The sequence below is a fragment of the Labeo rohita genome, chromosome 3 (assembly GCF_022985175.1).
Source record: "Labeo rohita strain BAU-BD-2019 chromosome 3, IGBB_LRoh.1.0, whole genome shotgun sequence".
Taxonomy (NCBI): Eukaryota; Metazoa; Chordata; class Actinopteri; order Cypriniformes; family Cyprinidae; genus Labeo; species Labeo rohita.
Genome location: NC_066871.1, coordinates 10,760,497 through 10,904,675, shown reverse-complemented (window position 1 = coordinate 10,904,675; position 144,179 = coordinate 10,760,497). Strand labels below are relative to the sequence as shown.

The window sequence follows — 144,179 nt, the reverse complement described above, 5'->3', positions numbered from 1 at the left end:
TGTGACACTGGACCACAAAACCACGGTAGCACGTTGCAATATGGGTCAAAATGATAAATGTTTCTTTTATGCCAAAAATCATTAGGATATTAAGATCGTGTTCCATGAAGATATTCCTACCGCAAATATATCAAAACTTAATTTTTAATCAGTAATATGCATTGCTAAGAACTTCATTTGGAAAACTTCAAAGGCGATTTTCTTAATATTTAGATTTTTTTGCACCCTCAGATTCCAGATTTTTAAATAGTTGTATCGCAGTCAAATATTGTCCTAACAAACCATACATCAATGGAAAGCTTATTTATTCAGCTTTCAGATTATGTATGAATCTCAATTTAAAAAAAAAACAAAACTGACCCTCATGACTGGTCTTGTGGTCCAGGGTTGCATTTGTCATTTTGTAAAACAGATTAAAAAAGATTTAAACTTTTTTACCGTGCCAGTGCTAATTTCTGAGATAGATCAGCCAAAATACCTACTTCGCACTTCATCATCATAAAACACTTTTTTAAATACAAAAAACATTTTCAGTTGATTTGATATTGATGTTTACGATTAGAATTTTCAAAAATGCTGAAAAATGCATTTTGAAAAACAATAAAGTTTTTCCATAAAGCTTTATATTTGGTTATGATGGTGTTAATGCAAATTGACAGGGAAGGTGTTTCTCCCAGTCCAGAAAGAAAGAAAGAAACTGTCATTACCAACCTAGTTCATTTTTAACAATTAATTTCTTTTTAACAGTAAACCTTCACAATTGACGGCTAGCTAGATAACTTGTGCTAGCATGTTCAAGGCTTATCCAACTTTCTCTCTAAAAAACGAGCGAAAACAATTACAATCACACATAACATCAAAACATCACCCCATACATCACATTACACCAAAATTCGCTTGAAATCTGATTAAGGCCATGAACAGATATATATTCCAGCCAGGGAAGCTTGCACACTTTGTCAGATCAAGTAGTCAAAAGTGCCTCTAAACAAAGACTCACCCATATATCAGAATACATAAGTGTCTATATGAAGCTGCTGTGTCACATTCAAAGCCCATCAGGTGCAAATACGGTTTTCTTACCTTGTGTGACCGCTCTCAACACGTGGACTTGCATGCAGAAAAACGCCCACCAACTCCAAGTGCACAATGCAAACTTTCTCTTTCCATTCCCGCTGACGGAACAACGCGTAAAAATCTTGGAAGAAGTGCTCTTAGGATCACACATAATGGCATTCTCGTCCACACACGCGACAAGAAGTGCTGTTGAGTAAGTACGCGCCGTGGCTTTACGGGAACCGTCGCCTCCTGAGTAAACACTGTCCTCCTCCACTGCCGTGTTGTGTCTCCCAGGTCTGTGTGCTTTAGGTTGTCTCACTGTGGGATCAGATCCACCGGCGTCCATTGCGCGCTCCGTTCCGCAAGTTTAACTCTTATTACCGAGAACTGACAGTTAGAACACGTACATTCCGTCCAGTCGAAAGTTCCCGGTGATGTCGGCAAATAATGTGCTTTTCATTAACAGTTAAATGCAGCTACTGCGAGTGATGCCCGTGAAAGTGCGCGATCACTGCGCACACGTCATTATGGGTTTATGAATATACTGAGTCTGGCGGTAATTACATTTATGCATTACACTGATGACACCCCACTGATTCACTTTACGGAATCCAGTCAGCCTTTTTTTTATTTCTCCTCCCTTAAATAGTATTTAGCCCACTTTAAACGCACACTCACTTAATGTATCCCCAAAGTGCGTGAAGATCCGCTCTTACTTTGCAGGTCCAGTGTTGCGATCCTGCTGTTATTTCAACATGTTGCAAACCACATCTGACTGATGTGCACTAACTATCGGTAAGAATCCAGACGGTTGCATGCAGCCACGTAAACCAAGTCAAACTGTAATAAGCCCCTCTCTTAAATTCACCGGCAGCGCCTGATGAAACGTCGCAGCGACTATGATTATAAACGCGAATCAGTAAATAGGTGTCGCAAGGTATCCCAGGTGCTCCGGCGCACTTTGGAGCAGCTAAAGCAACAAGCGGCTGTTCGTTGTGTACGTGCGAGCAGAGCTCCGGCTCACAGCGAACTGAAGCGAGTGAAATGTAGTGTACAGGTCCAGCGCACTTACAGCAACTTCCATTGAGAGCTGCAGCCGCTCTCTCTCTCACTCACTCACCTCCGCCCCGCTAAAGACTCATTGGCTGCTGCTGCTGGAAGCAATACTTTATACAGTCCTTCAGAGACATTCAAGTATTGCAGCACTGCTGTATGTTTGTTTATATATTACGGGTGCTAATTATACAAGGGTCTTATCGCCCTAAATGTAGCTTAGAGGATATCAAAACAAATTGTTGTAAGTGGGAGGCGTTACAAGTATACATTTAATTATGAGCATTACAAAATGAACATTTCTGTAGCGTTTTAAACATAGCATATCAGCATATCGGACCTGATGCTAGTCAGAACTATAGCCAGAATTATAGTCAAAACATAATTGTTGTCATTATTTATAAAGAAAGGAAAACTGAAATTAACTTGTAAAAAGTCGTAGCCTAGATATGGCAACGTTATGGCTGGCAAGAGACAAAACTGAACAGATTGAGGCTGAGGAAATATCTTTAAAAAATCAGTTGACCACCTGCTTGTCACTGCATATCAAAAACCTGGGTTACATATAAAAACATACTCATATTAAAACAAACGAGAAGACAAAATATAACTACAAATACAGTATAGGCTATATAGCTGGATAATAACACAATTAGCCTGTTACAGTAGGTTACACAATCATTTTTTTAAGTATCGTTTCTGGTCTAGAAATCACTCTGGAAAGTAATAACTGAGTTTTGACATTTTATAACTTGTAGTAATCATTGTGACTTCACAAAGTGAAATTAAATATAAATATTATGAATGCTTGCTGTCTTGACTAAAGTTATTATATTAATATATTATTGTTCTAAAGTAGCTTCTTATTACACAGTGATTCAAATTTTTAAGGACTTTATTGTAAAGTGTCGCTTAAAGGGATAGTGCACTCAAAAATGAAAATTGCTGTCAATTATTCACCCTTGTGTCGTTCCAATCCTGTAAGACCTTTGTTCATCTTTGTAACACAAATTAAGATATTTTTTCATGAAATCCGTGAGCTTTCTGATCCTGCATAGACAGTAACGCAACTGATACGTTCAAAGCCCAGAAAGGTAGGAGAATACTTTTTGTGCGCGAAGAAAACTAGAATAACAACTTTTATTCAACAGTTTCTTCTCTTTCGTTAGTCTTTGACACTCGCCCACAAGAGTACCAAGACACATGCGTGTATGTCGTGAATGCACATTGAAGATGAAAGAGTAGAAACTGTTGACTAAAGTCGTTATTTATTTATTTATTTTACTACCACTGTCCTTACTTCCTTTGTGGGCCTTGAACGTGGTAGTTGCATTCCTTTCTATGCAGGGTCAGAAAACTGTCGGATTTCATCAAAAATATCTTCATTTGTTTTCCTGAAAATGAACAAAGGTCGTACAGGTTTGGAACAACATGAGGGTGAATAATTCATAACAGAATTTTGGGTGAACTATCACTTTAATCTTGATATTGCTCATTAAGACAGTAAAACGAAAGCTCCTAGTATATGAAATAGGATGAGTTTTTTGTTGTTCTGTCCTCTATCATCAGATCAAGTCATCTCACACATTTCCTGGTTGTTTATGTTAATTAGCATAACTCAGGCTATTTAAATATGTGTGAATCAGCTTTCTGTTCTACAGAGATAAATAGCTTGGCTTAGCCTTGATGTCAGAAACAAGAAAATTGACCCGAAAGGGCACAAAGTTGCATGTCTTTCCAAGTGAATGATTCCATTAAATAGTTTGAGCTCTTAGAGTTCATATGTTCCACTTTATGAACAGTAGGATATTGCAGGGATTTTATCAAACTTCTAACCCTGTAAGTGTAAAACGTTCGGTGTATAACTTGTGTTCTCTTAAAAATAAAGGCTCTTTTGCTTCAGCGAAGAGCCTTTTCATTGAACAAAAGGTTCTTTATAGCAAAAGGTTCTTTAAATTACTAAAATGTTCTTCAAACTAAGAAAAAATGGTTCTTTTAAGAACTGCAAAAGGTTCTTTGGAGAACCCAAAAATGGTTCTTTCATGACATGAACTATTTTAGAGAACACAGTGCACTCGATGCATCAATGGTTCCATGAAGAACCTTGAACATCCATGGAACCTTTCAAATGCAGAAAAGGTTCTTTATAGTTGAAAAAGGTTCTTTAGATTTTTAAAATGTTCTTCAAAATGGTTCTTTTAAGAACTGTTCACTGAAAAGCTCTTTGGGGAACCAACAATGGTCCTACTATGGCATCACTGCAAAAACACCCTTTTGAAACCTTTATTTTTAAGAGTGTAATAGCGTAATGCTTACATTTTCACCAAACCCTTTAGCATTAGAAACCCAAACCTTCAGCTTGACGCTTTGTAATTAAGACTTTAAATGCCACATATAATCCACCTGAATGTCTCATTGAGTCTAGACGCTACCTGCGGTCTTTAATTGCTCAGGCCAGTGTAATAATTCATTCAGCGACTGATATTTATAAGACAAAGAAAGAAAAAGAGAAACAAATAGCTAAGAAAATGCCTTTGTCATCACAGCAGGAAACAGTCGGCTTCATGAATGCAGATTTTGTTCTATTAAATAATCAGCGCCGACTTCATCATACCAAACAAGCAGTCCTTTCATCTCGTCTATGTTAACAAATTTGAGCGGGAATGTTTATGTCAGTGTATTCTTGTAAATGAAGTACTTAGTGTTTACCTGAGTTGTAACCGTCAAAGCCGAGAGGATGTTTGATAAGGCTGCTGAGTCACATGACGTCTAGGTTATTTATCACCTCATCGGCGTGATCCATGCGATTCATCAGCCTGAGAGATTTTTCATAATCAAAGAGGCCCGTGATGGTTTTTAGACAGCCGACACGATTATTGCGTGTTAGTCGCCTCGCCTGACTGAAGGTACGTGTTGTTTTCGCGCTCAGCTGTTTCGTGTTTCTGATAAGAGATGATGCATATGGCGAGCCGCTCGGCGTAAATGCCTCTGCATCTGTTTATTTCAGAGCCCTGTCTGCGTGGCAAACAGCGCTGAGACAAAGCCAGCAACAGCAGGGCCTGTTTATTTCATGCCTTTCAGATCCAGGTCCTGTTTCCTGTCAATAAATAGTTAGTGTAAACTGTTTGTCTGAAAACGGCCCGTCTCATATGCTGAAAATGGGTTATTTCTGCGCTTGTGTGGCCTCGAGATCACTCCAATCCCACGTTTCCTCAAGCCTGTCACAGCCCATCCCCTGCTGGCCACGTTCATGGTTATATCTCAATGAGCAGGGCTTTGACTCAAAGCAAACTGGGCTACCTTTCTTCACTGGCGTCCAATAAATCATTTCTTCCTCTTATCTAAGGCAGGACCACAAGGACCGTGCAATCGGATGAAAAGGAGACGTTAACCCTGTAGTGCAAGTGTGGCCGTGGGGTTTGTTGTCGCCATGCTGGGGGGGTCGAGGTGCTGGATGTCAGAGAGATGAGATAATACGTGGCTTAAGAAGTCATGCTCCTTAAGTGAAGTACCTCAGCCCCCTGTCAGATACAGATCAATGCCCCTACCGAATATCTGTGCAAATGTATCTTCTTGGGATGATAAATGACTTATCGTCATGGCAATAAATGTTCTCCTCTGCTGGAAGAAAGATAGGCTCTCTGGATAGATTCCAGAGCATATTTATCTATTTCTGCTTAAAATGTGCAAGTGACATTTATGATTGGTTCTTCAAGTGCCTGAGGGTTCAATGGAGAGTTCACCAAAAAAAGGAAAATTCAGTCTTCATTTACTCTTCCTCATGTCGTTCCAAACACGTATGACTGACTTTCTTCTGTGGATCATCAAAGGCGATGTTTTGAAGAAAGTTCATGCTGCCTTTTTCCAATGAAAGTGAATGGTGACCATAAGGCCCAAGTACACTTCGTTTGCAGACTTTCAAACAACAATGAACTGGCTTATATTATCAACACACTATATTTCTGTTTCACACTGTAAAGCTGCTTTGACACAATCTGTATAGAGTGTTTTCATGACACGTCATCAGTCGGCCATGTTGACGGCCGGACGGAAATTGCATATTTTGCTGATTATTGCTGCTGTAAATGGTCAATTATTGTCATGTTTTGGGTTGTATGAATCATCAGACCAGGAAAAACAAGTGAAGTGACACATAAGCACTAGAAAGCCTCATCTTTGTCTAGTTTCTTGTGTATTTTTCTCCAAAAGTCAAGACTGATAAAAATCTCTTGTACTCTTTTAAACTAAAATAGCGGATCTCTCATAACCTCCTCACAAACGCGCTTGTGAATGTGGGCGTCTGTTGTTGTTGCAGTCTCCGTTATCTTGTTGTTGTTGTTCCGTCTCTTTAGTTTCATTTTGTATTATGAAATAATGGCCTGGACCACTGTTGCCAGGGTTGCCAGGTTTTTACAACAAAATTCACCCAACTGCTACTCAAAACTAGTCCAAAAGGCTAGTAAAAATCGCTTTCCGGGGGGGTAAAACACACTTTTTCTGGCGTGGTTCCCTCGGTAAAATTTGTATTCCACCACGGACATGAAAAAAAACCCTGCGTCAACAGTGTTAAAGTATCAAAGTTCCACTGGAAAATTTGCGGACCGTGTGGAACAACTGATTAATGCAAAACCGATGTGCATGTGCGATCTGCACAATCGAATGGTGTGCGTACAGTACGCACATACTATTCTGGTGACACTGTACGCGGACCTTCGGGTACCTGGAAAAACCATCTTAAGACATAATTTAGTTTGTCAGTATTACTAATCTGAAATATTTAGATTTATGTTTTTTTCACTTTCATTCCATGGAAAAGGGCAGCATGAACTTTTTTTAGACAAGTTTTTGATAGATAAATGTGACACAGCTTGGACATTCTGCTGAACTTTTCATGTAGGCCATAAGAAATAAATGTTATACAGGTTTGGAACGATTTGGAATTTGTATTTGGGAATAAATCATGACATAATCATGTTGTGGAAATGAGAGATGCTGATTTTTCCATTCATGTAAAATCTGTCAATATAACTGACATAATAACTGACATAATACTGGTTTCGAAGCCATTTTAAAGCAATAGCTTTCTCTGAATAACTTATGTGACCCTGGACCACAAAACCTTACGTCTTAAGTAGCACAGGTATATTTGTAGCAACAGCCAAAAATACATTGTATGGGTCAAAATGATTAATTTTTCTTTTATGAAAAAAATCATTAGGATATTAAGTAAAGGTCAAGTTCCATGAAGATATTTTACACATTTCCTAGTGTAAATATATCAAAACTTAATTTTTGATTAGTAATATGCATTGCTAAGAACTTAATTTGGAAAACTTTACAGGCGATTTTTCAATATTTTGATTTTTTAGTACCCTCAGATTCAGTGGCGGCTACTGGTCTGTCAAATAGGGGGAAGCTCATTTTCGGCCTACATCATAAAATTGTCTATTTATTTATTCACAAGAATGTGCCTTATTGTCATAAGTAAGTCACAATGCAAACAATCGTAAAAAAAAAAAAAAAAAAGCTTTAGTTTTATTATGCAAAATATGATGTATTTTTTCTTTTAGTCAGATGCTACTATATAGTATAAATATTTTGCAATTTAAATAAGGTTATTATGGAGATTTATTTATTTATTTATTTATTTATTTATTTATAAAGTATTTTAATAGAAATATAAGGTTTCATTATGTTATGTTAAAATTTTTCAAGATTACTATATATATATATATATATATATATATATATATTAATTTATAGTCATCCTCCATGTTAATATTTAATGTAGCAATCTATATATATATATATATATATATATATATATTGATTACTACATTAAATATTAACATGAATGAACGATCTAAAAAAAATATTAAACTCTGTAAAAGTGAAACAAGGAATGTGTTGTATAATTGTGTGAAATGTATGATGAAAATCAAGCAATTTCGCCAAGCAAATATAAAGAAATAGGTTGCAGCAGTTTTTATTTCGACTGAACTTGAGAAATCCGCGATGGGACTGAGCGCGAATAGCTTCAGTGATTCCTTATAGTACAAAATCGCTGTCAGTCAAAAGGAGATGCAATCTTTCGACAGACCCTCCAATCATCACGCAGAAGCTCGGCGTCCAGGCCAGCCCACTCCTCATTTGCTCCTCATTCACCCCCAGAGACGCTGAGCGTCCGTGGGCGGGACATAATCGCAGCGTTTATCCAATGACCGTCTAGTTTCAAAGCACTGAAAAAAACGTTCAAAGCAGCCGCATTGAAGTCAATGGACGCTGGGCTTCAACGGGGAAATGCACTGTGACGCTACGGGAATGTATGAAAAGAAAATCAAGTCAGCCGACCTGCTATATCTAACTGATTCTGAACGAACTCGTCTTTGAGATGAACGTTTTCTAACGCATTTTAGTCAATAAAATGTTAATACAATAGTACATAATTTGACCATTAATTTTGTGACATTATAGGGGAAGCTGAGCTTCCCTTGCAGTCTTTAAGAAATCGCCACTGCTCAGATTCCAGAATTTCAAATAGTTGTATCTTGGCCAAATATCCTATCCTAACAAACCATGGAACGCTTATTTATTCAGCTATCAGATGATGTATAAATCTCGATTTAAAAAAATTAGGTCACATATACTGTATAATTATATATGTATATGTAATGAAATACATGTATGTACATACATACACTTTAAAAGAGTCATATTGTCACACTTAAATTATTATTAGTATTTTTTTCTTTCTTGGTCACCATTTACTTCCTTCAAAACATCTCCTTTTGTATTCCACAGAAAAGAGTAAATCGTATGGATTTGGAACAGCATGAATATATATATATATATGTCTTTGTGTGTTTGACATAAAAAATACAACCACACAGGTTTAGAACGACATGAGGTGGAATAAATGATGACAGATTTGTCATTTTTAGGTGAGCTATCCCTTTAAGAGGAAAAGTATCACTTTTTAAGTAAATGATGTGCCTTGCACTGCCTTAAGCTAAAAGGGTTTGCGCATATTTTCTTATTTTGTCACACAATCATCATGCAAGAATGATGTCCTATGGGAGCAATCTTTCAGGCAACCAAAAATTGCAATGCTTTGTTGTATCGGCTTTGTTTGAAGCACACTAGGAACTCTAAACAAGTCTTGCATTCGTCTGTTGCTTTGATAACCAGCTTCTATTACTCATTACGAGGCCTGACTGACTGTCTCCTTGCCAACACTCAGTGTGGCTCATAACAGACCAAGCAGATGCAGAGAATCCTTCATCCTGCAAGAGGAAGACACTGCTGCGAGCTACAGCATCTGGATGGTAGTACAAACTTCTGCATAGCGTGGCTAACACATATTGGTTATTGAATAATTACTTTATGCAAATGTGTGTGGGTGCATCTGACACCTTATATGAATGACCCTGAAAGACTGAGGCGATTATAACCATCTGACTGAGCCTAGATGCCACTGAACATACAGTGAGGTTAAAACGTGTGGGTGCTGTTTGGTGTGTTATCATTAAGTCGGAGTGTACAGCATGTACTGTATGTGTGGGAGTGAGTACAGCAGACTGTCATGCCATAAAATGCTATATCAATAAAAGCTTGTGCTGACGGTGAACCAGATGCAGAAACTAATGAGTCTTTAAGCATGTTCAACAAGATTAAGCATAAGCAGATACAAAAAGTGAAAAATACCATCCGTGAGATTCAATACTCTACATTTAAGCACAAATGCAACATGGAGACACTTTATATGCAACGTCTGCTATCAAATGTGATCTTCACATAAATCTTGGCACCCTTAGCTAACCTGCGATAGTGCCCTAACGAGCCACTGCGGTGTCGTGCGGACTGAAGCACGGCACCACACTGCCCCCTTTGGCACAGCGAAGGAACTGCATGTATATTCATGTGAACGGAGAGCCTTGCGGCGAACAGCGTGTTCTCTGATGGAGGTCTCTTATTTCTTAAACTACAGTCTTTTGAAGTGTTTATGTACCTGGGCTAATCAGTTTTTTAATGAACAGATCTGAATGGCTTTTTTCCCCCTTTTTTGTTATATGAAAGCAACATTACTACATTTGGACACTTACTATTCTTCATTATTTTTTATTTTACTTCTTTTCAAATGCTTTTTATAGATTTTTTTGCACTGTGACAACACTATTACATTTAAACTATGATTATCTATACAAAGAATGAAATAAACTATTTAATATTCATATATAAACTTTTTTGTGCATAAATTTCATATCTTTTTCAAGAATGATAACTTTATTACACACAAAAATAAATACGAAATGTGAATTTTCTTGTCTTTTGACACTTTTGTCTTCTTAAACACAATAACAAATGCATAAAGGAGATTTTCATTTACACATAAGCTGTGAGTTTGTCGAACTATATTATTTAATTATCTTTATCGATACTGTAAAAAATCCGTTATTATAATTAAATAAAACAAAGATATTTACAATATCGGTAACACTTTACAATAATGTGTCATTTTTTAACATTAATGTATTAACTAATATGAATGAACAATAAGCAATACATTTATTGCATTATTTATTAATCTTCATTAATGTTACTTAATGAAAATACAGTCATTTATTGTAGTACTGTTCATTCTTAGTTCATGTTAACTAATGTACCTTACTGTAAAGTGTTACCAAAATATTAATTTTATTTCAGTTTTGCTTCAAAAAGTCATGTTTAACTTACTGTGTTACTTGCTGTTATTTGTAATTGTTTGTGGAGATGTACTTGCAATTTCTGAATGAGTTGTTTCTATGATATTAATTAATTAATTAATTAAATTATTTATTTACTTTTATTGTACGTGAGCTGGGTCATTCTACAGAAATGTCCATTTTTGGTATGGCAAGATGTCTTAAAATTAATTTCTTTTTCTAACATTTAAACTTAGACCACAGTATTAGATTACCTTTTGACTTTATGAATGCATATAAATAACAGCTTAATTATTTTTTTGGGGTGCAATTATTTAAACACCACATTTATTTACCTTTATTTATTTATTTATTTTGTCACTGGTGTTACCTTCTTTGGCAATTTTAAAGGTTTTTATGAAATATTATTTCTCAATTTTTTTCAGCACGTCACCAGAGTTACAGAAAAATAACAAAACATGCCAGAAATAAGGAGATTATGGTTTATTTAATCTGACAGGGGAAAAAAACACACTAACACCAGTGACATACATAGGACCTGATATCCTGATCTTCACTGTTGTTACACATAGGGAAGGTAACACCAGTGACAGTTACACCGGTGACAATTTCAATGAAAAATGCGTTTTACAAAATGACTGCTGCAAGGTATCAAACCACATGTTGTCGATCATAGTATACTCACTAAATTAAGTAGTTAATCCATTTGGATTCTAGTTTTTACAATTCGCTAACAATAAAGTAGGTCACACCAATGACTTCAACTCAAAAAGCTTCATATGAAATCATAAGATAAATGAGAACATTTCTGATAACTGAAAAGAGACTGGATTTAACATGGGCCTTTTTTCATGGATCTTCAGGAAATAGGAAGGAGGAAGTCAAGTGATGTTATCAGTGTGATTTTTATTTCAAAATAAACGATTTTTGTTAAACGGTAACACCAGTGACACAACTTCAGGGGACCACTACTTTTATTTTATAACATTTATTCAGCATTTAATTTTTTAATGCCATTTACAGCATATATTTGATAGTTATGAATACATTATTGTATTTTAAATGGTAGAAAAACCTGTTTTTGACCTCAAAAAAAAAAAAAAAAAAAAAAAAAAAAAAAAGCACTTTCCCTCTGTACGTGGCTGTGGGCACGAGCAGTTTTGTGCTGCTTGGAATTGTATATAATTAATTTAAATGCCACATTAATGGCTCAAGAAGTGTAATTGTTCAAATAACATATTGTTTCATTTTAAAATATAAAGAAATTGTAACCCTAAAGTGTTTTTCAAGTGTAATATTTCTGTAAAGGCTAGGGACAGAAAATTGGACATTTCCATAGAATGACCCAGCTATGAAGTTGCTTGTAGCATGAAAAAAGATGTTTATTCGAAACATGTCAAATTTAATTTCTACCTCAAAATGCCATAGCACTCAATACATAAAGCAGGATGTGATGGAAATGACACTTTTCATGACGTTAGTTTAAGAAATACTCAAATATATAATGTTATGCACTAGTCTGTAAGATCTGTAAGAGAAGTGTTAGTTAGCAATGCTAGTCAGGTAGTTCTCATACGTGTTTTCTTCATTTCTTTGTATATTTATTAACTCTCTCCTCTGATAAAGTTGCAGTCTGTTAGTGTTTACGATTGCATGGCTTTTCCTTTTATCTGCTGGTCCCTTATGAATACGTTCAGAAAAAGTGTACATTTAAATTCAACTTCATTCACTGAAGGCTCCTAGGGACCCCTCTGAACTCATTTTCAGTTCCGAATAAGTGAACAAGCACTGGAAAAAAATTCTTGTTGGTTTACTCGGCTGTGGAGTCTTGTTATGCCTCACCGACCTAACGGAGGTCACACAGGATGTCTCGCTATGATAAAATGAATCTGCCCATTCCAATCCATGCACAATCTCCCTGTATGATTAGACATGAACTGTTGCTTCAACAAAGGCCATGAACCAAATCACAGGGGGCAACAGGCTGGCGGCCCACTTTGCAAGCTCCGTGGAAGCTTGTGCACGTTTGATGAGCGCAAGTCTGAGTGACCTGAATGTTGCCGCCGGGACACACAAAAGTCACCCTGATAGTTTAATTTACCTCTGATAAAATTTATCAGCTCCACATTTCAGTTAGCTGTCCTGGGGTTTAGGAGTTATCAGGGAAGGCACTTGAAAATGTAATTAATTCAGCAAAGCATGCCCCCAAATAACATTTGACCTGAAACCGCAGCAGGAAATATGTGTCCCCTGCTGTCACTTCACCGTGCCTGTCTTCGTTGTGTTATTGTGTACAAGTTCAGTCCTTCAAACATGAAATGCATGAACAATGAATCTGTCACGCTGTCCTGTTTCTTCCAGCACACAAAACAGATGGCAGACTAGATCTAATATGTTTTTGATGATCAAAATTTATGTGTTGTAATCACAGGTTAACTGTTTAACTCTAGGGGGAGTTGAAAAATGAGCCTATTTTCAAAAAGTGGAGTGTTCCTTTAAGCAGTATTGCTAGCCATGATGTCCTGCTTCAAAATAGTGCTAACCCAAAAATGAGGAGTGAAACACTACAGTACTGAATGTTACTGCTGGTTGTTGAGCATCAGACAATCAATCATAAACTAAAAAATGCTGCCTTCATTAAATATTCATACACGTTGTACAGGCACAGACATTTTCAGAGGCTGTTTTTAGTTTCAGTGGCGTAGAGAAGCAGTTAAATATGTCAGAAGGGATGGCGATTGCATTAACTTGAGTGATGAAGAATATTACTTTAATTGTAAGATAATAAGAGCAGATTTACATTGCACAGATAGACAGCTAAAAAAAATAATGCTTGTGTTGCATGCTGTATTTGTCCAAGGAGGCCTGGAAAAAGCTACCCTTGTGACAATGGCATACGTTTTAAAAAAAAGTAGGCTAGTTATTATGGAAATAATATACTTTAAAAGAATATACTTAAGTGTGAAATGAACGTGATGTTTTTGGACACTTAATTGCCTGTTAAAGGAATTATTCAACCAAAAATAAAAATTTGCTGAAAATGTACTCACCCTCAGGCTTTCCAAGATGTAGATGAGTTTGTTTCATCATAAACAGATGTGGAGCAATTTAGCATTACATTTGCTCACCAATGCAGCGAATGGGTGCCATCAGAATGAGGGTCAAAACAGCTGATAAAAACATTACAGTAATTCACAAGTAATCCACACGACTCCAGTCCATCAATTAATGTCTTGTAAAAGTAAAAAGCTGCATCTTTGTAACAAATCAAGCATGATGACATCACTTCAGATTAAAATACATTGCTTTCTCCAGAGAAGTAGTCTTGTCTGAACCAGAAGGGAAATATGCAAAAATCGAGCACTTATAAGTGAAAACAGTTCATAACGGTTCTGAACAAATATATTGGTGGATTTTGATGCGAGAGAACTTTTTCACTGGAGGAAGCATTATTATTGATTAGGAGAAATTACAGAAAGTTAAAACGCCTTAATGATGAATTTGTTACATCTTTTATATACCATATTATCTCCAAGTACAGCTTTATAAATATATATATATATATCCATCTGACGTCTTTCTTTAAAAAAAGCATTTTTATTAGGCTCAGATGTATAGGTTTCTATGTAAGTACCGGTACTTCTGATTGGGCTGAGGCTGGTATTTTAGCGAGTTTGAAGAAAAAGTATTTGATGGACGTATAATATGTGTCGAGAGCATTCACTCAGTATCATTATCTCATTTTTGACCGAGATGGCTTTTAGCTGGTTTTGCATCTGAACTCTTCATATATACATATATATATATATATATATATATATATATATATAAAGTTGTCCAAATGAAGTTTAAAGTTGTCCTTTAAAGTTGTCCAAATGAAGTTCTTAGCAATCTTTATTTAATATCCTAATGATTTTTGGCATAAAAGAAAAAATTGATGTTAAATATATACATTTAACATCTAATTTTGTGCACATTCAATACAACTAACCACACTTATTTTCCACAAGGACATGCATTTGTATTCCATAAACTGCAGGAAAATATGCAATCTGAAATCTCTTTGAAAACCTTTTACTCAGGGTTACTCATTTCTGTATGGAGAATTACTATATTTGATCCAATTACCTGAGCCTTAAATGACAACTTTATGGCTAGAAGCACAAGAACACATCTTCAAATAGTTATAGATGCTGTTCACGAAAAAAGTGTACATAAAAGTAATATGCTATCTGTACTAAAGGTAAAGTGAATGGGATACTTCAGCCATCTATGAAAATGCTGTCATTAATTACTCACCTTTGTGCCGTCCCAAACCCGTAAGACCTTCGTTCATCTTTAGAACACAAATTAAGATATTTTTTGAATCTGAGAGCTTTCTTACCCTGTGTAGACAGCAAAGCAACTGACACGTTCAAGGCCCAGAAAGGTCTTGAAACCACATCAGTGGTTCAGCTGTAATTTTATGAAGCTATGAGAATACTGGTTGGCTCTTTGCACAAATTACATTATTTCAACCATTTCAGCTGGCATGGGGCAGGATGGTTAATATTTGGCAGTAATGATCTAGTCATGGTGACTGGGCTCTGTACCAAATGTTGAAGTCCATTTCAAAACTGTTGTAGTCGTTCTCCACATTAATTAATTAATGCTATAAATACAGGTCTTACGGGGATTATCGTTTATTAGTATTGATCATTAGGAATCAAACGTGAGTTCATATCATGTAAACGTACGAGGTTAAGACACCCACAAGAAGCAGAAACTGCTTTTAGGTCATCCTACCCAAAATCAGTTTTCAAAATATAAAGTTGAAACATTTTGAAAAGACAATCAAAGTTATAACTTATTGAATAAACATTGCATAAATATTCCTGATAATGGATTGTGTTCTTTGGCGCATGAGAAACGAGGCACACACAAGAATATAATTAGATCATAACATATTCACTTTGATTCAAATTAAATATGTTTACATGGGGAAAACACGCTTGATTTCAGTCCAAATTGGAAAATGATGCACTGTTTGGCTGCACAAATAATTTCTCATGCCAAGAAAAAGTTCCTTTGTGGGAGCTGTTTTCCCTGCTGAAATTACAGTGCACACTCCTACTGGGTTCAGTTGTGAGGAAAAAAAAAGAGAGAGAGAGAAAGAGAGAGATATGATAGACCATCAGTGAAGTCTTTCTGATGCAGGGTGAAGATAGCTTTTAAAATGAGGGGAAATGAACGCAAAGAACCCCTGTAGAGTTCAGCGTGTGTGGCTGATGGCTTTGTTACGGTGCAGATTCCTTTTCCTGGGGTGAAATTAAAGGTCGAGTCGGAGTGTCGTGGATCAGTGTTTACTGTGGCAAGCACAGAATTTTGCGTAAGGTTGGAAGCATATCCTGCCTTCTTCACTGACAATTGTTTATTTGAAACATGCCACTTCATTCACAAGTGTTTGCTTTGCGGAGTGAAAGAGATAGTTCACCGAAAAATGAACATTTTGTCATCATATACTTACTCTTGTGTCTTTACAAACCTCTATGACTTACTTACTTCTATGGAAAAAGTCTTTTCAAAATCTAGTGACAGCACGTGGTGACCAGGGCTTGTCCAAAAGGACACTTAAATGGACTATATTAAGTTTTCTGAGGTCATACGAAAGCTTTGTTTGAGAAACAGGTCTAATTTAATTCCCTATTCACTTCTAAGTTTTCCCTTCCTCAAAGCTCTCAAATTTCATATGTGTATCTTTAGCACCAAGTGAATTTTTTGAATTTATATGCGCAAATGAGATTTATGGAGTTATAGATCATATGAAAGTTTAAATAGCTTCGGCTAATAATTTTAATCCTTTGTATAGCATTATTTTTAACTTTGAGATTTGGAAACTTGAGAGCAATATGCTTTCATCTGCTGTTGCTGAATGCAGATATTGGCTATTCATAAACGCTCTCATTGTTATACATTTCACCGTGTGAATAATAAACGCGAACGGCTCTTGTCCACGTTTTAGTGCAGTTGTAAAATTATCTGTTCCTTTTCACTAGGCGATAAAGTTCTTGACAATGCCATCTGATCTTGTTACAGGTGTGGGAGGTTTTTGCCATCCGAAGTGTGCTCAATTTTCACTGGCCTGCTTCTGAGCGATGAATTTGCTGACCCATGTTGCACAGTGTAGTGGTTCCACTGCATTCATCAGCACTGGGTCTATTAAAGCAGGGCTCCTTCTTACTCAAGGGACACGCTTTGAGCCACAATTGATCACAGAAACACAACACTGAGCCTTGATAGCATCTCAAGGCACTTTGGTTTGCTTTCTCTACTTTTACAGTGATTTTGACTGCTTTAGTTTTAAGTTTTATTACAGTTAAATGGAAACAATTGTATACATAATATGTTAAATACATATATGATTGCTGTACTAGTGTGGACATTGTAATTATTATCAAATTTAAAGCCATGTGTACTTTGTCCATGTAATACAATGAAAACAGTTGAGGTTTTGCACTTACATCACAATTTGGTCAGTTGCCCGAATGTATATTGGCGATACTAGGATGTAAACAACAGCAAGAATTGCTGGGTTGATGTACTACTGACTACATTGTTCTGCTCTTTTGTGCTGTCTAAACCACAGCGAAAAAAACATGTGGAAGCTGCTAAATCATATAGAGAAGGACTTAATAAGCAAGAAAGGCCTCAATATTTTGACAAACTGAAGTTAATAGGTGGTAAAGATACATACAAGCAGTATTAATTAATTAATTAATTAATTAATAAAGATTTCAGCCTAATATTTCACCTACCTGACTGGAAATGATAAGAAATCCAGGTTCAGTTTAGCCAAATACAAACGCCTTTTACGCCTCAGACAGTTTAAAAAAAAAAAAAAAAAATTCATTGCATTCTTCTTGATTTGTTATAACTTTTAGGCAGTCTAGAGTCCGACCAGTTAGTACAGCCCAAAACATGACAATAATTAAACATTTTCAGCAGCAATAATCAACAAAATTGGCGAGTTTTGTTAGATTCAGTGGCATTGTTTACGTTCTGTGGTGTCAATATGGACGATTGATGACGCGTCGTGAAAACACTCCAGTAAAATATTACAATTTCTATACTACTGTAGTGTTAGAAAAGAAAAGCAAATGGATCGCTGCAATTCAAAGAAACGAATGGACTCCAGGTGGTGAAACACGGATTTGCAGTTATGTCATTTTATGTTAATATGTTGAATATTGCGGTAAAATCACACCCTATATATTGTATTGTCATATATCATATTGACAACTCATCAATTCAATACTTTAAACTGGAGTTTTTTAAATAAACACTGACAAAAACTACATAAGATTTTGGGCTGGACCATATGACCATATATATAACACTGATATAAGTGATCACCGGGGTTAAGACCAGCCTATTTTGTATTTACAAAATGTGTTCACGGGCAAATCTGCTTTGTTTATATCCCTGATGTTGAAATTAGGCACATATAAATGTCAGGAAACACGATTCCTGGCTGCATATCAAAATCTATGGACCACTGGATATTTGGTAAGTTGTAAGGAACATTATACTGAGTCCAGCAAAATGATTATCGTTTTGTTTCACTCAAGTTTTCGCAGCTTCCCTATTAAATCCATTCACGCAGCTGCTTCTTTTGCGACACAGTCCAGCTGAGGGGGCGTGTTCCGGTGGGAAAGTGACGTCAGTGCATACTCTCTATGGATACAATGCTCTTTACTATAATACAAAAACAGTTTTATTGTTGTACAGTGTGACAAAAATAACGTTAGATTGATTTGCGCATGCCCAGTAGCTAGAGCTGTATTCCTTCTAGCCTTAACCCTGGCACAACGCCAACAGGTAACCTTACTAACAGGGTTGCCAGGTTTTCACAACCACACCAGCCCAACTGCTAACGTTACTCAAAACCAGTCCAATACTAGCCGAATCGTGTTTCGAGGGTGTCCCCGTTAAAAATCAAGTTCAGGGGGAGAAAATACAAGTTTTTTGTCAGGGTACCCCCATGGCCGTCACCAGAAAAGCTTCAATGGGGGGGCATTTCGTCTTCATAGGGGGGCACAATTATGAGCAGCTATAAAATTAGAGTACAAATTTATACATACAAATTATAAAATAAATCTTATACAAACCCTTATACAAACAACTTACTATGTCATTTTTGGTCGTGTAGATAAGAATAAGACATTATTCCGAATTGTAAAAGGTTTAGAGCGCGCAGATGAAACCTGGTCATTTTAGCTTATTGTCGGAGCCTGCTGTTTGGGAACGCAGATCTGGGAGTCAATAACAAAGCACTTCGACGAGACTTTGATCAAGCATTTTAGAATGACCTGTCAAGTCATTTGAGGGGGCCCTGCCAATTTGTCCACAGCGAGTGCGAAAACGGGGCGTGGCATGGCGTGGCACAAACCATTACAAGATACAGCCAATCAGAACAGCTCTCTCTGTTTCAAGCGATCTTTCATGCTTGCAAAATCTACTTTAGCAGGACCCTTTTCCACAAGCCTGTGATGACGCGTTTCAACGGTCATCATCATCATAAATCCTTTAAAGTTTTTTATATTTTGATTTTTAAAAATATGTATGTACATTTATAACACTATACTTTGTATTATATCACATTTTCATAAAGTTACAAAAAAACTAGTTAACGCTATGTGAGGGTGTTTCTAATGCCGCGCCTATGGGAGGGGCGGTAAATTTGACATTGTTCTCTCTTCTGACTGCCGATATCGGTCTCTCTCAATTTTTTTTCTTTGATTTAAAGTCGTGAAAACAGTATTGTGTATTTTTTTCTTTTGCTATTTGAGCAAATGGGAATGCAAAAAAATATTTGTGGTACTCTCCCATTCACTGCTCTCGGATTTTACCCACCTATGATGACTTCCGCTATGAGAAACCTGAAAATGTGAGAAAGGTCAATATCCTGAAATTCCAGGAGGAACACATACCTTGTATTTTTGTGACTTCCGTAATGTTTCATGGAATTTTTCGCTGAATTTGCCAGATTTGTCATGTAATTTTCCATAATGTCTGATTCCATAAACTTCCTCATAAAAAAAAAAAGATCACAGTGTCTTCCATGTTTGATGTTTAATTTGGATTGTTTGGTTTGTTAGAATAGGACAATATTTGGCTGAGATGTAACTATTTAAAAATCTGGAATCAGAAGGTGCAAAAAAAAAAAAAAAAAATTGAGAAAATATCTTCATGGAACATGATCTTTATTTAATATCTGAATGGTTTTTGGCATAAAATAAAAATCAGTAATTTTGACCCATACAATGTATTTTTGGCTATTGCTATATACCCGTGCTACTTAAGACTGGTTTTGTGCTCCAGGGTCACATATTTACATTAACTGGTTGTTGTATTTGATCAGTACAGAAAAATATAAATCATTTTTTACAATGGTTTGAATGATGAAAAACTAGGCCTGTTTAGGTTTAGCATTCCATCATATCAGCCACATGGAGCGTAAAATGCACAATGACAGTTTGTCACATTCTCTCGGTTTACTTTAGAGTCTTTAGAGACTGTATGCGTATGTGCTCTCATCTTAAATTGATGTATTAATATTAATTTCACTGATAATCAGCCATGTCTTTGATTCAAATAATAGTGGGCCGGCTTGTATGGATACAAATGAGCGGCTTAAACATGAGTGAATGGCTTCAAAAGAGAAGATTATGATTCATCTTTCCTCTGTTCTTCAGAATAACATCCCGCTTAAGTTTCACATGCCCTCGTTAGATAAATCAATTGTATTTAAGTAATGTGATAATAGAGAACGGGCTGCCTTTACCCGCACATGGTGTGAGTAGATTATAACAATGAATGGGATGAGGACATGTCTGCCTTTTGTGAGACTAAAATCACATTAGGAATGAAGGACATGACCTTCTCATAGCTCTTTCAATCTGGTCTAATGCACTAAAATACCAGTAGATGTATAAGAGGGCTCACTTTGATTAAAATGCACTCAAATCAAAAGATTATCCTTAATGAAAAATATTTCTACTAATAACCTCACATTTCTGAATTTTGCACATTGATTACATTTAACTGTGATGGTATTTTACCGCTTAAAGGGTCATTTAGTCATTAAGCTGTGCTTTCTTGGGTCTATAATCTGTACGCTTTTTATTTGATTGTTTTTCAATGCCAACTATAGCAGTAAATGGATGTCTTTAACCACATATATAAGAAATATTGTAAAATATTGTAAAACAATTGTTTTCTATCTGTATATATTTAAAAATATATTTTCCACCTGTGGTGGCAAAGCTGAATCTCAAAGCATCATTACTCCAGTCCTCAATGTCACATGATCCTTCAGAAATCATTTGATATGCTGATTTGCTGCTCAAGAATAATTTCTTATTATCAATGTTGAAGACAGTTAAACCTTAAACTGATTAAAAGTGACAGTAAAGACATTTACAATGCTGCAACATATTTGCATTTTAAATAAATTCTGTTTTTTTGAGCTTTCTGTTCTTCAAAGTATTCTGAAAAAATAAATCTGTTATGGTGTCCTTGAAGAATAAAACTATTTTATATACCTATTGTATGTGAGTTATGTTGTCTTGACAACACTTTGGTCATCAGGCAATTGCTTCAACACAATAGCATTGTCACATCCACCACAACTATCCAGCAATGGACAAATTTAAAGGAGAAGTCCACTTCCAAAACAGCAATTTACAGATAATGTAGTCACCCCCTTGTCGTCCAAGATGTTCATGTCCTTCTTTTTTCAGTCGTAAAGAAATTATGTTTTTTGAGGAAAACATTTCAGGATTTTTCTCCATATAATGGACTGATATGGTGCCCCGATTTTGAACTTCCAAATTGCAGTTTAAATGCGGCTTCAAACGATCCCAAATGTGATTGTAAATCTGTTCGTATCTAGCGAAACGATCGGTTATTTTCATTTAAAAGTTAGGTTATGTCGAAAAACTTCCATCTCATGTTCTCCCTTAACTTCGAAATCATCCTATATTGATGTTTTACATTTTTTGTTAAGTGTTTGATCTTCTTTGCATGTTCACATTGCAAAGACCGGGTCGGAACAGAGTGCATGGAGAGAAAGGCAAGGCAAGCATTTGGATTAAAAAGTATTTAAATTGTATTTTCTTAATGAAAATAACCAATCGTTTCGCTAGATAAGACCCTTCTTCCTCGGCTGGGATCGTTTACAACCACATTTGGGATCGTTTGAAGCCGCATTTAAAGTGCAATTTGAAAGTTCAAAATCGGGGCACCATATCAGTCCATTATATGGAGAAAAATGAAGAAAAATCTTTTTTCCCTCAAAAAACATTATTTCTTTTTATGACTGAAAAAAGAAAGACATGAACATCTTGGGTGACAAGGGGGTGAGTACATTATATGTGATTTTTTGTTTTGGAAGTGGACTTCTCCTTTAAAGAAAAGGCAAGTCAGTGACAAATTTGACAATGCCAATGTCTGCGTTCAGGTCACGTTTCTGTGAGTCTTTCCTATATGACTCTAATGAGCAGACAGCGCATACTGCATCTCTTTCTTTCACTCAGGCAGTCTCATTTTTGCACAAGAAGGCAAACACAATGCTTTCCACTACTGTCAATAACTAGACCATTTGTTACCATTTTCAAGTTCATTGTTGCTTTTGCTCAGCAGTTGGGCACGGAAATGGATTCCTGGTCAAACCGCTGTTATTAATAGACTTGACTGAAATGAAAATGAGAGCCTGAACACTGCTTTCAGAAACTTCATAAGACCTCCCTATTGATAGGCACCTTTTTTCAGCTCTGTGATTAGCATTACCTCAATTTGCATTGGGCCTAATCAGATATTCACTGAGCACAGAGACATGCCAGGGTATACACACATTTATTTTGCCTGCATTTTTTGTCCAAATTAACCATTAGATAAGATGAGACGTTAGCTTTGATTACATTTATAATTTATATTTGACCAACAGGGCTTGAGAATGTCCACTTCAACCATGAAAGAGGCTAATAAGAGATGTTGAATCAAGGCTGATGTTCATCGATTTACCCACTTTTAAGGAAACTGATGGACTCGTTTAGAGCCAGGGTCCATTATGGCTCTTAGTAATGGAGAATTTTTGAAAACAATTTATTATTTTTAAGTTACGACCAGAGCAAATATGATTATCGTATAATCCCTTGATTTTTGGAAAGCTGTAATGGTTTGGCCTCCTGAATGTGCTTTCAGCATTCACCATTCGGTTTCACCAATCATTGGTTTAAGGAGAAAGCAAAAAATATCACATCATCTAATGCTTTAAAGGCAAAACTTTATTAATAGCTATGAAAATATTAAAGGAGAAGTCCACTTCCAGAACAACAATTTACAAATAATTTACTCACTCCCTTGTCATCCAAGATGTTCATGTCTTTCTTTCTTCAGTCATAAAGAAATTATGTTTTTTGAGGGAAACATTTTAGCATTTTTCTTCATATAATGGACTGATACAGTGCCCCGATTTTGAACTTCCAAAATGCAGTTTAAATGCAGCTTTAAATGATCCCAAATGTGGTTGTAAACGATCCCAGCCGAGGAAGAAGGGTCTTATCTAGCGAAATGATCGGTTATTTTCATTTAAAAAAATACAATTGATATACTTTTAAATGCCAAACGCTTGTTGTGTCTTACTCTGCTTGGACTGTTTTTGTTCTGGTTTGTGACAGTTAGGGTATGTCGAAAAACTCCAATCTCATGTTCTCCCTCAACTTTGAAATAGTCCTATATCGCTGTTTTACCTTTTTTAAGGGTGTTTGATCTTCTTTGCATGTTCACGTTGCAAAGACTGGGTCGGTACTTCTGCAGCGATGTAGGATGATTTTAAAATGATTTTTGAAATTGAGGGAGGAAATACGACTGGAGTTTTTCGACACACCCTAACTGTCTTGTGTCAGATTAAAAAGTATTTAAATTTTATTTTTTTAATGAAAATTACCTATTGTTTTGCTAGATAAGAACCTTCTTCCTCGGCTGGAATCTTTTACAACCGCATTTGGGATCGTTTGAAGCCGCATTTAAACTGCTTTTTGGAAGTTCAAAATCGGGGCACCATATCAGTCCATTATATGGAGAAAAATGCAGAAATGTTTTCCTCAAATACAACTTCTTTACAACTGAAGAAAGAAAGACATGAACGTTTTGTATGACAAGGGGGTGAGTACATTATATGTGAATCTTTGTTTTGTGAGTGGACTTGTCCTTTAACATCGACCTGTCAATACATGGTATCTACACACAGGCTTTTAACCATTCAGTGTGATGTTCACTGAGCTTTGCTGTTCAACTCTACTGTGACTATTTAATTTTTTTTTAAAAATAAACCCAATAGAACCATCACAGAAAATTCTAAGGTTTTCCACTACAAATACCATACAAACATTACAAACCATCAACTGTTAACCATTAAAACCATTACAAAACAGTTTTCTGTAGTGTGTTTTGAGACATATTCCATTAGGATTTATTGGTTTTAACAAGCCACCAATAGAAGGTGACCAATTACATTTAAATTAAAACCAATACAAGTCCCATTATAACCCATTGCACATTTTGTGATGGTGTCTATTGTTTTTTTTCCTTTTAAGCAGGGAAATAATGACTCTGCTTCCACAAGGATATTTTAATTATAAGGCCTAATGCAAACGTCAATGATCAGTGGTTCTAGGAACAGTAAGTAAACCAAAATGCTTCAATAGTCAAGTAAATTTCTTTCCAGGAGTAATTTTGCAGTGTGTAGAGCTGTGTGATTGTTGGCTAAAGGCAAGCATCTGCTTCAGAGCTTGTTTACAATCACTCAGCGTTTTGTACAGTATTGCACGTCTAATCTGTGTGGAACGCCCATCTCTTGTAAACATCTCCTGTAAAAGATCTACTAAACATTTCATTTCACCTGACATAGAGCAGATTAACAGGTAGAAGCAGTATGCTAAGAATGCTGCTCAACAAACAAACTGCAGTCTTCGATGTAAACAGCCAGTCAACAATAACAGCGTGAGAGTCAAGAAACTAGAAGAAGTTATTTACATTTTTTTACTGAAACGTAGTGAATTAGTATTAATATAATATACGTACACTACAGCCAAACATTTAATTTACCAGTTGCTTTGTATTTTGCCACTAGATGGCACACTCTTTAGCTAATTGATTGACTTTGTTTATATGGTAGGCGCTTGTGACACTCTGAAGCGTCTAACAGTTTTTTTACGGTTGTTTAGACACAATTTTAAAAACAAGGCTCATTTTGTCACTACACACAGTTTACACATCTACACACACGAGTCGCAGAATATCTCAGATCTTTTGCGAAATGAAACACTTAATTCAAAACTACAATAATTTAACAAAATCCAGCTTTAGTACCGTATGGCACACATGGTTCATACAGTCGGATTCTGTTTGAACCACTTACACACTGCTGTGCTCAATATTAACACTTGTAACATTTATACCTTTCTAATGATACAGTCTGGTTTTGATTTCCCCCCTCTTTTTTTGACGTATTGTTAAAGAACATAAATATATTGACCAAACACAACACACGAGACAACTGCACCCTGATGAAAGTATTTCTTTCTATCCACATTGTAAAATTCTAAAGTACATCATTGCATTTAGGCTGCATTTTGCACTGAAAATCAGAACAAATTATAAATACAATATAGTACATAAACTTTTGTGGAGACAATAAATAAATAATAAACCTTAGCATCATCTCTTTGTGTAGTTGGTTATGACCACTTCATCCACATTATAGGCAATGTCCTAACATAGGGTCGAAGATCATAAACTTGCATGCGGAAGGGAAAAAGGAACGGAAAGTAGAGTTTTGTGGAAGGTACTAAAATAGTAGCAGTTTCTCATTGCATTAGTCCAATACATAGTCTGTCCAATAGTCTGTCTAAAAATGTGAGTATATGACCTGTGTTGTAAGCACCTGTTTTGGCATGCCAGGGGAGGACCCCATTCTGCATGATTGCAGCATATATTGTAATGTTACGATCATGTTGGCCTGGGACATTCAAAATAGCTCTGTCCCTATTCCTCTTCCTCTTACTGCAACACTGCCTTTCAGCTTGGTTGAAGACAAAAATTCACCTGTTGCCTTTTTGTAGTGCTTACACCGTGATTGTTGAGTTTACAGTTAAGCACCTAAGCGTTTGCACACCAGATGGCCATGATTAATTGGTTCACATGTGTAGTATTTTGGAAAGCAGTACCTTAAAATGGCAAAGAAGTGACGTAGTGTTCGATTTCTGAGTAGTGTATTGCAAAACAATACGTGTAGTGAGAGGCTGAGAATGTGCTTATCTTGTGAAGTATTGTCTTTATTATAATGCTTGTTGTACATAACCGTAACATTAATAATTTTCTATGCTTATTAGGCTAAGTATGATTAGCAAAGTCTACACAAAATGTGCTATTTTAAGCCTCAGACATCTTATTAGCATTTTCAAGCTATTATTAGCTCATTCATTTACTTTGGTAAAGTTTCTCCCTACAGCATGACTATTCCAACATGTCAATTTTTTTTCTAAATCAAAAACCACAGTGTTTACACAACACTTAAAATAAAAGTTTCCAACTTATCTCATGCAAGCACTGAGTCAAGATAAATTCGAGTTAAATTAGGTTTATTTTTGTTCTCTTTATTTTAGTCTAGTGTGAAAAAAGAATGAAACAGTTCCTCTGGTGACATTTGTGTAACTGTTGCCATAAACAAATGTTTTGGGGGATGCATTTGCATGTTCTGTACCGCAGACTTCAGGATGGAACTATCTGTCAAAGGCTGGAGAGAGGAACAAATCCCATATAAACCAACAAATGAGCACATAAATAAAGACTTCAGACAGTATATTCCAAAATCTGTCAGGTAGCTAATATTTTCATGGCGCTCCAACATTATTCATGGAACTTTGTACACCTTTCAGGTCTGATCTATTGAAATTCGCTCTGGATGAGGCAGGTCATTTCACAGCTTTTGTGTTAATATTAGTGATTTAAGGTGAACCACGATAGGAGGCTTTCAGAATTGTGTCAATGACTCATAAAGATAATTGTTTGAATAATTAAGATTGCATTTGCAACCTTTTGGATTGTAGTGTTACACAAGCAAATTAGACTATTCATCCAGTACAAAAAAAAAAATAACACACCAATGAATGACTAGACTAGATGACGATGAAATATGAACAATGAATTAAGAATACTGAATTGCAATTTGTATAAAAATTCATTGCTATGCTCAATAGAAACAAATACGTGAAAATGAACAATAAAAACATTATTTTAACAAGTAGGCTTGTTAAAAAAAAGCTCCACTTCATTTTTATCAAACCTTTTGAAAATAAATGCGAGCTGCTTATATTTTATAGTCAGAAAGTACTGTTATTCGCTTTGTTGTTGCACTTCAAACAAAAAAAAAAAAAAAAAAAAAAAAAAAAAAAAAAACTGCTGTAAGTTTATACAGTGATGATCTCCATTAGCTCCGCCCACTCGCCCAGCGCTTTGAGTGACATTTACTATGAGGCTGCAGGTGAAATTCTCCAGCTCGTCTTGTGAGTTCTTGCGACGGAGTTCAGTTGTTTGAAACGCTGTCGTCTTCAAGTAACTATAATGGAACGCTCAAATTAGACCCGGGAAGTTATCTTCAACAGGTAAACCACTTTACTGACTATTTAAAGAAGACGACTATGTATGTAACTTAGTGTTTAGCATGTAAACACTTCAGAGACGAACTTCTTGACGAAATTTGGCGTCCGGTGAACCGTCATACGTAGGAAACTAAGCCGTATCAGGGTTGTTGATATGCATAATACGTTCAAAACAAGTTAAAGTTGTTTCGTTTTTCGACTTGGAGAACAGTATGTACACTACTTGACTTTTAATCAGTGTAGAAGTAGGTTAGTACGTTTCCAATGCGCGCATAAATGAAGTATGTTAAACTGATGCAAGCAACCGATGAATTAGTGTGATTAGATTATCTTCTTGGCAGAAAGACAAAAACGATATTTTGACTGTCATCTTACTCATAAAATCCATCGTCCTCTCCATTTATTAGTCACCCATCCTCGCTTACAGTTCTAATAACCAACTAATAGGATGTAATGAGTTTAATCTTGCATTCAACATGGGCTATAAACTGAATGTCTGATGCTATAGCAAAATGACTGATGGAAACTAACAAGTGTGCATGCTGTGCGCACTCAGTGAAAAGTCTGGCAGTGCAAAGATCTTGTGCTGTCACATTAATCTGACACCATTAATCCAGTTGTGGAGGTATTTATTTAGTGCACATAAATCTGATTGTTCTGCATGGTCCAAATATCAATAGTGTTGCATTTGAACTCTTCATGGGATTTGGTGCATTGTTGTTCTCTGCCATCAGATTTTTTTTTGTGTTGTTTAACACTGTTATTTGCAATCACTAATGCAATTAATGTAAATGTAGTTTTAGCAATTGCGGTTATCCTAATGAGGCACACCCTGTCTGTCCCCTTCCGTCCTTCTTGTGAGATGTGTGTAGATGTCATGTGACCGTTAAATGGGATAGACAAGGTATGTTCAACAGCTATTCTGACCTAATATTTGCCTAACAAATTGAACCACATGTCATGGCATGCTTACTCTTATAATGACTAGAACCTTAGGAGAGTCCTCCTAAAAGTTGGAAAGCTTCTCTTTTGAAGACAGCTTGCTTTACAGGAATAGTAGCCGTTGTGGGTTGCCCCACTAGTCTTGGTGTGTTTGCCCTGCCTTGGGCCTTGCAAGTTTCATGATGGTCTGGAAAACGGCTATGACAAACTTCCGATCCACTACCAGTTGATTAAGCAGTGACTAAAGAATTCGGATTGTTGCAGATCAGCAAACATAACGCCTTATTGATTTGACATATTTATGAGTGAATGCATTTGTAAATCAGATTTGAATGCAGAAATTATGTGAGAGTGATAAATAATTCAGTGATTTATAATTCAATTTATTTCATAACATGTTTTAATTATAGACATGAGGTCGACCGATACTGGATTTTACCGATACCGATAACTAGGTTGGACCACATTACGATTAATCGACCGATAGTTTTTCAAATAGATACTGAACGGAAAATAAATAGTGCCCTACTATTATTATTATTATTATTTTTAAAGTTGTCTACTGAACCATACTTTGTAAATGAATAAAAATATTAATCTTAATTATATATTGATCATTACAGTTAGTTCATTATTCATGAATGTTAACAAAAGCAAATTTTAAATATATCAGTAAATGCTGAAATGAACACACTCTAACAAGGAACAATACTTAAATTCTACAGCTTTTATCAATCTTAATGTTACAAATGGACTCATATTGTAAAGTGTTACTATTACATCAACAATCAAGCTGAAGATGGCCATCTTTAAATATCTATACAAAGGCCACGGTATTGAAATGACATACATATGGATATTGTGTACTTTCACAATTTAACTGCTTCTAGAGCATTTGTGGTTATCTAATCAAAATATAAAAATATGTTAGTCACACAACGGACAGAAGTGCAGCGCCGTGTCTAGAAGAACTCGCAGCTATCCGGTATCACACACACTGGGCGCGTCGCGTTCAATTCAAGCGGCGGTCTACAAGACTTTATTTGATCACCAAATGGGCAAAAGTGTACTGCTGTCCTTTCTCCACTAATGCAGCATCTAGTCAACAAATTTATCGCTTAGTAATGACATGAAAACATGCACTGCAGTATACTGTGCACACTGTTTCATTGTCGATGTTTTTAATCCGCCTTAGAAGTGTCCTGCTCTGTGCAGCGCCAAGTGTCACATGTCTAAACAAACGGCACAGCTGTCGGTGATTTCCACCACTAGAGGCCGCACTTGTGCTGTATAACAAAGACTGTAGGAACTTTGCTGTATAATGGACCCAACCCGGAAAAAATTATCGGCATGGATTTTTGCCGATAACCGATAGTTCCGCCAATCGGTTCCGATTAATCGGCAAAACCAATACATCCATCAACCTCTAGTCATTAGCATGATATAATATATTTGGGTTGATTATTCACACAATTGAAAGTGTGATAATTGGTTTGGGACAATGGAAATCTTAAAGAAAAAGATTGCATGGATCATTACTAAGTATTTTAATTAATAGAAAATAGTTGGAAACACATCTGCATTATATTCCGTAACAGTTACGGTTATTTTTATTTTTATGAATAAAATGCATTTGTCTGAACTTCATAACAAATCACAGATTGTCAAGTTTGAAAAAAAGAGTTTATTATAAAAATCATATATAACATGGTCAGAATGTATAGGGCTCAGAAAAAAAATATCACTTAAAGTGATAATATTCAAAATATGGATGTAAAAAAATGCCATATCTCAAGTATCTGTTGTTGAATGTATCACTGAAAAATTACTTGATAAAATCTAAGTAACAATTTGCACTATCACATTTTAAGTAAATTTACTGCTACTTATCTCAACAATTTATCTGTTTTTGCTGAGTCAAGTCTGCAAGTAAATGTAACAAAGAAAATAAGTACCTTTATCTTGGCCATAAAAGTTTGAGTAACTTTTACTTAGTCAAAGCTTATTTGGCAAAACTTTGATTCTACTCAGTATAGCAGAGAATTAAACCATGCTTTTAAAGTGTATGTGTTACTCATGTGTTACTCAGAAACATCTAAGTGAAAAATACAATAGATATCATGAAGAGACACTACATCTACGTAATGAGTAATGCGGTACTCACCTGAACACAGGGATTTTAATACTTGGTGACAGTAACATTCTGTGGATCATTTCTGAGTATGAATGTGTCATAGAAGTAGAAAAGTAAAAAATGAACTCCAGATGTGTAGATTTGCTGTAAACGTACAGATTTGCTGTAAACATACAGCAAATTCACAGGTATTGTAGCTGAATGAAACTCATACGAAGCTCTTTCCGTCAAAGCAAAGCTTATTGTGATGGCTGAAGTCATTATATCATGTATTCAAATATGAGCTAACAAACATGAAACATGATTATATCTGATGATGCCTTTGAAGGGTAATATAAACATGCAGTTATTGTCTGTGCTCTACGTAATGTGAACCAGCTGAAGTGACCCTGTCGTGACCGTTTCAGTCTGTGGTTTTATAGTGTGAGAGGTGCGTGGGTTCCTTCATGGATGTATTTCTGCCCAGTAGCAAAATTTACGAGAGGACATACCCTCTGTTTTGTTGATTAATAAAAAAAATAAAAAAATTAAAAAATAATAATAATAATAAAAAACTCCATGTAGTCAAGTGAACTTGACAATTCAGTTAACTTACAATTTAATTTACTTAATAATTTTAAGGAAACAGTTTTCCTCAGTTTTTTTTTAAGTTAAGTCAACTTATCACTTTTTACAGTGTAGCAATGATAAAACTGTGCAAATACAGCTGGAAAACAGCAAAAAAAACCCACCTTATTAATTATTCATGTCCCAATGCATCATGGGAAACACCAGTTTCAGAAAAGTTGAGTAGGTTTTACTAATTTTATAATATTGATATTTACGCTTTAATTCTTGCAGTTGAGTACTACTATGGAATTTACCTTTTTTTTTTGGAGTATTGCCTGATCTAACTTTTTCATGTAGAAATTACATTTGCTTTTCTGTAGTATTAACTTCACCAAAGAATCATTGTTATCATATAGCCAAGCCAACATTGACAAACACTCCAAAATTTGAAGCAACAAATATTAAATGTGTTCTATCAGTGTGTTTAAAGTATATTTTGCATTTTTGCATGCATTGTTTATAGCAACATTTATATATGTTGTTATTCATATTTAGGTTATAGCCATAATTGTTCATATTGACAATTTCAAATACTTTGATTGAATTATTTGATCCACATTATGTACTTAATATTGTCCTAAAGTAATTTCCCTCCATTCATACATTCTAGGGGCAAATATTGCCCAGTAGTTAAAGAGTTAATTTCTGATACGGCAATATCTCACTGTAAAAATAAAAAAATCCTGGCCTCAAACAGCCATGCTGGAGAAGTGCTGTAAAGTTATGCTAGAGCAAGTTCAACATGCATGGAGAAAAAAAAATACTTATTGAACACACACACACACACATTTAATTTATTTATTGTTTCTTTGTTTGTTTTATTTATTTATTCCACTTCTGTTTATTAATTTCAAGTGTTTGTGGTTTTGTGATGTGGGAACCTTCAGATTTTTTTGATGAATGGTAGTTCTTTGAAGAACTTACAAAATGGCAACTTTTACATTTTTTTTTTCAACTGCTTGCACACAAAATCTTTACTTGTCACACAATTTCTGAAACCTGACACTCAAATACCAGAAACACACACCAAATTTGCAAAACCATACACTAATTCTCAGCCTTTGACTCAGTTTTCAATTTCAACACTTTTTGCAAAACACAACACACAATTCTCTATGTACCACACAAAAAACCTAACAGGAAGTATCTTTATTTCCTTTTTCAAACACAACCATTTAAAATGCCACACTAATTCACCAGTACCTAAAATTAACTCCTCACATGTGCAAACACTCATTGCTTTACCTAACACCAACCAATCATTGCTTTAGAATAGGTCAAGTTATACAGTTTATCTCAGTCGCTTTGGTGCATTTCTCAGATCAGAAAAGAAATTCGCAAAACTACTGTACTTGTTTAACCTCCACATCGTCACTTGTGCACTTCTGCACTCATTCTTTTGAACAAGTTCATTTCTACACATTTTTATTAGTAAATAAAAGAATGTAGATCAACCATTTCTATGAAATTCCTCATACAGTGCTGCATGCAAAAGCAAAAGTTCTGCAAAAGGGGTGTTTCCTCTGTTTGCCTTTCTAATTTTGTATTTTTACTTTTGTGTTCATATTTCTTATATATATATATATATCACAATGATGTTGTAATGTGTCATTGTAACTATGTAACTGTGAATCCTATCAAGTCTCTTTCAATCAATATTCCAGTAATGTGTAAATTTGTACTTTTGAAATGGATATATGGCATACATAAGAAGTGCCATATATCCTGTCTGTCATAAAACTGTCATAAAAAAAAAGTTTTTCAGTCTCGCTTATGTGTTTAAAGTAAATTTTCCAACATCTCTCAGCCAATTACTTTCAGTCTTGTACAGAAATGTACATAGAAGCTCATGAAACAAGAGCTTTAGGTTTTGAATAACTGTGTGTATATGATATATGCAAAAATATAATATTATGGCAAAGGTGTTTGCAACATAAGACTAATGTTTGCTTTTGAGATGTGCGTGTGTGATATTTTGAATGCAGTGCTTCATTTTGCAAGAGATGTGAGGCATTTTGCATTTTGTGTGTGCAGTCCTTGGATTTGTGTGTAAAGTTTTGAAACTGAGAGGCAAATATTTGAAAATGTGTGTAAGCAGTTGAAAAAAACTGTAATTCATCACAAGTACACCACAGTCTGTCTAACTATAACCCTAATCCTTATCATAAAAGACAGGTTTCAAATATATTTTAAAGTAATATTTAAGGGACCTTCAATGTGTCTAAGTACTGTCTATAATAAGGTACGTACATAATACTACACAGAAATAAAGCATAGTTTTACTATATAAAGTCTAATGTGACCCCAAGACCAATCTGTGGCATAATAATAACAATGCTTTTAATGTACCACTGACAAATTCTATTTTATGAAGAACTGACAAGGTAAAACTTTCAGACAATCTTCTGTTGTATTTAGGACATTTGTTTTTCCTGGTTGAACAAGGAGTGTCACTAGGTGTTCAAACTATTTATAAATCTTAAAATGTAGTGTCATGTGTCTTAACGTCTTTAACCTTTAACACAAATATGCCCTGTATAAACTTGGCAAACAGAGATAAACGTCCTGAACAATATGAGGATCTCAGCTCAGAAACCCAAATACTATAGAAATGTGTGAGCACACATTTTTATAGTCCACAGATACACATGAAAAGCATGCCATGTCAACCACACGCTCCACCTGACTGAGAGAGAGAGTAGAAAGCTCCTGTGTCTGCATTGTGAATGTCATCAGATTGGTTCTTAGGATCATGTGCAGGGCATCGCCCCTCACAAAGGTTCAATTGTTAGTGTTTGCTGGGTTTTATGTCCGATTCTGCATGTATCACATTACAGCTGGAATGTGCAGACTCACACTTAAGCCCAAAACAATGGATTTCTTATGGTTCACTTGAAACAAATGCATATTTCTGTCATTGATCTGTCATCGTGTTTTTTATAAATCTGTCGCATCTGTACAGTCTGTCATCAAGTTTAATTTGAAATGTGGTTTGTGATCTAAGGCTCGTGTCAATGGCACACCGTCAGCAAGAATTCAGGAAGCGTGCTTTGATGACTCTTGATGTCTTATTTATTCCTTAGTTTATTTATTTGCTTATGTTTTTATTAATTAAACCAAGTCAGGTTTTGACAATGAAAGGAGTTGGAATGGCACCTTCAGCATTTCTCACATTATCACAGTTTATTTGCTAAAGTTTAAAAAATGGTAATAAGATATGACAAGAACTCAAGAGTTAAATTGTGTCAGAACAAATAAATCTCAGATAACTTTGATAGAAAGGTGTGTAACAAAACATGGTCAGGTCAAAGTGTCAAATCTAATTTTTGGTCCCAAATTTTTATCAGTTTTACTTGTAGTCCACTGTATGAAGAATTGTTGGGTATAATAAGTCACGATTTTACTATAGTGTCCTGCACCCACTAAAAAAATAAAAAAATCTGGTGTCTGAATAGTTTTTATAGTTACATATAACAGTCAGTTTTGTTTGACGCCAGTTGTGCAGAAATGGCGCATTTCACAGAAGTGCTTTAAACCACATTTTAGAATAATAGTATGGAAATTTTCTTTGTATGGTAATTAAAAGTGAAAAAAATAAAATATTTAACTTGTGTGTAGATATACACTACTGTTCAAAAGTTTGGAGTTGGTCAAATTTTGAAGTGTTTTTAAAAGAACTCTTCTATCTGCTCAAAGGCTGCATTTATTTAATGAAAAAACTTTCATTTGCCCTTCAGTTGTGTTGCTAAATATTTTTTATGGAAACTGTAATACATTTCTTTTTTAGGATTCTTTGAATGAATACACTCAAAAAAAAAAAGCTTGGTAAAAAACAACCCACCACTGGGTAAAAATGGACAAACCCTCCCTGTATAGACCCAGCCTTCTGGGTAGATTTATTTCACTCAAGTGTTGCTTAGAAATCACTATATTCCTTGCTTAAAATAAACCCAAAATAGGTTGGAAATTAACGTTTATTAATATGTTCAATAAATGAACATTTATTAATAAGTTGAATAAATAATAATTGAACATTTTGGTCACCTTTTATTTTAATTCTCGCTATTAACAAACCATTAACTATGACTTTTACCTCAATAAGCTACTAATTTGCTGCTTATTAGTAGTTAGTAAGGTAGTTGTTAAGTTTAGGTTTTGGGTAGGATTAGGGATGTAGAATATGGTCATGCAGAATAGGTGCTTTATAAGTACTAATAAATAGCCAATATGTTATAAATAGGCATGCTAATAAGCAACTAGTTAATTGTGAAAATGGTTCCCTATACTAAAGTGTTACCAACATTTTTTTAAATTGCTTATTCAGCTTTTGATTATTGCTGATGCCACTAGTAATTATGTGTCTGATTTTTAATTTACAACATACTTTGGGTTTCATTTTAAGCCAGCCATATAGTCATTTTGAAACAATAGTTGAGTAATAATGAAACCCAACCGATGGGTCAAACAACGCAGCTCAGGTTGAGAGTGTTTTAAATTATTTTCATCTTTACGTAAACTGTTTCTTAAAGGAAGTTAGCTCTATTATGTTTAAGCAATAAGACGTGACGTATCGGTTTTCGTCGTACTAAACTGCTATATTTAGTTTTTTCATCAGCGCAGTGCTAGTTAGGTCAGAATACCCTTGACCCTAATGTTTAGATTAGAATTTCAGTCATTGTAAGTGAGGCCACACATCAGAACTGCTGGTAGCATGTTTCACTTTCACACGAAACATTTGGTGCAGTTCCCCTGAACTGGTAGCTTGGAGGAGCAGGGTTGCAGCCCATTGGCTGATGAGGCTCTTTGGTTTGTGGTTTTTTTCTAAAATCGGATGGAGCCACAGGAGCACGTGGTAAGGGCTTCCGCTAGCTCGGTTTTTGCGCAGCTCTTCAACACTGAAAATCAATCAAGCAGGGTCCCACAGGGATAGTCAGCGTGTGGTGCAGAGCTAAACAACCTGTAGATGTAACATACAATTTCACTGTTCTTGGATGCTCAGTGAACTTGAAAAAATGTAAATATTAAGCACAAAATTGTAGATCCTTGACTTGACTGCAACCAGCAGCAAAAAGACGACTTATTTGGACTCGATCTTATTTAGTTTTTTTTTTTTGTTTTGTTTTTTTCAGCAAGGATGCATTAAATTAATCAAAGGATTTCTAACAAAATGTATATTTTTAAATTTGTTTTTAACTTCTATCTATTGTTTAAAGATCTTGAACAAATTTATTACAGCTTCCACAAACATAAGCAGCGAAGCTGTAATACAAATGTTTTTTGAGTAGCAACGGAACACGAAACCAGTCATAAGGGTCCATTTTTTAAAAAATTGAGATTTATACATTATCTGAATAAATAAGCTTTCCATTTATTTATGGTTTGTTAGGATAGGACAGTATTTGATCGAGATACAACTATTTGAAAATCTGGAATCTGAGGGTGCAAAAAAATCTAAATATTGAGGAAATCACTTTTAAAATTGCCCAAATAAAGTTCTTATCAATGCATATTACTAATCAAAAATTCTAGAAAAGTCTAGATATATTCACAGTAGGAAATTTACAAAATATCTTCATGGAACATGATCTTTACTTAATATTCTAAAGATTTTTGGCATAAAAGAAAGATCAATAATTTTGACCCATGTAATGTATTGTTGGCTATTGCTACAAATATACCCGTGCCACTTATGACTGGTCTTGTGGTCCAGTGTCAAATATGTGGTTTGAAATCCACTTCAAAGCAGAAATGTATTCAATGTGCCTCAGTCTCAGCGGTCATATCAGATTCCAGGTATTTTTTTATTGTTCAGAATATGACGCAAATGTAACATAATGCAAAGTGCATTGTATATTTACAAACCATACAAATTCATGCAATTTCACTCAGTTCTCCCGTAGTGGAAAATTCATAGTGAATAAGTTGATTTCAGCCCAAAAAAACTACATTCAATTAAATTCAATAATTATTATCATCATCATCATTATTATTATTATTATTTCCAGTTATACATCTCTTTTTCCACACTAACAGCGACTTTGATGTTGAGGAAGTCTATTGGTACGTCGACATCAGTGTAAATACATTATATGTACTGTATATTGACTTACTCTGGTAAGTGGAAGTTGATCTTCTGATAATTAGAATTTAAATATACTTCAAAAATGAGTATCACTTCTGCTGTGCAACATTAAACTTGTTCCCAACATTTCTCCTTTTATGAGGCCGAGTTAAACACCTGCTAATGAAATGAGGAAGTGAAGAGCGCTCTCTTACTCACTAACTCCAAAATAAGTCAAGAGGAAATCTGGTCAAGGTATAAGACAGGGGTGGGGGTGGACTGCGTGTTTGTGTGTCTGTCAGGGAGAACCGCTCTACGTAAATTTTCGTCTCGGCTGAGTCACGTCCTGACCTGAATGTAAAGACATTATATCGCTGTTGATCATTGTGCCAAAATGTAAGGGGAGAAACCCGTAGTTTCCCAAACAAGAGTGATGTTGATCTCGTAAAGCGGGAGGGATGGGGGGCGTTTTCGTTGTGGGCGAATGCACTCCCCCTCATCCTCATTTGGTTTCAAAACTTTATTCTCACAGTAGCTCCTACGCATTTCTCTGATTTCCAAAAATGAAAAGCTGTTTTTGCTTTTTTTAAACAACAATGGATGCTAATATTAGATGCATTACAACATGACATGTCTTCATCCCTCCCACATCAGATTGACTGCATACTGTACTTAAAAATGGCAAACGCTGGCTAAAATCTGCAGTTCCTCCTTCCCTTTAACCAGAAACCCACTGATGTCTGATCAAATATCTCCTGTCTGGTAAGGATGGGGAAGTGAGGCCGTTGCGATGGGTTTTGCACTCACGTACGCAGCTGTTCCAAGGCCTGGGGGGAAGAAGCAAAGGGCAGATATAGGAATGGAGTTTGGGATGATAGAGGCACAGGGATATGCAAAAGCGTGTGTGGGCATATCAGTAGTAATGGTTTGATTTCGTTTGCAAAGGCCATGAAGCGTTAGAGAACAATGCTGGTATTATACAGCCGAAGGGGGCCGATTGCACCTTCAACGCGTCCGTTGGCCGCAGAATGTATGCAAAGAAATTTGTCATGCAGTGCCTTGTGTTAATACATTGCTGCACATTAATTTACATTTATGTCTCACAGAAAATCAGGGGAAAAAAAGAGGTTATGAGCATGCTGGAACTTTTCTCTCTCTCTCTCTCTCTCTCTCTCTCTCTCTCTCTCTTTTTTTTTTTTTTTCTAGTCAAAAGCCAGTTTAAAAAGACACACTGTATTGTCTCTTCAAAGTAGGTGAGACATCAAAGTGTTCTCCTCAAAAAAAGTCTCATCATTTATCAGTTTCATTGTGATTTGGCTTCTTCCAAAGAAAGGAACTGTAGTGACTGTGTCAGGATTTTTTAAGAATTTATTGCATTTTCGCGATCAGATAATGACATGACGAGTGTTGACTTGTAAAAATCATAAAAGGTTTACTTTACATCCAAAGGAGCATTTCTGAAGCATCGTTGGACACTGAATATGTTACATTTAAAATATATTTTAAAAAAGAAAGTGTAAAGCACAACCTGGTCTCATGACAAAAACGTACCTGTGGGAACTTTTTCGTGAGATGCGAAATACGTACCAATAAGTACGTATCACTGCAGTTTCCAACAGAAATGAACACTAGAGGCGGTAAAACAGCAAGCGCTTGTAGCGTTTTCGTACACAGTTATGATTACAGCTCCACATGTTTCGTTTTCTGGTGTTCTGACAGAAAATGCTATCTATCAGATTATGCCACCAACACTGTATTTTTAATACTGTAAGGGTAGATTTAGGGTTGGGGAAGGTGTGGACACAAATGGACACAACACAACACAGAATAGACACAACACAGGACGTAACAAGCTTGCTCGGTAGCTCAGGCAGCGTGGAATTAGACTTAGGATGTGGAAACCTTGGGTACGAATCCTGTGAAAAACATGACTCACGAAAGAGCTGAAAGATGAGAGATTGGAAAACAAGCTAAATCATCATCATTGCTCACACTTTTGTTCATATTCGGGTAGATTTAGGTGTAGTGCAGATGGTACGTTATTCTTAAAATGTCAAATAAATTAAAGTTTCTACCTATTAAATTGTATTTTATTAATGTCTGCACCTACCCTAACCGTAAACCTGCCTCTTACAGTAATGCAAAAACTGTAATAATTGTACAGTACATCTGTACACCACCAAGCCTTTACCATAAAACGTACCATATGTGCGTTCATCTGTTCTGGGGGAAAAAATCGCTACCCGGTGGACATTTCTGTTGGAAACTGCAGTAGTATGTACTGTACTTATTGGTATGTATTTCGAGTCTCGCGAAAAAGTTCCTCAGGTGCGTTTTCACCATGAGACCGGGGTGTGTTTCCCAAAAGCATCGTTCGCCAACCATGGCCATTCACATCATTAAAGAAGCACTCAAGTTTTTTTGAAAATAGGCTCATTGTCCAACTCCCTTAGAGCTAAACAGTTGAGTTTTACCATTTTCGAATTCATTCAGCCGATCTCCGGGTCTGGCGGTAGCACTTTTAGCATCGCTTAGCATAGATCATTGAATCCGATCAGACCGTTAGCATCTCACTCAAAAATGACTGTATATAATATTGATATTTTTCCTATTTAAAACTTGACTCTTCTGTAGTTACACTGTAGTTACTAACTGTGTAACTTTTCATTTTTCGTCCGTCTTTGTACACGATGTAACTACAGAAGAGTGAAGTTTTAAATAGGAAAAATATCAAAACTCTTTGGTTATTTTTGAGCGAGATGCTAATGGTCTAATCGGATTCAATGATTGCAGTCTTACTGACCCAAAATAACAGTAATGTACAGTATGTGAAGCATTAACTGGTGAATATTTACTAACAACGTGTCAGTTAGCTTTGAGCTTCAGACTAGATTTAGCAGCATTAAAGTAGGTGAATTTTTTATTTGCCACTGTATTTTGGTGGATGCTAGGCAGTTGCTATGTTGCTCTTCATGTTGTAATCGAGTGTCAATCTGTCCAAGAGCTGTTAATACAGGTTACGTTCCTCTGTTGTTTCCTCTGGCTTTTTTTTTTTTTGCAATGTTCCGTGCAGTTCACACGGAAATGAAAATTCAGTAAAAAAATTTACACACCCTCATGCCATTCCAAACCTTACTTACCTCTGTGAAACAAGAAAAAAAATATTATGAAGAAATATCACCAAGCAGTTTTGGTTACCATTGACCTCCATTGTATGAACTCTGAATGAATTATCCCTTTAAGATACACACAGATTAATGTTCTCTAAGCTGTTAATTACATGAATAAACCCATGAATAAATAAATCTAGTATGAAATTAGCAGCACACAGGTTCATGCATGCACGTATTCATTTGATTTCAGGATTTTTGTGCCAAACTGACTTATATATAGCCTATATCAGCATTCTATCTGCCATCTGTAGCCTTGCTCTTGGTATTCATAACATTCGACCATTAATCACGGTGCTGCAATCTGTGATCCAGGTACACAGTTGATTCACACACGTATGTGCTGCAGCCATCAGATATACTCAGAAAACCATCAGCTCTGTTCTGTGCTTTCGGCTTCAGTCATGTGCTGTGACACTCTCACAGCCACTGTCCACAAAGTTTAAAAAAAGATATGGTTTGTTTCACCCCTCTGAAATGAGGCAGTGTGTGATTGCACACAGAAACATGATGCTCGCCGCAGGACACAAATGTGTCATTATAGTGGCACAGAGCTGCCACAGCTGCAGGTCACTCTTGCATGAATTGTTCTGTATTGTTGACATTATAGTGGAGATATTTAAAGACAATAAATTGGTATCAAAGGTAGTGGTGTGAAAGTGATTTCACAATTGTGGAAACATTGATCATTGTAACTTAATGATACACTTGGAAGTATCAGTGACAGTTTAATAACATGTTTTTGTGTGTTGTATGAATCTGTTGTAAAAAACTTTATTTTGCATTTAAGTAAGCGATAATCAACATTTGAGCAAACAAGTCAACATGAAACCCAGTTTGCAACTGAAAAAGTATAGTGTGGTAAGGGATAGAAGTGCACTGTGCTAAATGAATTGCACTGTTGTTTAACATACCAGTTCAGCTGACAAAATATCTGATTTTTTTAGTAGACAAAAATGACATGAATCAATATTGAATGTGATAATGCGATGAATGTGATTAAAATGTGATAAATAAAATTATGGGGGGAAAATCCAGGTTTTCTGTGCTTGTTTGTAGGGTTCAAATTTGGCCAAAATGTCAGTTTTATTAAAAAAATTATTATTATTATTATTATTAAATAAAATATTAATTAAAGCTAAGGTTTTCAGTTTTTTTTGTGCTTGTTTGTAGGGTTCAAAGTTGGCCCAAATTAAAATTGTATTATTATTATTATTATTATTATTATTAAATATCAACTAAAATATAATTTTTTGTGCTTGTTTGTAGGGATCAAAACATGGCCAAAATGTAAATTTTATTATTATTATTATTATTAAATAAAACATTAACTAAAATATCATTTTTTTAGCTTGTTTGTAGGATTAAAAATGTGGCCAAAATTTTGTCATTATATTTCAATGACAGACTAATTAAAACAATATTATTAATAATTATTTAATAAAAATATATTTTCAAATATTTCACAGTAAAACATATCAAGTATTTAATAAAAAAGTATTATTTTATTTTGCAATATATATGTAAATTTACAATAGCAATAATTATGGTTGTCTTAATTTCTTAATTTTCAAATGTTAAACCATCAGACTTTAATTTTGCCACGAGGAAGCCTTAAAGTTTCTCTTCTGTTTACAGTCTTTTCTTTTTTTTCTGTCTCATTACAAGTTTTGTTGCATTGTTGCTTTTCCAAATGCATGTTATAAGCAGCCAAAAACATTTCATCGCAGCCTTGGTTTCATTTTTTTATCATTGCAAAACTTGGTTTTATTTTGATTAATCATGCAGTCCTATTTATATTTTTATTTTTAGTCTTCAGTGTTATATTTTATTTGTAAAAATAGCCAATAAATCACTCACGTTAGACCATAAAACAGCTTGAAGGAAGTAAGTACGGTTCGTTTTGATCCATTTATCATTGTTGAATGGATATTTTTATCTTTGTGCATGCAATGACAAGTTTGTTTTTTTTAATCTGATGTGCTGTCAATGCAACGGGTGTGAAAGGAGTGTCGAAACACTGTCTAAAACTTTATTCTCTCTCTTTGTCGTCTCAGAGGCCTCTGCAGAAATGGAGAACGGAGGCTCAATGAACTTGCTAGACTACGGGGAGGCATTGTGGGAGAATGCAGAGAAGAACCGGTATATCTTGTGCCGTTTCATGAACCCCAACAAGCTGACTTCTTATCTGCGCCAATGCAAGGTCATCGACGAGCAAGACGAAGACGAGGTGCTCAACTCTCGCCTGCTGGAGTCCAAAGTCAACCGAGCAGGTATTTTTCAGTGTTTTCTTATGCATATGCCATAGCATTGTTGATGACGCGATATGGATCCGCCCAAGGTTGGTTTTGCTCTCCAAATCGTATTGCAGGGACATCAACATTCATAGATGCCAGTGACAGAAAATACTAAACACCGTGGAATATGGAAATGCAAATTCAATGCTGAAAACATTTACATGCAAATCACATCATCAATCAGTTACTCGGTCACCCCATCTTTCACGGTGTTTTTCCAGTGGTGTAATGTGATGATGAATGGACGCTTTTAATCCTGTGAGCTGCCGCTGTAGTTTTTCTTTCCCAACGACTCCTTCCTGAACCTGCGAATCATTTTTCAACTTCCGAATGGCCACAGGCAAAATGGATGACAGGGATTTCGCCTGAGCAGCTTGCTAAAGTCTGCGCTGTTTGTTTGTCACAAAGCAGCACATCAAAATGCTTGTTTACCATGGCTGGGATTTTCACAGCCCCCTAATGATTCTCTTTTCCCTCTGGGACTGGCAGTTTGGCACGTAATACACAAGATCTTTCAAGTACTTTTTGTGCCATGAATTTCTCTAGTGAGTTAAAATACAATGCGCTGCTTTCATCAAAGACAAATCTGGACATTCCCTGCTACAGCGACACAACAGAGTTTAAAGGAGAAATCCACTTCCAGAACAGCAATTTACAAATAATGTACTCACCTCCTTGTCATCCAAGATGTTCATGTCTTTCTGTCTTCAGTCGTAAAGAAATTATGGTTTTTGAAGAAAGCATTTCAGGATTTTGTCCATATAATGGACTTCAGTGGTGTCCAGAACTTTTTTTTTTTTCCGAAAAATACAAATTTGTATATTTCGTAAGCACAAAAGCTCGTGTAGCACAGGCTCTGGGATGCACGTCCACGAAGCTACGTACTATGGAATCACGTCTAACTTCATCGTCCGTGTACTCCGGCTCAAAAAGGTAGAGTATGGCGAAAAACTCCATCTCATTTTCACTTACAACTTCAGAATCGTCCAACATCGTTGTACCTTTTTGTTTGTAAACAGCGTTTGACTTTTTATTTCCACTTCATTAGTCTTTACATGTTCGCTTTGTAAACACTGAGTCTGTAGTTCCGCATACGTCGAGCGCGCGGCCTTTCGACTTGATTCAGTAATACGTAGCGTCGTAGACGCGCATCACAGAGCTAGTGCTGCATGAGCTTTTGTGCTTAAAAAGTATACAAATTTGTATTTTTAGAAAAAACTGAGAAATAATTTCACTGGGATCATTTAGAGTCCTTTGAAGCTGCATTTAAACTACATTTTGCAAGTTCAAAATCGGGGCACCATTAAAGTCCATTATATGGAGAAAAATCCTGAAATGTTTGCCTCAAAAAACATAATTTCTTTATGACTGAAGAAAGAAAGACATGAACATCTTGGATGACAAGGGGGTGAGTAAATTACTTGTAAGTTGTTGTTCTGGAAGTGGACTTCTCCTTTAATAACATGTCTTAAACCAGCAACATTTTTATAAGCTGCAACAAAATCAATCAGAAGAGCGTATGCACAGAGCTCTTTCTACAAGCCTGCTGCTGTTTCAAACTTGCAACAAAGTGGATAAATACAAAAAAAACATTATTCAAAATATATACTCAGTGACTGATACTAATACATCTTTGTCATAGAATACATAAGTTATCATTATGATTTTTTTTTTTTGTTAAATTATCAATTGTTTTTTTTATGATGGAGTCACATAAAATGATCCTCCGTTCACCCAAAAAAGAAAATTACCCCATTAATTACACACCCTCAAGCCATCCTAGGTGTATATGACTTTCTAAATGTCAGATGAATACAATCAGAGTTACCAATGGCTTTTCCAAGCCTTATAATGGTAGTGAATGGTGGTCTTGAGATTTTAAAGCTGAAAAAAGTGAGTCCATCCATCATAAAAAATACTCCACATGGCTCCAGGGGGTTAATAAAGGCCTTCTGAAGCAAAGCGATACATTTGTATAAGAAAAATATCCATATTTACAACTTTATAAACCATAATCTCTAAACTTTGTTAAATGCAGCAGATTCCAGGTTCCAGCAGATTTTTGGGTCAACTATCCCTTTAAAACTCAAATTTTAAACATTTTTAATATTATACCAAACACAATCAGTAGCTGTCAACTGCATTTGTGATATGATATGATAACCTGCATGGGCGACCGCTGCGCCCCGTAAGCAATAATGACAATTGATAAGCAAGTTTGCAGGACCCTGACAGTATGAGGACCTTGTTTTATTTTATCTAGACTTTTATTTCATCAATAGTAATGGAGTAAATAATAATATAAAAAGATATTTTAAAAATATTTATTTATTTATTTATTTTATTTTAAAAATGTGGATGCATGTTTAAAAGGATATTCACACAAAAATCCACTTTTAATTTACTCACTGTTAGGCCGTTCATTTAATATATGAAATGTATTAAGAAATATAAAAAATATAATTTTTAGATGCCATTTTAGTCAAGAGTAAAAATTTGACCAAAAATAATAGATCCCACTACGTACAGTTGAACTACAGGAGATTTACATACACCTTGGCAGAATCTGCAAAATGTTAATTGTTTTACCAAAATAAGAGGGATCATACAAAATGCATGTTATTAATTATTTATTACTGACCTGGATATTTTAGTGATACCCTTTCGAAAAGAAAAAAAAAAACACTGAGGACAACTGAGGGACTCATATGCAGCTATTACAGAAAGTTAAAATGCTCACATGTGCTCCAGAAGGAAAAACAATGCATTAAGAGCCAGGGGGTATAAACTTTTGAAGAGAATGTAGATGTGCACATTTTTCATATTTTGCCTAAATGTCATGTTTTTTTTTCATTTAGTACTGTTCTTTAGAAGCTACAGAAGATGCTTAAATGTTTCCCAGAAGACAAAATAAGTTACATTTACCCTGATCTTCAAATTCAAAAAGTTTTCACCCCTGACTCTTAATGCATTGTGTTTTCTTCTGGAGCATCAGTGAGTGTTTGAACCTTCTGTTTGAATAGTTGCATATGAGTCCCTCAGTTGTCTTGAAAAGATGTTTGAAAAGATGAATCTCAAAATCATACAGTCATTGTTGGAAAGGGTTCAAATACACAAAAATGCTGAAAAACCCAAAAAATTGTGGGATCTGAATTTTTCTGAAGAACAGCAGGTAGTTTAACTGTTCAGAACAAACAAGGGACTCATGAACAACTATCACTAAACAAAAAACACAGCTGTGGATCATTCAGGTAACAACACAGTATTAAGAATCAAGTGTATGTAAACTTTTAAACAGGGTTATTTTCATAAATGTAACTATTATTTTCTCTTGTGGACTGTATGTAAACGTCTTTCATGTTAAGTATCTTATTCAGGCCAGTACTAAATAAAAAAGAACATGCATTTTGTATGATCCCTCTTATTTTGGTAAATGATAATGATATGATACTGATAATGATTCATCCTGATAACTTTAACATGCACTATTCAAAGTAATTTGTAAAGGTCACATTAGGTAGAAATAACTCATTGTACTTTTTTTCAGTTCAACAAAAGTAATGCTGCAGTGGTTTGTTTCAGGTCGGTTGTTGGATATCCTGCACACAAAGGGAGATCGAGGCTATGTGGTTTTTCTAGAGAGTCTAGAGTTGTACTACCCTGACCTCTACAAGCTCGTCACGGGGAAGGAGCCAACACGCAGATGTTCCACTATAGTCGGTGAGCTGCTTTTAAATTCAAAATGCCGCCCATATAAATGACCTACGACCATGCCTTAAAAATGTTTGTTGCCTTCCACCTGCTTCCCTTCTGGGATGAGCATCTGCCATAAATCCTTTTTTCAGATTTGTGCAGTAGCCTTATAAACAATTACTGTGGTGCTGCTGTGGTACACTAATGGTATCAGACATTCAAGAATACCATTTCTTTTTCTTTTTTTTTGTGCGGTAGTGTTTAATTAACTGTATTTTATCCTTTTCCTGCAGTGGAAGAGGGCCAGGAAGGGCTAATCCAGTTTTTAATGAATGAAGTCATGAAGCTTCAGCAGCAGTCCAAGGCTAAAGATGTGCAGCGGGTGGACATCATGACCAAATGCCGCACGCTAGAAGATGAGCACAAGAAGCTACGGCTGGCCAACCAGGAGCTGCAGACTTTCCAGGAACGCTACAATAAGATGAAAGAAGAGCGTAATAACTATAACGATGAACTTATAAAGGTGAAGGATGACAACTATCAGCTGGCTATGCGATATGCTCAGCTCAGCGAGGAGAAGAATATGGCTGTGATGAGGAGCCGAGACCTTCAGCTAGAGGTTAGAGGGCTTCTGCGAGCATTCTTCTTAAAAAGTCTCTCCGTCTTCTGTATTTACTGCTGAGAGTGATGGGTCACTCATATTTACATGAATGTTTTGACTAAGTGGGATACAAATGTTGAAAGCTGTCTCTCTATTTCCTCTAGATTGACCAACTAAAGCACAAGCTGAACAAGGTGGAGGAGGAGTGCAAAATGGAGAGGAGGCAGTCTCTGAAATTGAAGAATGACATTGAGAACCGACCTCGGAAAGAGCAGATATTTGAGCTGGAGCGAGAGAATGAGGTCTTGAAGATCAAACTCCAGGAGTTGCAGTCCATCATACAGGTGAGGACCGATTTTGCATCACAGTAAATAAAAGACTGTGAAAAGCAACAGTTGAGAAAAGGTTACTCAAAGTCAGAGATTTCAAAGTTGTTTTGTATGCTTGTTTTGTTTCGTTTTATGCATAGCCCGGGCCTCTGCCTGATTCAGACAAGGCCATCTTGGATATCCTGGAGCATGACCGACAGGAGGCTCTAGAGGATCGTCAGGAGCTAGTCAACAGACTCTATAACCTGCACGAAGAGGTCCGACAGGCCGAGGAGCTCCGGGACAAGGTTAGGACCAGACTCGCATTGAAAAAATTATCATTTTAGCTTCAGGCTTCTATACAAACAATGCTTAGCACATACTAATGGATGCTTTGAAAAAAAAAATGTTTGGTGTTACTAAGTCTTACTTTTTGGGTAACACTTTACAATTAGGTTTTGATTAGTTAACATGAACTAATGAACAATACTTCTACAGCAATTATTAATCTTAGTTAATGTTAATTTCAACATGTACGTATGCATTATTAAAATCACAAGTTGTGTTTGTTAGCAATGAACAACTGTATTTTTATTACCTAACATTAACAAAGACAAATAAATAGTGTAATAAATGTATTGTTCATTGTTTGTTCATGTTAGTTAATACGTTAATACGTTTGAACAGTAAGATTTTTAATGTTTTTTAAAGAAGTCTCTTCTGCTCACCAAAGCCTGCATTTATTTACAGCAAAAAGGATATCCGAAGGATAGCAAAAACAGTAACATTTTGAAATATTTTTACTATGTAAAATAGCTGTTTTCTATTTAAATATATTTTCAAATGTAATTTATTCCTGTGATTTCAAAGCTACATTTTCAGCATCATTACTTCAGTATCTCTTGATCCTTCAGCAATCATTCTAATATGCTGATTTGCTTTTCAAAAAAGAAAAAAATGTCTATTTTAGACAAATGCTGTTCTTTTGAACTTTCTATTCATCAAAGAAACCTTAAATTCTACTCTGTTTTCATCATCATAATAATAATAATAATAAATGTTTTTGAGCAGCAAATCAGAATATTAGAATGATTAATCAAGGATCATGTGACTGGAGTAATGATGCTAAAAATTCAGCTTTAAAAATCACAGGAATAAATTCATTTTAAAATATATTCAAACAGAATAAATTTTAAATGATAAATATATTTCAAAATGTTACTGTTTTTACTTTGGATCAAATAAATGCAGGAAAAAACAAACTGGTAGTGACTGGTAGTGTATATTAAAAAAGAAACCAGTTTTTAAATTGTAATAATATTCACAATATTGCTTATTTTTCACTATCACTTATTTTTTCAAGAACATTAAAAATATCTTACTGACCCAAACTTTTCAACTGTAGTGTACCTTATAGTAGGCTAATTTATGTTATTTATTTATTTTAATTTAATTATTTTAAATGCATTTAATTTTAATATATTTTTTTTTAATTGTGTTTTAAACGATCCTGTTCTGTTCTTGCTATGAAAGTAGCATTTGGTGTTGACGCGACATTATGAAAGAGGAACAACTTTGTATCCGTATTTAACGAAATTATATACCTTTATTCATATGCAAGCTAGATGCATTGCAAGTAGAAATTACTTTATCTGCAAGCAATGCAATACATTTTTTTGCCAAAATGAGTCATCTTATATGCCAGCATAACTTGACTGAAACAGTCTTACTGCCGTAAGTGCACCAACTGTATAGTGCATGCAAAAGCTGTCTAGGTAGACAGCTCACTTAAGCGACAGGTCACGTCAGGTCACATCAGGTCAATTTCGGTCACTTCCCGAAAGATCAAATGTCCTTATAATAAACATGGCAAATGTGATATTACATTGGCCTCATGGGGGTTTAAGTGTATTTAATATGGTCTCAGCATGAGAGTTTTTAGTTGACGGCTAGAAATAATGAAGTGTAGGCAAAGGTTTTTTCTCTTGTCACACATGAACGAGAAGTGACAGAGGCTGATGAGGACTGGCTGCTCTAAGTGGCCCCTTCTGCAATGTGCTGCGGCTCTAATTAGAAGCGCATCTGAAGTGACGTGTGAAAAGTGTCAGAATTCGGGCTAAGACAGGAAGGGAGGGGGATGGGTGGCGGCAATGACTTCTTATCACAGTCAGCCCTCTTTTGGAGCTTTTCAAATGCTCTACTTCTTGCATATAATGTGCATTTTAGGCCTACTTCGGTCGCAAAAGAAAAAAGAGAACAAGTTCAACCAAGTTTAATACGTGCAGAATGCTCGTCAAAGCCAGACATCCTGCATTCCCCAATACATGTTAATGTTAGTTTGTTTATTGAGACATGGAAAGTAATCCTTGTTTGAAACTATTGGCATGCTATGGAAATTTCTGCTCCAACAAATGGAAATTTATGCCGTAGCAGAGCATTTTTCTCTGTAGGTGATGAAGCTTTGTCTCTTCGACATGCAGTCAGCAAGGTTTGAGTTGCATGAAACGTTTAATGTTTAGTGTGGAATGATGAAATGAGGAGTAGGCATTAATAATGCGCTGAAAAGAAACCGTAAGATTTCCTCTCAAGGTCATGCGATACAATTTTGAATGATGCCACTTTGCTCTTTATTGTATTGATGAGTTTAAATAAGAAATGTTTTATCTGATAATGCACAGTACCTGGAAGAGAAGGAGGACCTTGAACTGAAGTGCTCCACTTTGGTGAAGGACTGCGAAATGTACAAGAACCGCATGAATACGGTTATGGTGCAGCTGGAAGAGTTGGAACGGGAGCGGGACCAGGTTGAGTACTATGTTCCTACTAATGGCTTACTTCATTTCCTGTTACTTAAAAGGGCTATAAATATAGTATGTTTATCCCTGTCGCACAGGCTTTCAAGTCAAGAGACGATGCTCAACACCTCGTGTCTCAATGTCTGATTGACAAAGACAAATACCGCAAGCAAATACGGGAGTTGGAAGAGAGGAGCGATGAACTTCAAATTGAAATCGTACGCAAAGAAGCCAAGATAGTCAACTTGGAGTGCAAACTGAGACGGATGGCTAAAGAAAATGGTTTGGATCAGGTGAAAAAAAAGATTTTTTTTGACTGATTGGCTGTTACCATTGAATATTTTTTTTTTGTGCTGTCAAACAATTAATTGCATCCAAAATGCAAGTTTTTTTTTACATAATATATGCATGTGTACTGTATATATTTATTATGTATATATAAATACACACATACACAGTATGTATCTTGAAAATATTAACATTTATTTACATATAATATATAAACAAAATTTTTCTTAAATATATCCACACGTGTGTATTTAAATATACATAATAAATAAACACAGTACACACATATATTATGTAAACAAAAACTTTTAGTTTGGATGCGATTAATCACGATTAATCGTTTAACAGCACTAAATCGATTTAAAAAAAGAACTAATCAGATTTTTTCTGAAATTAATCGCGATTAATCATGATTAATCTTACTGATCTTATTAAAGCTTTTATATTGCAATAATTTCACATCACAGATTAATGTAGAAACATCATAAAGAGAATATATTTTTTTAATATTTGTTTAGTGGCGTCGTTTTTATGACTCAAGGTGAGTATCACTGATACTAATACTGATGTCAGATTTTTTCCCCCTAATATTTAACAATTAATTATATCCATTCAACATTACATTATAAACGAGAGTTCTTAATTGTAACACTTATTAGATTTTAAAAAATAACTTTTCATTTAACTTCAGACAGTCTTTATTAGTGCTGTCAAACGATTAATCGTGATTAATCGCATCCAAATGAAAGTTTTTGTTTACATAATATATGTGTGTGTACTGTGGATATTTATTATGTATATATACATATACACACGTGCATAGATATAGTTAAGAAAATTGTTATGTTTATATATTAAATATATTTATATATAATATTAATTATATGAATAAAAGTATTTAAATGTATGCAAATATTTTCAGAATATATACTGTGCCTTTCAGCAAGTAGGAAATATAAAAATTGAATAAAGTTATCAAATACCAAATACTAAATTAATTTCCATAGAAGTTATTGATTTCCTCTTTTTACTTTTGTTCTTTGATTAACAGACATCACAGCAGCTGGGTTATTAGGTTATTTGGCCGCTATTACTTTAAGAGCTGCCACTGCTAAACATGACACGGATCTGACACGCATCATATTTTCTCACAAACTTTTATATATTATTGCGCTCTTAGACGTAATTCTTGTAAAGAAAAAAGAGACAGAAGCAGCAGTTGTGAGTGGGGTGGCCAACAGACATTAATGGCTTGTGTTAACACACTCATTTTGACAGGAGTATTTTTCTTATTTTATCATGATATTTCTCCCTCAGAGTCTGCCACGAGACATTACTCCATTAATTATAGCTCAGCACTTTGGGCAACCTGCCGGAGGACCTTCAGAAGACTCTGGAGAAGAAACTGTTGATGATCAAGAGCCTAAACTCCAACGCAGAAGTAACCTTAAAGGCAGAGTGAGTACAAACTTATAGCTATTTATAGCTAATAATAATCTCTCATTATACATCTTTGATCATTATTCTTGCTGTATTTCAATGCCTGCCATTCTCATTTATTAGATTAACAGACCAAAATCTCCAGCTGCTGGACCCAAAAGTCCTCTATTCCAAGGTAATTTTTTTAAGAGCTCTGACGGTGCTGCGTGTGAACTTGCAGTTAATATGTTGTTATTGTATGGCATTGTTCACTGAATGTTTTGTAAGCTTAGTTTCCTTTCATTTCATCTCTCATTATATAGCCATGCCTTTCACCAATGGGGATCTGTTAGAACCTGCAGCCACTGACAACACAAGTCTCAACAGCGCCAGTGCAGTGATTTCTCCTGCAGAGATCTGCATTAAAAATGTAGACGTTAATACATTTTCCTCTTATAGTATGTCTTTCCAAGTTGCTTTTTTGAAGCTAAATGGTGTGTATGTTCTTGTGTCTCTTCAGCTGCGATGCCGTAATGACAGTATCTTGTCCACCGTGCCAGAGCCTCCAGACCAGAGCTCCATTGTCAGGAGAAGCAAGGAGAACCCAAACTCTCAATACAAATGGTAATTAAAACCATGGATAGTTGCTAATTATCACACGTAACAAAATATTCAGTGGTTATAGAGCTGGGTAGTAACTGATTACATGTAATCTGGATTTTGAATCAGATTACAAAAATGAAGTACTTGTAATTAGATTAGATTACATTTTCAAATACTCGTAAAAAGACTACAATTAATTTTTATTGATTGCATGATCGCACATTATTTACACAACAGCAGTGAATGATAATGTATTGATTCTCCCTAATTTCCCGTTTTAAATGCTGTTTTCTAATAGCCTACTGCTTATATGAATTCAGAAAGTCTTTCAGTTTTGTGAACCAGTCAGTCAGGTCATTAGTCAGGTTTAAGAATTGTTTCAATATTGCATCAGCTACTGATGAACACACTGATTTTTATTTCAATTATCGCTCTTTAGGTTATTTAACCATGTGTTTCTATGTCTTTAGAACAAGGCAGTCAAATGATTAATTGCGATTAATCGCATCCAAAATAAAATTTGTGTTTATATATGTGTGAGTACTGTGTATATTTATAATGTTTATATAAATATATACACACATATGTATATATTTAAAAAATATTTATGTCTATATATATTTACGCATAAATTAAATTATATATACATGCAAGTGTGTGTATTTATATATACCTAATAAATATACACAGTACTCACACATATATTATGTAAACACTAACTTTTATTTTGGATACGATTAATTGCGATCACCTAATATATTTACTTGAAGTACCCCTGATATTTTACAATAAATATTTTAATAATTAAGTATCACATTTGCATTTTCATGGTTCTCTGATATAGGTTTTTTTAATCTTTGTATTTTATATGACTATGGTACAAGGCTATCCTTCTGTGTTTAAATCAAAGTTAGGTCAAAAGTGTGTAAAAATGTGTAAATGTAACGGATTACATTACTAGCTGTGATTTTTGTCATGTAATTTGGAATCAGTAATGGATTATAATTTGTTAGTAATCTACCCAGCTCTGTTTATGTGTTATTTAGAATGCATTTCTACAAAAATACCATTAACTATAGTAAAGTCATTGGCATTGTAGAGTAAAATTCACTATGCTGTATCTCTCTTTCAGTCTTCCCATTTCAGACCCGACAGATACTGACAGTGGAGACAATGCCGACATGGGTATGAACACGCATAAATCATTTATTCCACCCACTCGCAGCTGAATCATACACTTAAGTGACTCGTCTTTGTAAAAATGTCTCTTTCTTTACTGTAGATGACCATGACTTAGACATTTCCTCCTACGGGCCTTCATCCATCCATTCATCTTCATCTTCCCACCAGTCTGAGACAATGGACTCGTACGATCTGGAGCAAGTCAATAACATCTTCAGGAAATTCTCTTTGGAGAGGTATTTTGTTGTATTTATAGTCATAGCGTTATTTAAAATCATTCTTTGAGCACTCAGTGAATTGACTTGAGACAAAATCTGGTCATCTCAATTTACCCTCACCCATCCTCATCTATGCACGTGTCCTTGGTCTTTCCCCAGACCGTTTCGTCCCTCGTTGACCTCAGGCCCTCCGCAAAACTCATTGCGGCCAGTTCAAAGCCTTTTACTCTCTGGAGAAAACCTTCTGTCGGACATCACTCTGATTGGTGGAAATGATAGTGGCATCTTCGTGTCCTCTGTCCAGTCTGGTTCTGAAACAGAACGGGCCGGGGTTAAAGTCGGACATCATCTTCTAATGGTGGGATTGAACTCCTGCATATGTTCCTCAGCCAAAATAACCTGTTGTAGTAGTAGTAATCTTTTCCCGTTTGGTTTCATTTATCCGCTAGTTGGAAGGCAATGTTCGTGGAGAAGCTCAGAGTGTGGCATTGGACACTTGCACCAAAGAGGAAGCTCACTGGACCCTGCAGAGATGCACTGGAGAAGTGCATCTCCATTACAAGCACAACTATGATGGTGAGTCCAGACTTCTCTTAAAAGGAACATGCTTTTTTTTCAGTGTGCATACTTCAAAAAGTGCTCCGCCACCCTGGGAGGAACCTAATAACATATTCAGACTCTAAAGAAAAGACAGCGCTTTGGTCTTTTAGCCCATGGCTCTGTCTGAATCAAATGCTGCTCCTTTGTTCCCATCACAGCATAGTGTTGTGTTAAGCTCCATCCACACCAAACTATTCTAAGGGTCACTTCTCTACTCCTCAGTGCTTTTTATTGGGCCACAGAATGCCTTGACCCTGCTTTTTGTGTCCAGGCTACAGGCGTCTGCTGAAGGACATTGAAGATGGCACAGTGGTATCCGGAGACTCTTTCTACATCCGTCTCAATCTGAACATCTCCAGCCAGTTGGACAACTGTTCACTCAACGTACGATGTGACGAGGTTCTCCATGTCCTGGACACCATGCACCAGGGCAAATGCGAGTGGGTGTGCGCCCGTGTTGACCCTTTCACCAACAAGGACACAGAGAGAGGCACCATCCCGAGCTACTCGAGGTGAGGACACTGAAAAACGAGTGACCATTATAGTGTCTGTTTCAAAACTGAAAGTGTGAATATTCGTCTATTGCCTGCTGCAGATTGTCTGTCAGTGTGTAGGTGAGTGTGTGGGTGTGCATTTTTATATCTGTTGACACTGACGAGAAGCTGTAAAGTCAACTTAGCTGTCACATCCTCCCCAGAGCCCAGCAGCTCCTCTTGGTGAAGATTCAGAAGCTGATGTGTCGAGGAGGTCGAGAGGAAGTCGAAACTCTGCGAGGACTACGGGTCAGTTTATTCTGGATTACTGGAGAAATGCATCTACTTTTGGCTTTCATATTTGTTGATGAGTCAGAACTGACGAGACGTAATTTAAATGCCAATTAAAGTGACTGTATTCAACACTTTTTGTCACTTCAATGGGATAGTTCAGCAAAAAATGAAAATTCTGTCATCATTTTACTCACTCTCATGTAATTACAAACCTGTTTGACTGACTTTCTTATGTGGTAACAGAACTGAATAACCGTTTTCGTTCATCTAATGAAAAAGTATTGTTCGAATGAAAAAAAGTAAAGTTCTTTTATGTACTGGCCAGCTGTGGATCTGAGCCCATTTATAATGTCAGTCAACACCTATTGGAGCAAAACAGTCATAGTTTAGTGTATGAACCTGTCTTTGAACCTCTGAATTAAAAAACTGTTTGTTCTGTTCCTTTAAGACGTAATAATGCAAATAGCCTCCATTTTACAGTGTAGGTGTTGTGTGCATGGTCCAGGGTCGTAAATTAATGAGGGCTTGTGGCAAAAATGCCACCAAAATGAACAAAAATGCCTCATAAATTCAAGACAAAGCGGCCCTGCACAATTAAACAACGTATTACAGCTATCACGATTAAACTTAAATGTGAAAATGAATGAAAAGTGTCAATTCGCAGGGTTAAGTTTTAGGGGTGTAACGATACACGTATTTGTACCAAACCGTCACGGTACGGGCATCTCGGTTCGGTGCATGAGGCCTTACAACGGATCAACAAAACAAGCGAAACAAGTGCCCGCAGTAATGCAACTCTGTTTGATGACCGCCAGCAGAAGAACAGCGAATGCCAGAAGTTGCGCACTTGAAAACAAAACCCACTAGACAGTGATCATGTGCTGATTCTGAACGTGTCTCTCACTGACAAAGGAGTATACCGTTACTTTAAAGGCTTGTGTGCTTAACTGTCTGCGAAATGGAGCTTTTTGCTCTTGTATCCTACCTCATTTGGCACAAATCCAAATATTCCATAATATTTCCATATTTGCGATGCATCCAAATGCTAAACTATTATTTGTTATGTAAATAATAGACCTTTTACTTCAGTCATGTTCTAACGGTGGCACAGTGAGGCGGGCGCTCTGATGTTTGGTTCACTGTTTTATTTTGATAAAGTACCAACTGCGCTGTCAAGTTAGCAATGCTGGAAGCCTGGAACTGATATGTTTTGTGTTTGTGTGCGCCGGCGCATTTACTTCAACTTTCCTTATACCAGCAAAATCAACTTAAAAAACGGAACAGAATGTTGTTTTCTGCCATTGGAGTTTCCTTTCTGTCACAAAACTAGACTGAAACTCAAATATAGGCTACGTTACCTGTCGCACAGTTTTTTCCCCTTGTCTATCAGTTAACTAAATTAAATATTTTTCAAGTATTTATTCCTTGTACTGCATGTACTGCAGATTTTGTAGCCTATATATGACATTAATGTAATATAATATTTAGTATTTTCACATGTAGGTGGAAAAACTGTAATTTGTACTACTGTCTGTTTAAAATAAATGAAAAGAAACCTAGCATAGTAGATATTTTTTTTCTGTTGTACCGAAATCAAATCAAACCATGACCCTCGAACCGAACCGTGACATCTGTGTGCCGTTACACCCCTATTAAGTTTATATTCGCACACTTTGTGTCAGATTGCTTCTACGTTCTGTTTTGTGCAGCGTTGAACCTTACAACCAATCAAACACATTTCTGTTGAACTTAGGAACGTATTAGCCAATCAGAGGCGCTTAGATTAGTCAGTGCTGAAAACGCCAAACGCCGGAGCTGTTGTTGATTGCGCACGCTCGCGAATTCCTTCATCATAAACAACACAGTGAGGATACGATGTAAATAAAAGATTAATTTCATAGCTTCAGTGATTAAAATGGGAGGTTTTGCATAACTTGTGGTAGACTAGACTAACGTTTGTTTGTCTGTGAAGACACGTTTTTCTGTGAAGCCAGAATGTGACATTTATGTTGTTTTCTATATCGATATTAATAATCATTATTGCAATATAAAGAGCAGTAATCTACAATAATAATATTGCAGACCTATGAGCTCCTGTTTTTTTTTTACATGTAGCTGTTTTAGATACAATTTTAACATGTCTATTGCTATTGACAACAGTTTAAAATATAAAAAAAAAAAAAAAATTGTGTGATTATAAAAATTGCATTCAGAAATGTAAAAAATGCCCATGGAAATCAATTCCTTAATGGAAAAGTTCATTTCTGACCCTGGAATGGTCACATGTCAGATAACTCATAGTCATGATGTCATTTCCTTAATAGTTTTTTGAAAATTGTCTTGGAAAATGTCACTTTCTATGTGTCCCTCTCTAATGAATTCTCTTGCTTCCATTTGTGCTCGCAGAACACCCTTCAGCCTGAGGAGCCCACACCAACTCAAGACCCCAAGTCTAGTCCGCGTCTGTCCAGAGCCAGTGTCTTCATCTTTCAGTTATTACAGGTAACAGGTCCTCTTGAGTTTGCTCTTCCTGCCATAGTGCTGAGGTCTTACTGCAGATAGGAAAAGAGCAGAGTCTTGCCGAGATTAAAAGAGATCCCTGGTGTCAGTTTGTCAGCAGGGTGGATAACAAGTACAAGAGGATGAACAGCAGTGAGCGTGTCCGCATTGTCAATGGAGGAAATCCATCATCAGTTTCCAGGCCAGGTTTTGAAACACTGAGGCCTGAGGGTAAGACTGCCTACCCTCATCTTTACTTGTTTATTTTGAAGGAATCTGTGCAGCGGATGCCATGTAGACAGGCTTTGTACTGTCATGAAAATGAAACTTGTTAGGGAATTTGTAAAGCTTGATTTCTAGAACTGAAAAATCATACATACGTTTTGTTTTAGTTATGCTCTAAATTGTTTAATCAGCCTGGTTTAATCAGAAATCAATGCTTTTTTTATTCTCATGTCCATTTATAGGTTGCTGATTTACATTTGACATTTAGCAGTAAACTCCTTTCAAAGCTGACCTGTGAACTGTTTCTGTTTTTATCAGACACATCTGATCCAGAGAGCGATTTGAACAAGAGCTTGAATCTGATCCCGTACAGCCTAGTGACCCCACACCAATGTCAGCGCAAAAGACCCGTCCTCTTCACCCCCAACATCCTATCCAAGACCATTGTCCAGAAGTTTCTTAACCTTGGAGGTGCTATGGAGTTCAATATATGCAAACCAGGTAAAAGTGGGTGGAAAGAAGGTTGCCCTAATTATAGCGGCACGCTGTGGTGGCGGTGATGATTGCGATATTGTTTTGTTTTTGTTGCCATTATTATCTATAGGTCACATATGTGATAACAGGGTCTTTAGTTTAATTTGTTCCATGACTTCAAATTTTGCGTCACAAACAACCCACTCATTCTATGTTTAGCACAAGCTTTTGAATGTATGTAATAAACCTCAGATGAATCCAACTGTTGCAGTTAGAAAATCATTGTCAGTTAGTAATGTTGAGTGGGTTGTTTGTAAAGCTGGACATAGAGTTTGACTGATATACACTACCAGTCGAAAGTTTTTGAACAGTAAGATTTTTAATGCTTTTTAAAGACGTCTCGTCTGCTCGCCAAGCCTGCATTTATTTGATTCAAAGGATAGCAAAAACAGTAACACTTGGAAATATTGTTACTATTGAAAGTAACCGTGTTGCTATTTGAATATATTTTAAAATGTAATTTATTCCTGTGATCAAAGCTGAATTCAGCATCATTACTTCATTGTCTTCATTGTCAAATGATCCTTCAGAAATCATTCTAATATGCTGATTTGCTGTTCAAGAAACATTTTTTTTTATTATTGTTATCAATATTTAAAACAGTTTAGTACATTTTTTTAGAATTCTTTGATGAATGGAAAGTTAGAAAAATAGAAAGATCCAAAGATCAGCGTTTATCTGAAATAAAAAGCTTTTGTAACATTATACATTATACCATTAAAAAGCTTGGAGTCAGTGTAATTTTTGGGGGAAAGAAATTATAGTAATTAATACTTTTATTTAGCAAGGATGCTTTAAATTGATCAAAGGTGACGATAAAGACATTTATAATGTTATTTATAATATTCTTCTGAACTTTCTATTCATCAAAGAAACCTGAAAAAAATCTACTTGGCTGTTTTCAACATAATAATAATGATGAATATTTTAAATTAATTAAAATATAATTAATGATAAATATTTTTTGAGCAACAAATCAGAATATTAGAATGATTTCTGAAGGATCATGTGACTGGAGTAATGATGCTGTAAATTCAGCTTTAAAATCACAGGAATAAATTACGTTTTAAAATATAATCAAATAGAAAAGTTCTATAAAAATATTTCAGAATTGTACTGTTTTTGCTGTACTTCGGATTAAATAAATGCAGGCTTGGTGAGCAGAAGAGACTTCTTTAAAAAAAAAAAACTTGCTGTTAAGAAATGTTTGACTGGTAGTATATATAAAATTTATTTATTTACTTGTTTGCTTATATTTTTTGTTTTTCTTGTTTTTCACAGAATGACTAAATAATCACTAACTTCTGATGTTATTTTAAAAACTCATGTATAATTATTGGCATTGGTAAACCCAACATTTAAAGACTGATAACTGATGTAGTAAAAAAATATGTATGAATAATGCTAAAAATAAGTTTAACCAATTATCAAGCCATCTTTTAAAAAATAATCAAGTAACCAGATGACATTTTGTATGATCACATTCGGTTTCTTTAATAGTTCATGAAGATAAGCTCTCTTTGTTGCTGTACTGCTGCTGAATCTGCAGCGCCAACAGTAGTTTCACCTTCAGAGTTTGCAAGGTTTCAGTCTGAATGTCGAGAGAAAGAACTGGATGCTATAGTTAGATTCACAAAAGATTAGCAGGTATTTTAAATGAATCACAAATCAGTCTGGATGAGTTAATGTGTAATTAGGGAGTGTAAATACTGACTGGCTGTTCATAGACGACAGTGTGTACTTTTGACTATACATCCCTAGTAGAGTTTAATTGTAATGGTGCTTCAATAACGTACGAAAATAAATGGAATCTTTAAGAAACTGGAACTGATAAGAGTAATCAAATGTATGAAACCCTTATGATGCCCTCCCTAGATGTTTTCCTTGACATGCCTACTTACAAAAACTATTAATTCATCTTTTTTCCAGACATTGTGACAAAAGATGAATTCCTCATGAAACAGAAGATAGAGCCCATCATTTATTCCAAAGAAAAGCAGGCCTGCACATATGAATGCATCACCCCAGAAAATATTGAAGCGGTTGCCTTCAAGGTACAGTAATAAATGTTCTTTCCAGAAGAATTTAATAATAGCTAAATTATGTTTTTGCTTTTATGTGCTGTCATTTCTTCTGCTTACTCAGGAAGCTTGTCAGATGTTTATGTGTTCGCGGTAACATTTTGAAGCGCTTCCTTTCGGCGAGAGCTTAACCCTTTCCTAAAGACACCAATGGGACTGTCACACTACACCTAACCCAACTTCCTAACTACTAGATAAGAGTAATGACATGAGGAATCAAATTTTCCTTGATCTTTTGACATAGGTCTTTGGACTATTAAAACATTCTTCATGTTTATGAGCATAAACACACTACTCATAGATAAAGCATTTAAAACATGGATCATTTGAATACTGGAGGATCTGTTACATCACAGGTGCAAATACATTTGCAAATGTCTGCCTACAGTGCCAGACATTGATAAGTAGTTACATATTATCACAGCCTAGGCCTCGTCCACTGGTGTTCAGTTGGATGACACTTGCCTTCGCCAGATGAATCATAAAAAAATCTATGCAATGATGTTAACCATTACATAAAAGTGGCAGACAGGTGTATAAATCACTTGTTTTTCTAAATAAACACTGTCCAACATCGACACCAGCTGGTAAAGTTACAGCGTGAGTCCGCGTCTCTCTCGCCTCCCCTGGCCCACTGAGTTTTAACAGACCCACTAAAGCATGCCGTGAGTTTGGTGGGTGGTAATTGAGAATGTATGGGAGAAAATCACATGAGAGGAGGCAATGCCTTCCTCACGATATAATAGGATATGACAGGTTATGATCGGCTGTGATTGGTTCATGCGATAAATCCCACGTCTTGTGATCGTAAATCAGTCTGAATTAAAAATATAATGGTGTTAATGGGAAGACTAATTTTAAAAAGTAAGTAAACAACTCATAACATTTAAATATAACCACTTTATGTCAAAAGACTTAAAATAGCATGAAAACAAAATCTCAGGGAGTTTTTAGTGAGTAATCAGCTTAGTGAAATTTAAAGTATCTGTGCATCTGCATCTGTGACCATTATTTACCAAGCTTTAGTGACTGATGGTTCGAAAAATAGTTAAATAAATATTCAAAAATAGTTAGAAGTTAACTTTTAAAAGGAATAGCTGAACTTAAGTTCACAAATAAAATGTATTGTTTAAATTGTTACTGCCTTGGTTTATTATTTTGCGATATGGCAAAAAATAAAATCTCTTTTTTTTTTTTTTTTTTTCTCAGAACGTTTGACCAATTCTCAGTTTTCTTATGATTTAACTAGTGAACTTAATGTAACTACAACATGATTCAAGTAACTTATCCTTTATTAATCCTCTAGTTAAAGAAAATTCTATTCTAAGTGCACCACACATGAAGTTCCCAACATGGTGTAAATGTTAAACAAATCACTTGTTAAATATCTTTGCAGAAAAGATGCATGAGCTACAACAACATCTTGTACAAACTTGTCTTATACATATTATATGTTCAGAAATGGTACAAGGAAAATGCTTAAGAAATCTCATAAGTCAAGCTAATTCAAATTCGAAATGACTGAAGGTATAACACCAGTAGACTATAATTAACTAAAAATATTCTGTAAAAACAATGAACAGCAGGTTTCAGCCTGTCACCATGATGCAAACATGAAATATCAGACATACAGTAGTAGTTCTTAACAGGTTTTTTTATTCAATTGCACTGCTTTTCTATAGTTTTTTTTTTACAAAACATGGATGTGTTTGACTGTTGCAGCATCTAACGTATGAAGTGGCATTATAAAAACGCAGCACTCAAGTTAAAAGAAGTTCACTCCCATCTTCTTGCATGTTTTTCCTTTTCCACTACCCGCGTTGCATCTTTGTCAACAAAAGCGCGTTCTGTGTGAATGGCGTCTAGCAATATGAGCACGTCACATGTGAGTGGTTCATCATGTGCACCGACATGCGGTTGGATCAGTCTTTTCTCTTTACTGTTATCATTGGCATATTGTCAAAGTGTCTAATTCTAACGTTTGCTAACATTTCTATTCAAATTCTTCTATTTCTAAAAAATGTAATTGTGGCAAAACATTAAATTCGAATTAATCAGATTATATGTTGGACCCCAACGTCGGACAGACGTTGCATTATGGTTGAGAATTAAAAAAAAACTAGTTGACGTCAGTATTTGACATTGACTTAACGTTGGAACCTAAAATCAACAAAATATCAACAAACGTCAAATTAACGTTACATTAGACATTGAATTTTGGTCACCTGATGTCGCAACAGAAATGGAACCAAATATCAACATCTTAAGTCGTTGTGTGCCTGCTGGGTATGTAAAATACTTAAAAACACTAACTTGATGAGATTCATACATGAATGTTGATTACATTTGTCATGTAAAAATATAAAATTGAAAATAGAATTTTTTTTTGATAGTGTAAGTCATGTTTGTTTAACCAATAAAATGACTGGGACATGAATTTACGTTTGATTTATAAATAAATGATGCCTTTTTAATGCAGAAAAACACAAGGGACATAAAACAATAAAAAAAAATGTCTCATGACTCCTTTAAACTTGGATTAAGCAATGTTTCACACTTATCATTTTGAAACACTGTTAAAACTACCCATCCTTTCCTCCTCAAAGTGGATCTTTCTCTTTATACAAAAAGACTATATAACCAAGGAGCTCTGTATAAGTCTCACTGTGTTTTATGTGACTGAAAGAAGAATGAGTAGTGGTATGTAGGAGACAAACCTGAAGCTCCTGATGGGTGCAGATGCAATCTGTTTGCTTGGGGTTTATCAGGTGGTTAGATGAGAGGCAGAATATTGTTTTTCACTTGCTAATGTGTCAGGAGATGAGTCTAATTTTCCACTGCAAATCTCACTTGTTCAAGAAGTGTGCCAAAAACAGGACAAAAAATGAGAACCGGCACCTCACTGGATGAGTTCTCAATTCTCCTTTCTGTATTAAATTGTTAATTAGTATATACAATATAGCTTATATTCATCTATATCTACAGCTTTTTAATAATATAAGCCTAAAATGTGTTTTTAAGGAACGTGCTTCATAAATTCGTCTTTTGTTTTTTAGAATAAGCACTGCCTTCTTGAAGCTGATCTGAGCTGTGTGAAAGACTTGTTGAGGAGAGAGATCTACCCCATCATCATCTTCATCAAAATCTGTGAAAGGAACATCAAAAAATTAAGGCAAGAACTTCTCCTAGGTCTTATTCTTGCAAAGACTCATTGCACTCTTAAGTAAGCATTTCTGATGTTTTCCTCAAGCAGGAGGCTCCCTCTGAGGGTGGACTCTGAAGAGGAGTTCTTGAAGATGTGTCGCTCCAAGGAGAAGGAGCTGGAGACGCTGCCGTGCCTGTACGCGAATGTGGAGCCTGACTCATGGGGTGGGGTGGAGGATCTCGTCAAGATCATCAAGGACAAGATTTTTGAGGAGCAGAAGAAGACGGTCTGGGTGGAGCAAGACCTGCTGTGACCTGATCACGGGAGCACGTTATGGCTTACGGCGCACTAAAACTCTGTCTATTTCCAGCTCGGGTGGAATGCATGCATGCAGCACAGGCGTGTGAACAGGAAGTGACTCTGTCAAAGGCGTCAAAGGTGAGGTGTGTTTCTCTCTGCTGTCTAAAAAAAAAAGCAGCAAGCCACGTGGACATGTGATGCTCTTGAAGGTTCACATAGTAAGCAGTGGAAATGTTCTCATCCTAAAGCTTCTTATCTATTATTCTCCTGAAGCGGAGCTGTTGTCAATAAAACATTATCCTTCCCAGCATCCACCTGTAATGCTCAGTATAGCGCTGCCCACTGAATTTCGCTTCAGTTGTGTTCTGGATACTTTGTGTATAACTGTAAATTGAATCTGATGCCACTATTCTTGCAATATACAGTATATACCATTTATAAATTAATATTTGTGACTTCCATATTTATTTTAATACAAGCCCACATTTGTAATGGATAGTCTTTATGCAGATAACACACATGTGGCTTAATCCTGTGCCCATTTTAGCTGCTAAGTACTTGCCAAGGTCATACTGTATTTCAATGGCATTATCTATATTTACATGTCAAGCTACTGACTGTAATTTGCTTTATGTTGGCATTATTTTGGAGTCTGTTTAAGCTGTCATTGATTGAGGCCCTGAATTGGGCTCTTATCTTCTCTAGATGATATCACAGTCAGAGCTATTTCTGGTGTTTACTTTATGTTCCATTCATTACACATGACTTACTTCTTGCCAAATATCATGATTTATAGGTAGCTTAAAAGTAGTATGTAATAATTAAAAGTAACATTTTTTATTAAAAATACATTTAGGGTTAAATGTATGTGAATGTATAAGGGAAAATGTTTAGAATTATTGTTTTTTTTTATAATTCATTTTCTGTGTTGTGATATATTTTTATATCACATTTACATATCATATTTATATATATATAGGGGACATCGGATACAAAATTCACTTTCATGGTGTTTGCATATAAATGTGTGTGGACACAACCACACTGTGATAAAACAATGATAAAAATCCATTCACTCCTTTTTTTTAAATCCTTTTTTATCAAGCCATTTTCAATTTTCTGAGCAGTATGATGTCATACTGCTCAGGCTCCGCCCATGACCACTAATGGAGTGTCCCGTATTAGCATATTTCCATCCTCAGCCATTTTCTCTGTGCTCAAGCAGTTATAGCGACAATGTCTCGTAAACAATGCAGGCGTTTTGTAGTTGGATGTAAAAGTCGACGTCAGGGCCACTGAGGACGCTGTGGATTAGTTTTGTTTTTGATGGTAATGCGCCACCGAATACACGCAAAAATGGAAGAAAGGGGCGGGGTGAGCAGTAGCTCATAATCGTTTAAAGAGACATGCACTGAAAAGGGTGGGTGTAAAAAAGGTAAAAAGGGTGTTGTTTTAGGGTGCTTTCACACCTGTAGGTCGATTGCTTTGTTCTGAAACAGGGATTAAAATTATTACAATGTTGCTTTTTATTCTTGGTGCGGTTCATTTCACACTAGAAAGTTTCTTAACAGACCAAATGTGTTAATACATGCCACATGCGAGTAAACTGTCCTCTCATTGGTCAGAGTTCCATGGTTTATTTTCGCTCAGCTGTCATCCGTCAGGATGGAACAACAACAGCTTTGCGGGCTTATTGTTGCATTTTTTTTTTGTAGCTGTTGTTATATTAATTTATCATTTTGAGCAGAAGTCCAGCATTTGTCGGGAAAACATTTTTAAAACACACTTACTACAAAGAGAGCAACAAGAAAAAGAAATGAAAAGGCGCGCTTTGGTTTTGAATGACGAAGACGTGCCCACACACAGATATTCACAGGTTAACTTAAAGAGGTATTAGCAAAACAACCAAGCTACTGCTGTGAAACTAAGTGCCAGGTGTGAAAGCACCCTTACACGACCGTTGGGGAAGTATGTTGCAGACTCACATTTTAGTAAGTTCAGATTAGAGTATGTATGTTTTATTTTTACATATTACAATACAATACAATTACAATATATATTTTACTTTGCATGACAATGGAACATTGTTTCACTCATATTTTCACATTTTATTTTCACAAAAGTTGAAATTATAACAGCAGACACTTTTATTGCATTTAATATGCTTTCTGTGTAAATAAAATCGCTTTTGTAAATTTAATTTGGTGCAGATGCCAAAAATGCATGTCTTGTTTTTGACCCATAGAGTACGAATATTCTGTTTTGTCACTCAAATAATTAAATATATATTTTTTTATTTAATACATATTTAATTATTTGTATTTTTACTGTATTAATATTCTATTTAATCAGTCATATTGTACAAAAAGTAGTGGGATAAAAACAACCCAGGGCTGGGTGAAATATGGACAAAATGTTTAACCCAACCTTCTAGGTAGTTTTATTTAACGCAACTACTGCTTAAAAATTACTGTATTTCTTGCTTATGAAAATTAACTCAGAATTAACTAGGGCTGCCCCCTAATAGTCGACGAGAAGAGGCTTGGTCGACCAAAAGTTTATTAGCCGCTCTGAGATGGAGGCACTGGTGCGCTCACTTGCTCTTAAAATACTCTGTCATTTTTGGTCATACAGATAAAAGTAATACATCTTTTGAATCTGTATTTGGTGCACTCACAATAACAACAAAACATTGCGCTTTTAAAATAATTTACGAAAGAGGATCTGTATAGACTCTGTGAACTTGAGTGCGAAACTTTGAAACTGTGTATACTTGCTTTACAGAAATAAAAAAATCTATCTATAGAGAGTGAAATGTCTACTTGTAAATGAACCAATTCAAATAGAAAACAAATATTCTCAGACTATGTAATCCATATGAAACATGCATACAGGCGTATCATACTTTGGAGATGATGAATCAGTGTCGTCGACTTGATCTCTTAAGCTGAAAACAAAGAAAGCACTAGTTTATCTATTATTAAACGGTCAAATAATTAAACCGTTAATGCAGTCTCCTTGCTGTTTTCCTTTGACACATTCATAATTATATCTGTCAGTGCATTGTGACAAACTTTTTTGCGTGCACTTGAGCTGTGTAGGCAATTAAAGGCTCATTATTATGATTTATATGGTTTATTAATAAATGTGCGACTAATAGTTGACTAATGCTTAAAATGAATGACTACTAGTCGACCAGAAAAATCTTTAGTCGAGGGTGGCGCTAAAATGAACATTTGTTAATGTGTTCATATTAATAAGTTGAATAATAATTAAAAAATAAACATTATTTAAATAGCTTATTAATAAATGTTCACCTTTTGATTATTGCTGATGCCTCTAGTAATTATACGTCTGATTTTAAATTTACAACCTATTTTGGGTCAGTTTTAACCAGTCATAGTCATTTTTAAACAATAGTTGAGTTAAATAAAACTACCCGGAAGGTTGGGTAAAACATTTAAACCAGCCGCTAGGTTTGTCCATATTTCACCCAGCACTAGGCTGTTTTTAAGAGCGTATACAGTCATGAAAACTGCTTGTGTGATTTAATTATAAAAGAATTATGAAAAAATATTGAACAGTTGGGTCAACAACCCTTACTGACCCCTGTGATTTTAAACATACAGCATATAGATGTCTACATATTTATTGTTGCCACTGGGGAAATTTAATGTACCAACCTAAGCATCTTTTTTTTTAAATAAAAACATCTGTTGTCTAGAAAACAGACTGGAGATAATGTTTGTGTCATATGGAAAAGCATCTTATCCAAGGGATTACATCTTATTTTTTTCATTATATTAAGAAACTGTCTTTTTTGTGTGATCTTCAACTCCTAACCGTTAATTTTTGTTTTTTTATTTTTTAAATCTATTTTTGTAAATATTATTTTATAAACAGACACACGAATGTACTTTGCAGTTTACTGTATGTAATAAATGGTTTTAAGAAGCAAAGTTTCTGTTTTCTGTCATCTGATGAAGATCTTTACGCACATTGTGGTTCAGAAAGAAACTGACACGTTTTTGCTGTTAAAACGAGAATGAAAACGAGTAAAAGGGCTTGAAAAGAAGAGAAATCCTGGAGAGAGTGTGTCACGAGCAGCGCAGTGGAAATTTCAGTTGCTCCCTGACAAGCAGACATCTTGTTGCTTCATGTGGTGTTGGTGGTGGTTCCTTTCAGAGTGGCGTCACTTGCAGACAACAACTCTGACGGTAAACCAACTTTCCACTGTGATTGTAAACACCATTGAAGAGGCTCTCGGATCACTAAAACGAGGAGAAATCGGTTTCATTTTACACAACGCGTCACGTTGTTTACAACCTGAAAAGACTTACTTTCTTCAGTCATCTTGTGTTATTCAGAGTGAATAGAAATGCTGTTTAAATATGCCAGGTTATTGTTTAAAGTGGTTAATATTAATGCACAAAGGCCAAGGGGAAGTAGAGATATGAAAATATAATTTGCACATCAATGCAAACACATTATGTTTTGAAAGTCCTGGGCAAACAATGCTGGTTTCTGCTCATTGTAGTCCGGGCGCTTTAGAGATTCTGCACAAACTAATTTGTATCCTTTATCATAATATATTCAAAGCATCCAGTCTCTACAACCCCGATTGAGCTTTTCTCATCGCCGTACCTTACAGCGGTTTTTGTTTGTGCCTTTCTCACACAGCTGATCGCTACAGGAAGTGGCGCGTACGTCGCCAGCGTGTCACTACATGGCAGATGGCTTGCCAGTCTGTTAAAAGCGGTGGTCGCTGCATCCATCAGTCAAACGTGTGAGGGGCACCGGAGCTGAGGTGTCATTGTAATAGACTCTCGGTGAAAGAGTGTCTGTCACAGACTTCCGAACTATAGTGTCTGGGCCATCTGTATCTCCCTATTTCACCCACAGCTTCAAAAGCCATCAGATCCCACTCATCCTTTGTTCTGAGAAGCACAAGGCGTTTAGCTCCTCTTCTAGCTGCTCAACAAAGCACAGATAAATGTGTTTTCCGCACGGTTAAATATGTTTTCGAATGTGCGAGGAACTTTGTGCCTTTGTTACAGCTGTTAACAAAAACATTTTCAAGATCATTGCTTTGATTAGGAGGGAAAAGCATTTGCTCATCGTTTGCATCCTTGAAAGGTGTTTAATGCTCATATGCATCTCATTTATGTTCATATTATCGTCGAAGACTGACACGGAAGAGAAGAAATTCTTGTTTGAACCACTCATGGACTATTTTAACACTGTCCTTACTACCTTTCTGGGCCTTGAACGTGTCAGTGTTGCTGTCTATGCAGCATCAGAAAGCTTAATTTGTGTTCTGAAGATCTTATGGGTTTGAAACGTCATGAGGGTGAGTAATTTTTGGGTGAACTGTCCCTTTAAGATTTATATTTCTTTCTTTTTTCCCTCCTTCCTCTTGATAAACGTTGGCTTGTTTTTTCCAGCAAGCCTTCTTCAGTGTAATAACAGGCATTTTTCATTGTGGCCATCAAGTACAGACCTCCATTAATGACACATACACTTGTCCATGTTTGAGAGTCATTATGGCGGAATCAAAGAGTGGCATAAATTTAATTATTTGCTGTTTTATTTATTTAACTAGACATTTTCCTCTATAGTCCTTTGAGACCACATGCCCGCTGGGTTTGGTTTATTCTTATCTCACTTAATTAGGCTGGACAAAGCTTTGAATCTGTTTTCTGTTTTACTTTCCCTTGTTAAATGAGTTTGCCAAGCGTTTGTGCCTGAAAACATTATTTCGTCAACTCTTTGTTCTGTGTTCTTGAGGAGTAGTTTTGTATAACCTTTTAAAAGAAGAAATAGGAAGCTCTTGCCCTACAACAACAGTTCATGGTGAACGGGCTGCAGAGCAAATAAAAAATGAAATGAAATGAAATAAAATAAAATAAAATAAAATAAAATAAAATAAAATATTATTTTAATAAAAATAATAATAATAAAATAACAATAAAAGTAAATAAAATGAAGTACATACTAATATGAAATAACATAACAACTAGTGTAACAATAATAATAATAAAAAAACTAAATAAAATGAGATAAAAACAACAAAATAAAATAACAATAAAATAACAATAATAATACAATAAAGTAATAATAAATTAAAATAATAACATAAAAATAAAACAAAACAAAACATTAAGAATAATAAAATAAAAAATAAAATGAAACAAAAAATAACAACATAAAATAAAAAATATAAAACAAAACAAAAAAAATAACAAATAAAATGAAACAACATAACAAAATGAAACAACATCAATGAAATAAAAAAAACATACAAAATAAAAGAAAAGAAAACTAAATTAAACTAAATTATAACTTGACATAAAATAACAAGAAAAATAAAACAAAATAAAGTAAAACATAAAATAAATAAATAAATGAAATGAAAATGAAATAAAACAACAACATAACATAAATGAAATTTAAAAAACAAAAATAAAACAAAACAAAAAATAAAATAAAAATGTAACTAAATTAAATTAAAATAACATAACATAAAAAACAAAATAAAATAAAACAAAAAATAAAATAAATAAAAAACAAAAAACATAGCATAACATAAAATAAAATAGGACTTTTGCATCACTATGAACATGCATGCTTTTTAAGTTTAAGTTTAAGCCCTTTTAATTTCTTAAATAAAACGCATTAAAGAGTGAAGGATTTCTTTTTTGCTGACATACGCATGCTGTGCTCACTCACCAGAATATGCAAAAGACTTACCATAAGACGAGCTTTGCTACACCAAACAATTTGTTATTCAGAGTGACTTACCAAAAGCATATTGCCATAAATGGTGGTCTGTGATGGGTACATGTATTAATGAATAATAATCTGAATTAATTCATATTATTTTAATGATAATTTATTTTTATTACCTTAATAATTAATAATAACTATTTTAATTAATTTTAATTAATTGTTTGTTTTATATATAATTTAATTTAATTATCGTTGTTCTAATTATATTGATTTTTTATATATTATTTATGCAAACATCAGGTAGAAAAGCTCCAATGCATCTTACATGGTAAATTAAATACAACAAATGAACAGTTCCATGATTTCCCAAAATTATAGCACTTGGTGCTCCATTGTTGCCTCTTCTTCAAAGCATGGTGGGAAACATGGATGACAGTGCTGCTTACTTCGGCGTTAGCTTGGCTTCAACAGCCTCCAAGAATGCTATCAAGAGCAATTTGCCCAATGAGAAGAATGGATACTTGCATATTTGTGTGTTGCTTTTTGATTTGGTGATCAAAATGTGTAATCATGGTCGCGTTGCTCTCTGAAAGCCTCTTCAGCTGCGTTTCGCGTGCATGTTGATTTCATCTTTCCTCCAAAAACCCAGTCCAATTAACCTCCTGCTTGAAAATCAACTTGAAAGCTTTTCCATTAAATGTTTTCCTTGTGCACATCAACTCAACAAATAGGTTTAAGAACTCTGAATCGCGACCACGGTAATCAGAGTGTGTTTTTTCCAAAGCTGTGAATGACATTGAATAATCTACTTGGAGGAGGAACGAAAAAATTGTCACTATTTATATGCTAATGTCAGAAGTCCTGTTTTATTATATGTAGGTGGTCAGTGGCACAAAATTAGCCCGCTTGACTTTTCTGCACCTGTGCAGCTGTGTCTTTTAATAAAGAAATGTCTTTGTGTTGCTGTGCTGGGAAAATGTTTAATTATTAAATAGCATTTTATGTTGTTGACAGAATGTGCAATGTTCTGGCACATAATGGGAGTGGAGGAATGATCTTTGACAAATGATATTTAGATTAAGAATATGTTTATGTTTTATGATATGTTTTTTTTTACATGTGGGTTTTCTTTCTTTCTTTCTTTCTCTCTCTCTTTCTTTCTTTCTTTTCTGGTTGACACTTATGCATCTAACAGAGCTCATTTTGCAATAAACAAATGATGTGTATGGATGAGAAACTATGATTTAAAGGAAATGCATGAATGTAAGCGCAGGTTAACACTGCCCTCTGCTGAATGAACAGTTATTTTTCATTATTATGCAAGCAGAAGAGGACAGGAAGAGCCTTTTCTAGATCTCCGATGTATAACATCTCATGAAAAATCAAACTATATATATACATATATATATCTGAAATCTAAGTAGCATTTTTTTATAAGTTGAATAGGCAAGTTATAACCATGTGGTTGACTTTCTAACTTGCTATCAAACTAAATGCACATTTTCACTAACAACGATGGAATTTGTAACTCAAACTCAGAAATGTCGAATTGTCATCAAAATTGTGAAAAGCAATATTTGTCAGACATTATTAAAAGAAGTGTCTATAATTAAGGGGTTATTAAAATAAAAAGCGGTATTTGGCTGGTTATGATCACCATTGCAGCTCACTTGGGAGACCCGCTCAAAAATTAACATGACTATGAATATGACACTTGAGAAAGGACAGCATCTAAAAACTACTTCAGAAATGACTTGAATACAGCTCTTCTATGGTTAACCAAATTAACAAAAAGTATTGGATTTTTTCCCAATGATTATATGCAGGTAATTCATTTTTGTTGGGGGGACGGGGAGCCATTGATTTATATAATGTCCATTTGCTTACATATTAAAGAAACCCTCACTGCTAATACTGTAATTATACAAAAAACACATTCAAAGCAGATCTCGTCTTTCCGAACCATGTAATGAAATAAATCGACTCTTAAAGGAGAAGTTCACTTCCAGAACCAAAATTTACAAATAATTTACTTACTCCCTTGTCATCATGTTCATGTCTTTCTTTCCTCAGTCATAAAGAAATCATTTTCTTTAGAGGAAAACATTTTAGGATTTCTCTCCATATAGTGGACTTCAATGTTGTCCCCAAGTTTGAACATCCAAAATGCAGTTTAAACACAGCTTCAAAGGGCGCTAAATGATCCCTAGCGAAACGATTGGTTATGTTCTAAAAAAAAAACTTTACAGTTTAGTTACTTTTTATCTTCAAACGCTCATCTTGTCTAGCTCTGCGTGAACTCTGCGTATTCCGGTTCATGACAGTTAGGGTATGTCGGAAAACTCCCATCTCATTTTCTTCTCTGGATTCAAAATCATCCTACATTGCTGTTTTACTTTTTTTGTAACGGCTGTTTGATCTTATTTGCACGTTCATTTTGTAAACACTGGGTCGGTAGTTCTGCAGCAATATAGGATGATTTTAAAGTTGGAGGAGAAAATGAGATGGGAGTTTTTTGACATACCCTAACTGTCTTGAACTGGAATACACAGAGTTCAGATGCACATTGCAGAGAATAGACAAGACGAGTGTTTGAGGTTAAAAAGTATATAGAAAATAACCAATCGTTTTGCTATAAGACCCTACTTCCTCATCTGGGATCGTTTAAAGCCCTTTGAAGCTGCATTTAAACTTCATTTTGGAAGTTCAAACTTGGTGGCACCATAAAAGTCCACTATATGGAGCGAAATCCGGAAATGTTTTCCTCGAAAAACCTAATTTTTTTGCGACTGAAGAAAGAAAGACATGAACATCTTGGATGACAAGGGGGTAAATAAATTACCTATAAATTTTAGTTCTGGAAGTGAACTACTCCTTTAAGATTCATTTGTTTCAAGAATCGGTTACATCTGTTGTGTCGTATGATTTGAGCCACTAAAACGAACTGGTTCGTAAGAGTCATGTATGCATGAATCAGACTACACAGGTGGAGTTGTTTGTATTTTTCTGTGCAGCCCACAAGACTAATGCAACAAAAAGACATTTCTTCACATTATTTGCAGCAGGCTCTTCTGGATCTATTGAATCACATTCAGTACAGACTGCAAGCTCACATTCACAGCTCAGGTAAAATATGATTTATTTCACCTCGGCGCTGAATAAAGGAGGTGAAGTTTGTGACAATAAAGTATTGCAGGAAACACTGATACAGCCAGGGGAACGTCTAACTTGGTATAATATGAATATATTAATTTAAATAATTAACAACGATACCCATAGTTGAGGGAGTTCGTTTAGCAGAATGCAGTGATATTTGCAGTGCTGTACAAAGGCGATGTCAACATCCCAGTAAAAGATGATTCTGCACATTCGGGGGAAAAAAAAGTACAAAAGCTGAGCTGTCTGGGGCGGTACCTTTTCAAAAGGTACACTTTTGTACCTTCTAGGCACTAATTTGTACACTTTAGGTACTAATGTGTAACTTTAAGGTACCAATATGGACCCTTTATGTAGAAAGGTGTACCTTTTAAAAAGGTACTGGCCCAGTGACAGCCTTTATTTTATCTGTGAGTGTGAGATATTAAGAATATATAGGACCATTCTAATGAAGACTGATTAATCAGGAAATGTGTACCCTATATCACATGAGACAAAAAAAGGTCAAATTGTGTAACCTTAAGGGGATAGTTAATGAAAAAATGAAAATGAGCCCATTATTTACTCACCCTTAAAGCATCCTAGGTGTATATGACTTCCTTCTTTCAGACAAAGCAAACGGAATTATATTAAAAATTGTTCTGGCTCCTTCAAGCTTTATAATGCAGTGGAAGGGTGTTTCTCTTCATCAGTCTAAGTCTAATAAACCACATACATCCATAATAAGGTGTCTCCTTTAGTGAATCGACGCATTTTTGTGAGAGAAATATCCATATTTAAAACATAAAACAGTTTCGGGCGGATGACGTAGTACTTCGGCATTGCACATCCTCCGCTCTGGAGTGACGAACGCGGGCGTACAATGGAGAGATCAAAACAAAACAACGGTCATGAATTAAAAGTACAAAACGAAGATTTGTAAAGAAATCTGTCGGAGGATTTTGATACAAGCCAAGAGGAGACTGGTTTTCCTTTGCCAAAATCAGGAAACTTCATCCATATTTTGTCACTGATCCAAATGTTTGCATCACATGTTTCACATACACTACCAGTCAAAAGTTTTTTAAAACAGTTTTTGATTTTTAATTTTTTAAAGAATTCTCTTCTTCTCACCAAGCCTGCCTTTATTTGATCCCAAATACAGCAAAAGCAGCAATATTATGAAATATTTTTACTATTTAAAATAACTGTTTTCTATTTGAATATATTTTAAAATGTAATTTATTCCTGTGATTAAAGCTACATTTTCAGCATCATTACTCCAGTCTTCAGTGTCACATGATCCTTCAGAAATCATTGTAATATGCTGATTTGCTGTTCAAGAAACATTTATTATTATTATTGTCATCAATATTTTAAAAAGTTGAGTAGATTTTTGTGTGTGTGTGTGTGGGGGGGTTCTATTCAAAGTTCTACTCAGCTGTTTTCAGCATAATAATAATAATAATAATAAATGTTTTTGAGCAGCAAATCATTATATTACAATGATTTCTGAAGGATCATGACTGGAGTAATGATGCTAAAAATTCAGCTTTGAAATCACAGGAATAAATTATATTTTAAAATATATTCAATTAGAAAACAGTTATTTTAAATAACAATAATATTTCATTTTTTTCTGTTTTTGCTGTACTTTAGATCAAATAAATACAGGCTTGGTGAGCAGAAGAGACTTAAAAAAAAAAAAAAATCTTACTGTTCAAAAATGTTTGACTGGTAGTGTACCTTTTACTAGGTTTCTTGTTTTAATGCTGCCACACAGACGACAGCGCTAATAGACGGCAAGGGGTCCACAGACACTGTATATCAATGACATTTCTGACAGTGTCTGGAATCCCCCCAAACGCCCCACTCGGCCCCCTACCGACCATACAATCAACAGCAGGAGGGGCGTCAGTCCAGCAAAGAAACTTCCCACAACTGCGAGGAAACATCAGAAAGTCGCTTGCGCTGCTCCAGAATGAACTTTTGGAACTTACGTCGCTACCAGTATATAAAGGAATACGGTTTCCAGCTGAGTAACATCTCCTGACAACATTTAGCGCTTGATGTTTTTTTTCATTACGACGAACAACGGATTTGTTTAGTAGACAGTTGCCTTTCTTCATAGTTTTAACGGACAACAGTGGTGGCTTTGCTGGGGAAGGACCACTTCAAGTGTGAACGCCTTTACAGATGTCTTTATAATGGAGTAAAATGCTTGTTTTGTTTAAGCCTTTTCCTTTTAGTGTTTGTTTTAACCGGTGAATAATCACAGCAGATGTTTACCGGCGCCCGCGGAGTCTGTTCCATGTAGATTTTGTGTAAAACATAACGTAAAGTTCTTTGGCACTTTAATGAATACATCAGGTGGTAACTAACCGCGTTCAAGTTGGAAAGGATGGCTGGCGTGGTGCGCACCCTGAGCCGGTGTCTGCTGCCCGCTGAGGCCGCTCACGATGACAGGAGTAATGGGAAAGGACGAGACCGCGAGCGCGATGTGAACCAGAAGCGCGAGGCGAAGCGGCGCAGTCGCGAGATTGATGCCATGATCGAGCGCGAGAAGCGCTCGGTCCGGCGTCTCGTGAAGATCCTGCTGCTGGGCGCCGGAGAGAGCGGCAAATCCACATTCCTCAAACAAATGAGGATCATCCACGGCAAAGAGTTTGACCAGAAAGCGCTGCTCGACTTCAGGGATACAATCTTTGAGAATGTCATCAAGGTAACGGTGACAGTTTGTGTGAGGTTTTCTTGTTTCTGACGTCATAGCTGTCGGTTTTGTTTGTCAATAATTTTGTGACAAACTACCAGTCAAAAGTTTTTGAACAGTAAGATTCATTCTGCTCACCAAGCCTGCATTTACTGGATCCAAAAAAACAGCAAAAGCAGTAATATTGTGAAATATTTTTACTATTTAAAATAACTGCTTTCTATTTGAATATATTTAAAAATGTAATTTATTTCTGTGATCAAAGCTACATTTTCAGCCTCATTACTCGAGTCTTCAGTGTCACATGATCCTTCAGAAATCCACTGAGTACATTTTTTTCAGGATTCTTTGCTGAATAGAAAGATCCAAAGATCAGCATTTATCTGAAATAAAACGATTTTGAGACATTATAAACTACTCCATTCAAAAGCTTGAAGACTGTATTTTTTATTTTTATTTTTTTTTGCAATAGAAATGATAGAAATTAATACTTTTATTTAGCAAGGATGTTTTAAACTGATTAAAAGTGATGACAAAATGCTTTTCTTCTGAACGTTCTATTCATCAAAGAAACCTGAAAATTCTACTCAGCTGTTTTCAACCTAATAAATGTTTTTTTTTTTTTTTTTTTTTGTTTTTTTGTGCAGCAAATCAGAATATTAGAATGATTTCAGACGGATCATGTGACTGCAGTTATGATGCTAAAATTCAGCTTGAAATCAAAGGAATACATTACATTTTAAAATATATTTGAATAGAAAGCACTCATTTTTAATAGGAAAAAGTATTTCAGAATTGTACTGTTTTTACTGTACTTTGGATCAAATAAATCCAGGCTTGGTCAGCAAAAGCGACTTCTTTAAAAAACATTAAAAATCTTTAAAATGAAAAAAGATTAAAAAGTGTTCAAAAACTTTTGACTGGTAGTGTAGTTCATTTCTAAATTCATCCATTCATGCATAAACTGCTTAGACTAGCTTTAAAGGTTAGACACCTAATTTTATTTTTCCGCTATACTGGTCCTAACTTTTTAAAGTCAGTTACGTAAAACGTAGATTGATCTACTACAAACACCATGGTTAAACTATGGTTAGTGTAGCAAAACCATGTTTAATTTGTGATTACCATGGTTTAACTAGTAACCATGTTGTTTTGGTTTTGTTTGTAGTAAAACCATGGTTAATTTTCGTAAGTAAGACTGATAACCACTTGGTTTACTGCTAGTTCGTCAAACTAGTTCTTAACGTGGTGACTATGATTATGCAACAGGCCCCTAATAATATTTAGAGAAAATATTATTAAAGACAGATACATAGATAATTTATTTATTTATTTAGTTTATACATTTTATCATATTTAAGAAATAAATTAAAAACAGATAGACTGACTGACAGACAGACTGATTTGAAATGCCAGATTTTTTTTTAGCATATAGGCATTATATTTCATTAGACAGATGGGTGACTGTATGGATGAACTGATAAAGAAAATAGATCATTAATAATTTAAATAAAATAATACTGTTGTATTGCGTCAGAACATCTTAAAATTGTGTTGTGTCAAGTTGTTTATTTATTCTGAGGTCACCAAGGCCAAGTTTCCTTGTCCAAACTTGGCTGTTTCCTGCTGTGACATGCACTTTTGTCGCAATAAGTAAAACAAACATTCTCCACAGAAATGAGAAACACAAATAAATACATTTTTTTTGCATTCAGCATAATTAATACTTCCCCAAAGTTTGTGCTTCAGCAATCAGAAAGTGATCACATGAACTCGCATCACATGAACCGTGATCTTACACTGCCAAACATGCAGACTCACATGAGTTACTATCAACTCTTTCTTTATTTATATGTCCAGATCAGTTGATTATTCAGAGGTTTTGGACAACTTTTCCATGTGAAAATATTCACTTTTCCTAGTAACTGCTGTTAGTCATGTGATGGTTGCTTTAGGCATCTGCTCTACCGCAAATCAGAATCCCAAGGGATTGTTCTTGGGCCATTTCCTTGTAAGCACGTCTATTTAGGATGTCTGTGTTTAATAACAGTGGCTTGACTCACAGCTCGGAGTTAACGGGAAAGGAGTGAAAATGCATCCCAGAATGTGAGAAAGTGGGCCTGGGGCTGTTGGAGTTACAGAGGAACATAAAGAACAATGTTTGGCCTTTCTGGTAGAAGCAACTTTTACATTTGCAGGCTGGCAACTGTTCTCTGGTAATTACACCAGAAGACTAAGCTTAGCTGTCTTTATGATTAGCAGTACATTGAGTCACATTGTTTGGTCTAGGTTCATCCCTGGCTGTGTTATGAACGAAGAGATTGTGTCTGACTTATCATTGTGATCAGCTCATGTGCTTTCTGAGCTCACGTGTTTTTGGATGTCTCAATATGTTCTGATTTTTCCCCTATCTGTGTACTTTCTGCACTTGTGTCTTCCTCTCTTTATCTTTTACTCGGTTTTACATTTGGCTTGGGAAGTTTACTGATGGCATCTGATGTGATCATAGTGAAGCCTTTGAGATTAGTTGCTGATGGCAGAAGACTCTAATTACTGCCTGCATCTGTGATACAATAGGGATAGAGAAGATCTAAAGTTCTTTTCATGTTGTTCAATACGTCTATGTGCTTAACAAGCACTAGCTGACTGAGTCAGACCTTCTGTGGGGTTTGTTTATAAAAGAGCTTTGTTAAAAAGTCAGTGCACTGTGCATCATCTTGTCACTCTTTATTCTCTGATTTTATGTCATGAGATGTAGTTATATAGATCAATGCTCATTTTTGTCTTATCTAATAATATATTAAAATCAAAAATTCATACAGCAGGCAGAAACATGCAGAAAAACATAAAACAGAAAATTATATTGTAGTAAGGATCTTTACAAACCCTCATAACTGGGTATTTGGTTAATTTGATTTTTTTGACAAGACAGATAAAATATGAATCCATAGTTTGATATTTGTAATAATACTACTACTAATAATAATAAATTAGTGTTGTCAAATCGATTAATCATGATTAATCGCATCCAAAATAAGAGTTTGTAAAAGTTTGTGTGTACTGTGTATATTTATATGTAAATACACACACATAGATGTATATATTTATGTGTGTATATATATTTTTCTTTTATTTATTTATGATTTATATTATACAAAATTATAAATACATACTACATATATATATATATATATATATATATACAAACACACATAATTGTATATATTTAAGACATTTTCTTAACATTACATTACATTTTTCATTACATTTTTATATATGTATATATGTGTGTGTGTATATATATACACACACATCCATACATTATGTAAGTAAAAACTTTTATTTTAGATTAATTGCGATTAATCACGATTAATCAATTCGACAGCACTATAATAAATACAAAATAAATAAAGCACTTGAAAAACCTTTGAAAAAAAAATGTATTATTCAATTAAGCCTAACTACATTATTCATTAAACAAATCTTAATATACTGTTTGTTTTAAAACTTCTTAAAAAATATGTTGAGTCAAATTAAGTTATTCTAAGGTTATTAAGGCCAAGTTTTATTGCCCAAACTTGCCTGTTTCTTGCTGCCACATGCACTTTTGTCACAAGAAGTAAAATAATCATTCTCCACACAAATAAAAAACACAAATAAATGCATTTTTGGCAATAATCATTCAGATTTGTACACTTAAACATATTCAAGGTGTAAAGAAAATATGCTATTTTTTTCAGTCATTAAAATAAAACTTCTGATAACATTTTAGATTAGGGAACACTATTCACTATAGTTACTTATTAGCATGCATATTGGCTGTTTATTAGTACTTATAAAGCACATAATAATGCATGACCATGTTCCTTGACCCTATCCGATATCTGAACACAACTACTGTTGATAAGCAGCAAATTAGAAGTTTATTTAGTGAATATATGTTCCTTAATCTAAAATGTTACCAAATGTTTTTAAAAAGTGCTATGAAGTTTTTCAAACCAACTTAAACACAAAATTATATTTTTTAATAATTTAATTTAATTTAATTTAATTTAATTTAATTTTTATTTCTGGATTTAATTTTATTTTTTACTTTTTAGGAAGTATAAAAGTTCCACATGGGTGTGAATACATTTGTAAAATTGTTTGCAATTCATATAATTTAGTTCAGTCCTAAAACAGTTGCCCATTAGTGGGGAAAAAAGAACCTGGTTGTTTTAAACTAGATTTTTGTCATTGTTCCATGTGATTTTCTTCTCTCATAGACATAAATATATCCGTATTCTGGCGGATTATGATGTTCATTTATTCAGTGGGAAACTGAAATGATAAATATTTCTGTCCTTGGTCTTGTTATCTTACCCACAGTTTGGTCAAAAGCAGTGCTGCCAGATCAGAGGTTTGGCTCAGTGGAAGAGTTTTTCTTTATATGGAAAAGGTTATGTTTCTCAGGATGTCATAGCAGAGGTCCACATGTTCCATCTCCATGGTTCTTGTCCACCAAACATTTAGCCGAACTGCCAGACATCACATCCTGCGTCCTTTCCACAGCCAGAGAAATGTGTAAGCTTTTGTCTCTAGTTTTAGTACAAAAGTGACTCCAGAAACTTGCGTTGTACAGGGACATGACTGAGGCAGAGTTAAAAGATTCACTTTGTTTGCGAATGGGACTGATTGCGATCAGGTCCTCTTCTAACCCACGCGGGGAGCAAGGCAGCAGAAACTGAGCTTTCTTTGTGTTGATGATGTCATCTTAGTTTATTTTCAATAAGTCCCCTTCACCACAAAGTGACTGGTGAGCTGAGGAAAACATTATAATGTAGTTCTGATCTCTTTTATTAGCGTCAGAGGCAAATGCTGAGGCCTGTGTTTTGGAGCGTCTATGTGTATACGAGAACTTGAAGTCAGTTTTATGACTTACCGCACTGAATGCCCTAAATGTATGTGTTGGCACTGATTACACGGCCCACTCACTGCCCTGCAAGTCAAGTGAAAAGAGCAAATGGCCGTGAAGAATGTGCCTAAAGTTTTGTGTTTCTGGATAGTTTACCATGGCTTCTTGTCACCAGTTACCACACTTGCTTTCATTCACTGTAGCTGTTAAAAACAATTAATGAGTAATTCATTAATTTCATTTTCGGGGTGAACTATCCCTTTAAATTTGGGTCAGTTTCTAATTTGCTGTCAAAGTTTCAAAAGTCTAAAAGTCATCATATTATACATCTTGTTCTGTCCATTTTGCCAGAATGTGTTTTTTGTAGGGTCAGTTTAATGCGATAACTTAATTGATTAGTTATGAAAAATAATGTGATATTATTATATATTTTAACACAGTTAACGTGCTGGCCCCGCCTCCAAACCGGTCATCTTATATTTCATATAGTTGACTATTGACAAATATGATGCAGGGCAACAATTCCACAAATGCAGTTATGCCCTAAAATTCAAGATATTGGTGCAAAGAAAATGCCTTTGTATGTGTTTTGTCTCATATATATCACAAATCACATATCACACGGGCAGCAAGAGCAATATGACACAAGTGCTGATATTTTCTTAATCTATCACAAGCTTAAATGTGATTTTATACTGAACTGTTCAGTAAATAAGAAGTTGATATTGTGTTATATTTTACACACAATATTGTGTTTTGCTCAGTTTGATAACATACTGTATTAGCTTTGAAGCCATAGCAGAATTTTTGTGCGTCTCTGAGTAACACAGCAGTGTTTAGTTTCTAAATGAATCCGTGTTTTGAACGAATCGTATGAACCAATGATTCAAAGGCCCATTTATAAAGAGAGCCATTTACTTCACTCCTCAATGAATCAGCCATTTGAACAAATCAAAAGAATAAATGAATGACTCATAAAGACATTTACCGCCACCTGCTGGCATATTTAATTTCTTATTTTAAGCATCATTCATAAAAAAAGAATAAACATAAAAACAGGGATAGTTCACCAAAAAAAAAAAAAATGTAATTCTGTCATCATTTACTCACCCTCATGTCATTTCAAACCTTTCTTTTGTGGAACATGAAAGATAGGATTTTTAAGACTGTTGGTAACAAAGTTGTTTTGGTTACCAGTGACGTTCATCGTATGAACAATAATACTTTTGTTTCTCAAATGATCTTCTTTTATGTTCCATAGTTTACGTTTGGCCGTTGCAGCCTAAATGTTTATATGTAATAAATTCTATGTTGAATTAAATTAAATATTCTTTCTAAAGTTACAATTTGTAATGTCTACTTGATACTTTCTCTTTTAACACAAAAATAGCTTTAAATATTCTTTTGTGGGTATTTTCACAGTCAAATTTATTTTGCAATTAATTAGATTAATTAATCTAAACCTCATGTAATTAATTAGATTAAAAATTTTAATACTTTTGTAAAATTGTTTGCAATTCAGTTGCCCATTAGTGGGGAAAAAGGGTTTTTCTGTAGGACAGTAGGCCAGTGGCCAGTAAAAGGAAAGCATGTGATAATACCTAATTTCACAGTCTAAAGATGTGTGAAGTGGCTTGAGAACTGGACTGGAGACCTTGTTTGTCAGCGATGAAGTCAAGGTCAGATTGGAATAGCTCCACAATGGTGGTCTCTGTGGGCTTGCGGTATCGCACAGTCCACAGAGCCAGAGGAAATGCCTCTCCTCAGTGCACAGACAGCGAATGCTGCAAACAATGGCGATTCAGCCGTGCCATCATCTCCCCTCTGACCGTTTGTCATCACCCTGCTGTTCAGCCCATCCCTCTGAAGGCTTTAGGATGATGACAGTGTTGGTGATGTTTGTTACACTGATACCAATTTGGAGCAGTCCAGACTTTTCCTCAGGGGTGGAAAAAAACTGAATAAACAACCCCAGAGGTTAAGTGTCGCGTGAGCGAATCTCAGCCTACGTGCTGATCAAATTATTGGTTATTTTAAAGATAACGTTATCTTCATTTCAGCCCCTTTACAGTGGCAAAGGTCCAGGAGATAGTCCTCTCGACTTCTTCCAAATCCTTCTAGCCTTTTGTATATTACGTACGGCACCATTTGCCCTCAGCATGTGGAGGTGGTCTGGAAAGGGTGTAAAGTGTTTTTACAATCAATGTTTGTTTTAAAGACATCCTTAGATAAAATCTAAATTGAATTAAATCCTATATCACTCGTTTGATGATCCAATCAAAACCAGATGGAGAAGTCCCACCCAGTGTCATTTGATATAGTAATAGGATGCATTAAAAAAGCTAAATGACTTTAATGTCCAAATGAAGGATTCGATACACCACAGTCAGTCTGCCTCATTGTTGTTGACCCATATTAAGTAGGCTGAGTAATTTATGTCATGGAATTTATTACTTCCTAGATCAGTAGCTAGCTATCTAGTTATTTCTGTTAACTCTTTAATGGCCTTTTAGAAAGCTGTCTTTGATAGGAGAGTGATCTAAAGACTGACCTGATACTGACACTGTGTGTCGGGACACGATAAGATCTCACCTCCGTTTGGCCCCTCGTACCCCTCGCTCGACCCTTCAAGAGTCAGTTTCCCTATTGCAAAGTTCTTGATCTCTTGTGCAACGGGACACCATTGGCAGTGGAGCATTTCCTCTGTTTACTACATCCTTGAGAAAATAGTTGCGGAATTCAGTAACTGCCCAGAATGTGTTGTTTGCTCCATGATCCAAAGGAGAAGCAAGTTAGCAAAAAGTTGTATCACACCGTCAGTTTTAAATTCATGCATCCTGCTCAAAATATGTTTGTGGGTGGGGGGGGGACAGGAAGTGGCTGAAGGGTGACACAGGGAGCAAGCATATATCAAGCCCATCTTCCTGTGTGATAAATCTGAGAGTTCCTCTGTGACCGGAGTCTTGGGAGGCTCCTTCATAGGCGGCTTGTTTATGGCTAAGGAGTTGTTGCTGATTTAGCTGTGGTTGCTCAGCGGTGGGGAACCCGTGAGCGGCTGCTTGGTCCGCTCCCCACATCTGCTTACGCTGCGAAATCACAGCACTGCCATTACCACCACTGGAGTAATTACTGCGCTTGACACGCAGGGCCTGTCTAATGCATGTCAGATGAGGGCCAACCGATCAGATTCGCTGTCAGCCGCGTGTCTCTCGGCAGAAACCAAGATCCCTGAATAATATTCCTGCACTGTCTTGACTGAACATTCAGGAAATCCCCCTCTTTTTCATCAAACAATGAAGGGAATATCAAGAATTGTCTGTTGTAGACTTAAAATGATATGGAAAACTTTGTGGTTTTTGCCGAAGACTTACAAAACAAGTCTCTTGGAAGATGCCATTTAAAACAAACACTTAAAGCTTGTTTTTGAGGAGGCGTTTCAGAAACGTTAGGAGCCTTGCTCACGGCGAGGTGAGGTTTTGGAGGTTTTCAGAGCTATTTTTGGGACTTTGCCATGACTCAGGAAGAGATTGGAAGCCCTGCAACTGACCTCTCCACTGAGATAAAGCTGCCTAGCCGCTCTCTCTTTTCTCTCGCCCTGACGGTGTCAATGAATCCAGCCAAGGAGGACAGGAGGATTGTCTACGCTTTCCTGATAGTGTTGGCCAGAAGTGGGTGAAAGGTCAGAGAGTTGGGGGGCTGCTGTTGGAGACAAAGTGTGAATAAGTTTGGCCCCTAGGAAAGTACCCTGACAACCTTGGACTGAGGCATAGTATTAAGAGCATTAAGAAGAAACAGCAGGGAGGCCTTAAGCACGAACAACTGTTTACATTTGGGAACTGTTCGATGGCTCGGGGAATCTTGGGATTTGGGAGGTGGGGGAATCTCAGGATTTGATGGAGACAGCCAGACTAACAGGACTGTACCGCATTCATTTCCTGTCACTGCCCTGCTGTTTTATTGGTTTTACAATGCAACCATCTTATGTTGATGTACAAATCCCTCACACATGCAAACAGACTAGAAGTTTTCATTGCCTTTACGCTCAACCCATTGACCTGGCGTGCTGGAATGGCATTGAAGGGACTCGTCCAGGTCACTAGGTCAAATCCCACGAAGCACCTGTGCCTGAGGGACCCTTTATCTTCTTTGAAGACAAAGGCTTGCTGGGCACACTAATTACTCCAGCATACGTTTGTGCTAGTGCTAGTGTCGATGATTCATACTTGACCCTGTAGAGCAGAGGAAGAGGACCAGGACCCCCTTCTGGGACCTTGAAAATCAGGATGTTATTCCAGTGCAACAGAAAGAGGGATGAAATGGACTGCAACAGAGGATTTTGCCTCGGTTGATAGTACTGCAGTTATCATCGAGAAAAGTCAATGGCCTTATGTTACATTTACAAAGCGTCTCATGATATTTCTGCTCTTCCACAGAGCTCAACCCTCCTGGTAACTGCCAGAGGCTCAGTTCAGGGTTTTGTGTATTCCTTGTTATGCTTGGAAGCGAGGAGGCTCATCGCGGAAGTTTAGTTTCAGTGCGATTGCTGTTCTCAACAGAGCTTTCTGGAGATTTTTTCATTTTTGGCTTCAGACTTGAGTGTTTCAGTTCTGGGATCAGATCTTCCTTCATGTACATGTCGTGACTGAGTGGCAGCAATCTGAGCTAGTTCTAAATGCAGTACAAGCACACTTCAGCTTCGTCTTGAAGTTGTGTCAACTGACAGTGGGACAGGGATCATATTCTTGACTTATATCTTATACTTTTCTTAATGCTAGGCAAGGGCTTTTTGCACCAAAAGAGTCTGAATTTTACAAAATGTTCTACCTTCGCCCTGCTCACACTAGGGCTGTCCTCGAAGATTTTTCTGGTCGACTAGTAGTCGTTCATTATAAGCAATTAGTCAACTAATTGCACGTTAATTAACAAACCATTTAAATCAAAATAATGAGCCTTTAATTGCCTACATAGCCTAATAAGAGCTCAAGCGCACTCATAAAGCTTGACACAGCGCACCAGCAGAAGTAATGATAATGAATGTGTCAGGGAAAAACAGTAAGTTAACTGCATTAACATTTTAATAATTTGTTGATAAACTAGTTCTTTCTTTATTTTCTGCTTAAAAGGTGAAGTTGGTGACACTGACTCGTCATCTCCGCAGTAGTGGATACACCTGTATGCATCATTTGCAATCTGTTTCATACAGATTTGATCTTAAAATATTTGTTTTCCATTTGAATTGGTAGCGCACTGGCAGAAGCACCAGCAGAAGTAGTAGACATTTTGCTCTCTATAGCTTTTCATGTCTGTAAGGCAAGTATACATAGAGTTTCGATTAACGTTTTTTGACGCACTTAAGTTCACAGAGACTAAGACGGCAGAAAGTGCATCCTGTTTGCTTTCGTTATTATACAAAAGCACAATTTTCTGTTGTTATTGTGAGTGTTTACAGATTAGAAAGATGTCTTGCTTTTATCTGTATGACCAAAAATGACGGAGTATTTTAAGAGCAAGTGACCGTACCAGCCCATCAGCTTCCACTCTTTGCACAGACACTTGAATAACGCATTTTTCTAGGTTAACATTAGATTGAGTGGCCGTGTTTACTTGCTACTACTTACATATTTTAGATGATAAGCCATATTTGAGGTTGATGAATGATAGGCGAGCATTTGAATGTCCTGTTTGATGTGCTATATTTACACATAGACCAGCGTGACTTCGCCACTTCCTGTGGATTTTTGCGTTTTACGTGACTAATGAAATTTGACTAATAAAATTTTGACTATAAGGGGGCAGCCCTAGTTCACACCAACATGAAAATTTGGTCAGATTTTCACATTTGCTTTGTACATTATATAATATAACTTAAATAATTCTGGTCAGTTCTTATTTCACGTTGAGTGTTTCACGTTTGGGACAGTTCACCCAAAAATGAAAATTCTGTTACTGATTACTCATCTTCATGTCGTTCCAAACCAGTAAGACCTTCATTCACCTTCGAAACATAAATTAAGATATTTTTAATGAAATTTTAAAGCCAAGTCAGTCTCAGTTGCACGTTCAGGAGAGTACCCCGATTTCAAAAATATTTTAATTTGTGTTCTGAAGAGAAACAAAGGTCTTACAGATTTGAAACGACATGAGGGTGAGTAATTAATGATAGAATTGTCATTTTTGAGTGAACTATTCCTTCAGACTTCTTTATGTAAACAGTCTCTTATATGATTGGCTAACATTTGTCCCTTTTAAAATAAACTAATTGGTAACTGGTTTGCAAACTGAGCGTGGGAGATTTACAGAGACACAATTTTGGCAGATTTAAAGTGTGCCGTAGGTGTTCGATGAAGACACTGCTACTATCTTTATTTTGTCTCCAGAAGAATTGCTTCATCTTCCTGTTATAGAAGTTCAGCTCCAGAGGACACACCCTACTGCAGCTATACACCCTAGACAAACAAACATTGCATTAATCTCTCTCTCTCTGTTCTTCTCTTTGTTTTTTCTTTGTTTTTCTCAAAGGGGATGCGGGTACTGGTAGATGCCCGAGACAAACTTGGCGTTCCCTGGCAGAACTCTGAGAATGAGAAGCATGGCATGTTCGTTATGTCCTTCGAAAATAAAGCAGGCATGCCCGTCGAACCCTGCACCTTTCAGCTATACGTCCCAGCACTGCAGGCACTCTGGAATGATAGTGGCATCCAGGAAGCCTATGGCCGACGGAGTGAGTTTCAGCTGGTGAGTGTAATCACAATACATGTCCTGACAACCTGTGCCATCTGGATACTCTTCACAGGAAGTTGGCAACGAGTGTTCTCATAAAACAAATAATCTATTATTTACCTGGGGTAAGTGCACTGCTCAAGGGCACAGTGGTTATCGCTCATAGATAGCCTTCAGGAGTGGAGCTTCAATGGCCAGCACACTCAACAATCTGACTAAATAAAGAAAGTTTTACAAATTTACAAATACACTACAGTTCAAACGTTTTAGGTCCATACGTTTTTTTTTAATAACATACGTCCTTCAAGGTATACATTTTACAAGTATGTGTGTTCCCTGGAAATTAATCTCACGGTCTCTACCGGTTGATAGCCAAGAGGGTACGGGAAATATGGTAATATTTCAGTGTCAGTTAGATGGAAATCTTTGGCCTAGCTCTTAAAGCTAGACACTGGGAGACCTTAATTAATCCTGCTGAGTGCAGAAAAGCAGAGGAAGCTTGACTTATTTATGTGCATCTCATCTCAGCATGTACGTTGCCACAGGACTTTAATGAGTTCAGAAGCTGTGCACAGGAGTCTCTCAAACTTTAATCGCTCTGACTGCGCACTGGAGCGATGCGATTCGCATACACATCTCTGTCACAGTACCTCTGGATCTTTATGAATTTTTAAGTGCTGTTGAGAGTCCTGAAGATCTAGGTCAATGGAGCAGGATGGAGGACAGGATAGACAGTGAGGAAACCTGTGAGGAAACGGCACAAATTTCCCTTCACGCATGAGATACTTTGACTTCTTACTGCTCACGTTCTTTTGTCTATAAAGAGAAAAAAATGCTCATAAAATCTAATTTTTTACAGAAATTGAGAGCATAAAGTGTCTGAAGCATTTCATTGATTATTTTGATGAAGTGGCACTAGATCTTTTGCTGTGGTCATACTATTTTCAAAGGCTAAGAACAGACAGCTGTAATCTGATAAATCAGATGTCTATCTTTGGCTCGTATGTGGGTTCATCTCATAGAGTTCCTCCCCCAAAACCCTCATGCATTTTTGTTTCTTTTTCACAAGTGGGTTTACATCAGTGGCTCTTGCTACTGTGATTAAACAGACTGTCTTGTTTAAATATGTGTAAATCTTTCTTGTTTAAAGATTTAAAGATTTTCGAAAAAGTGTTCAAACTTCAAAATAACATGTGTTTTTAATGACCAAGTTCAGTAGTGCTATCTGTAGAGCATTATACTATACCTATAATACAATTTAATGATAGCAGATAAGATTTTGTAAATTTTGGATCTAACAATGTCCAGAAGGATGATTTGTACTACAGTATGTTAATATATGGATTAGAAGTGAAGAAAAAGGATAATGTTTTAATAAATATGTTTTAAAATATGTTTTAAAGCACCCTGGCAAAAACAGAGATTCCTGTATAGTACGATTAAATAATTAAGTGAAATATTGAATCAAATGAACAGATCTCAAAGCTGCAGTGTCTGTTTTTTCCCCATTGCAAAAGAAGATTAAAAAAAAAAAAAACACAACACAGCACTTTATCTATAGATACAAATTGAGAATGATTGAAAATTTTTAAACCTAGTCCATTGAATGATGGATAATAATTGTAAATACAGTCAAATCAGGACATTTATTGAGAAGAATTCACCCAAAAATTAAAATTCTGTTATTAATTACTCACCCTCTGCCATTCTAAACCTGTAAGACGTTTGTTCATCTTCGGAGCGCAAAATATGATATTTTTGATGAAATCCAAGAGCTTTCTGACCCTGCATAGACAGCAATGCAACTACCATGTTCAAGGCCCGGAAATAGTCCATGTGACATCAGTGGTTCAATCGTAATTTTATGAAGAGCACAAGAATACTTTTTGAAACTGTTAATGCCTTTATTCAACAACTTCTTTTCTTCAGTGTCAGTCGATGCATGTTCATGAGAGTACCAAGATGTTACTTGTGACCCTGGACCACAAAACCAGTCATAAGTTGCATGGGTATATTTGCAGCTTTAACCAAAATACACTGTATGGGTCAAAATTATTGATTTTGCTTTTATGCCAATTATCATTAGGATATTAAGGAAAGATCATGTACCGTGAAGATATTTTGTAAATTTCCTACCCTAAATATATCAAAACTTGAATTTTGATTAGTAATATGCTTTGCTAAGAACTTTAAAGGCGATTTTCTCAATATTTAGATTTTTTTTTTTGCACCCTCAGATTCCAGATTTTCAAATAGTGGCACCATTAATGAAAAGCTTATTTATTCAGCTTTCAGATGATGTCTAAATATTAATTTTCAATTTTTGATTTTGTGGTCCAGGGTCACAGTTTTGTTTTTGTTGCACACAAAACATATTCTTGTTGTAATGTCATAAAATTACGGTTGAAGCACTGATGCCACTTGGACTATTTTAACAATGTCCTTACTACCTTTCTGGGCCTTGAACATGTCAGTTGTGTTGCTGTCTATGCAGGGTCAGAAAGCTCTCGGATTTCATCAAAGGTATCTTAATTTGTGTTCTGAAGATGAACTAAGGTCTTATGAGTTTGGAACGGCTTGAGGGTGAAACTATCGCTTTAAGCATCTTCTAACAGTCAACATATTGGCAAATAAGCCTTTTAAGTTAAAAAGCCATTATTTGCATATTTTTGCCTTAATGAAACATGCGTGACGTCTGTGGCGTTTGACCCAGCTGTATTTTTTTTCAAACTGTGACATGAGTCTTCTGACCCTATATGGGTCGTTACGTTGAACTGGCCGTCTGGGCCAAAGGGTTGGTGCCCCAGCCTCCCTCAGCCACTTTTGTTCTCTCTCCTCTGTGAAGGCCTGTTTGTTTGTGAGTCAATTCAGAAGCCAGTGAGTGGGAGGACATTACAGGGCTCAGCCTGTCCGACTGAGTAACTCCTGTTCCCTGTTGACCGGAGGCCCAGAATTAACCCTGTCCTACAAGTCTTCGTTTCCACCCTAAACAAAAGTGCGCCTATGGAAATGCTACTCTTTTTTTTTTTTTTTTGCTCTTTAACAGAAAGTCTCTTTTCTACCAGTCCTACTTTGAGTGCTTGAGTAGAGGACTGTAAGTTGTACATACTAATGAGACCAGAAACTCTCTCTAGATCCCACAAACATTACACAATACACAGAGATAGCACTGAATCAATTGAATCTGAAATACACCTTAAGGTTTCTGGGTTTTGAACATTTGAACCAAAAGAACATGATGCAAAGATGTATGATTTATACATCATCTGAAAGCTGAATAAATAAGCTTTCCATTGATGTATGTTTGTTAAGATAGGACAATATTTGGCTGCAATACAACTATTTGAAAATCTGGAATCTGAGGGTGCAAAAAAATCTCTAAATATTGAGAAAAGTCTAAATGAAGTTCTTGGCAATGTGTATTACTAATCACAAATTAGGTTTTGATATATTTACAGTAGGAAATTTACAAAATATCATAATGGAACATTATCTTTACTTAATATCCTAATAATTTTTGGCTTAAAACAAAAATTTTGATCCATACAATGTATTTTTGCCTATTGCAACAAATATAGCCATGCTACTTAAGACTGGTTTTGTGCTCGAGGGTCACATATTTTAGTAAATTTGTGACACTGATCAGGTGACTCTTTGTACAGACAATCAGATGTTCTTCTTCCCTTGACACTAAAGATGCTCTTGGGATCATCTCAACATGATCATCAGGTTTTTCATTAACTTGCAGGGTTAATGTATCTCTTTGTGAGGAACTTGGCTCAGTTTCCACCAGTGTCTGCTCCAATCCTCCAGCTCTTTGGAGGATTGTGGCGGTGCAAGGGAGGGGTCACCGTTGTAGACTATTAGAGGATCTCTTTAGGGAAAAGCATTGGCATTGAGCATGAGAAACAGGCGTAAGTCTTTTTGTCAGTGTGCAACCCTAAATTAATGTCAAAAAGCCATATGACCATTGACTGAGATAAATGTTAAGGGATTGTATTGAGTTGGCTGAATGGATTTTGATTCAAGTTTAATAGTTAAGTGACGTGATTTGTGCTGAGATGTAATTTCGCTCCACCAATATTTATGAGGAAAATTTTAGGGAAAACTATCTTTAATGTGTGTGAGACTAGCACATTAACACAAAACTAAACAAAGAAAATGGACTGGATCCATTGTCAGTAAGGCTGCCAAAATCACAAGACTCGCCATTAGCGGGAATGCGGCTCTGGTCATATTGTGATTGGACACAAACGTTGCTTTGCTTGAAGGCTGCCGAGAGTTCATGGACAGGAAGTCTGTATTGCTGCTTTGTTGAAGGCTGATGCTGCCCCCCCCCCAAAAAAAACCACACTAGATCTCAGCCACAGCCCAGGCCAGAGAAGAGATCTGTCTGTGCAATGCAGCTTCACCACAGTTGACTCAGAGCCATCATAAATTCCTTCCTGACAAACTCGCCATAATCTTCACATCCATTTTTTTAAAAAAAAGGGTGAGTTGCTTGTATATCAAGTAAAGTGAGACACTGTTGAATAACCATCGTAAAACTTTTTGAATATTTTTATGATTTACAGAAAAGCCTAATTCATTCTAAATTAAGTTAAATTATTTGATTTGAAACTCAAAATTGAGTACTTACAATGTTAATAATATTGGCAGAGGCTGTGCATCCATAACAGGGGGATTCTCACAAAAAGTGTGTTTTGTTTTATGGATCGTATTTCACCTCTAAATTAACAAAAAAATAAGAGATTATATTTTGAATTAAGTAAAAGCAGCAAATTAAAACTTTTTGCTTTTTGCCATTATTTTCAGTACAGTAAATAAGATTACAACATACTATGAACAGTGATTTTAAAGGGTTAGTTCAGCCAAAAATGAAAATTCTGTCTTTAATTACTCACCCTCATGTTGTTTCAAACCCATAAGACCTCTTCAGAACACATATTAAATTTTTTTTATTTTTTTGAAATCCAAGAGCTTTCTGACCCTGTATAGACAGCAACATAACTGACACATTCAAGGCCTAGAAAGGTAGTAAGAACATCGTTAAAACAGTCATAAATTAGACATCAGTGGTTCCAGTGTAATTTTATGAAGCTACGAGAATACTTTTTGTGTGCAAAGAAAACAAAAATAACTTTATCCAACAGATTCTTCTCTCCCGTGTCAGTCTTTGACATGAGGGTGAGTAATTAATGACAGAATTTTAATTTTTGGGTGAACTATCACTTTAAATTATTTTTAAAAATATAATATGCATAAATGAAAGGTAGCTTCTATGATGTATGAATACTTAGTCGTTCACAATTATCCTTTAAAAAAAAAAAAGGTTTAATCTTGCTAATGTAAAATATCACTCCTTTTTTTCTTTTGATTATAAAATTAAATATATAGACAACCATTCCCATTAAAAATGATAAAGGTAATTGTCTTATGATTACGACTATATTTCTCATAATAGTGACTTTGCCTCCCAGTTTTGAATTCAAATGCTTACAAAGTGACTTTATGTCACACAATATGGCTTTAAGTTTTGTAACTGTAATTTGCATCTTGCAAATGGAACTTTATATACCACAAAAGCTGTTTACATGCAGCCAAGTAATCAATTTATAATTGGATTGATGGTTTAATCAGACTGGAAAGCCTTCATGTAAAAATTGAGCTTGATCCAAATTGAATCAGATTGGAAAGGGTGATGCAGATCAGAAATAATACAATCAACAGGAAAAAATCAGCATGTAAATGATTAAATCTGACTACTTTCTTAATAGGAACCCCGAATATTAAGACTTGTATGGCTTAATATAACATAATATAATATATTGGCAGAAACCTAACCTAACCCTAACCCTAACTCGGAATAAGCAACTTTAGGCCTGATGCCTTTGAGGCTTTTAGTAAACCACAGCTACTGAAAGAGCTTACAAATGGCAGAGACAAGAAGTGCTAGATGCCATCCTGACAGGATATAAACACACTGTAAAAAACAATTTTGTTGAGTCAACTTAAAATGATTTGTTACCTGGCTGCCTTAAAATTTTAAGTTCAGTCAACTCAAAAAAAGTTTATGAAATGTTAAATTATACTAAATGACAACTTAGATATTTGAGTTGAATCAACTTAAAATTTTAAGGCAGCTGGGTTACTTACCCATCTGTTAAGTTTAGCAAACACAAATATCTAAGTTGTTACTTAGTACAACTTAACATTTCAAGTTGACTAAACTTATTTTAGTTGACTGAACTTAAAATTTTAAGGCAGCAGGGTAACAAATTATTTTAAGCTGACTCGACAAATTGTGTTTTTTATTGTTTACAGTGCATGCTGACGCTTGTCATGGCTTGTCAAGTTTCTCAGCATAGATTTCACTCGATATCTGGGGTGTTTAGACTCTTTGTGGGGAAAATGTACAGCATTTGGTTTAAGCCTATGCTTATATCCATTGTCACCTCGTATTTCCTTTATATCAGTATTTTATTTTCCGAGGTACTGTAGTGCCAGTAGCTCACCGAGTGCAACCACTGAACGTCACTACAATAATGGCGCCCCCATAGTCCAATAATATGTATGAAACTATGTAGATTTTTCAAATAATATAAATCTTTCATGGGTTTTCTACTATATATTTCAATAAGAGACATCATTTATGTCATATTAAGCCATACAAGTGTTAATACCTGGGGTTTCCTTCGGTCAGATTCAAAAATACTTTGCACACATGCATATCATGACATAGGATGATCATCTTATAGTCTGTTGTTATTGTTTTTACAATAAGGACATGAAGTAGATGTTCAATTGATAATTTTTATTTTGCCCCATGATAGTCAGGACCTGATAAATGGTGACGTTCCAGTTTTTCCGCCTCTGTATTTTGTAGCACCTATGTGAGTGCTTTTGTCAGAGGACAAGATATATGTTTGTTAAATGTGAAGCTCCAGTCATATTTCATCCGTGGAAAGCCATCTCAGCCGTAACAGGGAAGCTCTCTGGGCTTTTGCCAGTGAAAGAATTTGTAGAAGGAGTAATGATGTCTCTGTGTAAGAGTGGAAGGGGGTGTCATTTACACAGAGAACCTTCCCAAATGACAGTGGGCCTCGTCCTGTGAGCTTCAGCACATAAAACCACACAGAACATCATTATATGTGCTGAAACATTCCATTAGTGAACTTGTTATCTCGTGTACACAAAGAGCAGAAATGAAGACATTTTTCAGGTTTCACACACCCGCCCCGCGTAAGAACATTTCAGTTCGTGACCCAAGAAAGATACCCCCGCCGCTGCCCAAACGCTGGGCGGCATTCAACATTCCTCAGGGAGATTGATGTTGCTTGGATGTGTCCTAAATTCCTCACGGCTGAAAATAAAGATGGGTGCTGGTAAGCTTCCTGTCACCCCACTTTTTCTGTACAAGATGTTTTAACGAGATTCCTGGCAGCAGAACGAGCGACCGTGGTGTGCGTAGTTACCCAGAAACAACAATTTTAAGGATGATCCTTAATAGTTTATGATGCCTCCTGGAGGTCTCTCCAGGCCCGGGCCCGCCTCGCTTTATTTTTCTGTTTCCACTCTGTAAATGTGGGGCCCATTTGAATTGTTTGATGGTCTTAGAGGGCCAATCCAAAATATATAAAGTGAATCCATACAGAGGAAGGGCGTATTTGTTTACTGAGCGGACTAGGAGCAATGGCTTATAGCAGAACATAAGCCTTCCTCAAAAGAGCTGGAGATAAGCAGAACAGCTCACATTCCTGAGCAGCTGCAGCGTAGATCTCCAGAGACCAGTCCACCTCCCCAATAACATGAGCCAGCCTAGACATCAGCACAACACAAACACAACCAGAAGCCAATGCATGACTACTGCTGTCAAAAGCTAGTACGTCTTCTAGCAGAGAAATTGTTCACTCGAAACAAAAAATCATTGACTCACGCGTATGTCCTTCTAAAACCATGTGATGTTCTCTTTTTTTAGAACACTAGAGATGTTTTGCAGAATGTCTGAGCTGCTATTTTACAGAAAACCGTCTTTACGTGGCTTATTTAAATGTATGCAAATGAGAATGAGGTGGAAAAGTGCAGCTTTAACATAATGCTAAACTTATCCTTGTATGTTTCTGTACACTCTAAAAACTGCTGGGTTAAAAACAACCTAGCACTGGGTAAAATATGGACATACTCAGCGATTGGGTTGTTTTGACCCAGCAGTTGGGTTAAATGTTTAACCCAACCTTCTGGGTTGTAACCCAATCGCTGGGTCACAGTCATATTTTGTCATATAACAGCCATATTTTGTAGTTTGTCCATATTTTACCCAGCTCTGGGTTGCATTTAACCCAGCAGTTTTTAGAGTGTAAGAACCAGAGATTTTTGGTGATGCATAGGTGGGTCATTGGAAAATCTGTGAGGAAAAAATTAATAACATGCATTTGTAGTACTGTCAAAATTAATGTTAACTTTTTGTGGAACTATTTTGTGGAAAAAAACATGTTTGTGTTTTATAGTACCTTACTATCGAGGCAATATACTCTATAGCCCCTTTCACACATACAGTCTTTATTGGTAAATTACAGTTAAGATATAAAATACCGGTAGATTCGTTCCGCCAGTTTACCTTTAACGCTATCAGTAAATTACTGCTAATGTGCTCTGTGTGAACGCAGAACAAGATTACTGGTGTGGGCACGTACGACTTCAAAACGTGCTGATGTAAGAAGTAGCATTCTGACGCAGATGACGCATTTATTCCGCGCTGTGTGTTTCAGTTTGAAGTCGTCTAATACGATGTCTCTGCATAAATGTGAACAATGAAAGCATCAACAAAAACACTGACCGCATTTACCTGTCCATGTTTCCAAACACAACACTTGGAGGCGCAGCCGTTTAGACGTTATTTCTGGTTAATGATGTCACAGAATTTACCGGTGTTTTGAAACTGATGTGTGAATGGCGCTTTACGGGTAAAAAAACGGAATGCTGTTGCCTGTGTGAACAGCGCATTTTTGTATTTACCGGTAAAGTCATTCCAGTAATTTTATGGCAGTTTACTGGTATTACTATGTGAAAGGGGCTTATAAAACTACTTTGGCACTATATTTATTATTTGAGCATAAAACGCATAAGAATGGATTGAAAATATTTCTTTTTAGGGTGTTACTGCTAGCTGTAGGCTACTCTAAAGGCCTGTTCACACCAGCACAAATGTTTAGAATTAAAATTTGGTCTGTTGCTCAGCAAACTAATGTTTGTGAGTGCCAAGTTGTAGTTTTATACAACACTGACTATGTGAGCATGACTCTTTTTGGTTTGCTAGTTTTCTTTGCAGTGCGGTGAGAAGAAATTTGAACACCTGTCCATAGACAAATCCATCACGTTGGCTGGACAAGAAAGTTTACATTGGTATTAACAGATGCAAAGAGATTTTTTTTCAAATTTAAAAATTCACCAAATTAGTACACTATCAGTCAAAAGTTTTTGAACAGTAAGTTTTTAATGTTTTTTTTTTTTTTTTTTAAAGAAGTCTCTTCTGCTCAACCTGCATTTATGTGATCCAAAGTACAGCAAAAACAGTAAAACTGTAAAATATTTGTACTATTTAAAATATGTTTTCTATTTGAATATATTTTAAAAATGTAATTTATTCTTGTGATTTCAAAGCTGAATTTTTAGCATCATTACGTCAGTCTTCAGTGTCACATGATCCTTCAGATCATTCTGATATTATAATTTGCTGCTCAGAAAACAGTTATTATTACTAGTATGTTGAAAACAGCTGAGTAGAATTTTTTCAGGTTTCTTTGATGAATAGAAAGTTCAGAAGAACAGCATTTATCTGAAATACAAATCTTTTAACATTATAAATGTCTTTATCATCACTTTCGATCAATTTAAAGCATCTTTGCTAAATAAAAGTATTAATTTCTATAATTTATTTCCCAAAATATTAAAAAAAAAAAAACTGACTCCAAGCTTTTGAATTGTATAGTGTATAATGTTACAAAAGCTTTTTATTTCAGATAAATGCTGATCTTTAAATCTTTCTATTCATCAAAGAATCCTGAAAAAATGTACTCTGTACAAAATGTAAACTGTTTTAAATATTAAAGAATGTTTCTTGAACAGCAAATCAGCATATTAGAATGATTTCTGAAAGATCATGTGACACTGAAGACTGGAGTAATGATACTGAAAATTTAGCTTTAACCACAGAAATAAATTACATTTTAAGATGTATTCAAATGGAAAACAGTTATTTTAAATAGTCAATTTTTTTCAAAATTGTACTGTTTTTGCTGTACTTTGGATCAAAAAAAAAAAGCATATTAAAAAACAAAAATCTTACTGTTCAAAAACTTTTGACTGGTAGCGTATTTCACACCAAACATTCATCATGGTGTGAACAGGCCTTAATAGTGAGTGGAAAGAAGCTCACTGTCAGCTTTTTATAAAGTAAATATATTCCAGATGATATTTTAATCTTTTTTCCCACACATTATACATAGGATTTTATACATAAAAATCTACTGTTTTAATTTGGGAAGGGGGTCCCTTGAATACTTGGAAGATCCTTGGCATCAATGATTTCAAATTCTCTTCGGAAAAACCTTATGTCTGAATAAATAATAAGAGATTTTTAATTTCCCTTTAAACCTCTTTAGATCATGAATATTGCATATACATCTCATACAGCTCATCTTCCAGTTTTGGCTTGTGACATCTTAATTTGTATCGGCACCACCCTAGACTTTGCGCCTTTGTCAATCCACTCTTCTTATTAATTCAATCTGGTTTCTCTTTCCAGCGGATGTGGCTGTGATTACTGCTGAGCATTTGTGACCGCCGGAGCAGAGTATGCTTAGTCAATAGTTGCCTGGTTTTTACACACTCTGTAATTAAAGTAAATCCGCCTAAGAGTGTGTGCAGTACGTGGGCATAGAAGGGTGCTGAGCTGTGGGAGAACTGTTCTCGCTGAGTCCCGCCACTCCTTTGGCTGTGGCCAGGGTAAATAATGCCCTATTGTTGCTCAATTGACTGCCGGTTAACGGGTAACACGCTCCACCCCGGAACATAGCCAGACTTATTCACACAGCTGGGATATAGACACTGGACTGGGACATTCATAGCAGAGCCCCGGATGAAATGTATGAGAAGTGAATAAATGGAGGAAACCCAGACACAATGTCATTCATGGTTCAGAGAAGAGTTACGGTTAATTACTGCAGTTAATCGGTAGTGGCAAGATTGATGAAGGCATACTGACCAGATGTTTTGTGAGTTTTGGCCGAGAAGTTTGCCGAGATCACTTCCAGAAAACATTTTATTAATTCCTCAGGTTTTTTTCATTTATAAAGAGCAAGAAAAAGCACGTAATGAGGCAGATGTAGACGTTGGATAAATAGCTTTGCTACTAAATGGCTTCATGACATTATTGCTGCTTTCAGAATTGTTCATGTTCTTCCACTGAATTGTTTAACATGGCTAATTTATAAAGCTTAAAATAGCTTAAAAGCGATTTTAATACTTCCTCCGTTTAGGGCATCCGGAAATGATATGAAAAATGGTTTTTATTTTTCACTATTTCTGGATAATCTTTTCCATCTTTTCCAAATAAACACATACTGTATTTTTGGTGGCAGTCTTTGATGTACCTCACTTCTGTTCTACTGAGACAAACTGCTGTTTCTTGCAGATTCACAGATTTTACTTGCAGTAGGACAACAGAGTGAATCTAAAATGAAAATCAAATATAAAATCAAAGAAAAAAAAAGTATTATATAAGGGGATTAGTTGAGGTCAAAAGTTTAAATACGCCTTGCAGAATCTGCAAAATGTTAAATATTTTACCAAAATAAGAGGGATCATACAAGATGCATGTTATTTTTAATTTAGTACTGAACTGAATAAGAGATTTCACATAAAAGACATTTGCATATAGTCCACAAGAGAAAATAATAGTTGAATTTATAAAAATGACCCCATTCAAAAGTTCACATACGCTTGATTTCTAATAGTGTGTTGTTACCTGAAGGATCCACAGTTGTGTTTTTTTGTTTAGTGATAGTTGTTCATGAGTCCCTTGTTTGTCCTGAACAGTTAAACTGCTCACTGTTCTACAGAAAAATCCTTCAGGTCCCACTAATTCTTTGGTTTTTCAGCATTTTGTGTATTTGAACCCTTTTCAACATTAACTGTATGCTTTTGATATCCATCTTTTCACACTGAGGACAACTGAGGGACTCACATGCAACTATTACAGAAGGTTAAAACGCTCACTGATGCTCCAGAAGGAAACAGGGAGGTGAAAACTTTTTGAATTTGAAGATCAAGGTAAATTTAACTTATTTTGTCTTCTGGGAAACATGTAAGTATCTTCTGTAGCTACTGAAGGGCGGTACTAAATGAACAAACATAATATTTAAGCGAAATAAGAAAAATACACACATCTTCATTCTGTTCAAAAGTTTTCACTCCCCAGCTCTTAATGCATAATTTTTCCTTCTGGAACATCAGTGAGTGTTTGAACCTTCTGTAATAGTTGCATATGAGTTCCCTCAGTTGTCTTCACTGTGAAAAGATGGATCTAAAAATCATACTGTCATTGTTGGAAATGGTTTAAATACACAAAAATGCTGAAAAACCAAATAATCTGTGGGACCTGAATGATTTTTTCTGAAGAACAGCAGGCAGTTTAACTGTTCAGGACAAACAAGGGACTCATGAACAACTATCACTAAGAACAACAACAACAATGACAACAAACAGCTGTGGATCATTCAGGTAACAACACAGTATTAAGAATCAAGTGTATGTAAACTTTTGAACGGGTCATCTATCTATCTATCTAATATCTATCTAATCTATATACATATATGGTTTTGTAAGATTCACCCAAAAAGACTTTTATATTCAGAGCCTATCATCGGTGCATCTGAGAAGAAAAGGCTTGAAAGGGGCTTGAAGACAGCAAGCTGTGCAGATTGTTCTCTATATTGTGTCTTGATCACTAATATGCTTTTAGATTCTCTTTTCTCTAGCATGATAATCTACCATGCCAGTGCTACTTCTTAACAAATTGAAGGGTTTAAAATGATCTGAAACACTTTTCTCACTTCTGACTTTGCATAATAATAGAGCAGCACCTGTTTTCTGAAAAGACTTAAAAATAAGAAACAATGAAACACAAACAGTTAATTTTTTGTCAAAACAAGCTTTATAATGGCAGTGAATGGCTGTTGAGATTTTGAAGCCAAATAAAGTGCATCCACCTATCATAAAAGTGCTCCACACAGCTACAGAGGGTTAATAAAGGCCTTTTAAAATGAATCAATGCTTTTGTGTAAGAAAAATATCCATATTTAAAACTTTATAAACCATAATCTCTAGCTTCCTCTAACCGTCGTATTCGTATTCACAAGAGAGTTGCATTCCAGCAAATGACGTAGGATGTAGACGAATGTGGTGACAAACGTGGAAGCGCAGAGGAGACAGCAAAACAAAACATCAGTCACGAATTACAAGTACAAAATGATGATTTGTAAAGAAAAATGTTGGAGGCTTTCAATATTACCCAAGAGGAGACTGGTTTTCTTTTGCTGTAAACAAAACTGGATTCTTACAAGACTAGCATAGCATAGCAAAAGCTAGAGATTACGGTTTATAAAGATTTTGATATGGATATTTTTCTTGAACAAATGCATCGCTTTGCTTCAGAAGACCTTTTTTTAAACCCCTGGAGCTGTGTGGAGTACTTTTTATGATAGTTTGATGCACTTTATTTTGCTTCAAAATCTCAACACCCATTCACTGCCAATATAAAGCTTGAAAGAGCCAGGACATTTTTTAATATAACTCTGTCATATGCACCTTGGATGGCTTGAGGGTGAGTAAATCTTCATTTTTGGGTGAACTGCTCCTTTAAACAGCAAAACTCGATGTTCTCAGATTCCTATCATTCTTACATCCCCTTTCGTCCACTTTTTATGGGCATCATGTCCTCACTAACTTCACTATAACCCCTCATTTCTTAGGACACAGAATGGAAGTGACAGGGCAGAATGGCTTTTGACTCTAAGAGGTGTCACTAGTGCATTCAGCCATATTTCTTTGACTGGCCTGTCGTCTGTCATGTGCTATCTGCAGACAGACTGTCAGGAGCGATAAATGTACGCTCATTTTGGCCTGCTCCTCCAGTGTCCTATCTGTCTGTCTGCCCTATCTAGGCCATTATAGTACAACTTAGTCAAAGTACTCCACAGGCATTGCTGAGGTTTGATATGACCATGACAAACACTTCCATTGCCTTGACATTCCTAGGCTGGAGATTATACGCCTAAGTGGCTTATCAAGGTTATTTTACCTCTTATAATGGAAATGAAAGGTTTGTGCATGTGTCTGCAGGTGCTTTCCTGTCTAAACAGACATTCATAAGTCTACAAAACTGTACTGTAATGATTTATTCAGAAACTAAAGAATCACATTTCCATGGAATTAAGATGATGAAATTTTTATTAAAAATGTTTCTCTTAAATTCCCCTGAAGGAGAAGTTCACTTCCAGAACAAAAATGTACAGATAATTTACTCACCCCCTTGTCACTCAAGATGTTTATGTCTTTCTTTCTTCCGTCGATAAGAAATTGTTTTTTGAATGTAATTGAACTTCCAAAATGCAGTTTAAATGCAGCTTCAAAGGGCTCTAAGTGATAGGATTGTGTAGAGCCCTTTGAAACTGCATTGAAACTGCAATTTTGACCTTCAAACCACAGATTCCCATTGAAGTCCACTATATGGAGAAAAATGTTTTCCTCAAAAACAAATTCTTTACAAGGAGGTGAGTAAATTACCAGTAAATTTTTTTTCTGGAAGTGAACTTCTCCTTTAACATTTCAGTCTGGATAATAATAAAAACTGCGCAAAACTTTGTGTGAAGACTTTCATTTACTCGCCCTCAAGACTTTCACTGACTTTCTTTTGTTCTATGAAATGCTAAAGAAAGCATTTTGAGTAACATGCTGTGCTTGCATGTGATTTCAATTCATGGAGACTTGAGATGTCCAGCTGTAAAAAGGAAAAAAAGGTTTTAGTGTCAGATCTTTTCAGTGAAACAACTTAACTGGCTTACAAAATCAGTTTGAATGGTTCGTTCACAAATTGGTTTTCGAGTTCATCTCATGGATATCTCACTATTGTTATTTGGTCACAATGGTTATCAGTTTTTAATGTTATCAGTGAAGAACTGAATTTGTGAATAGGTTTCTCACAAATGCTTAATAAAAAGTTATGTGGGTCACTCTTTTTTGTATTTGTATGGTGATTTTAGGTCCTTTTTCCAGTCTGAAACGCATTCATTGTAATGGCATTGAAAGCGTGGTTCTTTAAAATGTCTCTTTATATGATTCACAGAATAAAGAAAGTCATATTGGTTTGGAATAACATGAGATATATAGTCTAAGACTCCTAAATAGATATTTTACCACTGTTTTTTGTTACAAATTTTGTAGGAAAAGTAATAGATTCATTTATGACAAGAGTGCACCTCAAAATCTACATCCATAACATGAGTTCTGACTTTTATCACAAAAAGACTTTCTTCTTTGCCTTTTCCCCATCCCGCTTTAGAAATCATAAGAAATTATATATCACTTGACACCTTAAAATCTCAAAATTCATCCTTTGAAAACCATTTTAAAATCAGACATTGCATATTACAAAATGTGTTCATTCATGAATTATAACAATTTAAGTTTGGAAAGTGCATTTTCACGTCAGTGTTCAAAAATGGGAGTGAGAGTTAAAGGGTTAAAGAAATTAATACTTTTGTTCAGAAAGGGCACATAATTGATCAGACTGACAGTAAGGACATTTGTAATGTTGCGAAACATTTCTATTTTATTTCTTATGAACTTTTTATTCATCAAAGAATCCTCTGAAAAAACAACTGTGGTTCCCACAAAAATATTAATCAGCACAACTGTTTTCAGTATTGATAGTAATAAGAAATCATTCTTGCATTAGCATATTAGAATGATTTCTAAAGCATCATGTGACACTGAAGACTGGAGTAATGATGATGAAATTTCAGCTGTACTGTCACAGGAATAAATTACATTTTACAATATATTAATATAGAAAATCGTTGTAATAATATTTCACAGTATTACTGATTTTACTGTATTTTTTAACCTTGATGAGCAGACATAAAAAAAAAAAAAAAAAAATCGTACAGACTCCAAACTTTTAAATGAGCAATTTTTTTGGGTGGTGTAATTTATACATGTGTGTGCATTAAATTTAGGTTTCAAGATCATAATTGTTCTCTGGGAATGAAAAGCTCAGAGAGACATTGAACAAATTGGGATTCCTCCATCTGCATGTTCAGTAAAGCTCAGTACACAATTCAATACCACTTTTCATGTCCATGAGAAAAGTGTGAGGATTAGCAGTAGATATTAGATTTTGAGCCCCTGTGAAACAGATGGTGAGTGGGCTGTTCTTATTGAAAACAGACCCAAGGGGAGCACCGTACTGGAAGAGGAAAAACTGACTTTACAGGCAGCCGTGTCCTTGGATGTTTGGCTGTTGTTGAAAACGTCGTACTCCCACACTGTTTTTCTTGACTATTTTTTTTTTTATCTCCCACTCTGTTTTTATTCCACCCGTCAGTGGTTTGTTTCCAGGCCTGTCTAGGGTCAGTCTCCCTGAGGGGCTGCCATTAGGCGCATGGATAAGATAGGAGCAGAACTGATTGAGGTGAGACACAGGAGAGAAACGAGGGAAATACCCGCAGAGCCCGAAGGAGGAGCGAAAACAGCGGCTCGGCTCTTAGTCTCACACTTTTTACACATTCTCACATTACTGAGGACTTGACAGACGGTGTCTGCTGCTGAGGTCACGCCGCTGAGGTCACGTTTAAATTGAGTTGAGGAAATGATGACACAGGGGCTGCAACAACTAACTGGTAAAATCAGTATAAATTCATAATAAAATGATCAAAAATTCAGTAATTCAGTAATGTCATTAATCGACCCTTTACTTTAGTGAAAACCATCTTTCTCTGAACAAAGTAACTGAGCTGTTGTCAAATCTGCTGTCAAATCAATTATATAAACATAAACTTATTTTGGATGCGATTAATCACGATTACTCGATTTGACAGCATTAGCTACATCAAGTCAGGAGAGTATTGCACTGTTTAGAGCAAAGTGCATTAATTTAGTCATTTTCATGAAATATTGGACATTATATTTCTTTAAAATAAATCTAATTAAATTCATGTAATAAAAAAAATCTTATTTTTATAAGAACAGTAACTTTAATGGCATCCAGAGAGACTCATCTATCAGTGTCGTTCCACTGAATTTATGTGGTATTCAGGGTTGCCAGGTTTTCACCACAAAACCATTGCTACTCAAAACTAGCCCAATCACGTTTTGAGAGGGGTCCCCTTTTAAAAATCGTGTTCAGGGGGATAAAATGCATGTTTTTGTTGGGGTACCCCTGGTAAATTCATATTTCAGGGGCTAAATATGACATTATTGGGGTCGCCTCAACCCGCGGATGTCAAAAACAACCCGCAGCAGTGTTAAAGTAGCCGAATTCCGCGGGAAAACCACAGACTTGGCAACACTGGTGGTATATGCACCTAAAACATTTTAACTAAAACATAACAAAACAAAACAATATTAACAAAATATCATTACATTATATATATTTTATAGTGCTGTCAGTCATGATTAATTGCATCATTTTTAATATATTTGTATTGTCCTGCTTGAGTAATATTGTGCAATATAAATTAAAATAACTGTTTTATTTAAATATATTTCATTTATTCCTATGATGGCAAAGCTGGATTTTCAGCATCATTATTCCAGGTTTCAGGGTCACATGATCCTTCAGAAATCATCCTTATATTCTAATATAGTCAATGTTGACTACAGTTGTGCTGCTTAATATGTAGGAATAGATTTTTGCTGAATATAAAGATCAAAAGAAGAGAATTTGTTTGAAATCAAGATCGTTTGTAACATATAAATGTCTCTCCTGTCACTTTTGATCAGATTAATGCATCCTTGATGAGTAAAAGTATCAGTTCTTACTGACCCCAGACTTTTAAATGGCAATGTACACATATAATTTTAATCACCATAAAGGTTCACAACATTAGTTTTTTGTTTCTAGAAACACAGCTCATGTTATTGTTAACATACCTCTGGCATAATGTAAGTCTTCAAATTGTTTTCAGAGTTCCCTGACACTCATCCATTTTCCTTCTACTGGTCTCCTCCAATTCAGAAATAATAATACGAGTCTATCCACAAAGATAAAAGGCGCAGTGTACGGTTACAGCTAGATCAACAGTGTGGGAGCAGTCCAAGGTTCTGTGAAGTTCTGGAGGTGAAGGAGCTCCATGTGGGGGATTAATATGAGTTCTCTTCTCGCATCCAAACCAAACAGGCAATCCCACTGTAAGAACCGGGAAATCAAGCTCTGTTTGTTTTGCGCGAGGATTATTTACAGAGTCTGATATTTACGGAGACGGGGGCGGACAGCGTCACTGCAGCAGACGGCTGATTTTCTCTCTGAAATGAACAAAATTAATTTCGAAGTATTGTTATTGAGAATTTTTGACATTTTTTACCTACTCTTTCATTCTTTTATGGAGGAGATATTTTGAAAAATGTCTCAGCTCCTCTTTTCCAAATAGCGGAAATGAATGTGAGTTTTCAAACTCCGCCAAATGGTTACATTTTATATTGCAAGTGCTTTCAAAGCTATTGTATTGCTTCAAAGTGACATTTAAATCATTGTTTGATGAAAATGCCAAGTTCTGTTATGAAGCTCTAGATGGCGCAGACTGATGGGTCCTTATTGCAAACTGACAATATTTATTGCATTAAACTACTTGGCACAAGCTGATTGGTTCATGTTGCATACGTAGCCTATGAGCTTGCTGCTCTATATTTAAATGGCTGGTTAGCATTCACAGGGTACAAGGTGCTTGAATTGGACTTTTTGACATTTAAGGCCTTGAAAACCATTGAAAATAGCAATATTCCTGAAGAGGTACTTAAAAAAGTATTTCAATTATTGAAAGCCAATATATGTATGAAATACGTGTTTAATGTTTTAAAAAAGCACATTTTTTGATGCAAAATCAACTAAATTAAAAAAAAAAAAAAATTGCCTAATTCAGTTAATGCCGTAAAACTATCAAGTTAAACCAGTAGTAGTACTGACAGTGTCATGTAAACATGACTGAAGACACAAAAAGAGGTACAGATGAACCAAATCAATTGAGTGAGTCATTTAAGCTGAAACCACTTCGATTGATTCTCTCGTGACTTCTTTTCATATCAAGCGATTCACTAGCAAAAACCAGATCAAATTAAAAGAGCCATTAATTTTTGATTTTAATGATTTTTAAAACAATTTAAAAACCATTGCGTTGCAACATGATTCACTGTTACGAAGCAATCCAATCGGATCTCAAATCATTTGATTCATTTGATTCAGATCGGCCTTCAAATCACGTACTGTGATTCACGTGATTTGATTTAGATCGGAACTTCAGAGCAAGTTCTTGAATCATTCCACAAATTTAATGATTCCCGATTCATGCTCTGAGTCCTGATCTGAAATGGTGGTTCGTGAATCATTATTCAGATTAGGACTTCGGAGCGTGGAACGCAAGTCATTAGATTTAGAACGGAACCTCGGAGCGGGTTCACAAATCTTTTGCTTTAGATCGGAACCTAGTAGCGCGGATCTCGAATCATTTGATTCAGATCAGGACTTCAGTGTGATTTCGCAAATCTTTTTTTCTGTTTTTTTTTTTTTTTCTTAAACAGTGGAAAGCATTAAACCATAAGTGAGATCTCTGATTGAAGTCCTTAAAAATCAAAAGAGTAGTTCTTGAAAAGTCCTGGAATTTTATTTTACAGTATCTGTACAAACCCTGCATGCACTACAGTATTTCACAGCACACTTTCAGAGAAACCCTCCACCTCCCCAGCTCCACCTGTATAGATCTGCTACGTATTATTATATATGCTATTTGTGCAGCAGCAGTATTGGCGTATGTATTGGCAGTAACCAATAGCAGCAGCAATTCAGCAGTGTATCAGATGTATTCCACCAAGACCAAACATTGTCATATCCATTACAATGCTGAAATCTTCCAATAGTTGTCACGATAGAAATCTTCTTAAATGCTTTAATCTAATTAGCAATTCTTTTATTTTTACAGTTTTTTGGAGCGTATTAAGAGCAATTTATTTAGTCATTCTGCTAAATTTCTTTCTTTGTTTCCAATTTAAAAAAAAAAAAAAAAAACAGGTTTACATGAGGATTAGTAAAAAGAAGTATTTTTGGATGAACTATTCCTTTCAGCCAGCCAAACAATTTTTCTTGGAAAAAAAAAAAAAAAAATAGGAACATACAGCTGTATTTCACTTTTCTAGATCGGCACAATACATTTCCTACAGAGAGAGAAATGAAAACATTCAGTGATATGTCTGTTCTCAGTCACCGTGGAACAGTTATCCACCAACAAAGCACAGCTGCTGGATCTGGCGGTTAAACATCACTTAAGTAAGATCTCCGCTCAATGCCGAGGAAGGTTTTACTGTCAGATAAAACAAAGTGTGAGGTGAAAAGAATCCCTGATGAAGACGCTGAAACTTTAGAAAAGCATTCATCCCTTCCACACAGCTTTGTTCATACGAGCTCTTTCCCAAGACGACACTGATGCGGGCTTGACTGAAACTGAAAGATTTTTCAGGGCTAGTTTTATGTCATGTACTTCTCAAGATCTTTTTTTAACCAAAAAGATGTTTACTTCAAGGCATTTCCCTTAGTTTCTAAGCGATGAGGGTCTGTATTTGAGTCAGGGGTCATGAGGGATGCCTTTAATTGGATCTCATTTCTGGAGATCTGCTGTTTATTTGAAGGGGGACTGGGGCAGAATTGTAGCGATTGAGATCACCGCTGGGAAGGGAAGGGGTTAAGGCCTCTGTACATGGCCGTGCTCAATCATGCTTCCCTTTACTCACTGCACAAATACCCATGGGCACACTTTCTTACATTGTGCTAAAGTTGTGGCTCAGCGTAGATTTTTCCCACACTCTCAGCAGGCCGTCATGTGCATGTTGAGCTCTGATGGAAGGAGGAGGGAGAACTCAAGCTTTATTGGCCAATGACCTGCAGCACATACAATGTTGCAGAGCAGGGACCAATCAGAGAGCTCAGATAAGGGTCAGTTGGCAGTCGTGTGCTTTAGCTCTGATCTGCTGCAGCTTCTGGCTATACTGCATAGGGATTAATTTATTATGGAACTATTTATATACATTTACAGTTGAGGTCAAAAGTTTACATACAGAATGCAGAATCTGCAAAATGTAAATTATTTTACCAAAATAAGAGGTATCATACAAAAAGCATGTCGTTTTTTATTTAGTACTGACCTGAATAAGATACTTCACATAAAAGACGTTTTCATATAGTCCACGAGAGAAACAAAATAGTTGAATTTATGAAAACTACCCTGTTCAAAAGTTTACATATGCTTGATTCTTAATACTGTGTTGTTACCTGAGTGACCCACAGCTGTGTTTTTTTGTTTAGTGATAGTTGTTAATGAGTCCCTTGTTTGTCCTGAACAGTTAAACTGCCTGCTGTTCTACCATATCCTTCAGGGCCCACAAATCCTTTGGTTTTTAAGCATTTTCTTGTATTTGAACCCTTTCCAACAGTGACTGTATGGTTTTGAGATCCATCTTTTCACACTGAGGACAACTGAGGGACTCATATGCAACTATTACAGAAGGTTCAAACGCTCATTGATGCTTTAGAAAGAAAAGCGATGCATTAAGAGCTGGGGGGTGAAAACTTGAATTTTAAGATCAAGGTAAATTTAATTTATTTTGTTTTCTGGGAAACATGTAAGTATCTTCTGTAGCTTCTGTATCTGTAGATTTATATTTATAGTCTGTAGATATTTAGGCAAAATAAGAAAAATGTACACATCTTCATTCTGTTCAAAAGTTTTCACCCCCCCGGCTCTTAATTCGTTTTTTCTTCTGGAGCATCAGTGAGCGTTTCAACCTTCTGTAATAGTTGCATATGAGTCTCTCAGTTGTCCTCAGTGTGAAAAGATGGATCTCAAAGTCATGCATTCATTGTACAGGGTTCAAATACACACACATGCTGAAAAACCAAAGAATTTGTGGCACCTGAAGAATTTTTCTGAAGAACAGTGGGCAGTTTAACTGTTCAGGACAAACTCATAAACAACTATCACTACAAAAAAATCAGCTGTGGATTATTCAGGTAACAACACACTATTAAGAATCAAGTGTATATAAAATTGTGAACGGGGTCACTTTTATAATTTCAACTATTTTCTCTTGTGGACTATATGTAAATGTCTTATATGTCAAATATTTTATTCAGGTCAGTACTAAATAAAAAATAACATGCATTTTGTATGATCCCTCTTATTTTTGGTAAAATAATTAACATTCCGCAGATTCTGCAAGATGCATGTAAACTTTTGACTTCAAGTATATACACACACACACACTTAGTAAGAGGAATGGAAAAAAAGACTGATTTACTGTGTGTGCGTATTCTGAGGACAGACTGATAAATGCCACAGGCGCTGCTATCAGATATATACGTGATTTCCTGCCTGTGTTACATGAAGCTCTGATGATGATGTGCCGTGTGTGTGTTGTGTGTAGGGTTGGGGTGTTGGGCTTCAGTCTGTTATAGAGGGCCAGCGCTGTTCTACTAATCCCCTGTTTTCACACACAGCTGTTTCCTGTTGGGAACATGGGCCAAGCCAGGGGCCTTTGTGAGACACACACAAACTAGAGGACACAATTTGCTTTTCCAGACAATGTTCAGCGAAACGCCAAGGCCGCAGTGTCTGCCATCCAAAACCCTGCATGAAAACAACTTTGTCAGGAAATAATGCTCAACACAGCAGTTTAGTTCATCTCTATATTGCTTCATTCTAGGGAGTCCATTCTGTTAAGTCAGAACATGTTTTTTGCTTGGAGAAGTCTCCAGATATTGGGCAATAAATGCACTTATCAGTAGATTGCAGCTTATGAAGGCAGCAGACATAATTGATTCCTGGACAAGACCAGTGTGAACATGCTGTACTGACTCCGATCACCCTGAGCTTCAGACGTCTCATCAGTCAGCTTTATTTATGGATTGGGCTTTGACCTCTGACCTGATTCTCCTGTAGTTATAGGAGTGAAAGTCTCAACACATAGAGCCTGTAGGCATTCATGCGTCTGTTAATTTGTAATATTTGGAAATTGTAGGATCCATTTATTACAGCCAACGTTCTGTAATGTAAACAGACCTTAATGCAATGTGGTCACGACTGTAAAATGTGCTAATGTGCACTTAACCAAATGTTGCTCCAAGGGAGCAATACTTGAGAATGATTTTTCATCCAACTCCCTACAGCACTTTATATAGTAACAGGACATTATGAGCATTATGTGTAAAAGCTGCATTATAGAGTTAACTGGAGTTTTGCTGACGGGCACTATGTGGTATGAGTGTCCCGCATAGTTCTCAGACAAAGATAGGAACATCCTGTTACTTTTAGACTTTCCATTCCTGAATTAGAACAGCTTTTGGGATCGTGTTGGCCTATTTGTTTTAATAAAAATGTTAAAAGAGAGTTTTGCAAATAATTCACTATGTGAAAATACAAACTGAGAATGAGTTTTCTACAGATTTGCATTGTCCTGCTTGAGTAATAGAGTGCAATATTTCACAGCTTATTTGAATATATTTCATTTATTCCTGTAATAGCAAAAGCTGGATTTTCAGCATCATTACTCCAGGTTTCAGTGTCACGTGATCCTTCAGAAATCATTCTAGTCTTGATTTCTTTGAAAAAAAAAAAAAAGAAATCTCACTCCAAACTTTTGAACAGTAGTGTACTTCCTAGCATGAATCCTTTAATCAATTATAATACTGAAGTAATGCATATAATTATCATAGTAGTTAGTTCTGCTTTGTTTAAATTAATTATAAATGTGAATAAGTTGAAATGCTCTTGTTATTGTGAACAGAGTAAAACAGTCTTTTTTCTGGTCTTTTTTTTTTTTTTTTTACAGAGTGAATCAGTGAAATATTTCCTGGACAACTTGGATCGGATTGGACAACTGGTGAGTCATGATAACACAGCACTATTTATTGGGCCACACTTTAGTTTGGGAACCAATTCTCACTATTAAGGTTAGGTATGAGGTAAAGGCCAATATGCTAGTAATACACATGCTAATAAGCAACTAATTAAAGGATTAGTTCACTCCTGAATTGACATTTCCTGATAATTTACTCACCCCTATGTCATCCAAGATGTTCATGTTTTTATTTCTTCATCTGAAAAGAAATTAAGATTTTTGAGGATTTTTCACCATATATTCAATTGGGATTAATGGATTAAAGGTTCAAACAGCAGTTTCAGTGCAGCTTCAAAGGGCTCTACATGATCCCAGACAAGGAATAAGGGTCTTATCTAACAAAACGATTGGTCATTTAAAAAAAATAAATAAATAAACTATATACTAAGGTAGGATAGGGTGAAAAACTCCATCAAATTTTCTCCTCCAACACCAAAATCGTCTGACAGCATTGATTTACCTTTTTTTGGGTAAAGTGTTTTTTACACAGTGCTTTCAAACAGAGGTCGTGGCAGTGAACACTGGAGACACTAAAAAATAAAGTAAAATGGTCTCTTTGAGACTGATATTGTCCAAGGTTACCAAGAACACATTGTGTGTCTCATATGCACGATAAAAAAGGCCTGGTAGTGTTTTGTGTGAGCAAGGAAACCAAGGCCAATGACAAAACAAATGCATCTTATAGTTTGGGTGGGATGTGGGGCCTTTGAAAACTGCTTCGAAGATCATTTTGTCTGTGTGCCCGAATAGTGAATCCATATTCAGAAAAGCATGGAAAATAAATAATGCGTTCTACAGAGACAGTAAAGGGACATTGCTAACTGCTTGTCCGCAGTAGCCTGTTACATTACAGTACATAAAATTTCACTTACCACATAAACAGAGTAAGGAGAGATGACTGATAGGATGATGGCGATGGTTTGCAGATCCTAAGCACTGCTAATAAACATCTAATCTTGTCAAATGTGTAGTAAGTAAGTACTGCCGCTCCGTGGTGTATCTACACAAAATACGTATGATTGAGAATCTTGAAAGTGAAAGTAAAAAGCGAGAGCATTCAAAAGCGATTTTAATGCCCTGCATATTAATAGCGGCTCTCTGATGCCTGCAATTTATATACAGAATAAATACCCAACGATATAACTGTGAGAGAAAGCTTTTGAAATATATTTTTTTCTTCCCATTTCGGTTTTATTCCCTTAAGGGGTTTCGTAGTACACATCATTTCCTTTCCGAACATGGGATTCGGATTCGGGCACATCCCTAAGAGATTGTATGTTTATGATACAAGATTGCCTAGGAATCACTCTTATTTTACTTTTGACCACATAGATTTTAAAAATATAAAAGTATAGTATGATTGTCTTAGGTTGGACAGATGGGTAACAAAAAGACTAGAATGTGAAAATACCTGTAAGCTAATGACATTGAATTTAATGACAAACATAATGTATTGAACCTTTTTTTTACAGAATTATGTACCAAGCCGACAGGACATCCTATTGGCCAGGAAGGCCACCAAGGGAATTGTGGAGCATGATTTTATCATTAAGAAGATCCCTTTTAAAATGGTAGACGTGGGTGGTCAGCGCTCTCAGAGACAGAAATGGTTTCAGTGCTTTGACGGCATCACCTCCATCCTCTTCATGGTGTCCTCCAGCGAGTATGACCAGGTGCTGATGGAAGACCGTCGCACCAACCGCCTGGTGGAGTCCATGAACATCTTTGAGACCATAGTCAACAACAAGCTCTTTTCCAATGTGTCCATAATCCTCTTCCTCAACAAGATGGACCTTCTGGTGGAGAAGGTACGCAAAGTCAGCATTCACAAACACTTTTCAGATTTCCGGGGAGACCCTCACCGACTAGAGGACGTGCAGGCCTATCTCGTGCAATGCTTCAACCGCAAACGGCGCAACCGCAGCAAGCCACTTTTCCACCACTTCACCACTGCTATTGACACTGAGAACATTCGTTTCGTCTTCCATGCCGTCAAAGACACAATTCTTCAGGAGAACCTTAAAGACATAATGTTGCAGTGACTTGTGATCTGTTTTGCCATTGTTTTGAGTCCGTTTTTTTCAATCCTATTGCAAGAGGATGCTTTCTGAAGTTCTTTTGATTCGTTTTACCTTAACAACTGTGCAAGAGCAACATCATGGTGTAAAATTTGCATCATGTGTTAGCTAATCATGTACTCCATCATCATCCACTCCTTCGTCGTCACTAATTTTGATGTCTTCCTGTGAAACAGGAAGTCTAAAGACTCCTTGGATGGCGGAAAAGCCAAGAACAAAAAAATGAAGCAGACTGATAATCGTTATTAGAGTATTTTCACCTCTTTCCTCAAGGATAATCTCAATGCACAATAACTTTACACTGGCTCATCTCCCAAACAACATCCTGAAAATAAACAGCAAACCTGCACTGAATAGTTAATTTCATGTCACCTTGACAGGTTTATTTTTTATTTAATCTAACATCTAAATCACATTTTGCTTTATCTATACTTGTGAGTTTATAGATGACTGCAAAATTCTCATTAACAACTAAGCAGGGTTTTTGTACATAGAGTGAATAGCAGCTTTTGTACATGTTACCTGTCTCCTCTGCTTTTATGTGTCTCTTCACGTTAAGCTACAAGCTTTTGAAATATAGAGTAGGGTCAAATCACTGGTTATGCCTAACACCACTAACTTAAGACAAATAATGCATTAATGGTATTCCTTAAATGTCATTATTGCACAGCGTATGTACTTTATGAGTATTCATATGATGTTAATCCTCTTGAAATGTATGTAACCTGTGTAGTTTATGAATTTACAAGGAGGGAGTCAACCCGAGTTTTGTTTTCTGGATCTTGATGAATGTCAGCTGCGAACAGCTGTGTGCTTTGGGTTGTAGCTGGAGTTGGGATCCCGGACGAGCCCCCGATTTTGTTGCGCCAATGTTGTGATTTATTCTTTTGAACTACTCCATGAACGGGGTGTGAAGTGACTTCCTGGTGATGTCTGCCAATGCTGAGAAGTATTTGTTGTGGGTGATGGCACAGTTTGATTTATTTTCCAGAGATCTGGTTTTGTCATCAGAGGCAGTCGCTGACTCACAGTCTTTTCGGAGGATGAGCAGTTTCAGTTGCAGTGCAGGTGTCCACTTGTCAAAGTTTTGTTTTTACCATTGTTTTGCATTTACGAAAAGCTTGAGATATGCTATCAAATCATTTTCAAGTTTTAACAAGAGCATCAAGCCCTTTTCTTGCATACTTTCTTTCTTTGTGGACTGCAATGGAAACTGTGGCTCATTTCTTGCAAAACAACATTGACAATGTTACTCCGTGCCCTAAAGGTATTTAAATTCTGGCCTTCCTCGTAATCACCGCAGTGCCATGTTGCCTTACTGAAAGTTGGCAGGAAGGGATTTGATTTGAGATATTGGACACACCCTAAACCTTTGTCCCTGACAGATCTTCCCAGTGGGACGAAACACATGCATTTACTGGAAGATCTCTGGCTCCTCTTGTGCGCATAAAGAAGCAGATTGGATTCTTTAATTCAGGGCTGTGTTTGTCCTTGTTTCCTCTTTCAAGACCGTAAATCCATTGGGAGAGTTTGAAAGTTAAATAGCGGAAAAGAAACACAGGCACAGTATGGCTATTAAAACTCGCAATCAAGATAAGCATATGGCGTGTAATTAAACTGATATAAATTAGATTTGGAGAATAATCATCAAAGAAACTATTTCCAGTTGCAATTTCAATCTACTGAAGGTGATTTAACTACAGTATTTACGTTACATTTGCTGCTCTGGTGTTTTGTCCCTCTTTGGATCTCCTGAGTGTCACTGTTAACAGGATGTCTACTTCAACACTCTTTCAGTGTTTTACTGTACTTTTTTCAGCTTTCAGATGTTGCCTTCCTAATGTTTTATGTATCCAGTGATTGTAAAAAGTGTGAAATTTCAGATTTTAACTTCATTATGTGTGTTTTGTATATAAGAATTGTATAAATACAATAAAATGTTGAGCTATACTTTTGAGCTTTTTGAATTCAAGATGTTTACTAAGATTCTTTACTAAGACCCACAATTAAATTTAAAGGTATCATCGGATGCAAAATTCACTTTTACATGTTGTTTAAACATAAATGAGTGTAGGCAGTTTGTGTAGAACTGTTCAGAACTGTGCTAGCTAACCATGTGCTGATTAGCATCTTTGAGCTAGCTTTAAAACTATCTAAAATTGTCACTACTAAAACATTTGGTGGAGTTTCGGTAGTGACATCTTTGTTTTTTGAAGCGTTATCCCATAAAATTGTCACTACCGAAACAATGTATGTTTTAGTCCATTGGCTGAGACTGATTTTAACAAAAACCCCTAAATTTATGATCAGGAAATATTCCTGTGTCCCCCTCTCTAATAGCTACAAGGTGTGAGTAGATATCATTTTGAGGTAAATGTGTTCAAAAGTCTGAAAATCTGTGTTTAAATTTAAGGATCGTCACCACCAAACACTTTTTTCTGCAATTAAACACACTTTTTTTGGGAGTTATTCCATTACATGTAGTTTTTATGTGTGTACAACTGTTCAGAACTGTGCTAGCTAACCATGTGCTGATTAGCATCTTTGAGCTAGCTTCAAAAATATCTAAAATTGTCATTACCGAAACATTTGGTGGAGTTTCGGCAGTGACATCGTTGTTTTTTTGGGTGTTATAACACATAACACATAATCTTCATTTTGGGGGAAATACAATTTTAGTACAGTTATGCAATTTTTTTGTAATTTAGTATGTTTTAATAGTGTTTTAGTTTGCAAATTAAAATTCTGTAATGATTTAGTCACTACTAAAGCATTATTGCTACTACTGAAAATTTGCAGTCACTACTGAAACATGGGTATATTGAATTATCAACTAAGCTGTTATGATAGTCTTTGGTTCAATGTAAATTCAAACTAATGAATCCGTAACTTTGAAATCAGTATGATCAACTTTTTGCCTTTTACAAAGAAAAATAGATTCAAAATACAACAAATCTCATAAATCACACATGAAATATTGTTAAAAATGTAATTGTTATACAAAAATAAAATAGTAAATATATATATATATATATATATATCTCTACAATGTAGATATAACCCTTCTAATTATTAAATTATTATTACTGTGTTTCGGTAGTGACATAGCTGGGGAGGGGAAAAATATTCCAAAACCTTATGAAAATACAATATGAGAATTAACTGCACAGTTACTAGAAATGTGTACCTTGGATATTATACAATTTGCATACAGATATTTTGGAAAAAGACATTTTTTCAAGACATTTCCAACTCGGACTTTGGACCAATTCTGTAGAATGGCCCATGCACATCATATATTATTAATATATCATTTAAAATGCTTTTTTACTCTAAAATATAGTGATGACCACATGATGAATAAGAGTTCACTGCAAGTCACCAATACTCATATATAGATGATGCACAGGGTCATTGCCACAAAGGCCAAACATCAACACAGATGACACGAAAATAACAGAATAAACATTCACTAAGTAACAGAAAAGTACATTACTGATAACAAAAACAGGAAGATAAATGTCCTTTTATGACTTCTCGCAACCTCAAAACAATTTAGCGAACAAAACTAAATAAAAATGTTCTTAAAATCAATCATACGCAACGTGACAGATGATTTTACCTCCAAATACTACAGTTTGATTGGACAATCAGCCATTGACATATCTGACCAGAGCTGCATTTCATTATTTGCACTTAGCTGTCTGTGGTGAGAAAGGATACGAGTCATTTTTTGGGTCACGTCCCACTGGTTGAGAACCAGTTATATAGGCCAATAGGCCATATGTTAAAAGTTAGATTATCTGCGATGAATTAGTGTCGTTTTTGTATCTTATTACTATTAGCTTTCTGGCGTCTTATTTGTGTGTAAAGTTTAAATCTGCTGTTTTCCCATATATGAAAATCCTTTATTACCACACTGTGCATTTCCTGCACATGGCTTTGGGAGCAAGTTCAAACAAAGACAAATAAACAGAGGTTATGCAAGAGTTAAGTGGCAGAGGAAGTGTTACCCCCAACTGGGGCCTGTGCTCAGTAAGTAGCATTTTAACTTGAAGCTCAGATGCATCTTTTTCAAAAACACGGGTGGCAAGCTATTTTAGGCTTTATTGTCAAATACGAGTTGCTGAGAACTTCTTTCCTGTGAGGGAGCTAATGTTTGACTATGAACAAAGAGGTCCTATTATGGTAAGACACATCTAAACAAATATTCCCCATGTAAACCTTGACAAATCCTCTGCTTAAGGAACAAGATAATGTCTAGGCGCACAAAGTGCCTTTTCTGGGCCAGCCATGGCTTATTTGCGTGAGGTAAAACTCATGACTTGTGTTATACTTACATTTCCTCCAGGCTGCCTTTCACTGCACTTCAAAATTGAATGCTGATATTTAGTAATAAATGAGGGCAGCAGTCATTGGCAGGCTGTTTAACAGTGTTTCAGTCTGCCCTTTATTTTAATCTGCCTGCTAGGCCTGTGTTGAGCTCTCGAATACACATCCAGCAGTGATTCGTCCAGTATTAAGAAGTGAAAGAAAATGTCAGATCTGACATTAGCTGGAAAAGATGTGCCTACGGGAACTTTACTGTTAGTAATCTAATCGCAGCCGCAAAAACATTGCTAGAAGGACACCAGTCATTGTGCAGAGCTCGTCCAGACAGAACAAATCATCTGACTCTTGTATGACTGCAAAATTTCTCACTAACTGAAGACAAACGAACATGAACTTCAAACTACTTGCAACAAGAGCGCCCCCTATTGGTTATGTGTTAAGGAGCATCTACTTAAAAACCCCCACCTTGAAAGTCTTCTGTAAAACATAGTATTAAACATTGCAAGTAGAAAAAGAAACAAAAATGAATTTTAAAAAATATACAACGATGCTTCTGCTTTATTTTACTACATAAAGAATACTTTTCATTCAGCAGGGATAAATTAATTAATTTTTAAAGAAGTATCTTCTGCTCACCAAGCCTGCATTTATTAGATTTTTTATTATTAGATTTTTTATTATTATTATAATCAATATTTTTAAACCAGTTGAGTATATTTTTTTCAAGATTTTTTGATGAATAGAAAGATCCAAAGATCAGCATTTATCTGAAATAAAAAGCTTTTGTAATATTATGCGCTATACCATATTTTTTTGGGAAGGAAATTATAGAAATTAATACTTTTATTAAGCAAGGATGCTTTAAATTGATCAAAAGTGATGATAAAGACATTTATAATGTTACAAAAATTCTATTTCAGATAAATGCTGTTCTTCTGAGCTTTATATTCGTGAAAGAACCTGATAAAAAATATTAATAATATTAGAATGATTTCTAAAGGATCATGTGACTGGTAGTAGCAATAGCCAACAATACATTGTATGGGTCAAAATTATAAACTTTTCTTTTATGCCAAAAATCATTAGGACATTAAATAAAGACTGTGTTCCATGAAGATATTTTGTAAATTACCTACCATAAATATATCAAAACTTCATTTTTGATCAGTAATATGCATTGCTAAGAACTTCGTTTGGACAACTTTAAAGGCGATTTTCTCAATATTTAGATTATTTTGCACCCTCAGATTCCTGATTTTTTAAATAGTTATATCTCAGCCAAATATGATCTATTTCAGTTAAATGCTGTTATTCTGATCTTTATATTCATGAAAGAACCTGATAAAAATATTAATAATATTAGAATGATTTCTAAAGGATCATGTGACTGGAGTAATGATACTAAAAATTCAGCTTTGAAATCAAAGGAATAAATTACATTTTAAAATATATTCAAATAAAAAGCAGTTATTTTAAATAGTAAAAAATATTTCAAAATTTTACTATTTTTGCTGTACTTTAGATCAAATTAAAAAAAAAACATTACAAATCTTACTGTTCAAAAACTTTTTACTGGTAGTGTATATTACAAAACATTTTGATTTAAAATAAATGCTATTCTTTTGAATGTTCTACAACTATTAATATTTCAGGATATTGCTGCTTTTACTGTATTTCTGTTTCAATAAATGTACCCTTGGTGAGCATAAAAGGCTCCTTTCAAAAATCGTAATAGAATATAAAAATATAAAACTATATTAAAAAATGATTCCTGTAAAATAACTTTTAACACTAGGAACCAACAACCATGGTCAAAATAACTAAAATAAAATGAAATAAATAATTGTTGTTTTTATTATTATTATTATTTTAAATTAAGGCCTTTGATGAGGTTATACATGAGCATCATATCATTATCACTAGTATCTTTACATTCCAAAATATACAAAAGAGAAGTTAGTTTCACACAGATGTGAAAATATAATTCGTTAGACGTTGAACTGCGGTTTAGGTCCCCAGTTCATTCACTGGATGAAAAGAGTAATACAATAATCTCCTTTATACACCACTGTGCTTATTCAATGCGTAACAGTCTCCTATTGTGTTTAATAGCTTCCTTGTGTTTCAGTAGGACTGCCACAGGTCATTGTCAATCAGTGTAATCAGCTGGAAAACATCCAAACAAAATAGCTTCTTAAGGTTTTAGTAATGAACTAAATCATTTACTAGACATAAACTGTGTATCGCAGTCATGCCCCGAGGATGTATTTGAAAAATTACTCTCTTGTAATTTTCCCAGCCGCCCCAAAGATTAAAGGGTTTCATTTCCAGATCATTACCAGGCTTCACCCTTTCAATGAATTTAAACGTTATGTCACCGGAAAAAACTTGTGTGTAGCACACGTCTGTATATTACACTCATTTAGCATCAGAGATCAGTAGGATACAGGTGCAATTGTACATTTACGACCCTGGACCAACCAGTTTTAAGTACCATGGGTAGGCTATATTTGTAGCAATAGCCAACAATACATGTATGGGTCAAAATTATAAACTTTTCTTTTATGCCAAAAATCATTAGGATATTAAGACTGTGTTCCATGAAGATATTTTGTAAATTTCCTACCATAAATATATCAAAACTTAATTTCTGATAAGTAATATGCATTGCTAAGAACTTCATTTGGACAACTTTAAAGGCGATTTTCTCAATATTTAGATTCCAGATTTTCAAATAGTTATATCTCAGCCAAATATGATCCTATTCTAACCACCCATACATCAATGAAAATCTTATTTATTTTTTTAACTTTAATGTGATATATAAATCTCAATTTAAAAAAATTGACCCTTATGACTGGTTTTGTGGTCCAGGGTCACATTTACCCAAAATGTGGTACAGTGGTATGACCGGAGACTATTGGGGTGCACAAACAAGCCTCTGAAATTTGCAAATTAATAAATTCATTCCACTCTAAAATAACATTTTTGTATTTGTCACAGGCAAAAGTAAACGTGTGCACCTTCTAGTACAGAAATATCTATCTATCTATCTATCTGACAGCTTTTGCATACTACAGTAGCTAAATACGCATAGTCGGACGGATGGTGCTTGTTACATGAACAGGAAATACAGGGAGATACGCAAAGGGAAAGACCATGTTGATGATAAAAGGGGTCAAACATATCATCTTTTATAGTATAATTACACATTTAGCGAATTTGGGCTTTTTGAATAATATGGTAAGGACATAAACTGTTGTTTTAAATTAAAACCTCATCTTACTCTTCAATCTGTGTTGTACATTAAGACTAAAACACTCTGTATGAGCCCTCACCCGCTCTCCGCGCACATGGTACGGTCCTTCTTTCGCTCGGAGTGGTTGGCGCCGGCTGCTTTGCACATGGCCGAGTGAGTAAAATCTCTGGATTAATGCAGTGAAATTTACCACCGCCTTTTCCCAAGCCCAGACTGACAGGAATCGATTTCTAAATGCGAGATACGGAGAATATGGAGGCCGAAATGGAGTATGACGACGGAGAAGAGCCTTCGTTTAGCGATCCGGAGGATTTCGTGGATGACATCAGTGATCAGGGTAAGAGAGGCCTGCGCTTTAGCCCGCCTGCTAACGGGATACGAGTCGCACACTAAGCCTTAAAACTCAACATGTCACCCCGGAACTAACACAAACACCCGTCGGATTTATTGTTTAGTAACATATGATGCTGCTTAACCGCCCTGGTTTTGGCCAAACACTTTTTATTCTAGTTAACGCTTGCTTGTTTCAGAGCAGCATGCGCGAGAACAGGACAAAAGCGTCGTATCGGCTTTAGGGAAATAGACGCGTGTGTCACAGCAGCGCTGTTGCACTGCGTCAGCAGATGCTTTGCTCTTGAATTCATGAAGTTTGGCGTAGTGCTGTAATATATGTTTACCCATAGCATGTTTAAGATGCTAGAGTGTTTTTTATCGGGTGGTTTCTCCATATGCAGAGCTGCTGGGGGATGTTCTCAGGGACAAACCTCAGGAGGCTGACGGCATCGACTCGGTCATTGTGGTGGATAATGTCCCTCAGGTTGGACCTGATCGTCTGGAGAAACTCAAGAACGTCATTCACAAGATCTTCTCGAAGTTTGGCAAAATCACCAATGAATTTTATCCAGATGCAGATGGAAAGACTAAGGGGTAATATTTGCTTTACATAGTAGGGATGCACCGTCGTTGACAATTGGCCAGTAGCTATTTTATGGCCTTAAAAAAGAACGTGTGTTAGAAATGAATGCATTTTGTAACATATTATATATGCCTAAACTGACTAATATGATATCTGGTGTGGAAAAACATCGTTTTATTTTTTGAATTATAATTAATGCAGTTAATCTTCACAGGTACATTTTCCTGGAGTATTCTGCACCAAGTCATGCTCATGAAGCTGTGAAGAACGCTGATGGCTACAAGTTGGACAAGCAGCACACTTTCCGTGTCAACTTATTCACGGATTTTGACAAGTACGTTATCTTTAATTGACTGACAGCATTTGTGAATAATTGATTACACTGCCCTCCAAAAGTTTGGAAACGCCCTAGAAACGTGGGGTTTTGGACAATATTGGCATGAATCTTTTTTTAATTTGTGATAATTTTGCACTGATAAGAGACAACAAACTATGAAAACATATTTTATTACATAAACAGTTTATACATAGAAAAAACTTTAATTTTCAAATCATCAAAATATCCACCATTAGCAGCTATTACAGCTCTGCATAATCTGGGCCTAAATTCGTTGTATTCTAAGCTTAAGTGGCAATCAATTGTTGAAGCTATTAAGGTGTGCTGACCCAAAAATCTTTTAAAAACCTGGGCCAAGTTTAAACCAGTAACCAGGCATCACAGCTGGTAAAGGGGCATGTCTGACTTTGACATGTATATATTGCCATTATTATGTAATCAAAATGAAAATGATTATTGTCTTCAGTGTTACTTACTGTAATGTATTTGCACCAAAAATTGATAAGGATTTATGCTGGTATCGTCCAAAACCACACTTTGCCAGGGGTGTTTCCAAACTTTTGGAGGGCAGTGTACATCTGAAACAGAGGTTAACTGATATGCATTTGTTGATTCATTTCCACCTAGTAAATGACACATGCAGTAATTCAGTTGTCAAAATAAAAGTCTTGCTTCTGACACTTGTTGGCGAAAGAGAAGAACGATTCAGCTGATGCATTATATTAACATTTAGTCATTTAGCAGACGATTTTATTCAAAGTGACTTAAAATGAGTACAATACAAGCAATCAAGACCAACAAATAAGCAACAATATGTAAGTGACATGACAAGTCTCGGTTAGCCCGACGGCACGCATAGCAGGTTTTTTTTTTTTTTTTAATAAATAAAAAGAAAACAAGTGGTTAGATTAGAAAATAAATAGAGAATGCTAGTGTTAGAGGCTCTGTTTTTTTACAATGCAATAACTAAAAAAATGCTTAATATCGACTGATATGTGTGACTATGGACAACAACACCAGTCATAAGTCATAATATTTTTTTTAAATTGAGATTTATACATCATCTAAAAGTTGCATAAATAAGCATTTCATTAATGTATGGTTTGTTAGCATGGGACAATATTTGGCTGAGATACAACTATTTGAAAATCTGGAACCTGAAAAAATTAATATTGAGAAAATCACCTTTAAAGTTGTCCAAATTAAGTTCTTAGCAATGCATATTACTAATCAAAAATTATGTTTTGATATAATTTATGGTAGGAAATTTACGAAGTATCTTCATGGAACGTGATTTTAACTTTGTATCCTAATGATTTTTGCCATAAAAGAAAAATAAAATGTATTTTTGGCGATTGCTACAAATTTACCTGTGCTACTTAAGACTGTTTTTGTGGTCTAGGGCCACATAATATTCTTTGACACTAATCAAAAATTTCTCCTCTTTGTAGGTACATGTCAATATGTGATGAGTGGGAAGCTCCTGAGAAGCAGCCCTTTAAAGATTTTGTGAGTAGTTATTTTTCAGAACTGTTCTGATGGTCTGTAATCCAACATTGCAATACAGCAATGTACTTTTAAATTGGTGTATTTGTTTGACATTTGGCCTCTTGGTTTTTTAGGGGAATCTGCGTCACTGGTTGGAGGATCCTGACTGTCGTGATCAGTACAGTGTAATCTATGACTCTGGTGAAAGAACAGGCATATTTGCCAATGATGTCAAGGAGCCTATTGAAGTAGAGGAGAGAGCGGTGAGTTCAAGCACTCATCTTTAAAATATAATAAACATGTGGCCATGTGTATTGTATTTAACATCTTTTTGTTATGTTTTGCTTGTAGCGCTGGACCGAGACATACGTGCGCTGGTCTCCAAAAGGCACCTATCTGGCCACATTCCATCAGAGAGGCATTGCTCTCTGGGGCGGTGAGAAGTTCAAGCAGATCCAGAGGTTCAGTCATCAGGGGGTTCAGCTCATTGATTTCTCACCCTGTGAGAGGTATGTCATTGACTCGTATGTAAAAATGGCTTTATATTTGTGTTTGAAAGTTGAGTTGTAAACACGTATATTAATGAGTTGATGAGATTAAACAATAACCTAAATTATTCCATATGATGCACAATTTTTACTCAATTATGCACAATGTTTATTTTTTTATTTTTTTTATTTTTAGCACCTGTAGGGACAATAATTTCTGTTTTCGTTTTAATTTGAAGGTTTTAGTAATTTGTTTTTGTTTTTATTTTATTTTTTATGTGTGTATGTGTAGTTTTTATTAAGTGAAGTGTTTTTTTTAAGTTTATTTTGTTTTAGATGTTTTATTAATTCAGCTTAAGGTAAAATATTTTTTAAATATATTTTATTTATTAATGTTTATTTTGTTTCAAGTAATTAATTTATGGTTTTAGTTAGCAATAATAACCATGGTTGTCAGTCGATGGTGATATTATCAAAATAACCGAATAATAGCAGGTGAATCATTCATTCACTACTTGATATACACTACCAGTCAAAGATTTTTAATGTTTTTTTAAAGAAGTCACTTCTGCATACCAAGCCTGCTTTTATTTCATCCAAAGTACAGCAAACAGTAAAATTTTGAAATATTTGTCTATTTAAAATATTTGTTTTCTATTTGAATATATTTTAAAATGAAATTTATTACTGTGATTTCAAAGCTGAATTTTTAGCATCATTACCCCAGTCACATGATCCTTCAGAAATCATTCTAATATAATGATTTGGTGCTCAAAAATATTTATAATTATGTTGAAAACAGCTGAGTAGAATTTTATTCAGGATTCTTTGATGAATAGAAAGTTCAGAAGAACAGCATTTATCTGAAACAGAAAACTTTTGTAACATTATAATAATAAATGTCTTTATCGTTACTTTATCAATGTTTCTTAAATGGCAAATCAGCATATTAGAATGATTTCTGAAGGATCATGTGACACTAAAGACGAGTAATGATGCTAAAAATTTAGCTTTGATCACAGGAATAAGTTACATTTTAAAATGTATTCAAATAGAAAACAAGTTATTTTAAATGGTAAAAGATTTCACAATTTTACTGCTTTTGCTGTACTTTGGTTCAAATAAATGCAGGCTTAATGGTCAGAAGTGACATTAAAAATCTTATTTTACACTAGGACAGTATTTTTCAGTGTATTATTATGTATTGCATGGTACAGTTACTTCACACTGTTCATTTTTAATGCAATTTGTTTTTGCAGATATGTTGTCACATTCAGCCCTCTTATGGACACTAAAGACGACCCGCAGGCGATCATCATCTGGGATGTTCTCACAGGACAGAAGAAAAGAGGCTTTCACTGTGAAAGCTCTGCCCACTGGCCAATTTTCAAGTAAGCATTGAGCTGATTATCGTGGCACGTTGTACCATTCCATTATAGTCAGACAAATAAACAGTATAATATTTAGTATAACTGTGAACTTGTTCTGTTCAGGTGGAGTCCAGATGGAAAGTTCTTTGCCCGAATGACGCAGGACACGCTGAGCATTTATGAGACACCAGTAAGTGTCCTGTGATAGAGATACAAGGTTTGAGAATCCAAAGAGTTCAGTTGTTTAACAAATCTAATTTTCTTCTTTTCTAGTCGATGGGTCTTTTGGACAAGAAGAGTTTGAAGATAAACGGAATCAAGTGAGTAAAATAAAACAGTTGAAAACATAAATATACTGCAGGTCAAAACGTTGGGATGTTTAATCTCTTATGTTCGCCAAGGCTGCATTTATTTGATCAAAAACGCAGCAAAAATTATGTTATAAAGCAATTAGTACAATTTTAAATAATAGTTTTCAATCTTAATATATTTTGAAATGTAATTTCTTCCTGTGATGTCAAATTTTCAGCCTCATTACTCCAGTCTTCAGTGGCATATGATGCTTCAAAAATTATTCTAATATGCTGATTTAGAAACAGGTTATCAGTGTTGAATATGGTTGTGCTGCTTAACATTTTTGTGGAAACTAATACATTTTTTTGCACTCTTTGATGAACAGAAAATGCAAAAGAACATTTAAACAGAAATATTTGTAACATTATGAATGTCTTTAATGTCACTTTTGATCAATTTAATTCATCCATCCTTATTTTTTTTAAATACTAATTCTGTTTTTAGGGACGTATTTTAATGTAAAATGGATTTTATTTTCCACAGGGATTTCTCCTGGTCACCTGGTGATAATATCATTGCATTCTGGGTTCCTGAGGATAAGGACATCCCAGCAAGAGTAACGCTCATGCAGCTTCCATCCAGGAACGAGATAAGAGTCCGCAACCTGTTTAATGTTGTGGACTGCAAGCTTCACTGGCAGAAAAATGGAGACTATCTCTGTGTGAAGGTGGACAGGACACCTAAAGGAACACAGGTATAAGAGCTGCCTTGAAATTGTGCATTTATGCTAAATGTGAATATTTCCTTTTCACTGATTTGCTAAATTTCTTTTGGACCTTAGGGCGTTGTTACCAACTTTGAGATCTTCCGGATGAGAGAGAAACAGGTACCTGTGGATGTGGTGGAGATGAAAGGTAAAGAAAGAAGTACCTTAAGACATTATGTTGCTGTTTCTTTTTTCTTACGGTCTTTAATACCTTTTCTTGTTTCTCTGTCTATATTACAGAAGGCATCATTGCCTTTGCTTGGGAACCAAATGGCAGCAAATTTGCTGTGCTACATGGTGAATCTCCCAGAATCAATGCGTCATTCTACCATGTGAAAAACAATGGCAAAATTGACTTAATAAGTAAGTGTTTATATTGTACTCTATCTAAGTATTCTTTTTACGTGTACATGATCTTTAAATTAACCCAAAAATGTGTTGTTTCAGAAATGTTTGACAAGCAACAGGCAAACAGCATCTTCTGGAGTCCACAGGGTCAGTTTTTGGTCTTGGCTGGGTTGAGGAGGTCTGTACTCGTTAAATGTGTTGCGTTTGTTAGTACTTTTTTTTTCAGAGTTGTTCATTTTATAATTTTCTCTGTTTCGTCCTGTAGCATGAATGGAGCTCTTGCTTTTGTGGACACGTCAGACTGCACCATGATGAACATCGCAGAGCATTACATGGCCTCAGATGTAGAATGGGACCCCACCGGACGATATGTTGTGACGTCTGTCTCCTGGTGGAGTCACAAGGTGATTTATCTGATTCAAATGCAAATATTATGTGTATTATATTTAATTACAGTAACGTTTAAAAGTTTGAGGTCAGTACGTTTTTTTTTTTTTTTTTTTTTTTTTTTTATTATTAATTTGCATTAACAAAGATGGGGTAATATGAGGTTTCTTTTTTTCTTTTGTCTTTCCTTTGGAGTGTTGCAAGCTGTTTGTGTGTATATAAGATCAAACCCATAGAGATATTCTTTATAAAACTTAAGACTCTGCCACAAGTTTTAAATAAACTTACAATCTGTAAAGGAGTTGAAATGTGTTAAAACACTTAATTTATTGTCAAAAACCTTTACATTAATGCATGTTTAGAAGTAAATAAGCTTTACCCCCCCCCCCATAAAATCTCTAATCTTCCAATGTGGTAAAATGGTAAAACACCCACAGATGTCGCAGAAAACATCTGGGTCATGTTTGCTTTTTCTTGTCAAATTCTTTCTAATCTACATTTTATTAGGCATAAAATAAGGTCTTCAGAATTATTCATATGTATGAAAATCGGCTCAGAATTGCACAGAGTTGTAAGCTGCCTCTGAGAATGATAGGAATCATGTTTTGTGGTGATTAAAAGGATAGTTTTTCCTTGAGAATTCTGTCATTAATTACTCACCCTCATGTCGTTCCACACCCACAAGACCTTCGTTCATTACAGAACACAAATTAAGATATTTTTGAGGAAATCTGAGAGCTTTCCGACCCTGCAAAGGCAGCAATATAACTGAAATGTTCTTAGGCCCAGAAAGGTAGTAAGGACATTGTTGATGACATCTGTGCATCAGCCTTTATTTTTTTTTTTTAATTTACGAGAATACTTTTTGTATACAAAGAAAACAAAAATAACTTTATTCTATAGTTTCTTCTTTCAGCCTTCGACACACGTTCATAAGAGTAAACACGACGCATGCATGTGGTGTTCTGACGTAGAATGTCCATTCAAGAATAAAGCTGTTTTTATTTTCTTAGCGCACAAAAAGTATTCTCGTAGCTTTGTAAAATTACAGTTGAATCGCTGTCATGGACTATTTTACAAATGTACTTATTGTGCTTCTGGACCTGGGAGCATCTCAGTTGCATTGCTGTCTATGCAGGGTCAGAAAGCTCTCGAATTTTTAAAAAAAAATCTCTTAATTCGTTGACAGAAATTTTATGTTTTGAGTGAACTATCCCTTTAAGAGGTATTATAAAATGACTGCACCTTGCAAAAATGTTAAGAAACACATTTTGTAAGAAACAAGTATTGGATTTCATTCAGAGAATCTGATGCAGAGGTGTTTATTATTCTTGTATGTGGGTTGAAAATGCATATCAGATGCCTTTAATTAAATTGAATTTTTTTCCTTAATTTAGGTGGACAACGCCTTTTGGCTGTGGACATTCCAGGGCCGTCTGCTGCAGAAGAACAACAAAGAGCGTTTCTGCCAGCTGCTGTGGAGGCCCCGTCCGCCCTCTCTCCTGACTCAAGAGCAGATAAAGGTGAGAAGGGGTCAGATGCAGGCTCACTCTCATTACTCTGTCAGGCAGAATAAACTCTAATCTCATTTTACATTTTAAAACCCACAGCTCATTAAGAAGGACTTGAAGAAATACTCCAAGATCTTTGAGCAGAAAGATCGTCTCAGTCAGTCCAAGGCATCCAAGGTATGAAATTGATCTGCTGTGGTTTTCTTCCTAGGATCCACACAGTATTTATATGTGAATCAAAGGTTTTAAATGAGTGCTTTGTGCTTCACAGGAACTGGTGGACAAGAGACGTGGCATGATGGAGGAGTACCGCAAGTACCGTGAGAGAGCCATGGACATGTACAACGAGCAGAGACCTCTCCGCCTTGAACTCAGAGGAGGTAACTAACGCAGAGAGAGCAGCTCTTGTTAATGCTTTGATTCCAACAGTTTATTCATTCAGTCCGGTTGACATTTTGGGCTGATCTTTTCTAGGTGTGGACACTGATGAGCTGGACAGCAATGTCGATGACTGGGAGGAAGAGACCATTGAGTTTTTCATCAATGAAGAAATTATTCCCATCGGAGATCTGTAATTCCATCAGCAGGTACTGTGTGTGCAGCAATGTGACTGATATGCTGTTTCATATACCTTTGCACAGTCATAATTATCTTTTGTATCTATTACTTTCAGTACCCGTTTTTTTAGTGGAGGAGCGTGGACTAGCATTGAAGAAAAATTGAGGAATCCCCCTATAAGAGTTTTCCTTGTTATCATCAGTCAAGTGCCTTTTAATACCGGTCGCTGCAGAAGGAGAATTTTGTGCCACTGTTGACTGCTGCTTTTTAACAAATTCATCCAGCTCTGGGAGAAGCCGCCCTGCCGACGTCATTCAGGCCTGTTCTCGGTGGATCTGAGCGTAACACATTCTTGTTCTTGCCTTTGGTTGATCTACCTCATCATAAGGGTGTTACCATGGCACATCATGCCAAAAACTGTTTTTACATCATCTCACAGAAGGAAAGCATTTGGTTTCCTAAGATTTTCCAAAAGGCGAACTTGTGCTCTAGTGTGCGAAAATGGCACTACAGTGGTCTGTATCCTCCTCCATTCAGATTACCTGATATTAAATGCACAACAAGGGAATAAAGTTTAACTGAAATTCAAGCGTTGTCTAGTTTTTCTCTTGTTGATCTTGAAGCAAAAGAATATGATGCATATGGGGTGCAAAACTTGGTGTGTTACTTTCTAACTTGGGATGATAAAGATCAGTGGGTTTTGGATAGGAATCTAAAGTTTTTTTTGTACTGTAAAAATATCAGGGATTTTGGGAAATGCAAAAGTATATATGTGATCCTGGACCACAAAACCAGTTGCTGGGGTTTATTTGTAGCAATAGCCAAAAATACATTGTATGGGTCAAAATTACTGATTTTTCTTTTATGGCAGAAATCATTAGGAAATTAAGTAAAGATCATGTTCCATGAAGATATTTTGTAACATTCCTACTGTAAATGCATGAAAACTTAATTTTTGGTTAGTCATATACATTAAGAACATTATTTGAAGAACTTTAAAGGTGATTTTCTCAATATTTAGATTTTTTTTTTTTTTTTTTTTTTTTTTCTCAGATTCCTGATTTTAAATAGTTGTATTTTGGCCAAATATTGTCCTATCCTAACAAACCATACATCAATAGAAAACTTATTTATTCAGCTTTCATACGATATAAGCTGTATCTCAATTGTGAAAAAATGACCCTTATGACTGGTTTTGTCATCCAGGGTCACATATAGATGGATTATAAATTTAGTGTTGTGACATTCATGTTGTCTTTAAACTTGTGTTTAAACCTTTTTAAAACTGTGTTTTACCTTTTTAAAGGGGTCATCGGATGCCCATTTTCCACAAGTTGATAAGATTCTTTAGGTTCTTAATGAAAAGTCTGTAATATACTTTGGTTAAAAATTCTCAATGGTAGTCTAAAACAACACCCTTTTCACCTTGCCAAAATTAGCTCTGCAAAAGTCATCCTGTTCTGGTTGATGCTGCTTTAAATGTTAATGAGCTTTGCTCGCCCCGCCCCTCTCTTCTCTTTGTGGAGTGATGAGCCTGTTTACTTTAGTTGCGTTTAGCCTCTAAACTTGCTAACTAGCACATCATTAGGAACATAGATGGATCTATGTAGATTGGGAGGCGCATTCCCTTCACAAACAAACATAATCCACTGCATCTTCAGCGGCTCAGATGTTGGGAGTAAATGACGACCACTACGTTCATTATTACATACAGCAACACAACACCTCAATCGCTCAGTCCTGCTCCGGCATTGAAACAACAGAGGTCGGACTGTTACAGCAGATCTGAGGTAAAACGCTCATCGTGGGAGCGGCCTCTGTGGGTGTGATGCCACAATGACAGTCATCTGAGAACCACTGCATGGATTTTTATCATTATAGGGTAGATTTGTACATACACTGCCGGCACAATAATGTCATTAATGTTTAAACAACATGTAAAAGTGAACTATGCATCCGATGACCCCTTTTAATGGATTCCTTATTGGTTTTATTGACATTTACTGTCAATTACATTTAAATATATTTAGAAATGTATTCTTTTGAGCAAGTCCTTTAATTTATTCATTTATAATATGAATAAGTACATTTAATCCCAGATTAATTGAAGAGCATAATAGAGCATCATTTCTGATGTTTTAATAACTTTATAATAACGTTCAGTTGTAAGTCATTTACAAGTAATTAGTTAATGATAAACTAATCATTTACAAAACATGACAATGCATTCGTAAATGATTGATAAGTGATATGTAAGTAATTTTTCTGTTTTGTAGATAAAGTTATAAATCACTTTTAAATCAAGTTTAAAAGTGAACAGTGTTGGGCAAAGTTACTTTTAAAAGTAATGTATTACAATTTTGCGTTACTCTCTGAAAAAGTAATTAATTACGTTACTTAGTTACTTTTTATGGAAAGTAATGCGTTACGTTACTTTTGCGCTACTTTTTAAATCTGGGCAGGGTGTGCTTCTTTGTGTTTAATATAAAACAATTCTAATGTCGTTTTGCCTCTTTAGGACAAATCGCTTGATGTATTCCCCACTTGTAAGTCGCTTTGGATAAAAGCGTCTGCTAAATGAATAAATGTAAATGTAAATGTAAAAGCCCTTTTACACCAAAAGTGAAATGAATTCACCTCAGGCTGAAAGAAAAGTACATTTATTCAGGAGATCACTTTTCAGCTATAAAAAAATGAAGCACAAATGTTTATCTAAAGTAATTTTTGCTTATTAGTATGATTGAATTGCATCAACATCAGCAAAGACACTGGTTAATAAAATGGCATTAACTAAATAAAGGATATTTGTTTTATTTAACATATTTATTGCAGAGTTGCATCATATTCTGAGTTTGCATTTCACTGTTTGTATTGGTTTTGAGGAATACTGAATCTGTTTTTTTGTGAGTGAGATGAATTAATGCATGTTTACATTTGGTCTAGAATACAGTAACATCATGTTTACTCCCAATTTCCTGACAGGAGACTTGTCAATCAATAAATAGGGAAAAAAGTAACTCAGATATTTTCTTAGAAATTCAAAAGTAATGCGTTACTTTACTAGTTACTTGAAAAAAGTAATATTATTACATAACTTGCGTTACTTGTAATGAGTTACCCACAACACTGCAAGTGAATGACTAATCGATTACAAACATTCACAAATGATTAAGTAATATGCTAACGATAAGTTATCTTAAAAACAATAGTATATCATGAAATAATCAAACAGATCCTTAGTAAATGGTTAATAAGTTACTAGATAATATATTATTAAACACTTTTAAACTAAGCTCAATAAACATTTGTTAATCATGAACAAATGATGACCAAACCATTAGTAAATGAGCAGTATATGATTTTGTTTCGTTAAAGTTGTGAGCTGGTTTGTTAAAAAGCACAAAACTGCAATTATGCTAAAACTTTTTTTTTATTTTTTATAAAGAATAATAAATTATTTGCAGTTAATTGAGTAAATGTGTAAATAAATTACAGTCAGGGGTTTTCGGTGGGTTGTGCTAAACCCTTTCTCTCATCAGCACAGACTTGTGTTCTATTTTTTTTTCTCCCCCAAATGTATTTCTACATCATCAAACATTTCAGTGCTAGGCATAACTATAGAAAATAGATGAAAAAGACTATTAATTTTTAAAAGATTTTAATAATTTCCATGACTCTTCCCGAGTTAAAAATAAAAGTTCCAAAAGGGGTTTTTCACAGTGAGAAGAACCAGTTTTGATTCCCAAAAACCTTTTAATGAGCAGTTCTTAAAAGAACCATATTTTCTTAGTGTGAAGAATCTTTTGATAATCTAAAGAACCTTTTGTTGAATAAAAAGTTTCGATGGATGGTAAAGGTTTATTGTGGAACCACTGATGCCAATAAAGAACCTTTATTTTTAAGAGTAATAATCACACTTGTAAAATACCCTCATATATATTGGCAGTTGTTGAGGGAATGAATTGAGGGAATGAATATAGAATCTTCTTATTTTATTGTTTTATTTTTATTTTTACTTTTTTGTGTACAGATACATGTCTACTCTATTTTTATTCCAACAACAAATGTATATTTCTACCTCATAAAATATTTTAAAGCTAGGCGTAACTATGGAAAATAGCCCATTATAAAAAAAGACTATTCAGTTTGAAAGATTTTATTAATTTCCATGACTTTTCCAAGTCTAATAATCACACTTATAAAATACCCTCATATATCCAGGTTTTACATACAACTGGCAGTTGTTGAGAGAATGAGAACAAAAGAAAATGGTTAGAAAATGGTTCATTATATAAAATATTGGTTCATTATATAAAATATTTCGGAGGCATAACTATAGAAAATATTACTTTTTTACTACTTTAATACTACTTAATTTTTTACATTTCCATGACTTTTCCAAGTCTAATAATCACACTTATTAAATTCCCTCATAAATCCAGGTTTTACATACAACTGGCAGTTGTTGAAGGAATTAATATATCAGCTTACATCTTGATTTTTAACTCATATCTTATTTTGAAACATTTTTAAGCATTTTTATGTAAAGATACGTTTACACTATTTTATTTTTTTCCAAAAATGTATATTTCTACCTCATAAAAATCCACAGCTAGGCATAACTATAAAAATGGTTCATTATAAAGATTGTATTAATTTCCATGACTTTTCCAAGTCTAATGATCACACTTGTAAAATACCCTCATATATCCAGGTTTCACATACAATTAGCAGTAGTTGTTGGAATTAATATATCAGCTTACATATTGATTTTTAACTCATATTTTTTTAGAATTTTTAAGCATTTTTGTGTAAAGAGACATGTCTGCACTATATTTATTTATTTATTCATTCATGCATTCATTTACTTATTTATTCCTATAATGTATATTTCTACCTCATAAAATATTTCAAAACTAGGCATAACTATAGAAAATGGTTCATTATAAAGATTTTACAGTCCATGTCTACACTATATTTTTTTCCCCCCCAAAATGTATATTTCTACCTCGTAAAATATTCCAGAGCTAGCCATAACTACAGAAAATAGTTCATTACAAAAAAAAAACTATTACTTTTTTAAAATATTTCATAAGTTTCTGACTATGACTTTTCCAAGTCAACACTTGTAAAATACCCTCATATATCCAGATTTTACTTACAATTAGCAGTTGTCGAGGGAAAAAAATATGTCAGCTTACATCTTGATTTTTAACTCTTATCTTTTTTATTTTTTTTTTTATTTTAATTTTTGTAAAGATATGTTTACACTGTTTACAAATTTGTTCCCCAAAAAAATGTATATTTGAAGAGCTCAGATGCAAAAGCCTCTAAATCCATCTGACGTATTTAAAATGGGCATTTCTTTCTGGCTACTTTGTATAGGATTCTTTGTAAGTACTGATTGGGCTGAGGCTGGAATTTAGCGAGTTTGAAGTAAAAGTATTTGATGGACGTATACTGTCGGTCAGGAGCATTCACTCAGTATCATTATCTCATTTTTGACCGAGATGCCTTTTAACTGGTTTTGCATCTGAACTCTTCATTTCTACCTCATAAAATATTTCAGAGTGAGACATAACTACAGAAAATGGTTCATCATAAAGATTTTATTAATTTCGATGACTTTTCCAAGTCTAAAAATCTTTTTTAAAACCCTCATATATCCACGTTTTACATACAAATGTCAGTTTTTGAGGGAATGAATGTATCAGCTTGCATCTTGATTTATTTATTTACACTTTAGATCATCTTTTGCCCCTCTTGGAAGATTGATGAGGCCTCCTAGTGGGTCCTGTTTCCCTATTTTAGAACCACTGGTCTAGATAGGCTAATTAAATTTCTTCACATCTGATTTAAATAGTCCCATGAGCTGTACTTTCCAAACAGATTAAAATCTATATTAGATTTGAAGTACTAATGGTAACGCTTTACATGTAATAATGTATTAACTAACATGAACGAACAGTGAACAACACATTTATTACACTATTTATTTAATTATTAATTAACGTATTGCGAATGTTATTAATAACTGAGCATGTGATTAGAATTTCCTTTTGACGTGAACTATTATGCCATTTTTCTACGTGATACTAGTTATTCCAGTCCCGGGGGTTAATGTCTGCTAGTGATTAATTTAATTATTTATTTATTTATTTATTTATTTTGATTTTTTTTTTTTTTGTGGTTGGAAAACACTGAATGAATTTTAAGGCTAAAAGCACCGAGCGCGTCATAAGGGGGCTAAACCCCTTATTATTCTGAGACACATTTCAGCATGTGGTCTTTTCCCTCTTTAAAATGTACGTTTTATTCAAATGATCAAGGCCTGCTAGAGCACGTACTGTAAACATTACAAAAACAAAGCGAGAGTCTCTGCTGACAGAACTCATGTCTGTACGGCTGAGCAGCAGAACCTTGCGTACGCTTGGAAATCTCGCGACATCTGCGTGGAGCACTAAAGCGCCGCTGTGTCAACACCCCGCGCTCACATCCCTTCTCAGCTGACGCTGCCTGCCGAGAAATTCAGACTCCTGCGATGAGGTGAGACCACGATCGTTACAGCCATGTTTAGACACGTTACAGAGCCATTTCGATCATATCATATACTAAACACAGCATTCTTTTAATGGCGTGTGCTCGAATCACAGGCGAGCCTTGAAATCACAGACATGAGTAGCTTCATGACTTCCCATGGAACAAAAAGTGCTCAGGCATGTTTTTGCACTTGCTCTAGATTTGACTTCATATCTTCATTTAGTCAATGAAAAAACAATCGACACGCCATCACCCGAATCAACCGAAATCAGCTGCATAGTAAAAAGTATGTATGGATGAATGGCTTAGGAGGAGTTTTCGCGGATAAGCTCGAATGTTTGCAGCTTCCTCCCACAGTCAGAGATGGTGTCAAAGAGCTGCATTGTGTCCAGCTGAATGTGAGGGGTCGCTTTTGCCTTTGAAATTAACATGAGAGCATGGCCAGTGTGTAGCAGTGAGTTTTCGGAATAATAATTCACCCAGTGGGAATAAATAAATAATGATGAATCAAAAAACCTACACGTGTTGTCAGCTCGTAAACGTTTATTTCAGCTTTTGAGTCACGCTACTACGCACCCGTATTTAGTTTGTAGACAACATCAGTGTGTGCAGTTATAGTACAGTTACGAAATGAGCCGATAGCTGTGCGTTATCAGCCGCTTAAGACAAATTATCAAGCCTAACTTCACGTTTCTGCTTCTGCGATACGATTATGTGGAAAATGACTGTGTTTACTATGCAACTGTGTTGACTTCCTGTCTCTGCGCGTTCTGCAAGTATTATAATAATCGTATAAATATTTAATGTCTGTGTATTATTTGGTGAGTAGCCTGTAAACCCCTTCAGGGTGACATGAGACCCCTGTGGCAAAATAACCCTTGCCAGGGGTTACATTGCATTACTTAATAAATCAGTTTGAACTACAACACCCTCATGCGTTATGTAAGGGATAATGTACAGTCAGCTGTTATTACAGTCAAACAAACCCTGAAGGGATTAATTTTGTGATAATAGCCAGCTGGATGGATATATCTGCCAAAAAGAACATGAAATAGAATTGTATTGGAGTGTTTATCTTAAAGCTTCCAAGAAGAAAAGATCTGAGATGTGAAGTAAACACTGTGTATTACAATGTGATGTTAATTACATTATTAATAGGCAAATGTTACTTTTCAAGTTCAAAGCTGGAATATAGTGCACATTTGGTTATGTAAGGGATAATGTACATCCAGACGGTTGTTACTGCAGAATAAAGTCCAACAGGCTTATAATGTTGTAAAAGACTGAAGCGCTTTATTTTGTGAAAACAACCAGCTGGATGTACATTGTGCTATTTATTACACGGCTGCTTGCCATTAAAGGAAGTGCATGAAACATTGATCCGAGTTGAAATATTTAAACGCAAAGCTTTCATGAAGAAAGCTGTTGCGTAGCAAAACGTTCAAACTAGATGGATAGTGGCCGTGTGTCTTTAGTAACATCGTGATGACTGATTGGATGCAGTACATGCACACTTAGGTTTTGTTTGTTAAAGGAGAAGTCCACTTCCAGAACAGCAATTTACAGATAATGTACTCACCCCCTTGTCATCCAAGATGTTCATGTCTTTCTTTCTTCAGTCGTAAAGAAATTGTTTTTTTTAAGGAAAACATTTCAGGGTTTTTCAAGATTGTGCCCCGAGTTTGAACTTCCAAATTGCAGTTTAAATGCGGCTTTAAATGATCCCAAATGTGGTTGTAAACGATCCCAGCCGAGGAAGAAGGGTCTTGTCTAGTGAAATGAACGGTTATTTTCATTAAAAAAAATACAATTTAAATACTTTTTAATCTTAAACGCTCGTCTTGTCTTGCTCGCCTTGAACTCTGTGTATTCTGGCTCAAGACAGTTATGGTATGTCGAAAAACTCTGATGGTATTTTCTCTGTCAACTTCAAAATTGTCCTATATCGCTGTTTTACCTTTAAGGGTGTTTGATCTTCCATGCATGTTCACTTTGCAAAGACTGGGTTAGAACTTCTGCAGCGATGTAGGACGATTTTAAAATGATTTGTTGAGGGAGAAAAAAATTATCAAAGTTTGTCAACATACCCTAACTGTCGAGTCAGAATACACAGAGTACAGGGAGAGCAAGACAAGATAAGCGTTTCAGATTAAAAAGTATTTAAATTGTATTTTTTTAATGAAAATAACCGAATGTTTAACTAGATAAGACCCCTTCTTCCTCGGCTGGGATCATTTACAACCGCATTTGGGATCGTTTGAAGCTGCATTTAAACTGCATTTTAGAAGTTCAAACTCGGGGCCCCATAGCAGTCTATTATATGGAGAATAATCTTTAAATGTTTTCCTCAAAAAACATAATTTCTTTATGACTGAAGAAAGAAGGGCATGAACATCTTGGATGACAAGGGGGTGAGTAAATTATTTGCAAACTGTTGTTCTCGAAGTGGACTTCTCATTTAACCAATTAGCCTATACAATTTAGATGTTGGATAACCACCAAACTGGTCCTAAAACAGCCCAATTTTTACCTGCAAAATCAAATTCAAAACCGCTCAGTTGGGCAGAAACCTGCCCAATCTGGCAACACTGACAGAAGCATGAACCTCATTGCTAGATGATGCACAACAAATGTGACCATGGACCAAAACCAATCATAAGGGTGAATTTTTTAAAATTGAGATTTATACATCATCTGAAGGCTGAATAAATAAGCTTTCCATTGATTTATGATTGTTAGGACATGACAATATCTGGCTGAGATACAACTATTTGAAAATCTGGAATCTGAGGGTGCTTAAAAAACCTAAATACTGAGAAAATCACCTTTAAAGTTGTCCAAATTAAGTTTTTGGCAATGCATGTTACTAATCAAAAATTAAGTTTTGATATATTTATAATAGGAAATTTACATGTTTACAATGTACAAATCTTCATGGAACATGATCCTTACTTAATATCCAAATGATTTTTGGCATAAAAGAAAAATCGATAATTTTGACCCATACAGTGTATTGTTGGCTAATGCTACAAATATACCTGTGCTACTTATGAATGGTTTTGTGGTCCAGGGTCACAAATAAAAACAATATTTGTTCTAAAATCAGCTCAAGAATATTAGACATGTTACATCTCCAACAGCTGGACAGAACCATAGCCTGAAAGGAATAAAATTAGTAGTCTGTGCCCATCGTTTTCTGTGAAGCCTGTCAACTCCGATGGCGCAAAATCTGCTGACTGACTTTAAGAAACTAGCATTGATTTCAGACTGTAAATTGGGACAGAAGTCATATAGTGTATTCCAGCTGTTAGCAAACACATCTCTGCAGTGTATCATGACATTAAAATAGCACTGTTGTCATGGTGAGTGGAGAAATATATAGTTTTGCTGTCGTTATACAAAAATATTTGACTGCTCAATCAGGATTTACCAATTTGAAAGAAATGTAACTGCTGTGTCATTTAAGGAGAATATAAAATGTTACTTTCTGTTGCATGAAAAGAACCACAGTATTGCAAAACATTGAAACGACTTACTCTTGACTTCCCTTTTCTGATTTGTTTTCCTCTACTTCAGACTATGATGAATGCAGTCTGGGCTGTCAATTGTGTAATGGAGTTGAGGTGAGAATGGCACTTTCTCAGTCAAAATCGGCCAAAATGGGAAAGTCGAGACTGTTTCGCATTTTTATGATTGTGGGCGCCGTCTTCATGATCCTTCTCATAATCATATACTGGGATGATGTGGGGGCCTCTAATTTTTACCTGCACACCACCATCTCCGGGCCCCATCCGTCCCGCCTTTCTCCGCAGAGCCGTCGTGACCCTGAAAAGAAAGTAGAGGAAGACAAAGAGAGCTCTTTTTTGACGGACATTGATGCTTTTGTCAACCAGTTTTTAGAGGGGACCGCAGACCCCACGGAACAAGTAAGAGGAGAACCGCCCCCTGGAGACCCTCACAATCAGTCCTCTGAGAAATCAGAGGAAAAATTCGTCCCGAGGCGAGAGTGGAAGATCCACCTGACGCCAATTGACCCTGAGAAGAAACAAAGGCAGGAGAGTAGAAAGCAGCTGATCCAAGATGTTTGCAGTAACAGAAGTTATTTTGACTTTCCCGGAAAGAACAGGACTTTTGACGACATACCCAATAAAGAGTTGGATCACCTCATTGTGGACGACAGGCATGGGATAATTTACTGTTACGTTCCCAAGGTGGCCTGCACAAACTGGAAACGCATCATGATCGTCCTGAGCGAGAGCCTGTTATTGGACGGCGTGCCCTACCAAGACCCTCTAGATGTTCCTCAGGAGCTCATCCACAACAGTAGCCTGCACTTCACCTTCAACAAGTTCTGGAAGCGCTACGGAAAGTTCTCACGGCACCTCATGAAAATCAAGCTTAAGAAATACACCAAGTTTTTGTTCGTCAGGGATCCTTTCGTACGCCTGATTTCTGCCTATCGCAACAAATTCGAACAAGAGAACGAAGACTTCTACAAAAGATTTGCAGTTGTTATGCTGAAAAAATACAGTAATTACACAGATCCGCCGGCTTCGGTCGTGGACGCCTTTGCTGCTGGGATTCGACCGTCTTTCTCGAATTTCGTCCAGTATTTATTGGATCCTAACACTGAGAAAGAGATGCCTTTTAACGAGCACTGGAGACAAATGTACCGTCTGTGCCATCCCTGCCAGATAAATTACGACTTCGTGGGGAAGCTGGAGACCTTAGATGAGGACGCTGAGCATTTGTTGCGGATTCTCCGCGTGGACAATGTCGTCGAGTTCCCGCAAAGTCATCGCAACCGAACGGTCAGCAGTTGGGAGCAGGATTGGTTTGCCAACATACCATTGGAGTACAGAAAAGAGCTGTACAGGCTTTATGAAGCCGACTTTAAACTGTTTGGATATTCCAAACCAGAGAAGCTGTTTAACGTGTGATATGCTGATCGTCAACTTTACTGGGGTGCTGACAAGATTTTCACAGCACAATAAACGGCAATAGGAGTTCCTGCTGCTTGGTTCTGAAAGTGCGGCTCTTTCACATAATGCTGTTTATGAAGGCTCCTTCAAATGATTTGTGTCCAGAAGATCAATGTTTGGCTGGCTAGCATGGTCGAGTTAAGTCAAGGGTGTTCAATCCTGTTCTTGGAGGGCCACTGTCTAGCAGAGTTTATCTCCAACCCCAGTTAAACACACCTGAACCAGCTAATCAAGGTCTTACTAGGCATACAAGAACAGGGGGGCCCAAACTTGATGAGTTTAGATCCACTTTGCTTTAACACACCTTCTGAGAAGTTTCCAGCATGCCTAGTGAGAACTTAATTAGCTGGATCAGGTGTGTTCAGGACCGAGTTTGGGCATCCCTGTACTAGAAACTTCAAGGCAGGTGTGTTGAGGCAAGTTGGAGCTACACTATGTAGGACAGTGGCCCTCTAGGACCAAGTTTGGACACCCCTGAGTTAAGATACCATGACTGAATCATCTGCTTCCAAAAAGCATCTTTCTCCATTGACAGCTAAAAGTGTGGTGCCCCACACATGACATCAGTAAAAAAAAGAAAAGAATAATTTATTTTCACAACTGAATTTGTTTACTCATTTTAGTAATTGTGGCCGCGTTGTACTAATTTGTTCCCTTGTTAAATTGTAGCCACAATTTAACTCAGTTAAAATGAGGGAATGAATTAGTACAACCTGGCTACGATTTAACTAAAACAAGTGGACAAATTAATACGTAGTCATGATTTAACTAAATAAAATGAGCAAATAATTTAGTAACAAAGTGGCCACAATTCAAAAATAAAACAAGTGAATGAATTAGTCCATCATGGCCATGATTTAAAAGGATAGTTCACCCAACAATGTAAATTCTGCCATTAATTACTCATCCTCATGTCGTTCCAAACTCGTTTGTTCATCTTCGGAACACAAATTGAAGTATTTTTGATGAAGTCCAAGAGCTTTCTGACCCTGCATAGACAGCAAAGTAACTGACATGTTCAATACCCAGAAAGGTAGTAAGGACATCATTAAAATAGTCCATGTGACTTCAGTGGTTCAACCTTAATTTTATGAAACTGCGAGAATACATTTTGTGCACAATGCAAACAAAAATAACTTAATTCAACAATTCTTTTCCATGTCAGTCTGACGCACATTCATGAACCCATGCGTGCGTCTTCCTCTGTTTGTGAACAAGGTGCGGTGCATCCGGGTTCTACATCAGAACACGAAAAAGAAGAAAGTTTTGAATAAAGCTGTTATTTTTTTCTTTGCACACAAAAAGTATTCTCATAGCTTTATAACATTATGGTTGAACCACTAGCTAAGTTTCCATCCACCTATATTTAAAAAATGTTTAAAGTGCACATAAAAAACATATGCGCTCAACTAAGTAGGACTCATTTGTGATCCCGTAAAACTTTTAATAAATTCCCTAATCCGCATCAAAAAAATGTGACTTTGTTATGGGACAGCATAAATGGACCAAACAATGGACAGATCTCATTGCACAGCATCTGAAATGCAAGTTTTGTCATTCTAAAATGCTTGAGAAAAATCTCATCAAAGTACTTAGTTGATTAGTTATAATCAACTCCCAGAACTGCGTTCCCAAACAGCATGGGCCAAAAATAAGATGATAAACTCTGAAGCTCATAATTTATTGTAAACAAACATTATTATATACAGTGCCTTCCCCTATTAGGAAAGTTCACTTTGAACGCATTATTTCACACATTTTCTAGGGACGTCTATCACCATCGCACATTTGTAGAAAGCTATGTAAAATTAATGCAAGTTCAACTTTGAAAAAAATATATCTCAAGACTTTATGGTGGGTTTTTTCCTCCATCCCACTGCATCTCATGTTTTTAAATGAAAAAAGTACTCTGTGTTATTGGCTTTCGGTTCTTTGTATTAAACTCTTAAATATATACATGATGCTGTTTTGTTTATAGTTGTTAAAGCAACTTAATTATAATTAGTTCATAAGCATTATTTTAAACATTATGCACTTTTTCACAGTTATTTTATTGCTTTGAATAATTTTGCATTAGTAATATTTTGCTCAATGCACCCTCATGTGGCCTCAGGAGAGAAGCCAAAAGCTTTT

The 144,179-nt window shown here is 35.6% G+C and overlaps 5 protein-coding genes across 5 annotated transcripts in view; 4 read left to right on the top strand and 1 right to left on the bottom strand.

The window, feature by feature from the left end:
* The window catches only part of sdk1a (sidekick cell adhesion molecule 1a), a 397,596-nt gene extending 395,444 nt beyond the window's left edge, over window positions 1-2,152 (bottom strand). Inside the window, 1 exon segment of the mRNA XM_051103029.1 lies at window positions 1,084-2,152. Within this exon segment, the coding sequence (XP_050958986.1) occupies window positions 1,084-1,405 (322 nt within the window). The 5' untranslated portion in view covers window positions 1,406-2,152.
* Window positions 2,153-27,375: 25,223 nt separating this feature from the next.
* card11 (caspase recruitment domain family, member 11) lies at window positions 27,376-66,646 on the top strand. The gene is made up of 24 exons (XM_051103038.1): window positions 27,376-27,520; window positions 42,491-42,706; window positions 46,313-46,450; window positions 46,717-47,042; window positions 47,189-47,368; window positions 47,494-47,640; window positions 50,011-50,136; window positions 50,226-50,420; window positions 51,733-51,873; window positions 51,979-52,030; window positions 52,158-52,264; window positions 52,355-52,458; window positions 53,570-53,622; window positions 53,720-53,855; window positions 53,997-54,195; window positions 54,287-54,413; window positions 54,709-54,949; window positions 55,135-55,219; window positions 57,611-57,706; window positions 57,814-57,934; window positions 58,247-58,429; window positions 60,392-60,516; window positions 63,600-63,715; window positions 63,797-66,646. Exons 2-24 carry the CDS (start codon window positions 42,505-42,507, stop codon window positions 63,999-64,001), a joined length of 3,405 nt encoding a protein of 1,134 aa, XP_050958995.1. The 5' UTR covers window positions 27,376-27,520; window positions 42,491-42,504; the 3' UTR covers window positions 64,002-66,646.
* A 9,137-nt stretch (window positions 66,647-75,783) lies between these two features.
* gna12a (guanine nucleotide binding protein (G protein) alpha 12a) lies at window positions 75,784-116,420 on the top strand. Its single transcript, XM_051103118.1, has 4 exons — window positions 75,784-76,574; window positions 87,976-88,191; window positions 112,324-112,374; window positions 113,865-116,420. The coding sequence occupies exons 1-4, from the start codon at window positions 76,254-76,256 to the stop codon at window positions 114,432-114,434; spliced, it is 1,158 nt and encodes a 385-aa protein (XP_050959075.1). The 5' UTR covers window positions 75,784-76,253; the 3' UTR covers window positions 114,435-116,420.
* Window positions 116,421-122,150: 5,730 nt separating this feature from the next.
* Window positions 122,151-131,113, top strand: eif3ba (eukaryotic translation initiation factor 3, subunit Ba). The gene is made up of 19 exons (XM_051106100.1): window positions 122,151-122,398; window positions 122,796-122,988; window positions 123,192-123,311; window positions 124,766-124,823; window positions 124,937-125,065; window positions 125,154-125,311; window positions 126,550-126,681; window positions 126,784-126,850; window positions 126,934-126,980; window positions 127,498-127,708; window positions 127,796-127,868; window positions 127,961-128,083; window positions 128,168-128,246; window positions 128,334-128,472; window positions 129,853-129,978; window positions 130,066-130,143; window positions 130,238-130,346; window positions 130,441-130,553; window positions 130,640-131,113. Exons 1-18 carry the CDS (start codon window positions 122,296-122,298, stop codon window positions 130,539-130,541), a joined length of 2,046 nt encoding a protein of 681 aa, XP_050962057.1. The 5' UTR covers window positions 122,151-122,295; the 3' UTR covers window positions 130,542-130,553; window positions 130,640-131,113.
* A 5,822-nt stretch (window positions 131,114-136,935) lies between these two features.
* Window positions 136,936-144,179, top strand: part of chst12a (carbohydrate (chondroitin 4) sulfotransferase 12a) — a 10,307-nt gene continuing 3,063 nt past the window's right edge. Inside the window, exons 1-2 of the mRNA XM_051106179.1 lie at window positions 136,936-137,070; window positions 140,641-144,179. The exon at window positions 140,641-144,179 is cut by the window's right edge and continues 3,063 nt beyond it. Coding sequence (XP_050962136.1) covers window positions 140,694-142,004 — 1,311 coding nt within the window. The 5' untranslated portion in view covers window positions 136,936-137,070; window positions 140,641-140,693 and the 3' untranslated portion in view covers window positions 142,005-144,179. The remainder of the gene's footprint in view (window positions 137,071-140,640) is intronic.

Bases quoted from the DNA above. Each gene is read 5' to 3' on its own strand.
- gna12a (XM_051103118.1), top strand. From the start codon at position 76,254: ATGGCTGGCGTGGTGCGCACCCTGAGCCGGTGTCTGCTGCCCGCTGAG. The intron at 76,575-87,975 runs GTAACGGTGACA...TTTTTCTCAAAG, and splicing joins TCTTTGAGAATGTCATCAAG to GGGATGCGGGTACTGGTAGA. The intron at 112,375-113,864 runs GTGAGTCATGAT...TTTTTTTTACAG, and splicing joins TGGATCGGATTGGACAACTG to AATTATGTACCAAGCCGACA.
- eif3ba (XM_051106100.1), top strand. From the start codon at position 122,296: ATGCGAGATACGGAGAATATGGAGGCCGAAATGGAGTATGACGACGGA. The intron at 125,066-125,153 runs GTGAGTTCAAGC...TTTTGCTTGTAG, and splicing joins TTGAAGTAGAGGAGAGAGCG to CGCTGGACCGAGACATACGT. The intron at 128,473-129,852 runs GTGATTTATCTG...TCCTTAATTTAG, and splicing joins TCTCCTGGTGGAGTCACAAG to GTGGACAACGCCTTTTGGCT.
- card11 (XM_051103038.1), top strand. From the start codon at position 42,505: ATGGAGAACGGAGGCTCAATGAACTTGCTAGACTACGGGGAGGCATTG. The intron at 55,220-57,610 runs GTCAGTTTATTC...TTGTGCTCGCAG, and splicing joins AAACTCTGCGAGGACTACGG to AACACCCTTCAGCCTGAGGA. The intron at 57,935-58,246 runs GTAAGACTGCCT...TGTTTTTATCAG, and splicing joins TGAAACACTGAGGCCTGAGG to ACACATCTGATCCAGAGAGC.